We start from the raw sequence: 144,179 nt of genomic DNA on the forward strand, positions 1-144,179 counted from the left end.
AGTCCACCATCTCTGGAGGTGTTCAGGGCTTCCTTCATCATGTCAGTAGCTTCCTCTCGGCTTTCACACAAGTCCCAGATCAAGACTCAGGAATACCGTCTCACATGCAGATGCAGAAGGATTCTTCACTGCTGTTTCCATAACAACTCTTGTTTGACCAGTCAGGGTTGTTAGCCCTGAGCTGAGTCCCCGAAACTGGAGGACCAGTGGACCACTCTTAGTCTGGCCTCTACCCTTTGAGCTGTTTAGCTGGTCCTACCAAGGGCCAGAGCATGAAGCCCTTACTCCAGCTACACAGCTCTCTGGGTCATTGAGGCACACGAGCCTCCAAACAGAACAACGAGGTTGTGGTCCTCTTGGAAGGACGTTGCGGTATACCCCACTTCAGACACTCCAGTGGTTCAAGCAGGCAGCTCACTAATACCTTTTTAAGTGGAACTGGGGAGGGGTAATTCAGTGCTGGCTCAGCCTGCAAAGCCCACAATCTTTTAAATGAACATACTCGGAACTTTATTACTAATTGATCCATGAATCTTTGCAATGTATTTCTCAGACACAGAACCCTAAAACAGAGAAATACAATCTCTTATCCCCACCTTCTGAGCAGTTGACACAAAGAGGTGAAGCTTTAGGCACTAAAGCTTTCTTTTATCCCTCCAAGCCAGGCAGGTAAAATAAGAATAATGCTGCAAAAGAGGCTAATTTTAACAAATTATTTGGGCAGCATGTTTAGTGTGGAAAATGTTTCCATTGCACCTCAGAATTATGTGCATTCTTCATCATCATCATCAGGTGCCATGCCCAGTTTGAGCTTTGACTGCCATGGCCCACACACTCCTGTTTCGGGTCAAGTGGATCAATTCATTGGTATTCATTTCCAGTTCTCAGGCTGCTGTCTCCATCATTTGTCTTTGCCTTCCCTTTGCCTTCTTCCCTTCAATCTTTCCCATAATTACCGTGCATTCTAACTCCTCTTTCCTAATCACATGTCCAATGAAGTTACGTTGCCTTTTCATGATCCCATACATTATTTCTCTTTTTGTGCTTGCTCTGTTCATGACATCCTCATTAGATATTCGTTTCGACCATGATATTCTTTGCATCCTCCTCAAAAACCACATCTCTGCTGCTTCAATTCGTTTCCTCATGTTATTAGATATTGTCCAACATTCTGATCCATATAACATAACTGGATAAATGTAACATTTCAGTACTCTGAGGCGGGTTGTCATTTAAATTGACTGTTATTGACACAGTATGTACTATGGCCAGGGTCCATAGTAGATCTCACACTAGAAAATGAGCCTGGACTGGTGGTCAGTGTTTCAGTGGGAGAGTATTTTGATCATAACACCATAATGTTTCAAATACTGTAGCCATGACAGGATAAGACTGGAATTTGAGGGAAAGTTCTAAACTGCGGAAAGGGTCATTACAACTGTATGAGGCAGGAACTGGGCAGAGTAGATTAGGAACAGCTGTTAATTGGTAAGTTCACATCTGGCATGTGGGGAGGTTGTTCAAAGGTCAATTTGTCAGAATTCAGGACCGAAATGTTCCTGCGAGGAAGAAAGACAAGGATGTCAAGGTTTGGGAATCTGGAGGTGAGGGACGTCACAAACTTAGTCATAAGGTAAAACGCAGCATAGGTTAAGTCGAGGAAGCTGAAATTGGGCAGGGATTTTGAGGAATTTAAAGGAACTGGGAGGAAATTTAAGCAGTGAATTAGGAGGTCGAAAAGTGGCCAGAAAATGTCTTTGCAAGTAAGATTATTGATAATCCCAAGACATACCAAATATTAAAAAGCAAGAGGGTACTAAGGAGCGAAAAGGACAAAGGAGGGAATTTGTGCTTGGAACCAGAGGAAGCTGGTAAGGTACTAAACTAGTACTTTGCATCAGTATTCACCAAGGAGAAGGATATGGAGGGTAGTGAGTTCAGGGAGGGTGTTGCTGATATCAAGGAAGAGAGGTGCTGGACTTTATGAAGAATTTTAAGGGGGGTGCCCCCAGAACATATGGGATCCATTCCAGGTTAATAGAGAAGGAAAAGAAGAGATTACTGCAGTTCTAATGCAGATTTCTGTATTCTACTTAGTTACGGGCTGAGGGATTGCCAATATTCTTCCTTTGGCTAAGAAAGCAACAAATCAGAAAAAGGCCAGTTACCTTTACATCAGAATTAGGCAAGTTATTGAGGATTCTCAGCGATAAGACGTATCTATATCTGGGAGAGACAGATTTGCAAGTGATAGTGAGCTTTGCTTAACTCAGGGAATGTCATGCCTTACAAACTAGACTGAATTTTGAGGAGGTGATGAAGATGATTGAATGAAGGCAGAACAGTGGATGTTGTCTACATGGACTTCAGTAAAACATTCAACAAGGTCTCTCATGGTAGGCTGATCCCAGAAGATTAAGACACATGCGATTCATGGACATTTGGTAGATTGGATTAAAAATTGCCTTGGCCATAGACAATAGTAATGGAGAAGGTTTGTTCTGACTGAAGGTGTATGACCAGTGGTTTTCTGCAAGGATTGGCGCTGAGCCCTCTGTTGTTCATAGGCACAGCAGTGTCTATATTTTCTGCGGAGACTGAGGCTTGCAAGCTTCGCACTCCCATTCTAACCTCTCTTCACGGGAGCGCCATCAAGAGCATCCTGTCTGGCTGCTTCATTGTGTGGCATGGAAGCCTGCAGGGCGTCAGACCGCTGGATCCTACAGAGGACAGTAAAAGCCGTTGAGAGGATCCCCGGGGTCTCCCTTCCCCCTGTTTGTGACAATTACTGGGAGTGTTGCAGACAAAGGACCCAAAGCATTGTTGAGGATCCCCACCACCCACCCCACGATCCCTTTGACCCACCACCGTCAGGAAGGAGATATAGGAGCATCAGGACTAGGACTGTCAGACTGAGTAACAGCTTCTTCCCCCAGTCTATGAGACTAAATGAATTCTCTGCCACTACCGAGGCCTCATCACTAGGACAGTGAGCTGTTTACTGTTTACCTGTGCTGTGCAATACTTGCATTTTGACATGTATTTATTAGCTTATTTATGATATTATTTTGGTTTATGTGCTGAGTGTGATATACGTTTTGTGGGAGAACAGTGGTCCAGAGAAACTTTGTTTTGTTTGGTTGTATAAAATGTACAGGCAGATGGCAATAAACTTGAACTTGATATATATAAATGATTTGGATGAAAATGTTGGTGGGCTGATTAGTAAATTTACAGATAGTGGAGGTGTGGATAGTTAGGGATGCTATGTCACAGGATTCAGTGGGATATCGATCCATTGGAAACATAGCTAGAAAAATGGCAGATGGAGTTTAATCTGGACAATTGTTGTATTCTGGGAGGTCAAATATAAGATGAAAGTGTACAGTAAATGGCAGGACCCTTAGTAACATTGATGTACAGAGGGATCTTGGGGCATAACAGGTAGATATAGTGGTAAAGATGGTGTGTGGCATAGTTATCTTCATCAGTTGGGACATTGAGTATAAAAGTTGGGAAGTCACATCATGACTAAATAAAACTTCCGACAGGCCAGGCCAGATTTGGTGTATTGACTATGGTTCTGATCGACAGCGTTACAGCAAGGATGTGGAGGCTTCGAAGCGGATGCAGATGTTCACCAGACTACCACCCAGATTAGAGTATTAAGAAATTGTTTGTTTTTCCTAGATTGGAACTATCAAATACTAGAGGGCATAACTTTTAGGCGAGAGAGAGAGAGAGAGAAAGTTATAAAGAGATTCACAAGGCAATTTTTTTTACACAGTGTGATAGGTGGATGGAATACACTGGGGAATGTGGAGGAGGCAGATACAATAGGGATTTTTATGTGATATTTAGACCGACACATAAACAGGGGATGGAGGGAAATGGACCTTGTGCATACAGATGGGATTAGATTGGATTGGCATTGTACTGTAGAGACCAATAAGCCAGTCCCTGTGCTGCTCTCTCCTATGTTCTATGTGTGTCATGGCAGCTGATAAGGTTGTTTTATTGCACAGTAGTTGCAGTGGAATTAGAGCAAGTATCGACTCTCTGTGCATAAAGAAGACATCTAATTTTATCCAACTTTATAACAATCACCCTTCATGTAAACTTCTGCTTTTCACGTATTTTTTAAAAATTCATTCTACAAATGTAGTTGTCAGATGTTACAAATTAATTGGATAACATTTAATAGCTCTGTACTAAATGCAGAGAACTATTAGGTCAGTTGCTTTGAAAATATTACCATTGTCTTCTCAACCTGATGAAAACCTTTGAATAATGAAACTTATATATAACATATTGCAGTTCTTCTTATTTTTTTTAAGGCATCTGTTAGTCTCGTGAGACCATGGATTTGCACCTTGGAAGGTTTCCAGGGCGCAGGCCTGGGCAAGGTTGCATGGAAGACCAGCAGTTGCCCTCTCCTCACCACCAATGTTGTCCAAGGGAAGGGCACTAGGGCCGATACAGTTTGGTACTGTTGTCGTCGCAGAGCAATGTGTGGTTAAGTGCCTTGCTCAAGGACACAACACGCTGCCTCAGCTGAGGCTCGAACTAGCGACCTTCAGATCACTAGACCGACGCCTTAACCACTTGGTCACATGCCAACACTCTTATTATTTTATGTTGTAGTAAACAATTGAAACTTGCGAAAGATGATCGTTAATAGTTTACAAATGACGGACAACTTACAGAGGAAAACTTGCTTCAAGCGACAAATCAACTCTAAAACTGAAGGTGGACCAGGTTTTAAAAAAGATTTCCTATTAACTGATGCTGTTTACAATGAAATTTGTGGTGTTGGTTACTGAAATTAAGCCAGTGCAATATTCAAGAAGACCTAAGTACTAATAGTATTCCACACACATTGCAAAGCAACCACTCTCTCATCTATATAATTAGTAAGGATGGATGGTGATGCACTGTTGGTTATTCCTGGAAGGAAAGAAAACACATCTGCAGTTTTTGCTTAAAATGGCCACTTCCCATGCCTCAGCCTGCAATGAAATGTTTATGCTTTTTTTGGAGCAAGGTTAAATGGACATCAGCAGTTTTCTTGGCAGTAGACCAAAGAGTTGTGTGTTTGTTATTTGAAGCACTGTTCAAATACAGAATAAGTGGCCTGTACTTTTTAAACAAACTAGAGTGCTATGTTTCCCAGTTATATGCTGGCCATGTATAAGGCAGGCGATGTCAGAACACTGCTATTCCATCTTCCTTTCTCCAATTCCAATCAGGTGTATAGTGCAGATGAGGGAGGTACACAGGCTGTCTAGCCGTCGTCATGTACAAGTGTTTCAAAAGTAAATCATGGTGTGGAGAATGGTTGCAGCTTTATCTGTGGTTGCTGGCAAAAAGTTGGTTTTGAGAAGTCAGCCACAATTATTTTCCATCTCAGTTTCAATGACACCCACAAGATTCTGATCTTCAAATGTGTGATAGGTTCTCACCAGCTGAAAGCTGAAAGATCATGGAACATAGAACAGTTTAGCACAGCACAGGCCCCTCGGCCCATGATGTCATGTTGACCTAAAAGTGAGTCAATCTGAAAGTGAGAAGGGATAAGGGGATAATGAGGGATAAAAAAAACTACCAAAATTTACTCTCAAATTCATCTGAGGACGCTTACCGGCTCTGGAACTTCCTCTAAGTTCTACTGAAATCCAGTGTTCCCAGAAACTATCTTACAGTTTGTCTCTTCTATAGTGATCACAGAAACTTCCTCTCAGTTTGTAATTTCTATAGTGATCACACTCAAGGCCTGCATCAAATGGATCCACTGAGGGTGTTATAGCCACTTTATAGTACAAAGTTAAGATCAGTTAGTTCAGTAAAATGTAAAGAATTTGGACCATCGTAATTTGTATGCTGTGGATAATGCAACTGATCCACTAGGAAATTTATTTGCAAGTATGCAAATATTATTAGTACTAATATTTCCATTAACAGTGTAAAGTAGAAAGGATTAATCAAGTTTTCCTATTTGTGTATTTCTGGTCTACATTTTTCCACCCATGCACCACACTTTCAAGAATCCGCTCTGACGTTCTTGTCCAACCTCAGAAAATGTCGACTTTCGCTTGTGAGTTCAACATCAACAAGCTGATGTTTTTGAAAAATGTGTTTCAGCAAGGATGAGGCTGCCCAAGAAAAAACATTCTGCAAACCAGTGCCAAGTCTGTCATTCAGGAACTGCAATGAGATGCAGTCCAGTGTTGCAGTGAGTAGCCCTAATGGTAGAGTGCCATTCTCACCACAGTAATTGACAGCAAATGCCTCTGACTCACCATAACAGGCAGGCAAATAAATCAGTATTACGCAAAACTTAATAAAATGTGTGGCATTGCTGCAGAAGGTAAAGAGTGATTGGGCACTATCGTTCAGCTTAATCGTGAATATTCTACAAAGAACTGTCAGGTAGCTGCAATATACGATGAGGCTTGTGTAAGGCACTACATCAATCCACCTGGCCATCTGCACCGCTGCTTTAAAAACTCTTCTTAATCTTATTGTTTTAATTATTTTCCATCACTTAAATGTGTGTTTAATTAAATGTTAGTTTAAAGAACTATTTGTACTTCTTATTAATAATCTTTTGAGCTCTTATTAAATGTCTCTGATCATCAGAGCCAGAACATAGAAGAGTACAGCACAGGAACAGGCCCTTCAGCCCTCAATGTTGTGCTGAACCAGCAAAAAGCAAATCAAAAAACACCCAGACACTAATCCCTTCCACCTACACCATGTCCATATCCCTCCATCTTCCTCAGATTCATGTGACTACCTAAACGTCTCTTAAAAGCCTCTAGTGTATTTGCCTCTACCACCATACCAGGCAGCGCGTTCCAAGCATCCACCACTCTGTGAGTAAAACACTTATCCCTCACATCCCCTTTGAACCTACCCCCTCTCACCTTCAATGCATGCTCTCTGGTATTAGAAATTTCAACCCTGGGAAACACGTATTGCCTGTCTACTCTATCACTGCCTCCAATCATCTTGTAAACCTCCATCAGATCTCTCCTCAGCCTCTCCCACTCCAGAGAAAACAACCCAAGTTTATTCAGACTCTCATGATAGCACATGCCCCCTAAATGAGACAGCATTCTGGTAAGCCTCTTCTGCACCCTTTCCAAAGCCTCAACGTCCTTCCTATAGAGGGGTGATTTGCAAATGTACTAATCCACCCATCTACATTTTCATCCAGGTCATTTATATATACCACAGATAGCAGCAATCGTAACACAGATCCCTGTGGAACACCACTAATTACAGACCTCCAGCTTGAATAAATCCCTTTAACCACTACCCTCTTTCTTCTATGTGCAAGCCTGTTCCAAATCCAAACAGCTAATTCGCTGTGGACCCCATGCATCTTAATCTTCTGGATCAGCCTCCCATGAGGGACTTTGTCAAAGGGCTTACTAAAATCCATCTAGACAACATCCACTGCCCAACCTTCATCAATCTCTTGTTACCTTGTCAAAAAACTCAGTCAAGTTGGTAAGACATGACCTACCCCGCACAAAGCCATGGGTTTCTAAAAGCTCATATATCCTATCCCTAAGAATTTTCTCCAGCCAATTCCCTACAACTGATGTGAGACTGACCACTCTATAGTTCCCATGATTTCCCCTTCTTAAATAGTGGTACAATATTAGCTACAATGTAGAATGTAGAATGTACAATGTACAATGTACAATGTAGATATCCTCCAGGACCTCGCCTGTGGCTACAGAGTGCATGAAGGTACCGGTCAATGGTCTAGCAATCTCGTCTCTTGCCGCCTTCAATAACCTGGGGTAAATCCCATCAAGCTCTGGGGACCTATTGAGCTTAATACTCATTTGGAGGCCAAACACTTCTTCCTCCTTGACCTCCAAACACTCCAACGTATTTATACACTTAACACTGATCTCCTGCTCCTCCATATCCTTTTCCTTGGTAAATACTGAAGCAAGGTACTCATCAAGTACCTCACGCAATTCTCCACATCCAAGCAAACGTTCCCCCCTTTATCCTTGAGTGGTCCCACCCTCTTCCCAATTATCCTCTTGCTCTTAATGTATGTATAGAATGCCTTGGAATTCCCCTTAATCCAATTTACCAGACTTTTCATGGCCCCTGTTGGCTTTCCTAATTGCCTTCTTCTTCTTTACACTCCTCACTTCCGAAGCTTTACATACTTTTCATTGTTATTCTTGACCAAATTCATCACCTCTCTGGACATCCAAGGTTCTCTTATCTTTCGATCCCTGTCCTTCCTTCTAACAGGTACGTTCCTTTCCTGTACTCTGTGCAATTGCTGTTTAAACACCCTCCACATGCCTGACGTGGACTTGCCAGAAAAAACTCTGTTCCCAATTAACACTACTTAGTTTCTAGCTAATGACCTAGTAATTTGCTGGACTACAATTTAAAACTCTGCCACAAGGACCATACCTATCATTATCTATAGCTATCCTGAAAGTTAAGGAGTCGTGGTCTTTGATCCCTTACTGCTCACACACTGAAAGGTCAGTCACCTGGACAGGCTCATTACCCAACACCAGGTCCAGTACAACTACTACTCTCGTTGGACCATCCACATATTAATTGAAGGAATCTTCCTGGATACACTTAACAAATTTAGCCCCATCTACACCCCTTGCACTAAGAAGGTCCCAGTTTTATACTAGGGAAGTTGAAATCCCCCATGACAACAACCATGTTACTTTTATACATTTCCTTAATCTGATTACATATCTGTTCCTCAATGTTCTGGTGGCTATTAAGGAGTCTGTAGTACAATCCCAACAGTGTGACTGCACCCTTTCTATTCTTGCGGCCACACCCCGGGCAACGGCTTCGACAAGCCTGCTAAACCAGGTGAGGGTAGCTGATGGGTCTCAAACCCTCGGTGAGATAGGGAGTTGTCTATCCCAGCATGTGAAGACAGACTCCGGCGGATTGAGCGGACGAGACCAATGGAAGGTCCAACGGTCAAGGAGGCGGTCTCTGCAACGTCGTGGAATGTGTAGAGCATGACAAGACACAGAAGACGTCCTGGTCATCCACTGCACCTAGTCCCATCTCCAGCCGTCTTGACTCTGTCTTGCCACTGGATCCAGGTGGGAATTGGGAAGAGAGAGTGAGGCTGACGCTGCGCAACTCTCCCTCACTTAAATTCAAATCACGTGCTAGCCTCGACACCATTATAAGGTGGTCCTCACCGACGTCGACGATGGACGAACACCACACCACTGCACTTCCTGGCTTCACCCTTCCGTGTTGAGCCTCAGAGCGGGCCACAGTGCCACTAGCCTGGCAGCTGCTGCCAGGCTCCAGTGGGTCATCCCCCTTCCCTCCAGCAGTATCCAAAGAGATATACTTGTTGCTGAGGGGACTGGCCACAGGGGAACCCGGCACTGACTTCTTACTCCCCTTACCTCTCCTGGTGGTCACCCAACTACTTCTGAAGCCTGTATTCTGGGTGTGACCACCTCTTCAAATGTCTAGTCTATTATATCTCCAGCCTCCCAAATGATCCTGAGTACATCCAACTCCAGCTCCAACTCATTGAGCCGGTCAGTCAGGCGCTGAAGTGGGGTGCATTTCCCACAGAGTCAGGGAAACCATCAGGTATCCTGAATTCCCACATCTGACAGGAAGCACATCCCATCCTGACAACCCTGTACTAAAAATGTTTTACTGCGTCTTACCTGTGCCTCCACCTGTTCATGCCAAATATTTTTAAGCCAAAGCCTTCCGACTCTATCACTGGCACACCCCAACAGTGGCCGCTCTGCTTAATCCTACCTTCCTTTTATTTGTAACCGAGTTTAGGCCTCTGACACCAAGACTTACTGTGCCTGCACAGCCCAAAAAGACCAGTTCAAAGAGCTTTGATGACAGCCAACAAAATGTCAGCAGGGCTTTCTGGAGCACAGCCATCAGCCTCCAGTGTCCTGGGACATAGTCTCCACTTGCAGTCCACACTACTTCATGGGACTTCTCCGTGGATTGTCACCTTGTCACGGTGGAGAAGCTTGTGTGGTCCTGTGATCCCGAGAGCAATGCCGTCTGGAGCTATGCTCCTGGTAGGGTCACCCATGGGGGTAAGGTCGAGGGTGAGGTCCCTGACAAAGAACAATCCAGCCAAGACCTCAACGGTGGAACAGGCAGATGAAGTTACTTCGAACTCAATGGCTGTGAAGGCGGATGAAGGCTGCAACAAATCCATCAGCTCCAATCGTCGTGGTTTCCGTGCCATTGGAATCAGTTGATTGATTTGTGAAGTATCGTGTGCTTCTTGGAGTGCAACATCAAGTACACGTTAAACAAATACACGCACAGGCGTCTTCACTCTGTGGGCCACTTCTTCAGAATGAAGACCATCATCCTCGACCTTGAGGGATAACCACGACGACGACGATTTCATGGGACAACACAAACTGAGGCCTGGATGACAAGTGGACTCATGTGCCCACAGAAATAGCACAAACAGCTCGGTGGAGAGGCTTGAGAGATCAGGAGTATTCCAAGATCATTGACTTTGCTGTTAACCAAATCTGTGCCCCAGCCAACATAATTTAGGACATAGATCATAGAACAATACAGCACAGTACAGGTCCTCTGGCCCACGATGTTATGCCGACCTTATAATCTACTCTAAGATCAACTTAACCCTTCCTTCCTACATAGCCCACTATTTTTCTAACATCGATACGCCTATCTAAGAGTTTCTTAAATGTCCCTAATGTATCTGCCTGCCAAACACCCCTTGCAGCTAAAGGTCATCCAACTACACCTCCAGTTTCCTACCATGGCTTGTAAGGAGCTGCAGATGGATGTACTTCATGCAGATATAGTTAACAGGGAGGTTTCCCAGAACTCCCATATCTGACATGAAGAACACACCACTGGACCTGTATCCATTCTCGATACGCTAGCTAGGCCTAATAGACATGGAAAGGAAGAAACTTATCTTAGTCTTAATATCTTCCTGCCAAAGCCTCAAGCTCTCCACTCTGACATTGTCTACTCACACAATGGACGCTCCACTTAAACTTCACTTCTTTATAAGGCCTTTGTCAACTGCAATAATCAAGTTCACCGAAAAGTTCCAAAAGGCACCACTCACATTTTAAATCCCGCAGTCAATTTACTCACTTCACATAAACAATCGCTCACGATATATCAAGCCTGCTGTGAAGTCTACATTGGGGAATATATGAAAATGTTCAAGGTGCTGTTACTGAACCTACTGAACAGGATGTGGAAATACTTGAACAACTTTGTATTCGTGTTGTTCTTTCCCATGTTATGGTTGCAAATAATTAGTCTGCACTTATTATACATCCCTAATTGCCCCGGCTACAATGACTTGTTAGGGCAATTCAGAGGCTACGTCCACACTAGACCAGATAAATCCGTAACAGAAGCTTTTTCTCTTCATTTTGACCCTCCATCTACACTGAAACGGCGTTTTCCTCCCCCGAAAATGGAGCTTTTCTAAAACACTCTCACATAGATTTTTCTAAAATCTGAAAACTCCAGTTGGTTGTTGTAGTGTGTACGGGGTAACCGGCTAATGTTAAAACCGCTGTCATGACGTGCCGGAACAAATGGTGGCGGCAGCCCGGCATTTCATTGTTTTGTTGAACGCAACCTCCAACACCACAACAACAATATCTGACAATAGATATGTAACATTGTATGAAATACAAGATAACACTGATGCAGACATGTTTTATACACTTAACAAAGTGCTTTATTAATGTATTGCTTGTGCAAACATTCAATAGATGCAATTGTCTCTTTTGCCCAGTGAATCATTTTATTGCACATGTTAAATACAGCAAAATAATACACAAAGACATGGAAAATGTAAAGGCAAACAAATGAGGTAACAGCAAATTTCACTTCTGCCCAGTAACAAGCCATATTGTATTTAGTTGTAGCTGTCGTCCCTTTCATCGGTGAAGAGACTATGGCTGTAGGAAATGTTTCTGGACAAACGCGCACCAAGTCTTTCGTTCGGCAATTTCCGTTCAAGTTTTTCAAGTCTGTAACTGGACAAACGCTCACCAAGTATACCGTTTCCTCTTCGCTTGTTTTCTGTGTGTCCTGCGCATGCCCAGTAGGAGGAGATTCGCCCAAATATCTGTTTTAACGTTGTTATGTACCCCGTAACTGGGTTGCCAAACCAGCAGAAATGGATCACTCAGTTGGAGTCTGGATTACTAGAACTAAGCAAGTTTTATTAACGAAACAAGCAACACAGTACTCTAATCAAAAGGATAATAAATGCAACAGTTCAGCAATGATTAACACACATGTGCACAGAATTAAGATAACAGCATCAATCAAGCTCTATCGTTGTCTAGGGGTAAATGACCAATTTCAAAGTGATGCAAAGTTCAGTCCAATTTAGTTCAGTTCGCAGTAATCGTTGCGGTGGCGATGGACAATGTGGGGGGAAGGAGAGAGAGAACAAGAACGAATGATCATTCAAAACGGCTTCCACACACAGACCTGCGATATTGTTCACAAGCAGCTTTCGGGCGGGTCCTTTGTGATGTCACCTGAGGTCACCGACTGTGACCCCTCCTCCAGATGCGGTCGATCCTCTGCAGTGAACCCGGCACCCAAGCAAGGGTGGACACACACCGGGTTCCCGCTGATCGTACCTTTCCACCCTGGGCGTCTATGGCTTGGTTCCGCAACCAGTCTTCCAAAACGACTCCCGCCAACTTGCGGGGGGGGCACCGCTTCCAAGGTCTTGTTACCTCGTGGTGTCGTGTGTGTCCTGCCTTAGCAAACCTGCCCCTTTTTATCCCCCTGCTGGGGTATCGCCTGTCCATCACTTCAAACAGTTCAGGGTTCAAAGGGGGAGCCGCTCTAGACAGCTCTCTCTCCCGTCCCTTCATTACACATCTCCAAATGCTGTTCCATTGTCTTCCTTATCTCTCTCTTGAAGACAGGTGGCAGACCAACTGCTGATCATACAGGACAGCTAACATCTTATCTATGTGTATTCCTGTCACACTTCCCCCCTTTAAGGATTTTTACCGGGGGGTAAAAATTACAAATATGAATACATTATTTGATGCACACACAAATATACATCTTTATCAGTTATTTGGCTAATACAGCGAGTTTGAAGTTGTCAACGCCTGACAGACAGTCAGCCATCACATTTTCTGTCCCTTTTATATGTGTTATTTATAATCCCTTAGACCAGGCTCCAACTTAGCAAACTTCATAGTGGCCAAAAACACTGATGAATTGCGATCAATGTAACCTCTCATTTGGTTTTGTGCCGGACCACAATAACAAGGGTCGTCCCATTCCGACTTAGTTTTCTCTCGCAAGGGCTTAGTGGGGGGGGGGGGTAGTGACCGCAGAGTTATTGCAAAACTTCCTACAGTACCCCACCATCTCCAAGAGCCTTCTGAGGGCCCTCTTGTCTGTCAGGGTTGGGAGGTCAGCGATAGCCTGCACTGTAGCTTGCATCGCTGCCAGCTGCCCCTGTGTCACCACAATTCCCAGGTAAGTGACCTTCATGTGGCCGAACTCATTTTTTTCAAGGTTCACTATCAAGCTGGCTTCAGACAGCCGTATTAAATTGCCAATACACACCTCTGTGTTCGTCAGCCCTTTAGTCACTGAATTACTCATTCTATATGGATGTTGTTTACTAGGCTAACCTATTGTAACAGACACCACCCAACGTCCCAGTTCTTTGCATCGCCTCGGGACAATCAAACACACGGGTGCGAGTCGTTTAATTACTTCTCCTAAAGAGTCACTTTGTTCGGGGATTAAGGGAGAGACCTTATCAGCAGACCTGGCCAAAACAATAGCCTTCTCCCATCTGGTCGATACCATACTCATCTTTTCAAAATGGTTTTTTTCTCTTATCGGGGGGACCCTAGCTTCATTGATTTCCGTGCTAACACTGACTAGGTTTGTTAGCATATCAAAAGCCTGTGACCATCTCATTTCGCGTCGGTCGTAATCAATAACATCCTTCCCCCTGGGCAGCCAGTAAACCTCTTTCATGGTTCCACCAACTGTTCCCTCCAGTACCGCAAAATGTCCACCGGGGGGTACCTTGTGGGCCAGGTTAAAAACCTCATCCCCATAACTCTTTTGCACCACCCCCCACTCCTCATCTGCGGGCACGGTACTTGGTCTCCCTTGCTTCCTTAGCACTTCCTCCCCCACACAATAGCCTACTAGTTCCCTTGTCAAGTCTGTGTCAGAGAGAGCTGTCTCTGCTGAAACCATCAGCCTCTCGTCTCGCTCCCGCATCTGCACAAATTCTTTCCTGGCTACTGCTACGTCTGTCCCAGCTCCCCCACTACCTCTTGCCTCACTACACTCCTTCTTTTCACTTTCTACCCCCTTCCCATACAAGACTGGCAGAAACGTCTCAGTTAAATTCACTACTGCGGTCCCGTGATGAACCTGTGAGTCCATGGGCGGGGCCTCAATGCTGGAAGGCTGACCTGTCAATCTCACGACTGGGAACACGATTCCCCCGGCGATGTCATTACCGAGCAAGACTTCCACGCCTTTCATCGGTAATTCGGACCTCACCCCGATCGTGACTAGTCCAGAGACCAGGTTGCTCTGTAAGTGTATCTGGTGCAAAGGGACTGACTCTGTCCCTTCCCCAACACCTTTGACCTTTACCTCCCCAGTCTGGGTCTCTGAGCTAAACTCTAATACACCCTTCAGTATTAGTGACTGACACGCTCCCGTGTCTCTCCAGATCCGCACCGGAACTGGTTTTAAACTCTCCTTCACTGACACCAATCCGGCCGAGATAAACTTCTCGCGCCCTTCCTGAACTTTTTCAGACCTGTCCTTCCCTAGCGGTTCATGTACCAGCTCGATACAGCCAGTCAAAATTGCCGTTTTCCCTTTTCCCGTCTCCTTCTTTGGGGCAAAGCACCTGGACGCAAAGTGTCCGACTTTCCCACAATTATAGCAGACGATCCCAGGAGACTTCCTACCAGACTGCTCCCGGTCTACCTTATCCTTCTCACTAGTCCCCGGCTTACTTTCTGACTTTTCCGGCGGACTCTTCCCCGCCGTCCTGACTACCCTTCTGGTAGCCTTTACTCGGGGCAAACTTCATTTTATGCGTCAACGCATACTCATCCGCTAACTTAGCAGTTGCGGCTAACGTGGCTGCCTCTTTCTCATCTAGGTAGGGTCTCATACCCTCAGGGACACAACCTTTAAACTGCTCAATCAGGATCAGCTGTAGCAGTCTGTCATAATCCCCCTCTACCCCCTTCGAGGCGCACCAACGCTCACAATATGTCTGCATCTCACGGGGAAACTCTAAGTACGTGCGGTCCCACTGCTTCCTCGCATTCCGGAACCTCTGCCGGTATGCCTCCGGGACCAACTCATAAATCCTGAGGATGGCTTCTTTCACCACCTCATACTTCTGGGCATCTTCCGTGGACGAAATGGAATAAGCTTGTTGGGCTTTCCCTTTCAGTACACTCTGAAGTAAAACAGCCCACTTATCCCTCGGCCAGTCCTGACTTGCAGCAACTTTTTCGAAATGGAGAAAGTACCGATCCACGTCGGTATCGTCAAATGGGGGAACCAGCCTAACCTCCTGGGTCGCCCAGAACCCTCCACCTTGGTTCGGCACGGGCCCCTGCTCTGCCCTTATCCTTAACTTCTCCAACTTGAATTCCCTTTCCCTCTGTTTCTCCTCTCACTGCAACTGTCTCTCTCTCTCTTTCTCTTCTCTCTCCAACCGCCTGTCCCTCTCTTTCTCTTCCCGCTCCAATTGCCGTACCCGGAACTCGTGCTCGAGTCTCAGTTTTTCAAGTTGCACCTGTACTGCGTCTCCAGCAGGTTTTTCAATAGACACCACCTCCAGCTCACCTTGGGGAAACACACCTTTAGATACATAGTGCTCTACGATAGCTCTGTGTATCTCCTCTCTCCTCATTGTCGACTTCCCCTTAGCAAGATTCAACCGTTTGGCCACAGCTACCAACTCCGATATCCTGGCATCCTCTAATGCCTCCAAGATCGGCGCCTTTATAAATTCCTCAGCCTCCATTTCTGCTGTTTGTCTTTTCTTTCTTTTGGGAATTTTGACCCAATCAATTTACTCCGTCCCAAATTTAGCGTTCAAAATCACGGACGAGAACCCCACTTATGTTACGTACCCCGTAACTGGGTTGCCAAACCAGCAGAAATGGATCACTCAGTTGGAGTCTGGATTACCAGATCTAAGGAAGTTTTATTAAAGAAACAAGCAACACAGTAATCGAAAGGATAATAAATGCAACAGTTCAGCAATGATAAACACACACGTGCACAGAATTAAGATAACAGGATCAATCAAGCTCTATCGTTGTCTAGGGGTAAATGACCAATTTCAAAGTGATGCAAAGTTCAGTCCAATTTAGTTCAGTTCGCAGTAATCGTTGCCGTGGTGATGGACAATGTGGGGGGAAGGAGAGAGAGAACGAGAACGAATGATCATTCAAAACGGCTTCCACACACAGACCTGCGATATTATTCACAAGCAGCTTTCGGGCGGGTCCTTTGTGATGTCACCTGAGGTCACCGACTGTGACCCCTCCTCCAGATGCGGTCGATCCTCTGCAGTGAACCCGGCACCCAAGCAAGGGTGGACACACACCGGGTTCCCGCTGATCGTACCTTTCCACCCTGGGCGTCTATGGCTTGGTTCCGCAACCAGCCTTCCAAAACGACTCCCGCCGACTTGCGGGGGGGCACCGCTTCCAGGGTCTCGTTACCTCGTGGTGTCATGTGTGTCCTGCCTTAGCGAACCTGCCCCTTTTTATCCCCCTGCTGGGGTATCGCCTGTCCATCACTTCAAACAGTTCAGGGTTCAAAGGGGGAGCCGCTCTAGACAGCTCTCTCTCCCGTCCCTTCATTACACATCTCCAAATGCTGTTCCATTGTCTTCCTTATCTCTCTCTTGAAGACAGGTGGCAGACCAACTGCTGATCACACAGGACAGCTAACATCTTATCTATGTGTATTCTTGTCACAACGTGGACAGAAGTGTTTTTAAAAACGCCTGGTTTTCAAAATTATCCGGTCTAATGTGGACGTAGTCTTAGAGTCCAACACTTTGCTCTGCATCTGGGTAGCATGTAGCTAAATCATTTCGGGATGTTGCAGTAAGTCTAAGAGTCAGTATATGTTTAAGGACCAAGTTAATGCAATATGACTATTGATACATTGTTGTGCTGGCTACTGATGTTGGGAGATGGCTGTCTCGAATGAACTTTGTCCTGTTGCTAGTTTGCCTTATGAAGTAGCAGCACCAAAGACTATACAGACATTAGACTCAGTTCAAGGAAAAGATGTTGCTTGAAGCAATAAAGCACTAATCAAGTGTAAAGTTAATCAGGAACACAAGAGTTTCTACAGATGCTGGAAATTCAGAATAACACACACAAAATGCAGCTGGATCTCATCATGTCAGGCAGCATCTATGGAAGGGAATAAGGAGTCAATATTTTGGGCTGAGACCCTTCATCAGGACACAGGAACATGCTGCACACAATTACACATCAGGTAAAGTGCAATATGCAGGAAGACTGCAAGTCACGTGGACAACTAGATGTTATGAAAGTCTCCTGACTTTAGACAAATTTTAAGTTGGTCCTGTTCTTCCTTATGGCCCGTTACACTGCTGGCGTTCAGGGCAGCAATGAAGGTCCTCCATCTCTGGCAGGGTTCAGGGCTTCCTTCATCATGTGGGTCGCTTCCTCTCGGTTTTCACTACCGTCAGTTGTGCAAGTCCCGGATGGAGACTCAGGAATATTGTCACACTCAGATGCAGAAGGATTCTTTATTGCCGTTTCTGTAACAATTTTGTTTTACCAGTCAGGGTTGTTAGTCCTGAGCTGAACCCCCAAACCTGGAGGACCGGTGGACCACTCTTAATCTGGCCTCTATCTTTTGACCTGTTTGGCATGGGTGACCCTACCAAGAGCCAAAGCATGAAGCCCTGACTCTTGCCAACAGACAGTAGCTCTCCAGGTCATTACGGCACAACAAGATTGTGGTTGACTTGGAGGTGGTCCCATGCTATGAGCTTTGAGTGAGGCATGTTACATAGGAGTACAAGTCCCTGAAGATGATAATGATGGCAGTAGTCTCTATGTACCTCAAATGAATGAAAGTATTAGTGTGGGACAGTCATGTTGGGGTACCATATGTGCAGTAAAATCAGGTATCAGCGAACTGTTCTTATTGAGAATGCTTCTCCAAATTGCATAATTAGACATTCCTATCCCACAAAACTGAAACTCTAAAAGTTGTTGTTGGATTTTCGTGGGATATTTTAGTGATATCAGCTGTGTTATCTTGCAGAATGGCACATGCTACAACACATTAAAGAGCAGCTGATGCAGCCTTTCTAAAGATGGTTGTTGATGCTGTGAGGATCACTGGAGTATTGGTCAGTGTGGGCGAATGAAGTCGTCATCTGACGGTGTTGATAAGATAAATGGATGTACGTTCATTGTCTGATCAGAAATTTCATTTATATTTTTATTTTATTTTTATTTCAGTTTATTAGCATTTGCTGTATTTTCCTTTGCCCTGTCATAAGTCATAATGGAAGTGCTTAATTGTTTTGTGATTTTCTAAATATCTTATTACTGTTTTAATGATGGATTTCAACACTTTTCTGAGGGAGATGTTATGCTAAATGATAAGAAGTCAAAGTCAAAATCAAATGTGTTGTTATATGCATAAGTACAAATAGTTTTTATCCATTGAAATGATTGTTTTTGCTTCTCCCTTCCATCTGCCCCAGATTGTCTACAATTATTACGTGTTCAGTGTTTTCAACTGTAAAGACAGATAAAAGATTTATTTTTAAATATTCTGCCATTTACTTAATTTTTATTAAGAATTCCCCTGTTTCATCCTTTAAGGAACAAATGTTTAATTAACTATCCTTCCTCTTCCTTGTTACGTACATTTTGAGCTCTTACTTTTTGGTTTTATGTTTAATCTAAGTTGTTTTATTTCCTTTCTAGACATTATTTACTGGTATCTAAACGCTTTCAAGCTCAGTGGCCTTGCACTATCCTTCATCAACATTGTCTATCTTTTTTTTAGGTCTAATGCCGTACATGACTTTCAGCGAATCACCCTTCACAGAGTCTTGTCTTCTCAAAGGACTGCATCTTTGATGGCTACTTTTCTCCCCCTTATATGGCTACCATTGCTTATGATTACCTTTAAATCCCATTGCCCACTTCTCTTAGCTAACTTTTCTTTCATGCCTTTGCAATTGCCTTTATTTTTGCTTAAAACTCACAGATTTTCACCTTCAAACTGAATTTGAATTTCATAATATTATAATCACTTTACATGGGGATCAATAATTAATGTCTCATTATAGAACACCATATCTCAAATACCCTGTTTCTAGTTGATCCAAGAAACATTCAGAATGACAACCTTTGCCAATTTACTCCATGAGAAAATTGGTGTTGCCTACAGTTATGGCCTTATGTCTTATAAGTTACTGCCTGATGTCCTAAATCCTGTGTCTTATAGTCTTATTGCAGTGCATTCCTAACAAGCCCAAAAACCAGGACTGAGAGTGTAAGAGGGAAGAGAGCTAGTATGTTGTGAGAGGGAGAGCTGAGACTTGGGATGATAGCTGATGGTGGAACTAGATGTTGGGGGTCGGTAATGATGGCCAAGTGGAACCAGGTGGGGGGGGGGGATGTAGGGAAATGGATACAGAAAAGGCGAGCCAAGGAGAAGAAAACCTAATGGACAGGTATGTGGTTGAGGGGTTGATGGGACTAGTTGGAGTTTGGTAATGAGGGGGATCAGCGATGGATAAGGTGAACAGAATGTGAGAGACCTTGGATGGACTAATGGGAGCAGGAAAGGAACACAGTGCACCTGAAAATGGAAAATTCACTTTTCATGATTTCGGCTTGAAGGATACCCAGGCCTAATATGAGCTGGCATTCTTCTAGCCTGTACTTGTCCTCAACCTGGAGAAGGGGAATAGGACGGAAAAATAAAATGCAAACTGAAGCTTAAGATGGCCATTGTGCTCAGAGCCAAGTCCACACTTGGTCTCGCCAATGTTGAGGAGGCCACATTGCAAGCACAAAAATGCAACAGACCAGGTTGTAGGAAATGCACATGAATCTCTGCCTCACCTGGAAGGGCTGTGTATTCCCCTGGATGGTGGTGAGGGAGGAGATGTAGGGACCTCTTACGGTTACAGAAGAAAGCACCAGGGGACACGGAAGAGTAGATTGGAGGGATGGCCAGACTTTGATTCAGATCTGTTTATTTATTATATCTACATTGAAATAGATAGTGAAATGTATCATTTGCATTAACAACCAGCAGAACCAAAGGGTGTACTGGGGGGCAGCCCACAAGTGTTGCCACACAATCCAGCAAGAAAATGGCACCAGGAGAGAGAGAGAGTGGTCTCTGCATAATGCAGAAAGGGGATGGAGAGGTGGAGACCGCAGAGTGAAAATTCGGTGGGTGGTAGTGAGAGCTATGGTAAGGGGAAGCCATGATTCCTAACAAAGATGGACATTTCAGAAGTTCAGAAGTGGAAAGCCCCATCTTGAGAGTAGTTGCAGCAGAGACAGAGAAACTGAGAAAAGGGGATGGTGCCCTTATAGGAGGCAGGGTGGGAGGACTGTGGTTGAGGTAACCGTGATAGTCAGTAGGTTTGCAGTGAATTGGTGAATTGTAGATATTGGTGAATAGTTTGTCTCCTGAGATGGAGACAGAGGTATCGAGAGAAAGGAAGAAAACTGTCTGAAATAGTCCTGGTGAACTTGAGGGCAGGGTAGAAGTTGAAGATGAAGGTGATGAACTTGGCAATGTGAAACTTTTCCTTGAAACACCTTCTTTCCCCAGTCCTGCTGCCAGTGCCTCTGAGGTTCTCCCACGCCAGACTCTGAGCGGTGCAATCAATTCCCAGATCTTATTAACAAGATGCATGTGGCTCAGGTAGAAATCTGAATCTTTATAACTTCTTTGTAATTTATGGATTATTTTTGTAAGATATCAATTTTATATCTTGCACTGTACTGCTGCTGCAAATCAACAAATTTCACATTAAGTGTTAGTGATAATAACAACTGATTCTGATCTTATTGTCTTTAAAGTTCTGGTTTCTAATTTAGACTTAAGCTGTTCAAATTTTCAACTAAACCTCTTTCCTGGAATCGTAAGGAATTAGAAGATCTGGACTATTTTATACCCAGGAGTTGAAAGATGGTGTGGCAAGTGAATACAATAACAAGGGGGTCTTGTATCAATGGTGGGCATACAGAATTCCTACTATATACCATCCTCCAGAGGGGCAGCAGGGTGGCACAGCTAGTAAACAAGAGTTCAATTTTGACCTCAGATGCTCTCAGTGACGAGCTTGAAAAGGCAACATGGTAGTATAGCGGTTAGCGTAACGCCATAGCAGCGCCAATGAACCAGGCTCAACTCCTGCCGCTGAAGAAAGGAGTTTGTACATTTATGCTGTGACCGCGTGGGTTTCCTCCCAACGCTCCAGTTTCTTCCCACATTACAAAGGTGTATGGTTTAGGATTAGTAAATTGTGAGCATGCAATGTTAGCACTGGAAGCATGGCAACAGTTGTGGGCTGACCCCCGCACATCCTCGGACTGTGTTGGTTGTTGACGCAAAGAATGCATATCATTGTATGTTGCAATGTGCATATGACAAATAAAGCTCATCTTTAATCCATCTTTAACCTTATTGTGACTATAAAGATTTCCTCTAGATGCTCTGGCATCCTCCCTTGTATCATAGATGTATGAGTTGGTATCTTACTTGACCATTTAACTTGTCTCCACCATATAGGTGAATGGAAGAATCTTCGAGGAGTTGACTGGAATATAGAGAAAATAAAGCAGGATTTGTGTTAATATCTGCTTGGTGGCCAGTGGGCTGTATGGGTTGTTTCCTTGCTGTTTGAGTCCACCTCTTTAAAAAATGAGTTATTGGGACAAGCATCAAGCACCTCCTAGATGCAGGTGTTCAAAGTTCAAAGGTCAAAGTACATAAATGTCACCATATACAAAACTGGGAATAATTTTCCTGTGGGCATGATTTCCTCAATAAATCTAATAACTATCAATGAGAGACTGCACCAACAGGGTGGACAACAAACTGTGCAAATACAAAAGAATGAAAAAATATAAATAAAAATAAACAAATACGCAATAAATATCAAGAACATGAGATGAAGACCTTAAAAGTGAATCTGTAGGTCGTGGGAACAGTTCAGTGATGGAGGAAGTGAAGTTGAGTGAAATTATCCCCTCTGGTTCAAGAGCTTGATAGTTGAGGGTTTATAATTGTTCCTGACCCTGGTGCTGTGATTCATGAGGCTTGGGTTCTTTCTTCCTGATGGCAGCAGTGAGAAGAGAACATGAGCTGGGTGGTGGGGGTCCCAGATGATGGATGCTGCTGTCCTGCAACAACGCTCCAGGTAGACATGCTCAGTAGTGGGCAGGGCTTTACCTGTGATGGACTGGTCCGTAAGTTACAAGAAAAAGTTTGTGGATTCTTTAAAATTACCTTTTTTTTTGCATTGATTACTCATATAATGTGGTCTGATCTTCATCTAAGTCACAATAATAGACAAACACAATCTGCCTAAACATAGGGATACAATAGAGCCTTTTAAGAGACTCTTAGATAGGTACGTGGAGCATAGAAAAATAGAGGGCTATCTGGCAGGGAAATTCTAGGCAGTTTCTCGAGTAGGTTACATGGTCGGCACATTGTGGGCCGAAGTATCTGTAATGTGCTGTAGATGTTTATGTTCTATGTTCTAATTGTACTTTTCATGTCTTTATTGAATACATTGTTTAATTATTCACAGTCCAGGCTGGAAAAGGAATGTGAACCCTTGTATTTAATATCTGGTAGAACCTCCTTTAGCAGCAATAATCTCCATTAAATGTTTCCTGTAGCTGCTGATCAGACTTGCACAGTGGTGAGGAGGAATTTTATATCATTCCTCCGTACAAAACTGTATCAATTCAGCAATACTTCTGGATACCTTGCATAAACAGCCCTCTTCAGGTTAAGCCACAGCATCTCAATTGGGTTAAGATCTGGACTCTGACCTGGCCATTCCAAAACACAAATTTTCTTCTATTTGAACCATTCTGTTGTTGATTTTATCTTGTGTATTGTTGCATCATCCAACTTCCATTAAGCTTCAGGTACCAGACCGCTATCTTGACATTCTCCTGTACGATGTCTTGAAACAATGTTGAATTCATTGTTCTCTCAATGACTGCAGGCTGTACAGGCCCTGCGGCAGCAAAGCAGCCCCAAATTTAAAGTTTGCATGGATGAACTACAACAATTGTTCATCCCAGTTTGGCAAAAGAATAAATCAAGGAAGGTAGTGCACCCGTGGCTGACAAGAGAAATTAGGGATAGTATCAATTCCAAAGAAGAAGCATACAAATTAGCCAGAGAAAGTGGCTCACCTGAGGACTGGGAGAAATTCAGAGTTCAGCAGAGGAGGACAAAGGGCTTAATTAGGAAGGGGAAAAAAGATTATGAGAGAAAACTGGCAGGGAACATAAAAACGGACTGTAAAAGCTTTTATAGATATGTAATAAGGAAAAGACTGGTAAAGACAAATGTAGGTCCCCTGCAGACAGAAACAGGTGAATTGATTATGGGGAGCAAGGACATGGCAGACCAATTGAATAATTACTTTGGTTCTGTCTTCACTAAGGAGGACATAAATAATCTTCCAGAAATAGTAGGGGACAGAGGGTCCAGTGAGATGGAGGAACTGAGCGAAATACATGTTAGTAGGGAAGTGGTGTTAGGTAAATTGAAGGGATTGAAGGCAGATAAATCCCCAGGGCCAGATGGTCTGCATCCTAGAGTGCTTAAGGAAGTAGCCCAAGAAATAGTGGATGCATTAGTGATAATTTTTCAAAACTCGTTAGATTCTGGACTAGTTCCTGAGGATTGGAGGGTGGCTAATGTAACTCCACTTTTTAAAAAAGGAGGGAGAGAGAAACCGGGGAATTATAGACCGGTTAGCCTAACGTCGGTGGTGGGGAAACTGCTGGAGTCAGTTATCAAAGATGTGATAACAGCACATTTGGAAAGCGGTGAAATGATCGGACAAAGTCAGCATGGATTTGAGAAAGGAAAATCATGTCTGACGAATCTCATAGAATTTTTTGAGGATGTAACTAGTAGAGTGGATAGGGGAGAACCAGTGGATGTGGTATATTTGGGTTTTCAAAAGGCTTTAGACAAGGTCCCACACAGGAGATCAGTGTGCAAACTTAAAGCACACGGTATTGGGGGTAAGGTATTGGTGCGGGTGGAGAATTGGTTAGCAGACAGGAAGCAAAGAGTGGGAATAAACGGGACCTTTTCAGAATGGCAGGCGGTGACTAGTGGGGTACCGCAAGGCTCAGTGCTGGGACCCCAGTTGTTTACAATATATATTAATGACTTGGATGAGGGAATTAAATGCAGCATCTCCAAGTTTGCAGATGACATGAAGCTGGGTGGCAGTGTTAGCTGTGAGGAGGATGCTAAGAGGATGCAGGGTGACTTGGATAGGTTGGGTGAGTGGGCAAATTCATGGCAGATGCAATTTAATGTGGATAAATGTGAAGTTATCCACTTTGGTGGCAAAAATAGGAAAACAGATTATTATCTGAATGGTGGCCGATTAGGAAAAGGGGAGGTGCAACGAGACCTGGGTGTCATTATACACCAGTCATTGAAAGTGGGCATGCAGGTACAGCAGGCGGTGAAAAAGGCGAATGGTATGCTGGCATTTATAGCGAGCGGATTCGAGTACAGGAGCAGGGAGGTACTACTGCAGTTGTACAAGGCCTTGGTGAGACTACACCTGGAGTATTGTGTGCAGTTTTGGTCCCCTAATCTGAGGAAAGACATCCTTGCCATAGAGGGAGTACAAAGAAGGTTCACCAGATTGATTCCTGGGATGGCAGGACTTTCATATGAAGAAAGACTGGATGAACTGGGCTTGTACTTGTTGGAATTTAGAAGATTGAGGGGGGATCTGATTGAAACGTATAAGATCCTAAAGGGATTGGACAGGCTAGATGCAGGAAGATTGTTCTCGATGTTGGGGAAGTCCAGAACGAGGGGCCACAGTTTGAGGATAGAGGGGAAGCCTTTTAGGACTGAGATTAGGAAAAACTTCTTCACACAGAGAGTGGTGAATCTGTGGAATTCTCTGCCACAGGAAACAGTTGAGGCCAGTTCATTGGCTATATTTAAGAGGGAGTTAGATATGGCCCTTGTGGCTACGGGGGTCAGGGGGTATGGAGGGAAGGCTGGGGCGGGGTTCTGAGTTGGATGATCAGCCATGATCATAATAAATGGCGGTGCAGGCTCGAAGGGCCGAATGGCCTACTCCTGCACCTATTTTCTATGTTTCTATGTTTCTATGTTTCTATGTTTCTAAATCATGATGCTCCTTCCACCGTGCTTCAGTTGGGATGAGGTTTTGATGTTGGTGTGCAGTACCTTTCTCCTCCGAACATAACAGTGTGCATTTCTGCCAAAAAGTTCAATTTTTGTCTCATCTGTCCACAGAACATGGTCCCAGAGGCATTGTGGAACATCCAGCTGGACCTTTGCAAACTTGAGACATGCAGCAATTTTTTTTAGGAGAGCAGCGGTTTCCTCTGTGGTGTCCTTCCGTGAACACCGTTCTTGTTCAGTGTTTTTTTATAGTGGACTTAGCAAGTTTTAGAGTTTTCTGCAGTTCTTCTGCTGTTACCCTTGGGTTCTTTTACACCTCCTTCAGCATTGCACATTGTGCCCTTGGTGTGATCTTTGCAGGATGCCTACTTTGAGGGAGAGTAGCAACAGTACTGAATTCTTCCATTTGTAGACAATTGCTCTTACTGTGTACTGGTGAACACTCAGCTCTTTAGAAATGCTTTTGTAGCCTTTTCCAGCTTCATGCATCTCTACAATTCTTCATCTAAGGTTCTCCGAGTTGTTTTGATTGAGGTATAGTGCACATAATCAGATCTTTCTTGAGAAGAGCAGGTAGGCTCTGTTAGTAACTTGACTTTGAGTGTCTTTTTTATAGGGCAGGGCACCTTTACAACCCACACCTCCAATGTCATCTCATTGATTGGAGTACTTGACTCAAAATAGCTTTTGTAGGAGGCATTATCCCAGAGGTTCACATACCTTCCTGAACCTAGACTGTGATAGTTTAAATGGTGTATTCAGAATTGACAAGAAGAAGTACAGTTGTTTGTATGTTATTAGTTTAAGCAGACTGTGTTTGTCTATTATTGTGATGAAGATCACACTACATTTTATGAGTAATTAGTACAGAAAACCAGATAAATGCAAAAGGTTCACAAATCTTTTCTTGCAACTGTTGCTTTATGCGACAATACTTGGTGTAGATGTGCTCAATGGTTGGGACAGCTTTACCTATATTGGACTGGTCCGTATCCACTAAGTTTTGTAGGATTTTCCATCCAAATGCATTGGTATTTCCACACCAGGCTGTGATGCAGCCAGTCAATATACTCTCCACCACACATCTATTGAAGTTTTTAAAGGTTTTCAGAGGCATTGGAAGATGCATGGAAACAAAATCTTGTCCCCTCCTCAGCGTAAAGGTGACATGTGGCATTTTGAGAAGCAGATTGGTCGACCAAAAGCAAAAATCTGAAAGAAAATGAGACAAATTGATTCACAGTAGTGGAACCGTACCTAGCTAACAGTGTCAGTTGTAACTGAGTTGATGCATACTTGCATCTCAGAAGGTTGTGTGTCTGTAGAAACTCCACTTAAATGTCTTGGCAAACATTTCAGTGCAGTTCAGCAGGTATGCTGTTCTGATAGACATGGATTCTTAAGAATAAAATGAAACTTCTGGCATCCCAGGTGAATGTTAAAGACCATAAAGACTATATGTTAAAGACACTACACAAATGCAGGAAATTTATCTCTAGTGTTCTAAAAAATATTTACCGTTCCTCAACAGTGGGTAAACAGATTATCTTGTGTTTCAACAGATTATCTCACAATGCCATTTATGAAAATTTGCTTCACTGAAATAGTGACCATACTTATAAAAGCAATTCATTGGCTATAAATCAGGAACTTCCAAAGACATGTAGGACAATATTTAATGCAAAGCCTTTCTTTCTAACAACATGCTTTGTTGTTGGAATTATATTAAATCTAATTGTTTGTTTATTTTACTCACTTTATCAAAATCTGCAGAATTTACCAAAGACTGCATGCTGGGGATTGAATAGTTTATTTTGTTAATGAATTTAATTAAAGAGCTACCCATTTCTTCTAATGTCTGCACAACTTTCATTAAACATTGCCAGCAGCATTTGTCTTAATTCTGTCAGTATTGCTTAATGAATAGCATTTGTACTCACATTGTGGAATTTACCCTGAGGGTGGGAAAATATATTAAATCCAATTCACTGAGTTTAATCACATCAGGCAGAGTTCTGAAGGAATTTACATGAGGAGCGAGGTGGTCTGTGCCTCCTTCTCAAGTACCTGAAGCCCACTAATATCTCTCTAAAACTTTTAAAGTCTGTAACTGAGCCAATGATGAAGCTCCATGCTGGAATGGCATTTTGATTTATGTGAGGATGCAATGGGAATATTCTGCTTTATTTACAGAAAAGCACACCAGGGCTTAAAACTCAGCTTCACCAGGGTTGCAGATTAAGTGGTTCTGAACAAGCCATCTTTGCACCCACTCTCTCTGATAGCCATTTCAAGATGTTGTCTGCTATTCAGAAGGGAGCATTTAAGGTTGAAAATCCCAGACGGAGCTGAGAATTGCCTGTGTAGTCGATAACTTTCACTTTCACTGGCAGACTGATCATTTGCATATTTTTGAAACTTCAAATTCCTGGTGAATTCTGTCAGATCACCTTTATGTAACGTGGATGATAAATTGCCCTGAGCTCTTTCCATTCATTCCATGTGGGTCACATTCACTATATCCTTCGCAGCCCCTCACAGGCACTGAGTGCAGAATGCTCCAGATCAATTTTTATGATGTTTTTCCCCATCTCTTTGCACAGCGCCACCCTTAACTACCCTATCTCCTCACAAAGTTTAGACTGAGTTGCTCCTGGATCTTGGTAAAGTCAAATCCAGTTTCAGAATGGACTGCAGTCTACTTAGAATTGTAACCTGTCTGTTCCTAGTGCCCTGGGCCCTTTGGTTGTTCATCCTCACGCTCTGCAGTACTGTACTGGTAGCCAGCTCACCTTAATGAGGGGATCTCCGCCTGTCACCCAAGCCACTGACCAACAAACATCACACATCGTCAAGACTGAGGCAGGATTCATCTTTCATCTAGTGAAATAATTCATTCAAGTATTCCATTTTGATACGACTCCCCATGCCCACATTATTAGTATTTGTAGGAAAGTATTTGCCTGCACTGTTTAACTCCTTGCAATTGTTCTTAGTTATTTACTGTTTTCCTGATTATAATGACTTGGAGTTAATTGGCGGGAAGAGAAGATGGCGGCGCACCTGCGTGTGCGCAGCTCTCCGGTGAAAAATGATATCGTATCTGTTAAATAGGGGCCGTGGACAATTCTGATTTGATGGAGGATGGACGTGAAAGCACAGGGGAACAGCTGGAGAAATTTCTGAAACGCCCGTTTGCTGCTGTCATTACTGTGTGGTCCGGAATCTTTCGGAGGGTAGGCCTCAAAATCCCCGGCCTTGCCTGCTTTTGGCAACCGAAAAGGAGGTTGAATCGTTTGGACAGAGATGGCGCTCAGTACTCGGTGTTGGAGAGCTGATCAGAACTTGAAGTTTTCGGATGACTCAGAGTCGGATTGTGGTTGGCATGGCAGGGAGAGTTTTTCTTTCTTCTCCCGTCTGCTTGAGATGTGGGATATTTGAGAAACTTTGAACTTTACTGTGCTCATGGACTTCTTCATCAAGTTATGGTATTGTTGCACTGTTTGTGACTATATGTGATAATTATGTGGTTTTGTCAGTTTTTTCAGTCTTGGTCTCTCCTGTGTTTTGTGATATCACACCGGAGGAAATAATGTATCATTTCTTAATGCATACATTACTAAATGACAATAAAAGAGGACTACGTGTCTTCATAATCATAACTGTTATAGTAAAACTACCAGCTCAAGTCCCCCAGTCTAATTTCAAGCTACAGTACTGGGGAAAAGCCATTTGTGAATAAATTATTTTAAAATATTTATTTCCTGTGAAAATTATATGATTATTTGTGTTTTTCCAGTTTGTTTACTGTGTGAAGTTTATTGGGTATGTTTGTGGTTTACTGTGTGAAATGTTGTTAGGCTTTGGGCCGGAGATTTGGATCTAAGGACTTAATTTTGTTGGTAATGCTGCATTTGTTGCTTGCATGACTTGTGATTTTTTTTCCTCTTTCTCTGTGTGCAGAGAGGTTTGGGGGTCAGTCTTTATTCTTTTTTAAGCAACACACATCAAAGTTGCTGGTGAACGCAGCAGGCCAAGCAGCATCTATAGGAAGAGGCGCAGTCGACGTTTCAGGCCGAGACCCTTCGTCAGGAGTGGTGAGCCTATTGCAGAGTATTGATCTCTTGAGAAGGATCAAGCAGAGCTGTATGCTGCCTGGCCTGCTGCGTTCACCAGCAACTTTAATGTGTGTTGCTTGAAACTCCAGCATCTGCAGATTTCCTCGTGTCTCCATTTCCTGTTGTGTTGCAAGGATTGAATGTCTTTAGTCAATGGTCATTTTGGTTGTACCATTGGAAAACAAGTGGACTGGTGCAATAAGCTTTACCTGATTTTCACACTGCAAAATGCTGGAGGAACTCAGCAGGCCAGGCGGCATCTATGGAAGTGAATAGATAGTCATCAGTCGATAGGCTGAGACCCATCTTCAGGACTGAGAAAGAAGGGAGAGAACGTCAGAATTAAAATGTTTTGGGGGGGGAGGGGAAGGAGGCTAGCTAGAAGGTGATAGGTGAAGCCAAATGGCAAGGAAAGGTCAAGGGCTGGAGAAGAAGAAATCTGATAGGAGAGGAAAGTGGACCATGGGAGATAGGGAAGGAGGAGGCCACCCAGAAAGAAGTAATACACAAGTGGGAGGAGGTGAAAGGTCAAAGTAGGAAATAGAAGAAGAGGGTGGGTAATTGGTTTACCACAAAGAGAAATTGATGTTCATGCCATCAGGTTGGAGGCTACCCAGACAGAATTTAAGGCATTGCTCCTCCATCCTCAGGGACGCCTCATCTTAGCACAAGAGGAGGCCATGGACTGACATATGGAGTGGGAATGGGAATTAAAATATTTGGCCACCGCAAAGTCCCACTTGTGGTGGATGGTGTGGAGGTGCTTGATGAAGCGGCCCCCCAGTTTACGACGGGTCTCACCAATGCGGAGAAGTCCGCATCAGGAGCACCAAACTCAATAGATGATTCCAGCAGATCCGCAGGTGAAGTGTTGCCTCACCTGGAAGGACTATTGGGGCCCTGGATGGAGGTGAGGGGAGGAGGTGTATGGGCAGGTGTAACACCTAGGCTGCCTGCAGGAATAATACTGGGAAGATGATTAGTGGGGAGGGATGAATGGACAAGGGAATCATAGAAGGAACAAAAGGAACAATCCCTGCATAAAGTGGGGGGGGGGGAGGGAGGAAAAGATATGTTTGATGGTAAGATCCCTTTGGAATTGGCAGAAGTTGCAAGGATAATGTGTTGGATGTGGAGGCTGATGGGATGGTAGGAAAGGAAAAGAGGAAATCTATCACTATTAAGGCAGCAGGAAGATGGAGTTAGCGCCAATGTATGGGAAGTGGAGAAGATGCAGGTGAAGGTTGCGTCCATAGTGGAGGGAGGGAAACCCCATTCTTTAAAGAAGGAGGACATCTCTGATGACTGAGAACAGAAAGCTGGGTCCTGGGAATAGATGCAGCGGAGGAAAAGAAACTGAAAAAAGGGAAAAGCATTTTTACAGGAGATGGATGGGAAGAGGTAAAGTCGTAATAACCATGGGAACCTGTAGGTTTATAAAAGGTGTCAGTTGACAGTTTCTCTCCAGAGATGGAGACAGAGGGCTTGAGAAAGGGTGCCCTACTTGGTGGAAATTGGAACAGGAAGCTGTTGTGAAAGGACACAGTTGAACTGAACTGTTAATCGGACATTAAGTTCCAAGTGACCTCACAAAGAAGATACTGACATTATTATAGCTATCAGTACGCAAATAACGGTCACATCTACATCCAGTGCTGTATAGAACTTCCTCATGACTTTCCAATCTACTTCTATGGCAAAAGCAACGTTACATGCCATACTGAGTGTGCCATAAAAAGCTTTGTAAGTCCCTAGGTAAAATGGCTTTCTTAACGCACGATTGAGGAACATTCTGAAAATGAGTTGTTGTGACATGTTCAACTCAACGATCTCATTCCAGGTGATTCTCCAGGATCAAAGGGGTACATTTTCTCCTCCCTGAGCAGAGGAGCTATCAGGTGCTTTTGATTTGGGGGTCTTCAAAAATCCAGCAACAGTGACGCCATTAAGCTGACTGAGCAGCTACAATTAGACTTGGAAGAATTGTACTTAGCACCAAAGCTTCCATAAAGCTTTTTAAAAAAAACATATTTTTAAACATTCCACAGAAAAGAAGTAAATGGTTGGAAAATGGAATATGGTGAACAGCGGATTGGCTGTCGGTGAATCACTGTGCGACACCTCTCTGCCTCTTACGAGGAAGGGAGACAGTTGAGTCGTCGGGTGAGGGATGAATTTCTGTTCTACTACAGACCATGGTCTCTCTCGGGGTCTTTGCTACTGCATGCTTGGTGGGTTGTCGGTGCTGTAGTACGTGGCAGAGGGGTGGGGGTGAGGGTTGATGCTTGCTGCTGCTTGTGTGTGGGAGGGGGGAGTAGGAGGGACTTTGCAGTTCTAACTTTTTTACTGTCACTCATTCCTTCTGTTTTTGTGGATGTCTGCAAGGAGCAAGAATCTCAGGTTGTTTATAGTATATATTCTCTGATATTAAATAGAACTATTGAATGATTGAAATACACAGGAACAAAAATAACATAAAAATATCAAAAATACTCACAATTTTAACTTGACAGTCCAAAGAGCTTCAAAATAACCACTCTACTCTACAGATAAAATTAGCTTTCCAGGGATGAAGAAGTTGTTCACAATCACCACATTTAAACATAGTAGCACCTACATCAACAAGATCTAATGTTTCTGCTGGTTCTTGCAATGATGATTCTTTCGAACAGGGGTTCCCAGCCTTTTTAATGCCGTGGAGCCTTTCCATTAACTGAGGGGCCCAGATTGGGAACCCCTGACCGAGAGTAAAAGCTGCTTCAGATTTTGTGCTGTCACTGTAAAGGTTGCGGAAGACCAGGCATTCACTGTCAACAACTTCCTACTTCACAATCATTGCACCACAAATACATGCCAATAGTTTATAAACACTTCCTGCTAGCAATGTTGTTCATTTCATGTTCTACTTATATACTCAACTTCACCCTTTCAAATCACCTGCTTCTTCCTCACGACTGGTTCTGGCCATAAATCAGCAGCTTAAATGCCCGTTAGATCAACAGGGAAAATAGCTGCACCACAAAGAAGTATAGAGGCAATGCCAGCATAGTCCTTGTCAACGTAAGAGACTGGAAAAATAAAATCCTTATTTAAATTCTGCATAATATGCTTTGAGATCTATTTCTAGTACAACTCCAGCTGTGTTGTAAAAACACTGGAAAGTTTTGTTGGACCTGCTAGTTCAACAGATTCAGTCTGACCAAGTAGTTATGTCTGCGGTGATAGTTTTTGAACAGAGCTGCATTAAGACCTGCGCCAGACTGAAGGCTTCCTGAGAAAAGTTAGTACTGCCCAAACTTTAACCAGATGTAATAGATTTTAGCATTGATATGTAAACTAGAATTAGATCCACTGGACAGAACCAAGGAATTTGTTTACCTTGTCCATTTTTTTTTGTGTCTCAGAAATTCATCTGATGTTCAACATTATTGAAATAGTCAGGGAGGGAAACAATTCTTTTAATGAAGTAACATACATCAAAGTTGCTGGTGAACGCAGCAGGCCAGGCAGCATCTACAGGAAGAGGCGCAGTCGACGTTTCAGGCCGAGACCCTTCGTCAGGACTGACGAAGGGTCTCGGCCTGAAACGTCGACTGCGCCTCTTCCTATAGATGCTGCCTGGCCTGCTGCGTTCACCAGCAACTTTGATGTATGTTGCTTGAATTTCCAGCATCTGCAGAATTCCTGTTGTTTGCTTTTAATGAAGTACCAGACTTTTTCCATTGATGATACTTGGAAACTGCTTTCAAAGTGTTTATCCTTTTTCTTTTGAAAATGTTTCGTCCTGCTTTCTCTCCTTTCCATGCAGCTGTTTTCCAGCAATTGGGCAAGATCTTTGTTCCCAAATCTCAGCACATTTCATAGCCTATCAGGGGATGATGGAGAACGGCCTGGGAGGACGAAGGCTTCGGTTTGCTCTCATATTGAGTTGGTAAAGAAAAGGTTCCCAAGAGTTGAAAGTTGAAAGTGCTAATCAGTTCACTACAAGAGTAGGTCACCTTAGAGAGTTCAAATCTCCCATCATTATATTACTGATCAAGTAAGTGACTATTGATCAGTGGGTTTGCATGACTGCCTTTTTATGCCCAAGAACCATGATGAACCAGACAACTGACATTGTAATTTTAGCTGACATGATTGTCTGCTGAAACTAGGACATAGTATCAAATAATATCCAAATATTTTAGTCTATGTTTACAAGTCATGGAGATCATGAAAATAAAAATAGAAGCAATTAGAAGCTTCAAAATGCTGAACAACATCATATTGACTTGTTTGCATTTCTCTTCATGCTGGTTCGAAGTTGAATTTGTGTAAATGACAACTGCTGATTTATTGGACAGGCATTATTTCAATTCCATTCATAAATGGGAGTATGGAGTGTCCAGAGAGGGGTATCACCTCTGGTGAAGGGGCTTGTCGTGCCCATTCGGGGGCAGCTCACTCACCTTTGGTCCCCACCAGACACTCGGCTCTCACCTGCGGCTCCAGGTGGCCACCTCCCAGTACAGCACTCTGACAGGCAGGCTAAAGCAGGTGAACGATTCGTACCCTGGTGAGATAGGGGTAAGCCTGAACCAGCAGGCGAAGTCAGCTCTGGTGGACTGGGCAGATGAGATCAGCATTGAGACCTAACGACCAGGAAGATGGTTCTGCAATGCTTTGTGGAGAATGGAGGACGTACTGAGGAACAGAAGAAATCATAGTCTTCCACTGCAGCCAAGGAAGACCCCAGCTGTGATGGCTACTCGTACCACTGGACCTAAATTTCCAAGGTCGGGAGAGTGGAACTACCTAGGTACAATGGCTTTTTCCACTTTAAAAGCTCCTGTACAGGTGTCCTGTCATCATCAGATATGAAAGACAGCCACCATTGATAAATGGATAGATACACAGGCATAGGACAGACCTACTAAACCGCTGATGGTGGCCGGGGAAATAATTCCTGCTGTAAAAATCCATCCTGTTGATCTACTGTTCCTCGGGGAGGAACACTGCCCTCCATTATTTGACTGATCCCACTTGTGACTCAAAACCCCTGGACTTCCCTAAGAAATGGCCCAACGGGAGACTCAGCGGCATTTAACAATTATATTTAAACCCACGTGAACAAATACTTTAATCATACTTATATGATGATACTTTAAAGGTAATCATACTGTCTCTATCTCTGGAGACAGTTTATCTACTGATATCATTTACAACCTGACCGATTCTCACAGCAACCTGGACTATACTTCCCATTCTGTTCTCTCAGTTCCTCCGTCTCCACCGCATCTGCTCAGGATAAGACTTTTTATTCTAGAGTTAATGAGATTCCCTCCTTCTTCAAATAAAGGGGCTTTCCTTCCCCCACCGTCAACTCTGCCCTCACTCCATCCACCTGCCACCCCATCAGGGATAGGGTTCCTCTTGTCCTCACCTACCACCCCACCAGCCTCCGTGTCCAGCACATAATTCTCCATAACTTCTGCCATCTTCAGCTGGGTTCCACCACCAAACACACCTTTCCCTCCCACCCACTTTACACTTCCTGCAGGGATCGCTCCCTAAGTGACTTCCTTGTCTGTTCGTCCCACCCTACCTATTGATCTGCCCCCTGATACTTACCCTTGCAAGCAGAACAAGTGCCATACCTGCCATTAAACCTCTTCCCTCACTACTGTTCAGGGCCCCAAACAGTCCTTCCAGGTGAGGTGACACTTCACCTGTGAGCCTGTTGGGATCAGCTACTGTATCCGGTGTTCCTGGTGTGGCCTCCTGTATATCGTTGAGACCCAACATAGATTGGGAGGCCACTTTGTTGAGCACCTATGCTCCGTCCGCTAGAAAAAGTGCGATCTCCCAGTGGCCACCCATTTCAATTCTTCTTCCCATTCTGATTCTGACATCTCAGTCCATGGGCTCCTCTACTGTCGCTATGAGGCCACACTCAGGTTGGAGGAGCAATACCTTACATTCCGTCTGGGTAGCCTCCAACCTGATGGCATGAACAATGACTTCTCAAACTTCCGGTAATTGCTTCCCCCTCCCCCTTTCACTATTTCCCCATTCCCATTCCTCCCTCTCTCACCTTATCTCCTCACCTGCCCATTACCTTCCTCTGGTGCTCCTCCGCTTCCCTTTCTTCCATGGCCTTCTGTCATCTCCTATCAGATTCCCCCTTCTCCAGCCTGTATCTCTTTCTCCAATCAACTTCCCAACTCTTTATTTCACCTCTCCCCCTCTCCCAGTTTCACCTATCACCTTCTACCTTGTACCTCTTCCTCTCCTCCCCCACCGTCTTACTCTGAATTCTCATCTCTTTTCTCTTCCAGCCCAAAATATTGACTGTTTACTCTTTTCCATAGATGTTGCCTGGCCTACTGATTTCTTCCAGCATTTAATGAGTGTTACTTTAATCATACTGTAAATTTCATTCAACATTCCAGATAACCTTAGTGGGAAATAGACACAACAGCAACATAGCCAAACCAGGTACCATGGCACACTCAGCGATCCTGTCTGGAAGATGGGACCAGGTCTGCTGAAGGGCCTCTTTCTGTGCTATAGGACTCTTTATAGGCATCCGTTAGTCTCATGAGACCATGGATTTGCGCCTTGGAAGGTTTCCAGGGTGCAGGCCTGGGCAAGGTTGTATGGAAGACCAGCAGTTGCCCATGCTGCAAGTCTCCTCTCTCCACACCACCGATGTTGTCCAAGGGAAGGGCATTAGGACCATACAGCTTGGCACCGGTGTCATCGCAGAGCAATGTGTGGTTAAGTGTCTTGCTCAAGGACACACACGCTGCCTCAGCCAAGGCTCAAACTAGCGGCCTTCAAATCACTAGACGAACACATTAGCCACTTGGCCACGTGCCAACACATAGACTCTATGACTCTATGATTGTATGAAAGGGTGACTGGGAGTCTTCATCTTTGATTCCATCCTCCGCGAAGTCCCGCAGCATCTGGTCAAATAGGAGCACAGAAGCTTTACACTGATCACTACATACTGCTCTCCCTCAGCTGCTGAGGTGCAGTGACTCCACTGGCAGCTCCTCACCAAATGAAGAAACCCTTTCACGCTTACAGCCAAATCCGGGCCATTACCCACCATGGGCTGAGGTAACGATGAAGTAACCTCTGTGGCTGTGAGTGGCTCTGCCTTTTCAAAATGTTACTGTGTCTCTAGAATGCTCTCTACTTGCCTCCAATACCACTCAAGGAACTCTATACCAAGCAAGCTGAAGCAGCACTTCACTAGCTGCTCGCTCACCACACCGAATGTTACCCTTGCCTCCATAATTGCACTGTCTCTATCTCCTACAAAATGGACTGCAGACCCCTGTCAATGATGCACCAACTGCCCCTCCAAAACCCATAATGTCCAAGTAAACCTGGTGCATGGGAACACCACCACCTACAGTTTCCCTTCCAAGCCATGTGTCATCCTGACTTGGAAATATATCACAATGGATTAACTCTGTCATTCCCTTCCAGACACCCAGATCACCGATGATGAAACATTTCAGCTCTCCACCACCCACTACGAGTATTATGGAGGGATAATATGTCACGAGCCCTGCAGGTCTCTGCGATGTGCTGAGGAGCATTGGGCCTCCGGGTTTCTCAAGCACCTGTATTTACTAATTGTCTTAACTAGAGTTGTTATGGTCTTGGGCTTTCTGGTTTTCACCTTGTCGAAGTAATTGTGACTGGCATGGGTTTTCTGCATTCTGTGATCACTCAGTGTGGACTCCCGTTTAAGAGTTCATTGTGGAGTCCTTGTGTTGAGAATGATTTGTCTCACAGTGTTGCTCAGTTTGTTGGAATTCCTGTGTATATCCTCTTGTTTCCGTCTTTACATGGAGCGTATCGTTCTTCCCCACCTGAGTTCGTTCATTGCCAGCGCTCACCATGACATAGTAAGTGCTATTCTTGCCAAAGAAAACTCATGCCAATGAATTGAAAAGATACGGGTATCACTTTGAACAATTTGACTGCTAAAGTGAGTCAAAAAAAGCACAAATAGTGGAAATCTTTACACAAAAAGAGGAACACTGTAAATACACAGTAGGTAAGCCAAAACATTGGAGAGAATTTGGATTAATCTTTCAAACAGAACCCCTCTTCAGAACTTCAGGAAAGCACGATCAGTGCATTGGAGTAAAAGAGTGGCAGAGCTCAAAGCACTGACTATTGCCTAATTGTGGACAAGTAGCAAGATTGTTAAACGATGGATAAAAACTCCTCAAAGTGCAGAGATTCAAAGAAACTGAATTGCATGGAACTGCTGAAAGTAATTGAGAAACGAAGAAGCAAAAAGCAAGAAAATGGAAATGATCACAGGAAGCACACCAAAAGATGCAAGAGAAAAGAGAGATTAAAAAAACATAAAACCATAAAACCTTATGACATAGGAGCAGAACTAAAACTAGAGCCTGCTCCACTATTTGATTCTGGCTTTCAACCCACTCTCCTTCATTCTCCCTGCAACCTTTGACCTCTGAGCTAATCAAGAACTTAACAGCCACTACTTTAAATATACCCAGTGACTTGGCCTCCACAGCTGTCTGTGGCAATGAATTCCACAGATCCACTACACTCTGGATAACAAAATTCTTCGAAGTGACGTCCTTCTGTTCTGAGGTTGTGCCCTCTGGTCCTAGACGCTGCCACTATTGGAAACATCTCCTCTATAGAGGCCTTTCAATGTTCAGTAGGTTTCAAAAAGATCCCCTCTCATTCGTCTAAGCTCAAGCAAGTACAGGCCCAGAGAAATCAAATGCTCAGTTGTTAACCCTTTCATTCCTGGAATCATTCTTACAAATCTCACCTAAACCCTGTCCATTGCTACCACATCCTATCTTAGATTTGGGGCCCAAAACCCCCTCACAATTCTCCAAATGGGGTCTAACCAATGCCTTATAAAGTCTCAGCATTACACCCCTACTTTTATATTCTAGTTGTCTCGAAATGGATACTAAACTTGCATTTGTCTCTCTTACTATTGACGTAATAGGTGTATTGGATATACGTGGACGTGGAAGTACAGCATGAACATACTGAAGACAAAAATGAACTATCTACATATGATGTCCCCCGCTCCTGGATAAAGGAACTACGGTAGGTGGTAGATAGCTAAATTTCAATGCTTGTGACCTGGACAATGAGCTAAGGAGATTCAAATAGGACATGAAGTACTGAATGTGAATGCAACCGTCAAATGCATGGGGTGCCACAAACTTGGTCTCTTATTTAGGCAGCTGGAACAGCTGACGTATTTATGCCAGTAATTCATCAAACGTTCCGTTCCTAGTTGAATATGAACCTGATTTTCCTGTAGACTACCACTTTAGTTCCCCTTTTAACTTCCATTATATTCTATCAGTGGTTTTCAAAACAGTTTTAAACACCTGCTTTAGAAACAATATTTCATTTGTTTTTTTTGTCTCAGCCTTTTTAGTCGTAGCACCTTACACATTCTAACCGTTCTCTTCATCCATGCGGGGCTGTGGTGGGGTCAAGGGGAGGTTGTGAGCCTCGTGTTTTAATTGCAGAATAACAACTTGCATTGTCAGCAGTTCAGTTTCATTTGCAATTTTTCTTCATAGCTTTACCATCAGAAATCTTGTTTTATTTGGCACGAATAACAACTTCCACACAATTGAGTAATTTCCTGCATAGTTTAAATAGCATGCACTCTCCAAAGGATGTTCTGTGTTTGAGATATCTTCTTCTCTTTTTTTAAATTCCGTTAATATCCATAAAATCTATTTTTTCATTACTTTTTAACATTTGCTTTATATGTCATTCATCTGGTGACTGAAGTACCTTATGCGTTTTTGGTAACAGTGGAGCTGCTGCCTTACGGCTCCAACAGCAAGGTTCAGTCCTCACCTCTGTTGTTTTCCTTGCAAAGTTTGCACATTCTCTCTGTAGTCTCCTCTCACAGCCCAAAGACGTGAAGGTGAAAAGTTTAAGGGGAACATGAGGGGAAGCTTCTTCACTCAGAGTGTCATGAGAGTGTGGAGTGAGCTGCCAGCACAAGTGGTGCATGCAAGCTCGATTTCAACGTTTAAGATAAGTTTGGATAGTTTGATGTTGTGCATCTTAAGTTCTGTGATGTTGTCCTTACCACTGCACAAACAAAGTTCCTCACGGAAAATAAAGTGAATTGAAGTTGAAGTACATGGATAGTAGGACCATGGAGGGCAATGGTCCCGGTGCAGGTCGTTGGAAGCAGTCAGTCTAAATGGTTTTGGCATGGACTAGATGGGCTGAAAGGCCTGTTTCTGTGCTGTACTTCTCCATGACTCTATGATTCTATGTACTGTTTGGCAAGTTAATTGATTGCTATAAATTGCCTGCAGTGTGCAGATGAGTTGTAGAATCTGGGAGAAGTTTATTGGAATTTGGGGTGAATAAGAATGGGACTGACGTACAGTACATCGGTACTTAGTAGTTGGCAAGGGCCCAGTGGGCCAGAAGGACTACTTTCATTTCGTATGACTCTTGACTTGATAATTTCAGTAGAGCAACTATACACATGGAATAGTTGTCCTGATGCACTATGTTTTTCTTTTGTCTCTTCCTTCCACTCTTGAAGGTACAGAGATTTGGTTCAAATTTTCAAGAATCGTTATTTTTGAGGTTAGATATTAATGTCAAAGCCTTGGTATACATCGAAGTCACCCCAAGCCAAATAAATTCTGTCCTCATTTGGCAGTTATAGAGTCATAGAAAAGTACAGCTAAGAAACAGGCCCTTTAGCCCATCTAGTCCATGTTGAGCCATTGAACCTGCCTACCCCCATCGATCTGTACCCGGACCATAGCTCTCTGTACTGTCACCATCCATGTACTTATCCAAACTTCTCTTAAACATTGAAATTGAGTTTGCATGCACCATTTACACTGGCAGCTCGATCCACACACTCAACATCCTCTGAGTGAAGAAGTTTTCCCCATGTTTCCCTTAAACTTTTCGCCTTTTACCCTCAACCCATGACCTCTAGTTGTAGTCCCACCCAACCTCAGTGAAAAAAGCCTGCTTGCATTTACCTTACCTATACCCCTCATGATATACCTCTGTCAGTTCTCCCCACAGCCTTCTAAGTTCCAAGGACCAAAGTCCCAACCTACTCAATCTTTCCTTATAACTCAGGTCCCCCAGTCCCGGGAACATCCTTGTAAATTTTCACTGTACTCTTTCAACCTCATTTTCATCTTTCCTCTAAGAGGGTGACCAAAACTGGACACAATACTCCAAGTTAGAGCTCATCAACATCTTATACAACTTCAATATAACATCTTATCTCCGCACTCAATACTTGGATTTATGAAGGCCAATGTGCCAAAAGCTTTCTTTATGTCCCTATCTAAGTGTGCTGCCACTTTTGATGATCTATGGATCTGTGTTCCAAGATCCTTATGTTCTACTGCACTCCTCAGTGCCCTACCGTTCACTATGTAAGACCTCCCCTGGTTGGTTCTACTGAAGCGCAACATCTCCCATTTGTTCGCACTAAGTTTTAACTGCCATTTTTCTTCCCATTTTTCCATCTGGTCCAGATCCTGCTGCAAACCATGATAGGCTTCCTTGCTGTCCACTACACTCCCAATTTTGGTATCATCTGCAAATTTGCTGATCCAGTTTACCGCATTATCGTTCAGATCATTGATATAGATGACAACAGCAACGGACCCAGCACTGATCTCTGCGGCACTCTACTAGTCACAGGCTTCCAGTCAGAGAATCAACCATCTACTACCTTTCTCTGGCTTCTCCCACAAAGCCAATGTCTGATCCAATTTACTACCTCATGTTGAATGCCAAGCGACTAAACCTTCTTGACCAACCTCCCATGCAGCACCTTGTCAAATGTCTTGCTAAAGTCCATGTACGCAACATCCATTATCTTGTCCATCAATTTTTCTGGTAACCTCCTCGAAAAACTCTATAAGATTGATTAGATTTGACCTAAAACACATGAAGCCATAATGACTATCCCCAATCAGTCCCTGTTTATCCAAATACCCATATATCCGGTCCCTTAGAATACCTTCCAATAACTCTACCACTATTAATGTCAAGCTCACTGGCCTACAAGTTCATGGTTTATTTTTAGAGCCTTTCTTAAACGGCAGAAATACGTTAGCTATCCTCCAATCCTCAGGTACCTCACTTGTTGCTAAGGATGGTTTCAATATCTCTGCTAGGGCCCCTGCAGTTTCTGAACTTGCTTCCCACAGGCTCCAAGAGAATGTCTTGTCAGAGCCTAGGGATTTATCCATCCTAATTTGCCCCAAGACAGCAAACATGAAAATAAGGTTGAAAGAGTACAGTGAAAATTTACAAGAATGTTACTGGGACTGGGGGACCTGAGTTATAGGGAAAGATTGAATAGGTTGGGACTTTGGTCCTTGGAACATAGAAGACTGTGGGGAGAATTGAGAGGTATACAAAATCATGAGGGGTATAGGTAGGGTAAATGCAAGCGGGCTTTTTTCACTGAGGTTGGGTGGGACTACAACTAGAGGTCATGGGTTGAGGGTAAAAGGCGAAAAGTTTAAGGAGAACATGGGGAAAACTTCTTCACTCAGAGGATGTTGAGTGTGTGGAACGAGCTGCCAGCGTAAATGGTGCATGCAAACTCAATTTCAATGTTTAAGAGAAGTTTGGATAAGTACATGGATGGCGATGGTACAGAGAGCTATGGTCCGGGTACAGATCGATGGGGTAGGCAGGTTCAATGGTTCAACATGAACTAGATGGGCTAAAGGGTCTATTTCTTTGCTGTACTTTTCTATGACTCTATAACTGCCAAATGAAGACAGGATTTATTTGGCTTGTCCTCACTGCTACTTTGCCTTACATATATAGTCTCTGTGTGAGTCTCCCAAGTAAATACAGGTGCAAAAAAATCCATTTAAGATCTTCCCAATCTCTTTTGGCTCCATGCAGAGATTACCATTCTGATCTTCCAGAGGGTTAGTTTTGTCCCTTGTAATCCTCTTGCTCTCAACATATCTGTAAAATACTTTCGGATTCTCCTTCACCTTGTTTGCTAGGGCAATCTTGTGCCTTCTTTTAGCCCTCCTGATTTCTTTTCCTAAGTGTCTCTTGCATTTCTTATACTCCATAAGCACCTCATTTGTTCCTACCTGCCTATATCTGCTATGAACCTCTTTTTCTTTAACTTAACCAGGCCCTCTATATCTCTCGAAAACCAAGATTCCCTAAACTTGGTATCTTTACCTTTTCATTCTGACAGGCACATATAAGCTTTGTACTCTCAAATTTTCACTTTGGAAGGCCTCCCACTTATCAAGTAAAACTTTGCCAGAAAACACTCTGTCTCAATCCACACTTGCCAGGTCCTTTCCGATACCATCAACATTGGCCTTCCTCCAATTTAGAACCGGAATCTTTTTCCATATTTACTTGAAACTAATGGCATTGTGATCACTCGATGCAAAGTGTTCCCCTACACAAACTTCTGTCACCTACCCTGTCTCATTACCTAATAACAGATCAAGTATCACACACTCCCTCACTGGGACTTCTATGTACTGTTTAAGAAAAGTTTCCTGAACACATTTGACAAACTCTATCCCATTTAGTCCTTTTACAGTTTGGGAGTCCCATTCAATATATGGAAAGTTAAAATCACCTACTATAACAACATTATGCTTCTTGCAACAGTCTGCAATCTCTCTACTAATTTGTTCCTTTAAATCCCGCAGACTCTTGAGTGGTCTATAATATAGTCCCATTAACATGTTCCTACCTTTCTTATTTCTCATTTCCACCTATAAAGCCTCACTAGAGGAGTTCTCCAGTCTGTCCTGACAGAGCATTGCCATGACATTTTCCCTGACTGGTAATGCCACCCTGCCTCCTTTAATCCCTCCCTCACTGCCACGTCTAAAACAATGAAACTCTGGAGCACTGAGTTGCCAGTCTTGCCCCTCCTGCAACCAAGTCTCACTAATGGCCACAATATCATAATTCCATGTGTTGATCCATGCCCGGAGCTCATCTGCCTTTCCTACAATACTTCTTGCATTGAACTACAGGCAGCTCAGGACATTAATTGCACCATGCCCTACCTTTTGATTCCTGACTTTGTCTGAGGTCTTAACAACATCTACTTCCACGACCTCTCAGAGTGTTCTGGCACTCTGCTCCTGTTCCCTGCCAACTCTAGTTTAACTCCACCCTCCCCCACCCACTTGCAGCACTAACAAACCTTCCCACTAAGATATTAGTCCTCCTCCAGCTTTAGTCCAAAATGTATCTTCTGTACAGGTCCCACCTTCCCTGGAAGAGTGCCCAATGATCCAAAAATCGGAGACCTGCCCTCATACACCAACACCTTAGCCCAGAACCCTGAAGGCTCTGCTCTATAATTAGCACCTAGGTCCCTGAACTCACTTTGTAGAAACTCATCACTCATTCTACCCATGGACCACGACCTCTGGCAGATCACCCTCCCACTTAAAAATGCTTAGAACTCAATCTGAGATATCCCAGACCCTGGCACGCAGGGGACAACATACCACTGGAGTATCTTGTTCTTGTCCACAGAACCTCCTGTGATGAACCCCTATCTTGCTGTGGACTGTCATTTTGAAGAGAGAGTGCCTGAGTGATGTCAGCCGCCTGCTTTCTCGGCTCCTGTTTGATTCTCACTAAGAGAGCGAGAGGGTCGGAGCCATGGGACTCTGCAGCTCATTTTGATTTAAGCAAGGACACTCACTCACACATGGTCAGTCGCAGTTGGAGTCGGACAATGGAATGAAGCCAGTGACTGAGGGGTCACTGGTTGGAACTTCTGAGTGCCCGCAAGGGTGGGTTGAGTATCGATCCAGCACATCGATAAGGCCATCACATTGTGTGATTGGGGCAACCTTGTGGAATCTACTTAAGTGTTAACCTTTGCCTGGGTGGTAGTTCCCTTTGAAGATGGTATCCCTGTGATAAGCTACTACTGGTGATAATTCGTAAGTGGATTCGGAACGACGGGTAAAACCTATGGCGATTGTTATCCTGTTTACACCGTGGAACCTGTAGAATATGACATAAATGCCTTCTCTCGACATTCACCTTGGATTACAAATACCTCTCTCGCATCCTTTAATCTGTGGATGAACTGAATTTACCATCTCAAGATTTTAAGGCTGGTGCCCCCCGAGCTCAATAGTTTGGGAGTTATATTTACTCATATGTACACTCATAACACTGTTAACTTTTGATTATTCTTGTTTAAGTTGCTATATTAAGTAGATACTGATAAAGATAGTGGTTTTAACATCAAAACCAGACTCCAGGTGTGTTCTATTGTTGCTGGTTCATTTAAACCGTTACGGGTACGTAACACTCCTTTCTGTTCCCCTAATAAACGGATTCCCTATCACCCTAACACAGCTCATCTCTTCCCCCCCACCTTCCCTTCTAAGTCACAGTGCCAGAGACCTGACTGCTGTGAATTTCCTTTGCTCGGTCATCCTCCCAACAGTATCCAAAGTGGTAATCCTGTTGTTGAGGGGGATGGCCACAGGGGTACTCTGCACTGACTGTTTAATCCCTTTCCCCTTCCTGACTGTCTCCCAGTCTCCTGTGCCCTGCACCTTGGGTGTAACTACCTCTCTATATGTCCTATCTATCACCCCCGCCCCCCGCCAACCTCCTGAATGATCTGGAGCTCATCCAATTCTAGCTGCAGCTCCTCAGCACAGTCTGTTAGAAGGTGTAACTGGATGCGCTTCTCGCAGTTGTAATCATCAAAGACACAGGAGGTCTCCCTGCCTCCCCACAACCCACAAAAGGAGCATTCATCTACCCTGCTGGCACTCCTACTGTTCTAACTGTGCAAATATAAAGAAGGAAACCAATAAATAAACAGGGGGGAAATGAATCTACCTACAGCTTTTTCGTTTCCTCTCACTCAAGCCTCTCCTCACGAAAGCCTTGAACAGCTAAAGCCTCAGAATCCCCACTCTAACACTGCCCACTCCAACAAAAGCTGCTCTGCTTGCCCCTGCCTTATTTTAATTTGTTCTAGCCAATCAACCCTATCTCTGAATGGCTGCTGTTCAAAACACCAAACTGCTGCAAATCGATGCTTTATGTAGTCAATCAGTGAACCTGAGTGAACTACATCTTCTCATGCTTCGGACATTTAATTACTAGCAGGAGTCAATGGAGAGAACCAGGATCTGAATCCTTATTTGACCTTTTCCCTCGGGCTACCGAGGCCAATTTAATGTCCCAGTTGTTGTCTGACTAAATCAGAAATCAAAACCAGGATCTCTGCCAAGGTAGCTCGATAAGTACTACACAACATTCTTATCCATTAATGTATCAGGTTTTATTTTCCAGTTTTGTGAGTTCACCCATTGCAAAAAAAAAATTATGTTGTGCTAACCCAGGGAAAACAATAGAAGCAAAAAGGTGAAAAATAGAACAATCTTTCAAAGTCCTCCAGATACCAGTTTTGATTAGAACACAATTGTTACAAAATCCAGATACAGTATGATTTAGGAGTATTGTGAAAATGCATTTTGTTCTTTTTAGATTTAAACAGACCGTATCAGAGTGAGCTGTAGATTATTTGGGTACTATGGAATGACAATAAATTGCAGGATTGGTTATATCGGAGGTAGAAGATGCGTAGGAGACCATGATATAATTCTGACAATGTCCTCTATAATTCAGATTGCAAAATAAATGAGAATGGTATCATCAGGTGGGCTACAAGTTCTGGCAACATATGAAATGGATACATTATAGGGCATAATCTGTTTGAATTAAATTGTGTTTGTGGAATAAATTTTATTACAAAAGGAATTGAAATCATAATTCACATTTTTAAACAAGTTGTTAAGGATGAAGACTTCAAAAATGATCTTTTCCAATGGTACTTTGAAGGCAGAAACTGTTGCTATAAAATTAGATAAATATCTCTCTAAATTTGCCCTTCTTCATTTCATGGGACTAGATTCCAGTTTCCTCTTGAATTTTTCAGGTAGTGCTTTACACATCATTCAGGGGTTCCCAACCTGGGGTTCGCAGACCCCTGGGTTAGTGGTAAGGCTCCATGGCATAAAATAAGTTGGGGACTCCTGTAAAATGTAAGTGAAGACAATTTCTTTTCTCACCATTTCTGTCTCTGTTACCAATCTGGTTCTTCTCCCTAGACTGTCTAGACCCTTTGAGATGTTGAACAGCTCTGTGGAAATGCATCTCAACTTGCTCTATTCTGAGGAGTCGAGTCACAATTTCTGCAGGCCATCCATGGACCGAAAGACCCTCGTCCCTGTGACCATTTTCCTAAAGCTTTGCTGAACATTTCCCTGCAGCTTATCATTTGTCCTGCCTATGATGTTTAATATTGGATGTTATATTCTAGATGTTACTCCTTTGGTCTTTTTAATCTTGTTGCTTTTGCACCCTGTGCTTCTTTATATAAAGTCCAACATTGCCCATTTGAAAAAAAACTTTCTCGCTATATCCTGACAGCATCAAATATTTGAATTTATATCCAGATCGGTGTCTGGTTTTCATTATTCCTTTGACCAAAATGTATAATTTATACTTTTCCTACTTCCAGTCGGATGGCGGCATGCTCGGACGCAGCCACCACTCAGGGAAAGATGCATTTGTCCGTCTAGTGTGTTTTTTGTGATTGCATTTCACTGCTGGATGCTCAGAACATCAAGTACTGAGGGACTATCCCCTCAGTGAGTTGCTCAGTAGCGATGGAACTGGACTTGTTGTGTACCGTTGAGCTGAGACAGCGTGTGATCCAACAAATGGAGCGAGTGATTGTCTTGGATGCTTTTATTGGGATCGCAAGACCCTGTTGGACGTTAGTGAGGTAGAATACTGCAAGTCCGTTCATTGGTGAGACTGAAGGTGGGGACCCTACATTGCCTCAATTGTGGCGAGGTCAAGGCCTTGGCCATGGGGTCATCTCGGACACAGCAGCCTGCTGCAGCTGCCCAGGGAGAGAGCAGTGGTGTGCTGGAATCATGCTGGGTCGGGGGCTGATCCTCCGGTCGGTGCTGCCCTCCAGTGTTTGCTCAGGTGAGGAACAAGCTAGACCAGGACAATCCACAGTCCTGCCACTCAGGAACTTGAGCTATAATTTTTTTCTTTGTGACTGTATGTTTTCCTGAAATTGCAACCATATGTGCTATGTGCTATTTGCAGTGTGCTGTGTGTTTTGCACCTAAGCCCCACAGGAACGTTATTTCACTTGGCTATATTCGTGTTTAGCTGAATGATAATTATACTTGAATTTAATTTGCCCATTCTACAGTATATTTTCTCAAAGGCCTATCACTGTACTCCTCACTTAGTACAATTGTATCACCTGACATTTCTCTTGTCCTCTACACCCAAATCTCATTTGCTGTTATATAGGGGGAAACAGTGGTCCTAATACTGAGCCTTGAAGAATGCTATTCATTTCTTCCTTCAGCGCAAGTAACCACCTTTCAGCATCTGTTTCCTGCACTAAAGTTAATGACACATCCATAAGACCACAGACAGAGAAGCAGAACACAAGAACATAAGAAATAGGAGCAGGAGTAGACCATCTGGCCCATCGAGCCCGCTCTGCCGTTCAATAAGATCATAGTTGATCTGGCCATGGACTCATCTCCACCTACCTGCCTTTTCCCCATAACCCTTAATTCCCCTAATATGCAAAAATCTATCCAATATTTTCTTAAATATATTTACTGAGGTAGCCTCCACTTCTTCATTGGGCAGAGAATTTCACAGATTCACCACTCTCTGGGAAAAGCAGCTCCTCTTCATCTCTGTCCTAAATCTACTCCCTTGAATCTTGAGGCTAGGTCCCCTAGTTCTAGTCTCACCTACCAGTGGAAACAACTTTCCTGTCTCTATCTTATCTATCCCTTTCTTAATTTTATATGTTTCTATAAGATCTCCTCTCATTCTGAATTCCAGTGAGTACAGTCCCAGGTGACTCAATCTCTCATCGTCTAACCCCCTCATCTGTGGAATCATCCTGGTGAACCTCTAAAGCCAATATATCCTTCCTCATAGAATTAGGCCATTCAGCCCATTGAGTCAGCTCTATCATTCCAACATGGCTGATTTATTAACCCTCTCAACCCATTCTCCTGCCTTCTCGCCATAACCTTTTTGACACCCTCACCAATTAAGAACCTATCAAACTCCGCTTCCAATACACTGTACCGCAGCCATCTGAGGCAATTAATTCCACAGATCCACCACATTCTGGCTAAAGAAATTCCTCCTCATATCTTTTCTAAAGAGATGACCTTCTCTTCTGAAGCTGTGCCCTCTGGTCCTAGAATCCCCCTCCTAGGAAAGATCCTCTCCACAGGCAAGAGAAAATCTGCAGATGCTGGAAATCCCAGCAACATGCACAAAATGCTGGAGGAACTCAGCAGGACAGGCAGCACCTATGGAAAATAGTACAATTGATGATTCGGGCCGAGACCCTTTGGCAGGACTGGAGAAAAAATGATGAGGAGTAGGTTTAAAATGTAGGGGAGGGGAGAGAGAAACACAAGGTGATAGGTGAAACCAGGAGGGATGAAGTAAAGAGCTGGGAAGTTGATTGGTGAAAGAGATATAGGACTGGGAGAAGGAGGAGTCTGATAGGAGAGCACAGAAAGCCATGGAAGAAAGAAAAGGGAGGCGACAGGCAGGCAAGGAATAAGGTGAGAGAGGGAAAAGGGGATGAGGAATTGTGAAAGGAAGAGCATTACCAGAGGTTCAAGAAATTGGTGCTCATGCCATCAGATTGGAGGCTACCCGGACAGAATACGAGGTGTTGTTCCTCCAACCTGAGTGTGGCCTCATCGCGACAGTTGAAGAGGCCACGGATTGACATATCAGAATGGGAATGGGAAGTGGAATTAAAATGGGTGGCCACTGGGAGATACCGCTTTTTCTGGCAGAGGGAGCATAGGTGCTCAGCAAAGCAGTTACTCAATCTATGTCAGGTCTCACTGATAAACAGGAGGCCACACCCAGAGCACTGGACACAGTACAACATGATCCCAATAGACTCACAGGTGAAGTTTCACCTCACCTGGAAGGACTGTTTAGGGCCCTGAACGGTAGTGAGGGAGTAGGTTTAGGGGCAGGTGTAGCACTTGGTCTGCTTGCAAGGATAAGTGCCAGGAGGGAGATCAGTGGGGAGGGATGTATGGATAAGGGAGTCGCGTAGGGAGTAATCCCTGAGGAAAGCAAAAAGTTGGGGGGGGGAGGGAAAGATATGCTCGGTGGTTGGATAACATTCTCTCCACATGCAATCTTATATTGATACAAATGCTATCCCTTTACTTCAAGGACTTCATTTTTGGTGAAGTATAATAAGGCATTCTATCAAATGCCTTTTAAAATAATTGCATGGAAAATTACTATGTCAAAACTGTTGAAAGATTATTGCTGATGGAGGCATCTAGGTAGTAGTAAGTATTGTCAAATGTAAGGTAGGGGAGGAAATGTTCTTTGATTTATCATAAAGTGAGGCAGCAGAATCATTCCCTGGGAAATCACATGGTGTAAGGGGATTGACAGTGAACAAATGCACACATTAAAATGCCATCCTCCTATTCCCCGCATGTTCTTGACGCATCGGTGTTGCTCAATGCTAAATAAATACCGCATGTCAAAAATCATTACCCACAGTCAAACAAAAACAAACAGGTTGATATGGCCAGAGATACAATAAGAAATGCGTTTTTATTAAAGAACATATGTTAATTATGAAGTGCAACATTTAAAAACAAATACACTTGTACAGTCGGGTAGAGCTGAACTTGGGGAAAAAAAAGGGACAAAATTTGCCTTTGGTCACTAGTGCTGAACAAGTAGAAGAATATAATTTACCTGCTGTACTTATTCCCACAAACTTAATTCCAGTTCAGGTCAATGAAGTGAACAGAATTGAATGTATGGAAACCAAATATCATATGTTCAGTTTTGATCACTAGAGATAAATTTCTTCATCAAGGGAATTTGAATATATGTATCTGGTGTAGATCGACATTGGATCTACAATACTATTTTAATACTTATGGTTTTTAAGCTTCATCTTTGTTAGTTAATTATTCCTTGAAAAGTTAAACTCGATAGTTTAAAAATGCAACCATAACTCAACATTCTATCCTGCGGAAGCAACGTCTGCAGAATATGAATGCATCTGACTGGAACTGTAGCATGTGACAAAATTGAATGGAATGCAGGAGAAGGTGACTGGAATTATGAATGAGGCAGTAGTACAAAAATCCATGCTCTGGTATTGTTAAGTCTGATTGCCCTTTCTCAAACTTGTTTTCATTTGACTTCAACGAATAAGAAAATGAGGTGGAGTACAATAGAAACTGCCAGTTCATTATTGCCCATAATGAGGTAATATCAAAATGACTTTATATATAAGTGTATTTTTTGTTTCTGTTTAGAAATATCCTACATTCAAACACTCACAGTATTAATTGATTATTACTGCAATATACAAGAAATTTGTGGTGCCTTATCTGAACAAAACAATCTGCTTTGTTTAACATCCTGTTTCAGACACACAGTGACAGTGCACATCCAATCTTGGAAGGCCGGAAGTTTCTGTGTGGTTGTGCTTTACTTACTAGAAGTGAAATCATGTGCTTACATTTCCCATTTTTTAGTCTGGTAAGAGGAAGAGTGGAATCTGTGAGTGTCAAATATAATTATAGAATCTGTAGTTTAAGAAATCACTTGCTGATAAAATACCCTCTCCAGCTTGTAAAATACTCTTTAAGGGCCACATAACTGTTCTATGAAATTAGTTCCCAGAGTAGTACTGTAGCAGGAACATGTTCATCAATCCTTTACTAATGCATAGTCCCTCTTTAGTGCTATCCAAGTCCGCAGTACTCAATATCTTAAAGCGTACGTTGTTTTGTAAATCCAGTTTTTTTAAAGAAAAATATTGAAGCATTTATACATAATTACCCAAAAAGAAACACATCTAAAATTGTTTATAAACAGCAAAGTTGTCTAAGCATACACTGGGCATATGAACAACATAAATAGTACATACTGATATAAAATATCATAAAATATCAAGCTGAAATACTGTAAATTGATTTAAAATCCATTGTTCAGTTTTACACGTAAAACCTGAAATGAAAGGCAGCAGTATATAAATCAGCTCTTTGTTCAAAAATGCATATTTTGTAATCTGTTTCAAACTACAAATGAAGTAAATGAAGCCATCCTTTACAGTGCTGTGATCTTCATTTTGAAGTACAAGTCACAGCTGACAATTACATCAAATCTCTTTATTTGTTCTGTTCCTGTCCAATCAGGCAACCTTTTAGATTGAGAACATCAATCTGGATTTATTACAGATTTCCAAGTGTACCTATTTCAGCATCTTTTCAAACAATTAGCTGGATGATAGTTTCTGCACATGCTGAAGGCAATTGATCTGGGCCAGTAACAGACCTAGATAATGCAAGATATGCAGCTGTTAAATAATCTTTTACAACACACATGATCTTAATGACAAGGTGAAGTTAATCCTGAGTGGATTAACCTGCTCTGAATTCTCATGGAGCTGTGGAATTCAGGGTTTTCTTGCAATGAGGCTCAGGGGATGTGTGGTATCACAAGAAATATAAAAAAATAACTGAAATGGCCAAATAGAAAATAAAAGTCATAATGTGAATACTATCTTCAATGTATAAATGTTACTGAAATTTACTGCAGTTTATGCATATTTTTAATGTAAAATTTTAAACATATTTAAGTACTTCATCTGCCAAAGTGAGCAAATTATTTTGTTCAATTGTTTTTAGTTTATTCATAATTTATTGCCAACTATCTCAAATTCTGAGAGGCAGAAGTTCATGTTAAGTCACTTGTGTCACGTCATTTGTACTTCACTTTCAAAATTAATGGAACCAAAACTGGGAGGTGGAGGAAAAATGCACAGAGCCTCCTACATGATACACCAAGGTTGAATGTCTATCCCAGAGATATGCCACGTTAACAGCAGAGGCGTCATGTTAACAGAATCACAATCGTGGGCTCACAGACTGGCCTGTGTTGAGAAATGAGGGAGACACAAAGGAAACAACTAAGACGCCATGCGCAAAGCTGCTCATCATTATGAAAGATTATAATGCACAGATAATGGTGAAAGGCAAGGTAACTTTAAACATCAAAATTAAAATGAGACAGAATGTAAAAAAAAAGGATGCATTTTGATATGAAAAGAACTTCCACTGAGGAGGCAGAACAAAGTATAAACTAAATTTAAAGAGGAGGAAAAGAAAGGGAAATTCAGTGATTGAGACCACTTATATGACTGAGAATGACAGAAAAGCAGAAATACGTCAAGAATATTGCAAGTTCTTTAGAGGGGACATGAGAAGTAATAATTATTGAAAATATATCCACTGGTTATCTCAATTACAAAAATAACATGGCTGGTAAAAACACCCCATTTAAAATGTTTGATATTGTGAAAGCTATCCTCTATGTTTGTATCCTGTTACCTTTTGAAACAATCTACTGATATATCAAACCAGACAAAGAGAATCTGAGAGAGTGGAGAGGCACAGGCCTGGTGAGCAGAGAGAGGGAGACTGGAGAACCTCACAGATCCAGTAAGTGTATGCGTACTGGGGTTAGTTTGTTATTATTATCGTTGTCACATATATGGAAGTACAATGAAAAGCTTGTCTTGCAGACTGTTTGCACAGATCATTACACAGTGCATTGTGGTAGGACAAGTAAAACAGTAACAGAACGCAAAATAAAGCGTAGCAGCTACAGAGAAAGTGCAGTGCAGGTACACAACAAGGGAAAAAGTCCTGGTGAGGTAGACTGTGAAATCAAGAGTTAATCTTACTGTACCGAGGAACTATTCAATAATCATATAACAGTGGGGCAGAAGGTGACTTGGAGCCTGGTGGTATGTACTTTCAGGCTTTGTATCTTCTGCCCAATAGGAGGAAGAGAAGACAGAATCTCCAGGGTGGATGGGGTCTTTGATTATATTGACTGTTTTACAGAGGCAGTGAGAAGTACAGATAGAGTTGACGGAGGGGAAGCTAGTTACTGTGATGTGTTGAGCTGTGTCTCTAACTCTACAACTCTGCAGTCACTGGCAGAGCAGTTGGTTTACTGAACTATTATGCATCCAGACTGGTTGCTTTCTCTGGTGTTCTGATAAAAATTGAAGAGGGTTGATGGGAACATGCCAAATTTCTTTCGCCTCCTGAGGAAGTAGAGGCATTGGTGAGCTTTCTTGACAATGGTGCCTACATAGTTAGACAAAGACAAAAGACAGATGTTCACTCCTAGGAACTTAAACCTCTCAACCATCTCAACTTCAGCACCACTGATGCAGACAGGGACATGTGTACTCCCCCCCTTACTGAAATTAATGACCAGCTGCTTCGTTTTGTTACTCTGAGGAAAAGGTTCTTGTCATGACATTATGTTACTAGCTCTCTATTTCCTTCCTGTACTCCAACTCATTGTTACTTGCAAAACGGCCCATTATGGTGTTATCGTCTACAAACTAAATTGAGGGAGTCTGGAAGATGGGGTTGGGGGCACATGTCCGGTTGGAGGAGAGTGGGAGTCTGGGGGGGGGGGGGTGAGGACCTACTGAGTGGATAGAGGAGAGCCTACAACAAAGCAGGAATTTGGAGCTGTTAGTGAAGAGTGTATGAAAGTGGCACTCTCCAGTTCACAACCACAGTCTATGCCAAAGAATGACATGTGAGGACATTAGATGCCGAATGGTCAGCATTTCTTCCCAGCCTCTTCTGATTAGCCCAAGAGATTTAAATCAGAGGATGACAGTATCATTAAAGAGTGCACAATGTATTAATGGCCTACAGGAGGAAGCAGAGTGTAAACTATCAAAGGTTGATGGTTGCTGATGACACCCAAGTAGGTAAGAGGGCATATTTGCAATGAGGATATTTTCACTTAGCAACATGGTTAAGTGAGTGGTAAAAATGGAGGTTATGGTAAGAAAATGTGAAGTCACCCACATCAGTAAAAGGAATCATAAAGCAGACTACTATTTAAGTAGAGAGAGACTGCAATTGCGTGCTTGTGCATGAGGTACAGAAAGTTAACAGCATGTTATTAAACGGCAAACTTGTCCTTCATTATTGGGGGTTGGAATTTAATAAGAGAGAAGTACCAATGTTCAGTGTGTTGGTGAACTGCACCTGGAATTCTGTGTACCGTTCTGCTTCCCTATTTAAGAAGTGATATATTACCACTGGAGGTGGCCCAGCAGAGATTCACTTATGTGACAAGAGGATTGTCCTGCCTCAAACCTGGAGTTCAGAAGAATGAAGGATCAGCCTGCTGAAATATGTAAGACCCTAAAGGGGCTTGCCAAGCAGAGTCTGCAGCTAGAAGGAAAGGCTCAAATGAGAAGGCAGAGCCACAAGGTAAGGCAGAAGATATTTACAGTTGAAGTCCACTGGAATTTCTCCTCTCAAAGAATGGCGCATCTCTGGAATTCTCTGCACCAAAATGTTGTGTAGGCACAATTAAGGATCAGAGAATTCAGGGCTATGTGGAACCAACATTGACATGTGGCAGGGGGTGGGCGGTGGAGTTTGAAGTCTTTTGTAGATTAGGCTTGATCTTATTGAGTGATAGTATAGGTTTAGGGGCTGAGTGGATCACTCTTGATATTTTCTTGTCATTTAACTTATTACCAATTTCTTAAGTCTGATCACTTAAAATAACATTTATTTTATAAGGTGCAGATGCTCCTGATCATAACTTATAAAAAGAATATTTTTGCTTAACTTACACTGGCCAGCTTTTTCAGTGACGTCCAATGTTATTCTTCAAATTAACTGACAGAAATGATAGAGAGCTGCATTTTATAAAACTAAATAAGTTTCTGTACTTTTAAAGTAATTATTAAGATTTTTTCACAAGCAGATATATTTATTTTATCCCATGCTTGGAGTGATTTTGTGAAAAGGCTCTTTTCTTCTTAGTCTGACACTGCTCAGGATGCATGCGATGTCCATTCCCTTTTGTCATTCCTGGTGTTTCATCATCAGCTAGAAAAAAATGGAAAAGAGCAAATGCAAATGCCGATTAGACTGGTTAATTCCACAATTAGTGATTATGTTGTTATTTTCGTTTGCATTGAGCAGAAAACTAGTTTCATTGAGAACATGCACATGTAAGAAACAGCAGCAGACCTTTCAGCCTCTTGTGCCTGGTCTGCTTTTCAATAAGATCATGCTGATCTTTCAACATTCAACACCACTTCGCCGCACTAACTCTGTACTCGTTTCCACAGAAACACATAGTTATGGTATTATGAAATCATACGGCACGGAGACAGGCAATTTATCCCACCAAGTCCAATTATAAAGCATTTATTCAAGACATAGTCAATTTAATACCCAATCATCCTCTCAATAACACTGGACAACACATTTTTTCTGGAAGTGTTACTTCCTCAGAATTTTATTCTAGTTTAAGATAGTCCACTTGAAGCTGAACACAAGTATAAATTCAAACTACTTGCATCATGTAGGAGTTTGGAGAAATAAGAAGTTAATTTGTATTGAATATAATGCATTTAATTGCATTACAGTGCTGACACTTTGCAATAGTTCAACGAAGCTAAAAATGTTTCGTTGATGATTTCTGTTTATACTCCGTGTCAGAGGCTTCCTGCTTAAGGGTCCAACAATAATCAGCCAGCATTTATGGATTCCTGTGGCCCTGATACCATTCCTCCATGACCACAATATTCTGATGAAACTTTTCACCCTGCTTGACACTGACAGCGCCAAGATTCATAGGGAATAAGTCTAAATGGGAATGCAGTAAATTAATCTTTAGTGGCATGATGCACTTCATGGTTTTGTATGCTTGAAGCAAGTTGTGAACCAGCTACAAGTAGTTTGGTGCTCTGTAGCTGCCAAGAAAATTTTCAACAACATCCTTGAATGCCATCATGCAATTTTCTCTGGTCCAGCTAGAAGTTCTGCTAATTTCCTGTCATTGATGACCTGTTTGATTTGTGGACCAACAAAAACGCCCTCCTTAACCTTGGCTTCAGTTACTTTGACTTGAATTATGAATATCAAGTCTGGAAAACTTCAAAAAGTGGTAAAAGATAGGGTAGCTTCAGGGTGATTTTCATGATTAGCAGTCCAAAATCCATAAGATACACCCAAAAGTATTCTGGAAGCAAAACTCTTGTTGTCCAGTGTATTCAAATAATCCCTTATTGAGTGGAAATACCTTCATTATTCCAAAATATACCATTAATTTCTAGGGTTCAGTTTAGAGCCAGAACGTGGAAAAATGCCCTTTGGTCCATCTTGTCCATGCTGTCTAAAATGCTCCTCTAAGGGAATTAGGCCATGTTTGGCCCAGATCCCTGTAATCCTTTTCTATCCATTTCTGGACACTAAGAAATAAAAAAAGTGTTTTCACAGCTGCGGTTCAGACAAATGATGTGGCAGGAGCCATGCATTTTGAAAGGAAGCCTCAATTCTCAGGGAGTACAAAGAAACTTTCTATCAGTCAACTGCACTGTTGATGGGATTACTGCAAATGACAGCGCTGACATTTGGAAGGCAGTACATCAGTTAATTTTTTTTAAAAATCATCTTGTAAATCTGTGCCAAACATCATTTTGAATTTACTGCACCACATGGGTCCCTCATCACCTCACAGCTGAGCAGTAAATGCTGGAAAAGTCATTGATAGTTGCACCCTGAAAATTAACAAAAACTGCAGAATCTGAGTGGATAATTTAGACTCCACAACATCATTGAAGATGTGCAGCAATATCTTTCCCTTTCTTTGCCTATCTGCAGAAGCCTTTAACCATCCACTTTACCAGTGATTTTTATTATTTCCCTCTCCAATTTTCTAATTTCTCAACTATGTTCACTCCAGGGTTCAAGGTACATTTATCATCAAAGAATACATGCAGTATACAACTCTGAGATTCATCTTTTCCAGACAGCCACAAACAAAGAAAACGATGGAAGCTGTTCAAAGAAAAACATCAACCCCGCCATGCCAAAAAACAACAAAACAGCACAGACAGCAACACCAGCACCAACTCCCCCATACAGTAAAAACAAATCGTGCACACAGCATCAAACCCCAACCCCTCCACATAAAAAAAACAAACTGTGCAAACAGCAACAAGAACATCAACCCCTCAAGCCCCAAACACACCCCGCCGTGCAAAAACAACAAACAAATCATGCAAATGACAGTAAGAAAGAACAGGCGAAACACAGAATATAAAAGACAAAAGTGACAGAGTCTAAGGGAACCATGGTCAAATCCTTAAATCGCGGACCCTGAACTTCGGTAACATCCTCTGACAGCATAGTGGGAAAGAGAGACAACCCGGATGCAGGGGCCTTCCTCTGGGTGGGGGGGGGGAGAAGATAGAGATAGAGATAGAGATAGAGAGAGAGAGACACACCGTCACACACAGGCACCTCCCTCCGGCAACAGCGAGCGAGCGAGAGACTGTCACACACAGGCACCTCCCTCCGGCAGCAGCAGGCAAGAGGCTGGCAGATGGCACTGACCACTTGCTCGCCTCGATGTCTCAATCTTCCTCGATGCTTTAATTGGCGAGATCGGTGAAAAAATGGATCAATCATGAGCTTGCACCCTGTCTCTAAGCTTCCAGGCCTCATGGCCACTCGCCCAGCTGGAATCTTCTCAGAGACAGCAAAGTGCTAGATGGCTCAATCGATCTTCAAGCTGCAGCCCATAGGCTCTAACAGTACTAGAAACACACTTATAATAAAAAGAATATGTAGAAGATGTGAAAGAAACAGTTACGTGGACTATCCGAACGACGTCACCTGAGGTAGCATTGTTCACTGTGATCTTGTCCAGATGACTTCTGACTGAACTGAAGCCATGCAACATCTCATGTTAAAAGACTGCAACTTAAACGATGTATTGATATTTAAAGTTATGGCTGTTGCATTTAAATAATTTTCAGTATGGAGGTAGATGCACTTGTAATCCAATTGTAAACCTTCAACAATGTAGATTAATATTAGGAAAATTCAATTGAATGTTAAATCATGTTCATTGTTTTGGAAAAGTTGCCAGGGCCTGACAATGTGTTCCCTCAGACCCTAAGGGAGGCAAGTGAAGAAATTGCCAGGGCCCGAGCAGAGATATTTAAAACATCCTTAGCAATAGGAGAGGTACCAGAGGATTGGCGGATAGCCAATGTTGTTCCGCTGTTTAAAAAGGCTCTAAACAGAAACCAGGAAACTATAGGTCTGCCATTATTTGTGGGAAAGTTAGTGAAAGGTATTCTAAGGGACCGGATATATAAATATTTGGATAGACATGGACTGATTAAGGATAGCCAGCATGGTTTCATGTGTGGTCAGTCATGCCTAACCAATCTTATAGAGTTTTCGAGGAAGTTACCAGGAAACTGGATGAAGGCAAGGCAGTGGATGCTGTCTACAAGGACTTTAGTAAGGCATTTAAGATGAGGTAGTAAATTGGATTAAACATTGGCTTTGTGGGAGAAGTCAGAGTGTGGTAGTAGACGGCTGCCTCTCTGACTGGAGGCCTTTGACTGGTGGTGTGCCGCAGGGATTGGTGCTGGGTGCTTTGTTTGTCATCTATATCAATGATCTGAATGGTATCATGACTAAGTGGATCAGCAAATTTGCAGATAACACCAAGATTGGGGATGTAGTGGACAGTGAGGAAAGCTATCATGACTTGCAGAGGGATCTGATCAGCTGGAAAAATGGCAGATGGGATTTTAATGCAGACAAGTGTGAGGTTTTACACTTTGGTAGGACAAACCAGGATAGGTCCTATACTATGAATGGTAGGACACTGAGGAGTGTGGTGGAACAAAGGAATCTGGGAATACAGCTACATAATTTGTTGAACATGGCGTCACAGGTAGATAGGGTTGTAAAGAAAGCTTTTGGTACACTGGCCTTTATAAATCATTATATTGAGTACAGAAAATGGGATGTTATGTTGAAGTTGTATAAGACGTTGCTGAGGCCTAATTTCGAGTATTGTGTGCAGTTTTGGTCACCTATCTACAGGAAAGGTGAAAACAAAATTGAAAGAGTACAGAGGAAATTCACAGCATGTTGCTGGGTCCGGAGGATCTGAGTTATAAGGAAAGATTGAATAGGTTAGGACTGTATTCTTTAGAAAGTAGAAGATTGAGAAGAGATTTGATACAGTTATAAAAATTTAAGAGGGGTATAGATAGGGTAAATACAAGCAGGCTTATTCCACTGAGGTTGGGTGGGAATACAACTGGAGGTCATGGGCTAAGAGTGAAAGGTGAGAAGTTTAAGGGGAATCTTCTTACTCATAGGGTCGTAAGAGTATGGAGTGAGCTGCCAGCACAAGTGGTTCATGCGAGCATAATTTCAACATTTAAGAGGAGTTTGGATAGGTATGTGGATGATAGAGGTATGGAGGGCTATGGTCCCAGTGCAGGTCAATGGGAGTAGGCAGGTTAAATGGTTCAGCATGGACTAGATGGGCCAAAGGGCCTGTTTCTGTGCTGTACCTCTCTATGACTCAGTGACTTTTGAAGGATCAAGTTGGCATCAATGCCAAATATGTGTGGATGTTGATTTGACTGGATATATTCTGAAATTACTGTCTATAAGTCAATTGGATTTTAGCAATTCGATAAGCCCACAACAATTCAAAGATCACAGCCCTTTCAAGCAGTTGTGAAGTAAGTGGATTATTTTAAGTCATGTGCTTTATCTACAAGTGTGTTTTGCTATTATGGAGCCTTTCCAAGGATATTTAGGGAGGTCAGACTGGTTGTGGATATATTTATTCAAGTGTTGGAACAATCCAGCTTCGCACGTACAGTATACCAAATACAGAATGCCATTGAACCAGACTGTTGTCCTGTTTTAGTGACACAACACAGTATTAGAGCAATTTCCTCAAGCAGAAAGACAAACACAAAGAATATTTTTCAAGCTTAAATCTGATTTCTTGCCGACAATCACATGGTTTACTGGGAACAGTGGCTGGCTATGGTTAATTCTTACTATAGCAAATGTTGAAATTGTGGTCAGTGGTCTGAAAAAAGGCATGTCTGTCTACAAATCAACCTCTGAGCTTTTTGAGACACTTAGCTGGTGCTGTGCATATACAGTAGCTAATGTTCAAAAGTGCATCCCGCTAAAAGAATCACAAAATTACTATAAAGTTTAGAAAAAGCCTTTAGAAAAGTGATAGATTGTTTATTCCGGAATGGACAGGTAAAACAAAACCAATGCCATCCAGGCCAATTCAGCAGGCTTGAACACACCTTGCAGTGGACCATTTCCACAAAGGTACTAGGATGAAGCTACACTCCCCAGCAAGTGTAAATAAGTTCAATGCACAAGAGTTAACAGGGAGGCTCCAGTGAGGTAAATCAATGTATTTTATAAGTGCCAATTATTGCTGTAGTCATCACGAAGAAATTTTGTGGAGCAGGAAGACCAGAACCCAGGACGGCATGACTGAAGTGATAACTGTCCTGAGAGGCAATGCCAGTATGATCAAGAGACAAAATCATTCCTCAGTGACTAACATGCCCATGTAACCTCACCAAAGGAACAACTAGCAGGAAATTAGGAGGCATGACCACTTGGAAAGCTCCTAAATCAGGGAAGCTGAGAATCAAGGTGACCTTGAAACTCAATGGAAAGAGCAGCCTGGGGTAAGTTATTTTTTGAGGAGTCAGATATTATCTGGGACAACGCCCATTGAAGATGTTTTACTTCAGAGCAGTCCAGATAGGATACTGTGTTTCTGAATTATGTCTAGGAATAGAATGTTCTTTGATGGACATTTGTGTGTCTTCGGGGGCAAGATCACGTACCATGAGGGCCTGAGTTGTTAAATGCAAAGAAAGGTCTGGGCTTCAGCAGAAGCAATGGGCTTGGGAAAGAGTTTGGGTAGCCTACCCTGATGTAAGGAGGTGGTCAGTCAGATCTTAGCAGTGTGTTTTTAAACCACGAATGAACCTGCAAAGTAGCAGTATTTGGATGTTCAGAGTCAAAGTTGAAAGATAAGAGTACCGTGGAAACTGCAGGAAAGCAAGGGTTAAAATGGTTTGCTAGCCAAACAGAGTGCAGACACTTTGTACAGCCTCTCTCTGTGTTGAGGCTCACTAAGACAACAAGTCAAAATGATAAGCGGACAGAGACAAGTATGTAGGTATAGTGCAGTCACCCAGGCTGATCACGGTCCTTGAAAGCCTAATGCTTATACAGCCTTCCTGTTCAAGCCTGGGATCCAAGATCACTGAGCATACCAAGACAAGATAAAGATGCAACTGAAAGATTCTAGGATAACTGTTACTATTAGACAGTTATTTTACTAATTCTCATGTTATTGGACTTTAACACTCAGATTTCATTGGTACTTGGCACCTGAAATATGTATTATGATTGGCACTTAAATATGCAAATGAGGGGATTCAGAGTTTCTATTGTATCAATTTCTGTATAAAAACAGCATTTCTTTATGTAAAATTCAAACCAGTGTGGTGACAGGGGCCATGCTGTTCTCCCTATACACCAATGTTGTAAATAAAGTCTGACTGAGGAACAAGTGCTAGTTGTCAGAGTCCAGTTAATCAGCATTTACAAACCTGGAAAATGAAGTTGCAGAGCAAAACATTTTCTGTGTGAATTACAATCTGAATTTATTCTCTGCCAATGAGCAATCAGTACAGAGAACTGTTTGGATCAATACGCATATTTGTAGCAAGATATGTACAAAATCACCTTGATTGCTTGCAGAGGATGTCTAAAAAATGAGTGCAGGTGAGCCTAATTTCTGTGTTTTTGTAACTTTGGCATCCTCAGTTCTTCCCTTCTGGTAACTCAGTCTAAGTTGGAGTATTTGTAGGGTAGGAAGAATGAGGAAACTTCCACGTGCCTGTGAGCTTGTTCCTGACTGACTTGAGTAAAATCCTTTCAAATGAATTCTGCTCTTGCTGACAAGAGCAAGGAAGAATTTTAGCTACAATTTGATTTTTCGTGCTGTACATAGCTGATTACAATTGATTATACAAAAAGTTTCATCATCTTACATCTAAAAGTGTTTGACAGTAAGGTATGTGAGGTTTATTTTGTAGCCTGTGCTTTCAACCCTCACCAAGCCAAAAGCATTTTATGTAAATATCATACAAGTTGGATGTTCTAACTTTTTAAAATAAGTAATGAAAGCACATATTTAGTTACTACAGTACAAAAGATATTCAGGAGGCACTCAAGTGGATTTTTGTACATATTCACTGAATATTTCTTAGTCAATTTACAACAATTACTTTAGCTTTATATATAAAGGCTCCCAGTACAGGCTTTGTCCTTGATCTGTGTAACTTACTTTGCAGTTGCTAAACAGACTGCGGATTTCCCGGGTTATAAGGTCTCTGCACTCCAAATGCTGTAATGAAGATGTTCACAATAACGATTACAAACACCAGGCTTGTGGTGACATTGTTCAGGATGTCCAGTTTGTATTGCTTCCTGGGGTCATTCAGATCATATTTCACTGAAAAGGATACAACACTGTCGTTGAGCAATTAAAACAAAACAGTTAAAGGTTCACTAATAAATAATTTAAAAAATGTCCAATAAACATTACTTCAAACCATTAAATTATTAACTTTACCAAATCCCATTGTTGAATTAGGATTCAAACTATGGCAGATTAAATGAGAAAACAGCCTAACAGAAATTCTATCACATCTCGATACTGACTAAGCTATGTTTGGAATGTTGTCTACTCACAATTAAGTAATGCTGCATGCCTTAAAATGACATGCATTTTAATATTCAGAGATCCAATGTGTTGAAAAATATTGGGAAGGGAAAAAAAATGAGACACAGTGGCAATAGTGATGGAAAGAGAGGCCATCTTTGAGGGCCAAGGACAGAATCCATTTTCTTAGCAATAAGAAGCATATCTGCAGGGGAACTTTAAAGTTCAAAGTAAAACTTATTATCAGAGTATGTGCACGTCACTACATACAACCCTGAGATTCTTGTTCTGTGGGCATACTTAGCAAATCTATAGAACAGTAACTGTAAACAAGCGGTGCAAATGCAGATAATAAATAAATAGCAATAAATAATGAGCATGAAATAAGATCAAAAGAGTCCTTAAATGAGTGTGGTTATCCCCTTTTGTTCAAGAGCCTGATGGTTGAGGGGTAGTAACTGTTCTTGAACCTGGTGGTGCAAGTCCTGAGGCACCTGTACCTTCTACCTGATGGCAGCAGAGAGAAAAGATCATGGCCTGGGTGGTGAGGATCTTTGATGATGGATGCTGCTTTTCTACGGCAATGTATCATGCAGAAGCGCTCAATGGTTTGGAGGATTTTTACTTATGATGTACTGAGCCAAATCCACTGCCATTTGAAGGATCTTCCTCCCAAAGGCATTAGTGTTCCCACACCAGGTCGTAACAGACAGTCAGCTCACTTTCCACCTCACATCTTCAGCAGTTTGCCAAAGTTTTTGATGACATGCCGAATCTCCACAGACTCCTGAGGAAGTAGAGCCGCTGTCACAGACAGGTCCTCTGAGACAGTGACACCCAAGGAGTTAAAGTTACTGACTATCCACCTCTGATCCTCCAATGATTACATGGGCCTCTGGTTTCCCTTTCCTGAAGTTCCTTGGTCTGATGTGAAAATGATGTATAGTGCTGAAACTCAATGGTTCAATTTTATTTAAGAGAATGTACACAGTATACAATCTGAAACCCTTACTCTTTGCAGACATCCACAAAACAGAGAGAAAAAAACCCCCTAAAGAATGAATGATAAAAAAAAATAGAACTGGGGGACTTAAGTAGTTAAACATCAATTTGAATAATGTTAGAGTTAAAGGAAAGAAAGGGGAGGTTTTTCTGAAACATATTCAGGAGAATGCTTAAACATATAGTTGGTTGCTGGACCTGTTGATGGTGAGTAAACTAATTTAGTCAATCACACCCCATACTTATCATTTCATTTGGTTAACATTAAAAATGTGGAAGAGCGAAGAAGAATCTAAACTTTATTTCTGAGGACTAAATTTATTGGACTAAGAGGGCAAAAGCTTAAAACAATATTGACCGGAAAACAACGATGAAACAATATTTAATCTTCAAGGGCGTGTTTCTGGTTGATCTATTCCCTCGGCAGGGGAAGATACAGGAACGAAAACCAGAGTTCCTTATATGAAGGGGGAGGCAGAGGATACAATGAAGCAAGACATATGATACATTTCAAGAGTATTTTTACAATAATTTGAGAGTGGAAATGAAGAAGGAAATAGATTGGAAAAAAAGAGGATGTAAGAATAAAGGCAAATTAATTAGAATCACGTCAAATATATTATTGATACATGATGTGGAATTTGTTCTTTCGTGGTAGCTGGAAAAAGACAAAAATCTATAAACTACAAAAATAAATGAATATTACAAAAAGTAAAAAGACTCCAAAAATCTTTGGTTGGCATGAAAATAGTGAGTTAATAATGAGGGGTTACTGTAGGACTATTGAAAATAGAGTATGTGATGTACTCTTAGAGGTGTGGGATAATGCTCGAATACTTACTGAGCACTTTGTATTAATGTTTACTGAGGAAGAGGACACAGCATGTAATGAATGGGGTGAAAACTGATAGTCCGTATGTAATCAGTAACCTATGCTCAGAATGGATCATTTTCCTGGTCCATCCGGTTTTGCATTGGAGTGGATAAGGGAGGTTGAAAATAGTGCATGGGATTCTGTAATCTTTCTGTCTTCCCTTGCCACGGTCAGAAATTTGGGAAGTTTTAAATGGGATATCCTTGTTAGGAAAGTGTGTAAACACATTCTTTTACTTCTATTTTGATGAGATACAGTGCGGAATACAGTTCGGCCCTTCGAGCTATGCCTCACAGCGATCCCCTAGCCTAATCACGGGACAATTTAGAATGACGAATTAACCTACCAACCAGCACGTCTTAGGAATGTGGAAGGAAACAGCACCGCCCAGAAGAAGCCCATGCGGGGACAGGGAGAATGTAGAAGTTCCTTACAGGCAGTGGTGGGAATTGAAACCAGGTCACCGGGCGGTCTGAGTAACTACAAATGGCCATTTTAATATTAGCGGTGGAAAGCATTTTAGAAAAAAATAATTGGAGAAGAAAATTAAGTGTTACTTGGAGCAGTTTGAGTTAATAATGGAGTCAAGGCACAAGTATTAGGAAAAGACAGTACATGTTCAATAAAATTATATCTTAATAAGCTACACTGTAGGTTGATGAAGGAAATGCAGTAGATATTGTCTGCATGTGTTTTCGGAAATCATACAAAATTTACTGTACAGACGTGTCGGTGATACATTCTGGCAGAGGTGAGGTAGTGTAGATGCAAAGGCACAGTTATGTAGAATAAGCAGAAACCGAGGAGCCTGGCAGCTCACGGGCATTGACTTTGGAAGAAAATATTGAGCGAGTGGCTTGCAAAGGATATTGGATCCTGTGATTTATAAATAGAGGTATTGGGTACGAAACAGGAAGCTTTTCCGAACCTTTACAAACTTCGAGTTAGGGAAGTTCTAGTCACCACACCTAAGGAAGGATGTTACGGTCTTTTAGAGGACCTAAAGCAGCTTGACTGGAATAGCTCCAGGATGGAGGATCTGATTACAAGTTTAAATTGCAGAACTTAGGGTTGTTCTGTAATTTATTTGTTTATTTATTGAGATATAGCACAGAATAGGCCCTTCTGGCCCTTCTAGCTGCACCACCCAGCAAGCTTCGATTTTAACCCTAGCCTAATCACGGGACAACTTACAATGACCAATTATCCTACTAATCGATCTCTCCTATAATGCTGACTCTCCTCTCTCCTCGGTTCTGTTAAGCTGACTATTCCCATTATTTAGACAAGAGAAAATCTACAGATGCTGGAAATGCTGTTGAAGGGTCTTGGCTTGAAGTGTCGACTGTACTCTTTTTCATAGAGGCTGCCTGGCCTGCTGAGTTCCTGCAGCATTTTGTGTGTTATTTTCTATATTTATTATTCAAAAGTACAAAGTAAAACATATTATCAGAGTACATACATATCATCACATACAACCCCGAGATTTTTTTGTCTGTGGACACAATTAGTTAATCTACATAACAGAAACTGTAAACATCAGGAACTGTTAACTGTAAACAAACTGTGCAAATGTAGATACAAATAAATAGCAATAAATAACGAGCATGAAATGACAACAGAATAGAGTCCTTAAATGAGTGTAGCTATCCCCATTTGTTCAAGAGCCTGTTGGTTGAGGAGTAGTAACTGTTCCTGAACCTGGTGGTGCGAGTCCTGAAGCTCTTGTACCTTCTACCTGATGGCAGCAGCGAGAAAAGAGCATGGCCTGGGTGGTGAGGATCTTTGATGATGGATGCTGCTTTTCTATGGCAAAGTTTCATATAGGCATGCTCAATGGTTTGGAGGGTTTTAACTGTGATGTACTATGCGGAGTTCGCTACCATTGTAGAATTTTCCGCTCAAAGGCATTGGTGTTCCCGTACCAGGCCGTAATGCAGCCAGTCAGCACACTTTCCGCCACACATCTACATAAGTTTGCCCAGGTGTTCAATGACATGCCCGACCTCCACAGACTCCTGAGGAAGAAGAGGTGCTTTCTTCATAAAAATATTTATATGATGGGTCTAGGACATGACACCCAGGAATTTAAAGTTACTGACCCTCTCAACCTCTGATCTTCCAATAATTAATGGCTCATGGACCTCTGGTTTCCTTTTCCTGAAGTCTACAATCAGTTCCTTGGTCTTATTGACATTGAGTGAGATGTTGTTCTTAATACACCACTCAACCAAGTTTTCAATCTCCCTCCTGTATGCTGATTCATCACCCCATTTTTTTGATACAGATCACAACAGTGGTCTCGTCAGCAAACTTGTATATGGTGTTGGAGCTGTACTTAGCCACACCGTCACAGGGGTAAAGTGAGTAAAGCAGGAGGATAAGCTCACATCCCTGCTGCGCTCCTATGCTAATGCAGATTGTGGAGATGCTTTTGCCAATCCAAAATGACTGGGGACTACAAGTGAGGAAATCCAGGATCTAATTGCACAAGGGGGTATTGAGGCCCAGGTCTTGGAGTTTACTGATTAGTTTTGAGGGGATGATCATGTTAAATGCCAAGCTGCCATTGATAAATAGCACCCTGAGGTATGCATCTTTGCTGTCCAAATGTTCCGGGGTTGTGTGAAGAGCCAATGAGATAGCATCTCCTGTAGAGTGGATGCTTTGGTAGGCAAACTGGAGCAGATCCAAGACATCATTCAGACAGGAGCTGATATAGTCACTGGGCTATAGTCATTTAGACAGATTACCACACTCTTCTTGGGCACTGGTATGATTGAAGCCTGCTTAAAGGAGGTGGGTACCACACACTGCCAAAGTGAGAAGTTGAAGATATCTGTGGGTACTCCAGGCAGTTGGTCAGCATAGGTCTTCAGTACTCGGCCAGGTACTCCACCCAGACTGGATGCTTTCCTTGGATTCACTCTCTTGAAGGCAGCATGCAAGTCATCTTCAGATACTGAGACAAAAGGATCATCGGTAGACAAGGGGGTGCACAAAGCTTCATCCCTGCTCTGGTGGTCAAAGCGAGCATAGAAGGCATTGAGCTCATCTGGAAGCTCTGCTGTCCCCTATGTCACAAGATTTAGCTTTGTAGAAGGTTATGGCATTCAAACCCTGCCACAGCTGTCGGACATTCCCCGTGATTCCAATCTCATCTGGAATTTACACTTTGCCTGAGAGATGGCTTTCTGAAGATCATACCGGCACCTCCTGTAGCATTCTTGATCTCCAGACCTGGATGCCTCTGATCTGGCTCTTAGCAGTTCCAGATTTCATTGTTCATCCAGGGTTGGGGAAAACCCTGAACTATTTTGTGGGGACACACTCATCCACAGCTGTTCTAATAAAGTCTGTAACAACCCTGGTGTACTCATTCAGGTCCTCAGATGATTTCTTGAACACGGCCCAGTCCACTGACTCCAGGCAATCCTGTAACCGTTCCTCTACCTCCTGCGACCAACACTTAGTTATCTTGATCTCTGGAGCCTTGCTTTTTAGGCTGTCTGTATGCAGGTAGCAGGGGTACAGCCAAGTGATCCGAGTTGCCAAAATGCGGTCTCAGGAAGGAACGATAAGCATTCCTTATCGTAGTGTAGTAGTGGTCTAGTGTGTTGGCACCTCTGGTGGATCAGGTTACATCATCATCATCATCAGGTGCCATGGCCAGTTTGAGCTTTGACTGCCATGGCCCACACACTCCTATTTCGGGTCAAGTGGATCAATTCATTGGTATTCATTTCCAATTCTCTGGCTGCTGTCTCCATCATCATTTGTCTTTGTCTTCCTCTTGCTTTCTTCCCTTCAATCTTTCCCATAATTACTGTGCATTCTAACTCCTCTTTCCTAATCACATGTCCAATGAAGTCACGTTGCCTTTTCATGATCTCATACATTATTTCTCTTTTTGTGTTTGCTCTGTTCATGACATCCTCATTAGATATTTGTTTCATCCATGATGATATTCTTTGCATCCTCCTCAAAAACCACATTTCTGCTGCTACAAATCATTTCCTCATGTTACTAGATATTGTCCAGCATTCTGAGCCATATAACATAACTGGATAAACGTAACATTTCAGTACTCTGAGACGAGTTGTCATGCCTAGTTTAGTATTGATCAGTATACTCTTCATTCTCATAAAGGTCTTTTGCCATCCCTATTCTTCTTTTGATGTCCAAGTCGCACCTGCCATCTGAAGTCACCCAGCTTCCTAAGTAGCAAAAGTTCTTTACTTGTTTTATGTCTTCCCCATTTATTCTCAGCCTGCAGATAGGATTCTCTCCTTTTTGGATATCACCATACATTCTGTCTTTTTGCAGATAGATAGACCCAGTTTTGCACCTTCTTTAACAATTATATCAGAGGGGTTTAGTTTTGTCGTTCTTCCTCTATACTTGCAATTAACACAGTGTCATCTGTACATCTGAAATTATTGACATTTTCACCGCCAACTTAAACTTCTAAGATGTCTCTTATTTTTTGTAAAATTGTTTCACTGTACACTTTAAATAAATCAGGGGAGAAAACACACCGTTTGTCTAACGCCTCTCTCGATTTTCATAAACTGACTCACTTCTCCATCTATTCTTACAGCAGCAGTTTGTTCCCAGTACAGATTTCTGATTAGGCGGAGGTCTCTCGAATCTAGATCTAGAGTTTTTTGTAATATTTCAAATAACTTATTGTGCTTCGCTTTATCAAACACTTTTGTGTAGTCAATAAGACAAACAAACAAGATCTTTTTGCACGAATAGCTCATTCTGATAGTATCCCTAACATCAATAATTTGTTCTATTACTAATTCATCAGGACCTGCTGCCTTTCCTTTCTTCATCTCATTTATTGCATTACGAACTTCAGATTTTAAAATACTTGGACCTTCAATGTTTTTCTTAATTTCTGGTTTTTCACCTTGATCATCTTCAAGCAATTCCTGAATATACTCAGTCCATCTGTTCATAATCTCATCTTTTTTCATGATAATGGTACCGTCCTTTGCTTTCAAACATCCACCTGAAGAACGGAGGAGCTTTTTATCAGTGATATTTTTGATTTGTTGATGTAACCTTTTTGGATTAGTAATAGGGGTTCTTTCTATTTGCTCACATTCCTGGTTTAACCATGCTTCTTTGGTTTTTTGACATAAGCTTTTAACTTTTTTATCTGAGAACTTATATTCTATTGGATTTGCTTTCTTCTGTCTCCTTTCTTCCATTAGATTTTTGATTTCATCTGTCATCCATTTATTCTTTGTGCTTTTTTCTTTTTTAGGAATCGCTGACTTTGCTGATTCTACCAAGGCATCCTTTAGAGAGTTAAATTTCATTTCTACATGATTGCTATCACCTTCAACAGATTCTATTTCTAGAATTTGAAATCTATTCCTTACTTCAACTGTAAATTTTTGTCTTAAGTTTTCTTCTTTAATTAATTGCAAGTAGTCAAGGGATTGTTCAGATTACATGCTGGTTATAACTGGGCAGGGTTTTCTCCAAACAGGCCTGGTTAAAGTTGCTGACTATAATTTGAAATTTGTCGGGATGGGCCGTTTTTTGTTTACAGACAGCATCATGATCTCAGAGAATTGACCAAGGTTGAGTGAGTCATCACAACTTAATATTATTACATGCAGCCGTCATCTCCATCTTCACTCTTCTAAACCATTCCTTAGCATTTCGGTCACACTCTCACATGCACAATCTTCTCCACCTCTCACCTCACTCCCGTTTGCTTTGCCACGTCCCTGCTGCTGTCTTTTTATCTCCCTTTCTGTTTTTCTCTTTGCACTTTCCTCCCTCTCTCCTTTGCCCTTTTATTCAACGATTCTGCCTCTCTGTTCCCTCTGCCCCACCTCTTCAGCTCTCCATTTGCCTCTTTTGTATGCTTTACAGCATTTTGCCCTCTTTCTCTCTCTTCCTCTGTCTCTCCCCTTGTCCATCTCTCTCCCTTCCTTCCCTTCTCCATGTCTAGAGGGAGGAGCAAGTAGAAAAGTCATGTTTTATGAGGAGAGACACCCAGCAGTAGAGGTCTGCAGTCAGACCAACGGGGAAGGACTTCCATGGAAGTCATCCAGTCAGATGAACAGACTTAAGAGTAGTCAGATGAACCCCACAACAGGGAAACATTTCACTGGAGGGTCTTAGAAAGGTTCTATGAAATGCTAATGGAAGTATGTAGTCTGCCAAATGAGCTGCATGGTGGAATCCTTACCACATTCTTGTGGGAGATGGTGTAGACCCAGGTGAACCTCACCTCTACTTTGGATGTGATTAGTTCTCTCACGCCAAGTAATAGGAAGAGTGCAACACTGTAGCTGAAGGAGCAGGCTTCTGCCTCTATTGAGGCTCGGTCCTCATGCTAAAGAGCTCTGCTATGTAGAAGTGCTGGACAATTTTCTTTTTGTGTATACCGTATGTCAGTAGCTGTGGTCTGTGGTCTGCAACATCTGAAGAAAAGCGGCCAAGAATGAGCATAATTGAGCCTTTGGCTGGACAGCACGCTGGACACACGTGAACTTGTTTTTGCAACCATATATACAAGTGAAGAAGATTGTGTGAAAGTTGCATACCATTGCTCGTCTAAGAACTGTCAGCAGGAGCACATATCCTCATGACGCCTGTGCTGAGCTTTTATGTACACCCTGTGACATGGTCCCTAAGGGTGTAGCGCCTGGACCCATCTGATGCTTGTCCGTGTCATCTGAGAAGAGATGTGTTAGATCTAAACATGGGGATCGGAAAATACTTTATGGTTACAGCAAAAAGTTTGAGGAAGTGCTTGAGTTTTCAATGTACGCAGGATGCAGGGTAAGCTCTCAGAGGGTGAAGTGGTGACCAACAGTCTGATCATGAACACTGATCTAATCTGAGTGTTTTTTTTAGCTTTCACACCTTCAAAAGGTTCCTTAAATCCAGCTCTTTTGTAAGTGTATGGTAACTGTTATTTTTCAGAGGAGCATAGTTTTTACTTCGATGGAAATTGAAATTGGGATTGGATTAGGTTTATTATGTCACATGTACCGATGCACAGTGCAACAGTCACCTTGCATACTATTCATTGGAATTGCAAGTTCAAAGTAAATTTATTATCTACATACACATATGTCACCACATGCAAACGTGAGATTGAAGTTCTTGCATACGCAGTAAATCTAAGAAACATGATAGAATCAGTGAAAGACCATGCCCAACAGGATGGACAAACAACCAATGTGCAAAAGGCAATAAACTGTGTAAATACAAAAAGAAAGAAATAATAATAATAAATAAATAAGCCAAAAAAAAATCAAGAACATGAGATGAAGAATCCTTCAAAGTGAGTCTATGGTTGTTGGGAACAGTTCAGTGATGGAGCAAGTGAAGTTGAATGAGGGTACCACCACTGGTTCAAGAGCCTGATGGTTGAGGGGTAATAACGCTTCCTGAACCTGGTGCTGTGTGTCCTGAAGCTCCTGTACCTTCTTCCTGAGAAGAGAGCATGGCCTGAGTAGTGGGGGTCTTTGATGATGATCGCTGCTTTCCTGCACCATGCTCCATGTAGGTGTTAGGTGGGTTTTATCCATGATGAGCTCAGGCATACCCACTACGTTTTGTAGGATTTTCCATTAAAGGGCATTGGTGTTTCCATTCCAGGTCTTGTTGCAACCAGTCAGTATACTCTCCACCACACATTTATAGAAGTTTCTCAAAATTGTAGATGTCACGCCGAATTTACAAACTTCTAAGGAAGTAGAGGCGCTACTGTGCTTTCTTTATAATTGCTGGGCCCAGGACAGATATTCTGAAATTATTATTTCAGGGTTTATTATTTATTATTTTCACATTTCTTGTCACATGCCAAGGTACAATGAAAAGCTAATCTTGCACACTGTTCATAGATCAACTCATTACGCAGTGCACTGAGGTAGTATGAAGTAAAACCATACTGTAACAGAGCACAGAAGAAAGAGTAACAGCTACTGAGCAAGTGCAGCGCAGGTAGACAATAAGGTATGAGATGCACATGTGGCTGTCAACGATGGAGCTATCCTCTGCAGGTTTTGACTATTTATATATAAAAGTTTATTCAAATATTGCATTATTACAGCCATGCACTACTGTACAATAATCAGGACTTCATAAAACACACTATTTACAGTTTAAAATCAAATATGATTTTAACGGTCCACAACAACCTTGTCCACACCCCCCATTATATCTGGACTCCTATCACCCAGTGGCACTCACGTCTACTATGACGAAATGCTTTAAGAGGTTGGTCATGGCTAGAATCAACTCCTGCTTAAGCAAGGGCCTGGACCTGCTGCAATTTGCCTATCGACACTAAAGGTCTACAGCAGCTGCACTGGCTCTCTACGTGGCCTTGGATCACAATAGTAATACCTACCTTGGGCTGCCGTTTATTGATTACAGGTTAGCGTTCACCGCAATCAAAACCTGGGCCTTTGTACTTCCCTCCTTGACTTCCTCACCAGGAGACCACAGTCAGTGCGGATGGGAAATAACATCTCCTCCTCGCTGACAATCAACACTGGTGTACCTCAAGAACGCGTGCCCAGCCCACTGGTCTACTTTCGTTTGATGACTGTGTGGCTAAAGGCACAGCTCAAATGCCATCATATTTGTAGATGACGCAACTATAGTTGACAGAATTTCAGACGGTGACGAGGACGGATTCAGGAGCAAGGTAGAGCAGTTGGTTGAATGGTTTTGCGGCAACAAGCGTTCCCTCAACATCAGTAAGACCAATGGACTGATTGGGGGCCTCAGGAAGGGGAAGTTGAGGGAACATACAACAGTCCTCATCGAAGGATCGGAAGTGGAAAGGATGAGCAGTTTCAAGTTCTTGGGTGTCAACATCTCTGAGGATCTATGCTGGGCCCAACATATTGATGCAATTACAAACAAGGCCATATTGCATTAGGAGTTTGAGGAGATTGGGTATGTCATCAAAGACTCTCACAAATTTCTACAGATGTACTGTGGAGAGCATTCTAACTGGTTGCATCTCCATCTGGTATGGAGGGGGTACTGTATAGGATTGAAAAAAGCTGCAGAAGGTTGTAAGCTCAGCCAGCTTCATCATTGGCACTAGCCTCACCAACATCCAGAACACATTCAAAAAAGCTGCATCCATCATTAAGGACCGCCATCACCCAGGACATGCCCTCTTCTCATTGCCACCATCAAGGATGAGGTACAGGAGCCTGAAAACACACTCAGTTTCAGGAACAGCTTCTTTCCCTCTACCAACAGATTTCTGAATGGACAATGAAACCACTAACACTACCTCAGTATTTTTCTCTCTTCTTGCACTACCTATTTATCTTTTAATATATAGTTCTTATTGTAACTTAGTGTTCACCATTACGTATTGCAATGTACTATGCACAATTTTCTATGCACTTTTTCAATCTTATTGATAGCTTTCCTATAGCTACTGTAGGTAACCAGAACTGCACACAATACTACAAATTAGGGCTCACCAACATCTTATACAATTTCAACAAAACATCCCAACACCTGTGCTCAATACTTCGATTTATGAAGTTCAATATACCAAAAGCTTTATTTACAACCCTGTTTAGCTGTGACACCACTTCCAAGAAAGTATGGGTCTGTATTCCCAGAACCCTCCGCTCTACTGCACTTCTCAGTGCCTACCGATCACCATGTAAACCCTACCCGTGTTTGTCCTCCCAAAGTGCAACACCTCTCACTTGTGTGCATTAAACTCCATCTGCCATTTTTCAGCCCATTTTTCCAGCTGGTTGATTCCGCTGCAAGCTTTGATAGTCTTCCTCACTGTCTACAATGCTCTCAAATCTTGGTGTCATCCACAAATTTGTTGATCCAGTTTATGACAAATTTTCAATATAATTTATTCACCACATAATACCCCAAAATTATTTGGTAATAATATGCTGTTGATTAATATATAAGCATTTGAAAATACGTGACAAGTTTTGCTTACATAGAAACATAGAAAATAGGTGCAGGAGTAGGCCATTTGGCCCTTCGAGCCTGCACCGCCATTCAGTATGATCATGGCTGATCATCCAACTCAGAACCCTGTACCAGCCTTCCCTCCATACCCCCTGATCCCTTTAGCCACAAGGGCCATATCTAACTCCCTCTTAAATATAGCCAATGAACTGGCCTCAACTGTTTCCTGTGGCAGAGAATTCCACAGATTCACCACTCTCTGTGTAAAGAAGTTTTTCCTAATCTCGGTCCTAAAAGGCTTCCCCTTTATCCTCAAACTGTGACCCCTCGTTCTGGACTTCCCCAACATCGGGGACAATCTTCCTGCATCTAGCCTGTCCAATCCCTTTAGGATTTTATACATTTCAATCAGATCTCCCCTCAATCTTCTAAATTCCAATGAGTATAAGTCTAGTTCATCCAGTCTTTCATCATATGAAAGTCCTGCCATCCCAGGAATCAATCTGGTGAACCTTCTTTGTACTCCCTCTATGGCAAAGATGTCTTTCCTCAGATTAGGGGACCAAAACTGCACACAATACTCCAGGTATGGTCTCACCAAGGCCTTGTACAACTGCAGTAGTACCTCCCTGCTCCTGTACTCGAATCCTCTTGCTATAAATGCCAGCATACCATTCGCCTTTTTCACCACCTGCTGTACCTGCATGTCCACTTTCAGTGACCGGTGTATAATGACACCCAGGTCTCGTTGCACCTCCCCTTTTCCTAATCGGCCACCATTCAGATAATAATCTGTTTTCCTGTTTTTGCCACCAAAGTGGATAACTTCACATTTATCCACATTAAATTGCATCTGCCATGAATTTGCCCACTCACCTAACCTAATTCTCTTACAAATTCTCTTCCATAATTACCCCAATATATTGTTAATTTTTACATCAGGGATTCATTTTACATCAGTGGTGTACGAATAACAGACAGTCGTTCAACATGTAATTATCTGAAAGTAATTCAGCATTAACTTACCAATGAATATTAATAAGATGCCCACCACAACTTGAAATACCAGTGAAATTCCAATGAGAATGATGAGAGGCACATAATAACTGAAGCTGGTTCCTTGATCTACCACTGCTTTGAGCTGAGATGCATTTGCCATTAGTAGTGCGACATCCAGCATGCTTTCTGCTGCACTCTTCTTGTTGGCATAATTATTGAAATTGATGGTTCTTCTGCCGCTCGTACGCTGTTTTGTGAGGTAAATATGGTGAGAATAGAGTGAGTTTCATGGCACTGATAAAGCTGAAGATTCACCTTGTTTAATCATTATTCTTAAAAGATCTGACTGTTGCTGACTCTAAAAGGCTGGTTAATGTTTTTCTAGTGTTAGCATCATCCATCAAATCGTGATTCAAACTGGTGTACTGGGTACTGAGGATGGTTGTACAGCTGTAACTTATTACAACAAAATATCCGTGTATATTTTTCTCTCTCACTACACTCCACTTTCCGCAGGGATTACTCTCTCTCCTTGTCCCTCCTGACCGATCTCCCTCCATGCACTTACCCTTGCAAGCATGTCAAGTGCTGCACCTGCCCTTACGGTTTCTCCTTCACCACCACTCAGGGCCCGAGAAAGTTCTTCTAGGTGAGGCGGTGCTTCACCTGTGAACCTGTCGGCCTCATTGATCGTGCCCCGTGCTCCCGGTGTGGCCCCCTCAACATCGCTGAGACATGGAACTAACTGGGGAACTGCTTCCCTGAGTCCGCCGCCACAGCCAGGATCTCCTAGTGACCACCCATTTCCAATTCTCACAGTAGGCTGAGTCAATGTTCTGTCGATAATGAGCACCTTTACATTTCACTTCCAGCTTTTGGAGACATACTCCTGATAGTCTGAAAAAAGATTTGTCAGATGATGCATACACGAAGAAAGCCAGTGTACCAGATTTCAAAATGAAAGGAATCTCGACCAATATCATAGCTCACAGTAGAGTGTTTCATGAGGAAATGTCTTGTGTGATGTGGCAATCAGCCATAAAAATTGGACCAAGATGATTTTATTCGTGGTGGGAGGGGTACTATAGCTGGCATAAGACTCCTGAGTTAAAGACTGGAAATAATTTACTCAGTCTTCCTGTTTGATCACCATCCAGTGAGTAATGCCAAGAAGTATACACGTGGGAGTTTACAGTATTCCTTAAAATGAACCTACAAGGTATTAAATCAGGCTCTGAATTTTCACTGGTCTTCAACCTGGAGTTTGATGTTTTCTTAATTTGCAAAACCACTGAGTTATTACATGTGTAACCCATTGACAACCTTTTTCCTAATCAGCAGTTCGCATTTAATTTTGGCAACATTCTTATTACCACACCGTAAAAACAAATATGGTATATCAATCATAAACACAAGAGATACAGCAGATGCTGGAAATCTCAAGAAACGCATGAAAAATGCTGGAGGAATTTAGCGACGTTTTGGGCCGAGACTCTTCATCAAGAGCAAGCAGTCAGTGTAGGGTCTCTATGTGGCCATACCCCTTTGAATACTACTGGGGGTGCAGCAGACCAGAGGCACTGTGGCCGGCTATGAAGCTCAGCAGGAAAGGGTAAAGTCAAGCAGAATGGCAGGAGACTTGGTATTGAGGACACAACAGGTATAGCACAACGGATCCTGTGGCCGTGAAAGAGATGCCAGGGTGGTGTGTTGCCTCCCAGGTGCTAAGCTCCAGGATGTCTCAGATCAGCTGCGGAAGATTCTCAAGGGGGAGGGTGAGCAGCCAGAGGTCGTAGTGTACATTGGCACCAGTGATACAGGTAGAGAGGGGGAAGTGGTCCTGTGGAGTGAGTTTAGGAAGTTAGGAAAGAGGCTGAGGAGCAGGACCTCTATGTCAGGGCAGAGACAAGATGACAGTACAGATGAGTGAGCGGCTGAGTGAGTGGCCACAGAGGGCAAGGTTTCAGATTTCTGGATCATTGGGTTCTCTTCTGGGAAGATACTATATGTAAGAAAAGGACGGGTTTCGCCTGAAGCTGAGGGGAACCAATATCCTGTGGTCAAGTTTGTTAGAGTTGCTGGGGAGGGTTTAAACTAATTTGGCAGGAAGATAGGAAACGGAGTGACAGGGCTGATGATATAAGTGGTATATAAATAGATGTATTGTGCACTGAGGCTTTGAGGAAGGACAGGCAGATGAAAGGGCAAAATTGCAGTCAGTGGGATGAAGTGAAGTGCAACATGGGGGAAAAATTGAAAAGGGTGACGAATACAGGACTGAAAGTGTTTTATTTGAATGCACGTAGTATACGGAATAAAGTAGACAATCTTCTAGCACAGTTAGAGATTGGCAGGTATGATGTTGTGGGTATCACTGACACGTGACTTAAATAAGATCACTGTTTGGAGCTAAGCATTCAAGGATACACCCTGTAACAAAACGGGTACCTCTGTTGGTGAAAAATGAAATCAAATCCTTATACAGAGGTGACATTGGATCAGAAGATGTAAATCCTTATGGGTAGTTAAGAAAATACAAGCGTAAAATGACCTTGATAGGAGTTACATAGGCCCCCAAACAGTAGCCAGGATGTGGGATATAAATTTCAATGAGTAATAGAAAAGGCGTATAATAAGGGCAATGCTATGATAGTCATGGGGGATTTCAATATGCAGTTAGATTGGGAAAATCAGGTTGATGCTGGACCCCAAGAGAGGGTATTTGTGGAATGCCTACGAGATGGTCTTTTAGGGCAGCATGTGGTTGAGCCCACTCAGGGAAAGGAAATTCTGGTTTGGGGGTTGTGTAATGAATCAGATTTAATTAAGGAGTTTAAGGAAAAGGAAACCTCGGGAGAGAGTGATCACAATATGAAAGAATTCACCCTGCCGTTTAAGAGGGAGAAGATGAAGACAGATATATCAGTATAACAGTGGAGTAAAGGGAATTGCAGAGGCATGAGAGAGAAGCTGGAGTTTCTGGGGACAACTTGGAAGGTGCAGGATAGATACAAAGATGAAGAAGTATTCTAAAGGGAGGATGACAAAGAAAGACAGACAGCATAAAAGCAAAAGTGAGGGTATACAATATAGCAAAAATTAGTGGGAAGTTAAAGAATTGAGAAGCTTTTAAAAACCAGTGGAATGCAACTAAAAAATCTTAAGGAGCGAAAAGATGAAATAGAAGCCAATAATATCAAAAATGATACCAAAAGTTTCTTCAGATATGTAAAGAGAAAAGAGAGGTGAGAGTGGATATTAGACAGTTGAAAAATGATGCTGGAAAGGCAGTAATGGAGGACAAAGAAAAGGCGGAGGAACTGAGTAAATATTTTGTGTCAGTCTTCACCGTGGAAGATGATAGTGGTATGCCAGAAATTTGAAAATGTCAAGGAGCAGAAGTGAGGGTAGTTGCTATTATTAAAGAGAAGGTGTTTGAGAAGTTGAAAGGTCCGAAGGTAGATAAGTCACCTGGATAAGATGGTGTACACCCCATCATTCAGAAAGAGGTGGCTGAAGAGATTGTGGAGATAATAGTAATGATCTTTCCAGGATCACTAGATTCTGGAATGGTTCCAGAGGACTAGAAAATTGCAAATTTCACTCCACTGTTTAAGAACGATGGGAGGCAGAAGAAATGGAATTATAGGCCAGTTAGCCTGATTTCAATGGTTAGGAAGATATTGGAGGGCATTATTAAGGATGAGGTTTCAAGGTACTTGGAGGCGCATGATAAAGGAGGCCAAAATCAGCATAGTTTTCTTAAGGAGAAATCTTCCCTGACAAATCTGTTGGAATTCTTTAAGCAAATAACAGGCAGGATAGACAAGGAGACTCAGTGGGTGCTGTTTACTTAGATTTTCAGAAAACCTTTGACAAGGTGCCATAATGAGGCTGCTTAACAAGCTAAGACCCCATGATATTACAGGAATGATACTAGCATTGATAGAAGATTGGCTGACCTGCAGGAGGCAAAGATGGGGAATGAAGGAGTCCTATTGCTGGTGACTAGTGGTGTTCTGCAGGGATCGGTGTTGGGATCGCTTGTATGTCAACGATTTGGATGATGGAATTGATGAGTTTATGGTCAAGTTTGCGGATGATACAAAGGCAGGTGGAGGGGCAGGTGGTGTTGAGGAAGCAGGCAATCTGCAGAAGGAATTGGACAGATTGGGAGAATAGGCAAAGGAGTGGCAGATGGAATATGGCAAAGGGAAACGTATGGTCATGCACTTCAGTAGAAGAAATAAAAGGTATAGACTATGTTCTATACAAGGAGGAAATTCAAAAATCAGAGTTGCGAAGGGACATTACAAGTAACAAGCAAACTGCTGAAAGAACTCAGAGGGGAAAGAACTTGGTATCTATGTGATTGTTGACGTTTTGGGTCAAAACCCTCTGCTAAAGGGTTTCAACCCAAAATAGCAACAATTCCTTTCTGCCCACAGATGCTCCTTGATCCGATGAGTTCTTCCAGCAGATTGTGTGTTGCTCCAGGTTCCAGCATCTGCAGTTTCTTGTGTCTACATGACGAATAAATGTTACAAGGCATAAGAAGGTATAGTAAAAACAATATTTGGTATGTTTGGTGGATGTAAACTCTGAGGTAATTTCAGAAATATGCTCCCAGTTACTGTTAAAGAAATTGCCAAAATTTACTGTTTTTACTAATGCTATCATGAAGTCTTTAAGTATTTAGAAGAACTACCATCCATTTTCCAGAAGAGAAATGAGTTCTATTACAAATACCCTGAAATTATTTCTACCTTTGTCATACTCAACATTTCATTAAGTACAGCACAGTGCTACCTAGATTTATTTAAAATATATGTGAATACACTCAGTGGTTGTTTAATTGGGTAAGTCCTGTACCTAATGAAACGGCTACTGAGTGTACAATTGTGGTCTTCCGCTGCTGTAGCCCATCTACTTCAAGGTTTGATTTGTTGTGCATTCAGATGCTCCTCTGCACATCACTGTTGTATTGTCTAGTTATTTGTGTTACTGTCATCTTCCTGTCAGCTTGAACCAGTCTGGCCATTCTTCTTTGCTCTCATTAATGCTGTGTTTTCACTCACAGAAGTGTGGCTCACTGGATTTTTTTTTTTTGTTTTTCCACACTATTCTCTGTAAATTCTGGAGATGGTTGTGTGTGGAAATCCCAAGAGATCAGCAGTTTCTGAGATACTCAAACCACCCTATCTGGCACCAACAATCATTCCATGGTCAAAATCACTTAGATCACATTTCTTACCCATTCTGATGTTTGGTCTGAGCAACAACTGAACCTCTTGACCATGTCTGCTTTTCCATGTCTGCTTTTATGCATTGAGTTGTTGCCACATATATTTCTTGACTGTGTCTCCATGTTCCTAAGTGTTGCTGCCACATGATTGGCTAAATAGATATTAGCACTATCGAGCAGGTGTACAGGTGTACATAATAAAGTGACCACTGAGTGGATATGTACCTTGATTATGCTTTTACCTGATGGCAGAGACATCCCAACAAGTCCATCTTCCTACTGAACATAACCTGTGGAATGGTAACTTGCATTGACTCTATCCCTTAATACAGCATATTGATCATTTAATGTCGCAAATTAATAAAATAGAATAAGCAAGTCTTGTTGCTATATGTTTGATCCGATCTTTGATGAAGGGTATTACAGAAGAATTACTTCTTTTGAAGTGCTTGGGATGCATTCATTCATGAATAACCATTTCTCAGGTTGTGCATTTTAACTGCAACCACACTGAAACATCTTAAAATACACTTTAAGTCATTGTAATTTGGATTATAAATAAAGAAGACATCTTTTGAAATAACAGGTCGTTTTTTTTTAGATAAGTAGGCACAGCAATAAAGCCAAGACCCTTGATACTTGGCATCAAACTAAGCAAAATAAAACCTGGGTAACTCGTTTGCCATTTGAATTGTACAATCTGACTGAATTTTAAGACACAAATAATTTTATAAAGCAGTTCTTATAAGTCTGAATTTACAAACCACATTTGTTAATAAGGCAGCAATAACAACAACATCTGGCATCTATATGGCACCTTTAATGTGATTATAAAGCACAAAGTACTTCACAAGAGTTGTACAGGAGAAAATTTCTCATTAAATAAAATGAAATGTTAGGACAGCCAGCAAAAAAAAGTTTCAAAGTTTGTGCTAAATGAGAAGAGGGACAGACTGTCAAAGCTGAACTATGGCAGATCGCTCGAGCTTCCATAAAGCTGGGGCTGGGTTGACTCTAATTCATTTTCCCCTCTGCTGCCAGAGTAAAGCCACACCAGACAGCACAGGGAAACCTGCAATGGGATTGTGAAATGTGATCAGTCTCCGGCCTGCTGTGGTACGCTGGTAATAGTTCTTCTCCTCTTGCCTGACGAACGAGTTGGGTGGACAGTTGCCATTGCACTTGGTCCAATTCAATGATTACCAGTTGAAGTGAGCATTCACTTCTTCAAGGAGAGATGCATATTATTCCTGCACCTATTTTCTATGTTTCTATGTATTCGCAGCAAATGGTGGAAATTCTACAAATTTGGAAATTTTGAAACAAGTCATAATAGAGCACAGACAGGAAACAGCATCCGGCCTTTCCACAAGAGAATTTCAGAAATCCAGGAATACTTCCAAACCTTGGGATAATACTTAATAAATGACTCCAACATGGTCTGATGCCGCTTTTTAAAGGCGACATCTTTATCCGAACAAGTTGGCAGCACATCCAGTCACAGCGGTCACTCCAGCTCCAACTAATGGTGTAATTGTTCACCCTTTACGGATTTCTAATGATCGCAAGGCACTGCTGGATATTGAAAACACCAACATACTGCAAATCTACCTCACAAGTGGTCACAATCCGCAGCAAGGGATCAGTGCATTCTGTGTCGCCGCCTTCGACGGAAGCAGTTCACAAGGAAACAGTAGCACGGTAAGTGCGCTGGTATTCGTGCATGACCAAAGGCGAGACCTTGCAGACCCTGCAGACCAGCTCTCCCATTGACTCTGCTTTCAAACGTTTAACCACTAGAAAATAAACTTGTTTACCTGTGCCTGTGACTGAATCAGTGTGAAATGAAGGACTGCTGCTCACTCACTCTGACGGAAATGTGGCTCCAGGACACCATCCCTGAAGCAGCCGTCCAGCTAGAAGGTTTCGTCCCTTTTCGAGCCAACAGAATTCCCATGAACTGGTGTGTGAACACTTTGGTAGTGACAACCCACTGTTCGCCTCTTAATGGTCAAGTACTTTCTATGCACCGAGGGAGTTCACTGTTATTGTGATTGTGGTTGTATACATCCCCCGTGTTATAATGCTGGGAACTGCAGCATGAGCTCTACGGTGCTAACAGTGATGCACTCCAATAGTTTTCTACATTGTTGCTGGCTACTTCAACCATGTTAACTTAAAAACAGTCCTGCTTAAATTCTAACAGCACGTTGACTTCGCTACCAGGAGTGAGAACACATTAGACCTGGTTTATACCAACATCCAGCTGTATCCCTGTCTGGTACAGATCACTGGGGCCTCATTCCACCAACCAGAGATATTTATCAGGAGCACTACCTACACAGGACCCTTATCATTGTCAATGATCCCTCTTAACTGTCCAACAATCTCTTTGACGCCCTACCCCCCCCCCCCCCACCATCAGGCAGGTGGTACCATCAGGACAAGAACTTTTAGAATGGGGAACACCTTCATTCCCCAGGCCATAGGACTACTGAACTCCCCGGCACCACTCAGGTCTCAACACATATGAAGCCACAGTAGCGTTATGCTGTTTACTTTTTAACCTGTGTTATAAATGCCCCTTATTACTTGTTACGTGTTTATAACTTTATATGTTAACAATGTGCCCGGCTCAATGCAATGACTCTGTTCTGAGCAGACAGGAGTTCACTGTCAGGAAAGTTCAAAGGAAGTGGAATCTCTGTATACATAAGCAAAAGGATGATGCACAAACTCATCTGTAGTTACAATGAAATGCTGGCCATATGACCTGCTCAGGGAGTTTACTGTTGCGTTCATCACCACTGTCTACATCTCCCTGAGCGCCAAGGACATACTGGGAGACCTTTACATTATCATCAGCTCTCTACAAAACAAGCATCCGGACAGTAAGCTTCAACTATGTTAATCTGCAGGACATTTTAGCTAAATTCTGCCAACACATCATCATGGCTACTGAAGAAACAAACAGACTGGACTGTGTTTATACAAACAGACGCTGTACTTACCAAGCCACATCTTCATAATGTTAGTCCTAACTTACTAACCACTGCTAAAAATGGAGAAACCAGTCAAGAGGGCCATTACATGGCCTAATGAGGCAATCTCCATGATTCATGCCTGTTTTACTGGATGAATTGGCAGATGTTCAAGGAGACCGCTACAAACGGAGAAGACACAGACTTCCAGGAATATGCCTCATCTGTCATCGACTATATCAGTACGTATGTGGATGATGTTGGTACTTCAAGCACAACCATCTCACAGGCCAACTAAAGCCCGGGCTGACCAGCAAGGGCACTGCTGACTCATTAAGGAAAACAGTGTCGATTGTACCAATCATGTCCCCCTCCCTGATATGTTAAGCAACTTCTATGTACACTTTGAGGCATGCAACACAACACCAGCCGTGAAGGTCACCCCCTCCCAGGTCAGCAGCCTGTGTCGGTAACAGCAGAAGACATGTGAAGGACTCTGCAGAGAGTCAACATCTGTAAGGTGGCCAGGCCGTCAACTTCCCAGGCCAAATACTCAGGGGGTGTGCATACCAGCTCACAGACATTTTCACGGATATCTTCAACACTTTATTCACTGAGCCTACTGTCCCCACATGCTTCAACTCAGCCACCAACATCCCTGTGCCAAAGAACTCTCTACACCTTCAGAACTAAACAACTACTGCCCAAAGGCACTGACGCTGATTGTCATGAAGTGCTTTGAACGGTTGATAACGGCATATATCAAAACTCCATTTCTGCCATTTGGACATTCACCAATGTGCTTACTGACACAACTGCACACCTGGCCCTGAGCACGCATGGAAAACAAGCACGCACGTCAGAATACTGTTTCTGGATTTCAGTTCGGCATTCAATTCTATTGTTCACAGACCTTGCTGAACAAAATCCAACTCTTTGGTCTAAATACACCACTGTGCAACTGGATGTCGGACTTCTTAATGAACAGATCTTAGGATGCACAACGACTCCTCCCTCTCCCTCATCCTCAGCACGGGTGCCCCCCAGGGCTGTGTGCTGAGCCAATTGCTGTGCTCTGCTCAGGGACAACAGGGACAAACACCCGAGCAATCACATCGTCAATTTCCCTGAAGACAGGGCAGTGGTAGGACTCATCACCAATAACAATGAAATGGCCTACAGAGAAGAGATGGAGGAGCTCAAGGCCTGGTACCAGGTAAATAACATCCTCCCTAATGTCAACAAGACAAGGGAGATGGTTATTGAGTTCAGGAGAACTTGCAACACTCACAGCCCCCTTTGCATTGGTGGCACAGCAGTTTCAAACTCCTGGGGACTGCACATTGCACACAACTTCTCATGGTTCCAGAACACATCCTACACAGTCAAGAAAGCTCAGCAATGCCTGTACCTCCTGAGGAGGCAGAAGAGGGCTGGACTTTACTCATCCTACTCAGGTCATTCTACGTATGAGCAATACAGAGCCTCTGGGCAAGCTGCATCACTGCACAGCACAGAAACTGCACTGCAGTAGACAGGAAGGCTCTGCAATGGCTAGTCAAAACTGCCCAACACATCGCCAGAACTTGCCTACCCACAATCAAGGAAATATATTCAGAAAGGTGGCAGAAAAGGGCCGGTAACATCATGAAGGGTCCCAATCATCTGTAAAGGGCTGGGGTGATCAGACTCAAACAATCTGAATGTCCAAGAGATGTGGCTATATGTGTACAAGCACAACGAAGTAACTTAAGCCCAATTGATCATAGAAAAGAAAGCACAAATAAACCACACAAAATTCTACGTAGTAAGTCACAAAGATTTCTACAAAGACTTCAGGGCTCATGATTCTTAGTCACCACTTGATCGATGCTGTTGTTGGGGGAATTCTGAATTCTGACTCACTCTTGAAACCACCCCTCGGTCCCACCACCAATCGGAATTTCCAATCTAGGCAAAGTCCAACAAACCCAGGGAATGTATGCCAATAAATACAAATCCCACAAGGATAGAGAGAAACCATGAGACAAAAAAGCTCTTTATTCTTTTGTGCTCATGCCATTAATTCAGCCTGCTTTGTTTCTTTCAAACAACACGTGTTCAACATACCCTTATGAATCAATTAGACACTCTAATGATTACTCCTCTTCCTCATTCATTAATCCAACAATGTATCGGACACAACACTGCTTGGGCTTACCTAAACATTAATATAAAATACGAGTAACATAAATAACAATTATTTCATTCTCCTTTACACTCGTATACAGGAAATGACATTAAGCAATCTTGAATCTTGTTACGTGTGAGAGTTACATGTACTGTGTTGTGCACCTTGGTCTGGAGGAATGTTGTTTCATTTGGTGGTATACATGTGTACAGCTGAATGAAAATAAACTGAACTTAAACTTATAGAGAAATTTCATCTTTCGCTGTAATTTTTTTCCATTCCAATTCCCACTGGTGACAGAATTTGAAACCAGCCACTTTAATCTAAGCAGAAAACTAAAGAAATACTCTTGATAGAGAGAACCTCAGTCCAACTGAGTTATTGAATGGCTTTCATTGTTCATGTAGAAATATCAGGAGCACTTCATACACAGAAAACACATAACATTCATCTACACCTATTAATTTATTAATGCCAATGTTGCAAACCTCAGCTATGATTCAAGGTTTCAGCCAACACTTCTTTCTTGTGCTAAGATGTCACCCAAAGCAAGGCTTCCAGATTTCCAAATCAATCAATTTTAATGTTCCATATACTCCATTATTTCTGGCCTCCTGTATGAAATTTGAAAAGAAGCAAAAACTTAGCACCAATTGTCATATGAAGCAACAGCAAGAATGTTCATGTTTTGTCTTTTCACCTTCCTTGGACTCCCAAGCATTATTCTATGTATAAATCTTCCTCTCTGATTAACATCTCGCTGTTTAGCTGTGTGCAATGATGATCAAATGTGGAGCAGAGATTGCAGTTCCTTATTTTAAACTATGTGGAGAAAAAGGACACCCTGTTCTAGCTTAGATAAGGATGCATTCGCCTAAATTTAGTGTGTGCGCAATGTTACTTAGCATCACCTCACCTTTAGCATTGCCAGCGACATCCAATAATGCACTCTACTCAACCCTGGGTGAAGGAATTCCAAGAATCCAAGCTGAAATTCCTCAGCAAAACTTGAGCTTCATCAAAGTTCCTGCCCAAGTTCCTGCCCACACATGTAAGCTGTAGACATACCTTACAAACAAATATACTATTGTAACCGCCAAGAGCTAGACCACTTAGTGTGAAGCATCCAAATCTATGCTATTAACTATACATATAAATTCCAGAGAAAATATTGGCTCTACAATAAAATGCCAGGACATTTGCAGAGTGTTGCAGACTTAGCCAGCTCCATCCTTCCCCACCATCAAGGACAACTTCAAAAGACGGTGTCTCAAGGCGTGGCATCCATCATGGACAGCCACATTCCAGGTCATGCCCTCTTTGCATTACTTCTAACGGGCAGGAGATGCAGGAGGCTGAAGATCCACACTCAGCTTCTTTCCATCCACTATCAGGTTTCTGAACAGTCCAGGAGCACGACCTTGCTATTCCTCTTTTGCACTATTTATTTAAAGTAATGTTAAAGACTTGCATTGTACTGCTGCCATAAAACAACCAATTTTGGAAAATATGTCAGTAATAATAAATCTGATTCCGAATTTGATACTACTGATCTGGGGAAGCCAAGTCCACTCTCTTCAATATGGTGTACAAAACGCACAAGGAGAACAAAAAAAAACAGTAAAAGAGGCAAAATATGGGCTTGTTGCCAATAACATTCTCCATTTGATTACACACAATAGTCATGATGAAGATTTTACAACTGGATATTTATTACATGGCAAACAATTGTGTTTCCTTCACAGAAATATCTAAAAAAAATTACTTATGTTGTGTTCGTGTTGAAATATCCTTACAAACAGGAAATCCTATTAAGCAACTGAAGTTATCCAGTCCCTGGACAACCAGACACACTGCACTTATTGAAATTTAACTTCAAGAAAAATGCCAACTCCAGATGAAATAGTCTTCTATCAATCTTAAATAGATATCCCATGTTCCGAAATTGTGCCCTATCAGTAACAGGCTTACAGCATTTACCTCACCCAGCTCCCTTAGGAATCTTATACACTTCAATAAGATCACCACTCCTCCTTCAAAACATCAATATATACGGACCAAACCTGTTTGTTTCCTCATAAGAAAATCTCTGCATTGATGATAACACACATTTCTAGCACCTGCTGTCTTTTTGTGCCTCTGAGTTGATAATATTTCTTTCATTATACAGGTGAATGGAAAAGAAGCAGTCTTCCTGTAAAATTGAACTAACATTCTACTGGATTTTAAAACAACCTGTGCAGTAAATGCTAATATTGGAAACAGATGGCAAGTGCAGAGATAGTAGTATTAGCCATCACCTTTAGGTAACATTATTTATTTTATTTTAACAAATTGCCAGTAATTCCCAAATTTCAAAAGATGAATTATTAAAAAAGCAAATCATACAAAGATTGCAACAAAACAGACCCATGGCTCTCAACTCAATGGACAGCAGCAGAAGTTAAACTCACTCTTCAATTCCGAGATAGTTGGCAAAATTAATTTAATGGTGGTTATTTGCATGTTTGGATGGTTGTCAAAGAGTTAATGGCTTTACTATGACCTTTCCACATCCATTTCGTTTTTGGTTGTTGGTATGACACAGTTTACTGTTGCGTTCACATACTATATACCTGGAGTTTCCAAAGCTTCCTAACAATAATAACAACCATTTTTGTTAGCGAGAGTAAGCCTTCCAGAGTGATTAAAGACATTAGTGCTTAATACATAAAAATCTAAGTTTTCTTTTAATACAATTTGTGATCTAAATACATTTAAGTGGCTTGCCCCTTGGACTAATGCAGCCTTAATTTTAATTTTCCATTTTTTAGATTTCTGAATCTATGAGCAAATGTTAAATATGTATTAAACTTTGTCGAACAATAGGTTAAAATACGTCAACTATAACAAGAACATGATGAGGTGCCTAATAACATGCAGATTCAAGAAAGGCATGTCTCTTTGCATGTGTCTGACAGATACTTTATTGCATTTTTAAAATAGTTATCAATTAGTAACAAATTAGAACAATTTATGTTCAGACTTTTGCAAGTTCATTTTCCTATCCTCTCCCAAAGACTGTTCATTTCTATACTGGTTAAAGACTACATCAGTTTCAAAGATATTTAAGGATTTGTCTTCACAGCTTTTTGAGGACATTTATTCCAAAACCAGGCACTATTCTTTGAGAGAGGAAATTCTTCCTCGATGTAGCATTAAGTAGATACCCCATGTTCTGAAATTGTGCCCTCTGTAACACTCCCAGTCAAATGCTCACAGAATTTACTCCACTACGGTCCCTAAGAATCTTATACACTTCAATAAGACCACCTCTCTTTCTGCAAAACACCAAAATATATAGACCAAACCTGTTTTGTTTCCTGCTAAGAAGATAACTTCATATCCAGAATCATCTGTGCATTGATAGCAACACACATTTCCAGCACCTGCTGTCTTTTTCTGTCCCTGAATTGATAGAAGGTCTTTCCTTGCACAGGTGAATGAAAAATGCACATGGTTCTCTGGGTGTGGTTTCACTAGAACTTGTACAGTTGTGGTAACACCTTCTAGGTTTTATTCTCCAACCGCCTTCAGCCAGCATTCCGTGAGCCTTCCCAATTACAGTGTACACTTGAACACTAGTTTTGTGTGTATTACATGCAAGGTACACATGAACCCCACTGCGCTGCAGCTATCTGCAATTTTTCTTCACTTAATAATATTTTAACATTTTCCCCCCAAAGTGAAAAACATCACGTTTTTTCACATTGTACTTCATTTGACAACATTGTACCCTCAAACTTATCACTATCTCTCAGTAAACTGCTTGCATCATCCTTACTTCAATTTCTCTATGATTTTAGTATCACCTAGTTACAATGAGTTCACTTGTTCCCTTTAAATCTTTGGTATATTTTGCAAAGGATGGTGGTCTAGCACCGATCCCTGTGGCACCCCTGGTTACTTGCTGGACAATGAAATGAGCCTCTTAACTCTGCTATATGCTTCTTCAACTAATTTTTAATTCATCCTAAAGTATTACCTCCAGCTTATGAGCTCTCAAGGAGTAACAACTTCTGTGCCAGCTGGTTTGCACAGTAGGGGAGTTAAGGGTTATGGGGAAAAGGCAGGTGGGTGGAGACCATGGCCAGATCAGCCATGATCTTATTGTACGGCGGAGCAGACACAACGGGCCAGATGGCCTACTCCTGCTCCTATTTCTTATGTTCTTCTCTATCTTATGCTGGCTTTTGAACATCCAAATATATTACACCTACTGTTCTCTTTTGTCCTCACTGGCTGATACTTCCCCCAAAGACCTCTCAGAATTAGTCAGACATGATTTTCCTTTATGAAACCATGTTGACGCTTTCCAAATGTTCTGCTCTTACTTCTTTAATAATTGAGTCCAACATTTCCCCAATATTTGGCATTAGGTTAACCAGTCTATATTCACCCCTGCTTTATCTCCTACCCTTTTTTAAATATGGTACCATGATGTCAGGTTTCCAATTCTTCAGCACCTGTCCAGAACCTAAGAGAATTCAGAAAGATTGCCCTCAATCCAGCCTCTATCTCTGTAACCATTTCATTTAAATTCCAGTACATTTATTATCAATGTACACTATATACAGACTTGAGATTCATCTCCAACAGACAGCCACAAAACAAAGAAACCGAATAGAACCCATTAAAAAAGACCATCAAACACCCCATGTGCAGGAAAAAACACAAATCATGCAAACAATAAAAGTAACCAAATAACAATCAGGGCTGAAGTTCACGAAGCCAGTCATCGCTGCAGCCGATTTAGGAGACCAATAGTTGCAGGTTGCAGAGACGAGTAAACCTCACAGAGCAGTGAGATGAATTAACCTGTTCCTTGCCTCCAGTCCCGACAACCTGATATTTTCAATCTGGCCTGGCGCTTAAATCATCCAAACCACGGGTTGTTCCTCGTTCTTGGACCTGGACCCTGGCCCCAACACCTTGGTTTGGCCCATACCCAACCTTTCCAAATTGGCCCAGTACTTAATTCAACCAAACCTAGGGTCATTCCTCACTCTTGAGCCTAGGCCTAGGCCCCGCCACCTCAACTCTGTATCCCCTCCACCCACCTCGGTTCTGCCACATCAAGTCACCCTCAAGTCCGCTGCAGCAATAGCCAAGCATCAGTTCATTTCCCCTTCTTGTGCCTGGGCTCTGCTAACTCGATTCGGCCCTGTACATGTCACGCCGGAACCCTCCGGCACCTTCGAGACTTCAGTTCACACCACAAAAATGGCAGGCCATGCAGGCGGTTCAATACTCGGCTCTGAAAGGAAAGTTGCTGGCTATTGATTGCAGTGAGAAAGTGTGATTAAAAGGAAATTTTGTGTTGTTTTGCAACCGCTAAGTTGTCGATGTGCTTCACCAGCGCCATCTTAAACCAGAATCCTAGGATTTAATCCACTTGAGCCAGCATTTAATCACCCATCCAGAATTGCCCTTAAAAAGGTGGTGCTAAGCACTCTTCTTCAATGGTTCCAGCCCTTGAGGTGTGCATATACCCACCATTCTGTTAAGGAGAGATTCCAGTGATGGTGAAGCTAAAGTGCTATATTTCCAAGTCAGGATGCTATGTGGCTTTCAAATCTTTACTAGCTCTTCTTTCAGTTAGTCCTGATGAAGGGTCTCGACCCGAAACGTCGACTGTACCTCTTCCTACAGATGCTGCCTGGCCTGCTGCGTTCACCAGCAACTTTGATGTATGTTGCTTGAAATTCCAGCATCTGCAGATTTCCTCGTGTATGCTATGTGGCTTGGTAGACAACTTCCAGGTAGTGATGTTTCCATGTTTTTACTGCCCTTGTTCTTCTAGCTGGTAGAGATCATGAGATTGGAAGGTTCTGACATTAAATCTTGGTGAGCTGCTGCAGTGTATTGTGTAGATAGTACAAAATGTGTTTCTGTGTGTCATTGGCGGAGAGACTGAATCATTCTGAATGGAGTGCCTATCAAGCTGGCTGTTTCCCAGCTTTGATCGCTTTGTAACTATAATCCTGTAATAGCTATCAGATCATACCCATATATCTTTACCTACTCTGTAAATTCATTGATCTTTCTTCAGATACATTGACGATCATTCTTCATTTTTTTCTTTTTATCATTTTTCATTCCATCTGTTGAGCTGACTGTAGCTTTATTTGCTTCCCACCCTTTTTTTTAAAAACCTCCTTATTCTTACGGTTTTTCTGAATTTCATTTCTGTCCTTGTTCCCCTTCCCTCTAAATCCCAACTCGGTTCCCCAGGCCCCTGTCAGCCTTGTTAAACATTCCCCAAAATGGTGAGGAAACAGCCAGCGAGGATATCGGGCCCAGTCCCGTCCCGATGCAAGCTGTCCCACTTGTGCAGGTTTCACCTTCCCTATAATTGGCCCCAGTGGCGCAACAATCAAAATCTCATCCTTCTATATCCTCCATCTGAAAATACACATATCCAACCCTCAATTCCCTTTCTTCCAAGCGTGTAATCTCAGGATTAGATACGCTAAACTCCATCTATTCATCTTAAAGGATCTTTTCCCTTTTCTTTCCCTATATCCCAATGCCGGCCCCCTAGGCCTGAGTCGACATAGTAGTAGTAGTAGTTCCCTGTATCACTTGTTCCCAATATGCATCACCACCATTGGTTATTGATCCTCCAACTCCAACCTGCAGCTACTCTAAGTCATCATTGATTTTAAGACAAAGAAGACATTATACCATTTTGGATTCCCAGATATGCCTTTCTGTTCACTTTATGATATAATCCCCTATCACTATAGTCCACCTTCTTTCTATCCTCCATTCCTGTACCATCCACTGTTCCACAGACTTGGATCTTGCTGCATTCCGTAGGAAGCCATCTTCTCCAAGTGGTATATCTGATTGTGAAATCGAGAGGACCAGGGAACTTCGGTCAAGATGGTGCCAGAGAACAACTCTACCTCGGGCAACATCTTCCAGATGGTTCACGAAACTGTTTCTTTCACGTCTTCTTTTTCTATTTAAATGAGGTTCTGTTACTGTTGGAGCCTGTGATCTATAGTTTAATGGTGTATTTTCAGGCTGATTGAGTGATCCGGTGCTTTGCTGACTCCAAGAAGGTTCCGGGAGACGAGCGACCTCGAGGACAAGAAGCTTACAGACCCACGATCAGCTCCATTTCTCATCGATATCGCTGATTAAAGCATCAAGAAAGATTGAAACAACGAGGCGCGAGTATGTTCAGTGCCATCTACCAGCCTCTCACTTGCTGCTGTTGGAGCAATGGAGGAAGGCGTCTGTGTGCAACAGTCTCTCTCTCCCTCTTGCTCACTGTTCCCGAGGGAAGGTCCCTGCGTTCAAACGGTCTCTGGGTCCGCAGTTTGTGGAATGGACTGCATTTCGAATGGACCCTTTGGATTTAGTGCTTTTACATTCTGTGTTTTCACTCGTTCTTTCCTGTTGCCATTTGCTCAATTTTTTTTATGCTGGTTGGGGGGGGGGTGCTGATATTTCATATTGCCATTTACATAAATTGTTTTCTGCATATGGGGGGGTAATGTTTTTGTTGTCGTTTGTGTGATTTGTTTTTTTTTTGCATGTGGTGGGGGGGGTTGATGTTTTTCTTTGAACGGGTTCCATGGGTTTCTCTGTTTCGTGGCTGGCTGCTGAGGAGACGAATCTCAGGGCTGAATGCTGGATACATACTTTGATAATAAATGCACTTTGAACTTTGAACTCCTGTACTGCAGCCTTCTTCTATTCTGATTAGCAGTCATCCATTCCTTTCCTGTTGTGCAACCTTAGCATAAGATGTCTAAGACCTGCCTACCTCTTTTATTCACATATGTCAGCCTCGGGGAGGCTCCATAGCAATTTCTAGCAAAGCTACAGCTCTGAAATGTAGATTTCTGATACATGCAGCTGCTGACATTTCTAGTACACGTGTTCACACCAGAACAATGTGGCTTCCCACCTTGTCCAGACAGACCATTTTTTTTGAGGTTGAGCTGTGGTGCCATGATTTACCCTTATATTCTGGCCAGTTCCATAATTTGGAGCAGTTAAGAGGAAACGTACCTCCTTTGCCTGACAATTAAGAGGAAGCATACTTTGGTTCCTTAAGGTAGTTATATCTGGGGTGGGGTGGGGTGGTAATGGGAATAAACTCCCACTACCTATTAAATGCTTCCAATGGCGTGCGGCTCAAATAGCCTCTGACAACCAAGTCCAGTCTTCATATGTCGTTCAGCGACTAAGCCGGGCAGAACTGTTTCTATTGACAGGAGAAGAGGCAAAGGCAGGTTACTGGCACCTTAAAACCAGTCACTTTGGGCAGATGGGGCTCGTCAGCTGTGGTTGGCAGCTCATTTAGGAGAAGGAAAACTCAAATTTCAAACGTCTGCTGCCTTGCGGATATATCAACTTATGGGGAAGGATTCAGGAAAAATACGGAGCTGGAGTCTCCAAGGCAATCCTACGTTGATTTCAACACAGACTGACAACTCCCGTGACAGTGCTGGTGCCAAACTGTTTCGGTCTCTGTCGTTCCTTTGGGTTCATCAGATGCATGAAGAGGGGGAACCTGCTACATGGGCAACAGGTTGCTCTCCATATCATACTGCCCAGGCTTGCGTATCTAGACAGCTAGGATGCAACATCCATAGTTGACCCTGACCAACAGAGGCCTCACTCATTCACGCACACTTCCTTTCCCCTTCAATGCATCTGCAAATAGTTGTGTTTTGTTCTAAGTCCACTTTCTCCTCAGGGTGTAATAAGCATTTTCTCCCTCTTGTTACAAGAAAGCGTTAAGGTAATTTGAATACATTCTACCCTTAGTGAACATACACCTTTGTAGTCAAATAAAAAACTGCAGATACTAGAATCAGGTACAGAAATCAAAATGCTGGAGGAACACTCTGGCTCAGGCAGAGGGAAATGGATAGTGGGCATTCCTTAAGCAATACCAAGAGAGATGAAACATCATAAAGAATACTATTTAATTTTTTAGAAGTTCATATCTTTGTGCTAAGTCATTAGTGTATAAATGTAAAATAACTATATACTCTGGCACAAACGTTTCTTATCTTCTGTCTTAGTGGTCAATTTTCATTTCAAGATCCTTGATAGTTTTGTCATATTAGTCTTTATCAGTTGAGAACATATTTAAGGAAACTCATGGTTTGTATAAACAACAGATCCAAAGGAGCGGGAAATTCTATGCAAATGGAAAATGACTAAAATAAATACACATTAGTTTACATGGTTCAACGATATTTATAAAGTTGTCTTTGTTTAATTGACTAAGCCCAAACTATAGTGCAATCAACTTTTTCAGAGCAGATATCCAATTGCAGTAGCTACCTGACATGGAGCAGTAAAAAACTAATAACTCCTAATAGCAGGGGATACTTTCTGTTGTGTATTTAATATTTCAGCAATATTTGAGTAATATTGTAAATATATTGTTTGAAGAGGGCGCAGCAAAGTTAAGATGGCGCTCAATGGCGACTCCTTTGCTTGCGTCTTCGGTAACAGCTCTATTTCTATCTTTGATATCTCTTTTTTTTCTTTTTCAAGGTTCTTTTGAAGACCCTGACCTGGAATTACACACTGACTTCAGTTCTTTGCGGAAATGGGTCCCACTCTCAGGACCTCATGACCGGCCATTTTCTGAAATCCCAAGGATGCGGTCTGGAAGACTAGCGTGCCTTCAGAGTGCCGGATTTCCGTGACTCTGGAGACGGGCTGATTCAAGGCCAGTGTCCCTGACTGAGGCATCAAAGGAGAACACGGAACATCGGGAGCTGTGTGTCCAGAGACCTGAGCTGATTCTCTGGGAGCAGGGCTCAGAAAACATCATAACATCATAGATCAGCTTGTTATCAGTTTGTTATGTCTCCCCTCTCACTGTGAAATGGGGACACCTCTTTTTCCCTTATTAGGGAGAGAGTGAGTCTCTGGTATGTCAAGTTACCAGGTGAATGAGTAGTCTTTGGGATACTGCAAGGCTGTGCTTTTATTGATGCTTTGCTGCATGCTTGAGTGCTTGGTGGAGAGTGCCGATGCTTTTGCTGGTTGGGGGGTAAGTGGAGGGGTTGTTGCCTGACTGCTGCTTGTGTGTGGGAGGGGGAAGCTGGGGGGTTGGCTTTGGGGTTATAATGTTTAACTCTCATTCATTCTTTGGGCACTCCTCTGTTTTCGTGGATGTTTGCAAAGAAAAGGAATTTCAGGATGTATATTGTATACATTTCACTGACATTAAATGTACCTACCTATTAAGCATTCTTTTGTTTGATTAAATAATTTATTATGGGTTATGTGTAAAAGTAAGTGAATAGCATATGTCATTATGCCACCATGTCATATATGCACCTCTAACTTAAGTAAAGTCGAAATAGGCACATATCATCTCCCAGCTCCATGTTTTTCTTTCAATTAGCTTTATCTTTCGGAGTTACAAAACATAACAGTAGCAACAAGAAAGATTTAAATAAACCAAGGACGACTACTTATCTGTCGAAGTGCAGTGCCAAGTTCGAGTTTTTAAAAAAATGCAGCGAGACATATGAGTTTTTAAAAAGCGCAGCAAGACATTTGAGTTTTTTTTTAAAGCGCAGTGAGACTTTCAAGTTTAAAAAAAATGCAGCACAAGCTTCTTTAGGAAGGTATAGAGAAGATAAGAGTTTTAAAAAAAAGATAGAAAACCGACAAAATTCAAGGGTTCATAAACAGCGAGTATTGGGAGATATAATAATAATTTTAAAACGCAGAAATGGTGGGTACATTGTAAAGATAGATGTGTTTGATTGCACAAGAGATAAATGGAATATGTATACTGAGGGAATTGAGCAGTATTTTGAAGCAAATTAAATAGCTAATGCAAAGTGAGTGCCAGTTTTGCTCAGTACAATAGGTAGAAAAGCATACAGTGAGTTAGAAGTTTAACTACTCCAACCAAACCAGTTAAAATGAGCTTTGCTGATATTGTGAAAGTAATGCAGGAATATTTGGAACCAAAACCATTGTTGATTGCAGAATGCTTTAGATTTTTTTTTAAAAAGAGGAATCAAAAGAAAAGGGAATCCATTTCAGCTTATCTGTCTGAACTGAAGTTGTTGTCTGAGCATTGTCAGTTCAGTGATGGGCTTAATAATACACTGAGAGATCATTTAGTTTGTGAAATCTTACAAGAAAGCATTCAAACACAGCTCCTAAATGAGGCAAACTTGCATTTAAAAGACTAGTTGAAATTGCTGTATCAATGGAAACAGCAGACAGAGAGGCAATTGCATCGCAGTCAGGAATGAAAGTGAGCGTGAACAAAATAGCAATGTCTAAACAGAAACCATTGTGGCCAGACAAACTGCATTACTGTCATGGCAGGGGTTTACACCAGTCCAATACAGGCTTAAAGACAAAACTTGCAGAAAATGCAACAAAGTAGAACATATCCAAAGAGCATGTTGTGCAGGCAAAAATAAATGGACTGCACAGAGAAGGGAAAAAGAAAAAGTCAAGTTGCAGTCACAAAAAGAGAACTCATCTGTCTGCTGTGGATGAAAAATCTGATAATGAGGAGAGTGACACAGGACTGAGTAGCCTTGAAATTTACAATGTGAAAACTAACACAAGACAAGCAATATAGCTTATACCAGAAATGAATGGCAAATTAATTAAAATGGAATTGGACACTGGCTCAGCTGTTTCAGTCATTCCACAAAATGAGTTAGAACACCATTTGAAAGTTACGAACTGAAGCCTGCGGGTATCCAACTAAGAACGAGAGAAAAGATAACTCCTGTGGGAATGACATTCATAGCAGTGAAATACAACACCCAACAAGCCATACTGGTCTTGTACGTGGCAAAAACAGGAGGGTCAGCATTGTGGGGTCATGGTTGGCTGAGACAACTACAACTTGATTGGAGATCCATCCATCATTTGCATGTCACAGCAGTGCTCAGGAATGGCATTAGAAAACTCAAACATATCAAGGATAAAATACTGTTAAATGAAAATGCCACACCCAAGTTTTGCAAACCCATCAGATTGCTTATACCATTTGTGAGTTAGATCACAAGGAGGCTGAAGGAATTCTTTCCAAGGTTGACTGGAGCCCATGGGCAATGCCAGTGGCCTCAATAGCCAAGAAGAATGGGTCTGTCAGGATCTGTGGTGATTTTGAGTTCACTGTCAATTAGTACTGAAGGTAGATCAATACCCTCTGACCAGGATAGAGGATACCTTTGCAAACTTTTTGGAGGAAAACACTTCAGCAAAACGGACTTAGCTGAGACCCACCTACTGATGGAGATGAAAGAAGAGTCTAAAGTATTTCTCACCATAAACACTCACAATGGGTTTTATCATTATAACAGGCTTATCTTTAGGGCAGCATCTGCACCTGCACTCTGGCAGAAAGCTATGGACTGGGTGATACAAGGCTGCCCAGGCACTCAGTGTTACATCATTGTCACCACCAAAGATGACAAGGGACATCTTCAAAATTACATGAGTGTTAAAAAGATTGGATTGTGGGCGCAGAGCACAATGCCACAAGAGTGATTTCTTTAAACTACGCATCCTACACTAGCACACCGCCAGCACACAAGGAATACACAAGTGTGCTGAGAAAGTTCGAACAGCGGTGGATGCCCCAAGGCCAAAGGTCATGTCACAGTTGCTGTCCTTTTCAGGGCTTGTCAATTACTATAAAAAGGTTCCTGCTAAACACGGCTAACATGTTCCACCCCTTAAACTCATTACAACCCAGTGAGATGAAATGGCAATGAACAAAGCAGTGTGAGGTGACTTTCCAAATGATAAAGGAAATGGTGATGTCAGACATTGCACTTGCACATTATGATCCACACCATCCAGCGAAGTTTGTCTGTGCCGTCTCGCCTTATGGTATAGGTGCAGTAATGTCACACGCTATGAGTTGTAGAGTGAACACCCCATAGCCTTTGCATCAAATTCCCTTCGTGTTGCAGAGAAAAGTTACGCACAGATTGACAGAGAGGCCTTGAGTCTGGTTTGAAGTGTGAAATGTTTCAATATGTACTTATATGGGAGAGAGTTTACCCTCATTACTGATCATCAACCATCGGCGTCCATCTTCAAAGCACAGAAAACAACAGGAATTCTGCAGATGCTGGAAATTCAAGCAACACACATCAAAGTTGCTGGTGAACGCAGCAGGCCAGGCAGCATCTATAGGAAGAGGCGCAGTCGACGTTTCAGGCCGAGACCCTTCGTCAGGACTAACTGAAGGAAGAGTGAGTAAGGGATTTGAAAGCTGGAGGGGGAGGGGGAGATGCAAAATGATAGGAGAAGACAGGAGGGGGAGGGATGGAGCCGAGAGCTGGACAGGTGATAGGCAGAAGGGGATACGAGAGGATCATGGGACAGGAGGTCCGGGAAGACGGGGGGGGGGGTGACCCAGAGGATGGGCAAGAGGTATATTCAGAGGGACAGAGGGAGAAAAAGGAGAGTGAGAGAAAGAATGTGTGCATAAAAAAGAGTAACAGATGGGGTACGAGGGGGAGGTGGGGCCTAGCGGAAGTTAGAGAAGTCAATGTTCATGCCATCAGGTTGGAGGCTACCCATACGGAATATAAGGTGTTGTTCCTCCAGCCTGAGTGTGGCTTCATCTTTACAGTAGAGGAGGCCGTGGATAGACATGTCAGAATGGGAATGGGATGTGGAATTAAAATGTGTGGGAAGTTGCTCCACTAACAGCAGCAGCAGGAATGCAGAGATGGGCCCTGTTTCTTGGAGGACACAATTACACGATCGAATTCAAGAGGACAACTAATCATGGAAATGCTGATGGATTGTCCTGTTTACCCTTGGAAAAGGAAATATTGGAAAAAGTTACAGAAGAGGACACTCCTCTTGACATATTCTCCCTAACACAAATCAAAAGTCTCCCTATAACGGCAAAGGTGATCCAAAGGGAAAGCATGAAAGACCCCACGCTGCCTTAGGTCTACATGACAACCCAAAATGACTGGAATATGCAGCAAAAATTCCACTTCCACCAGCATTTTACCAGCACGGGGATGAACTTGCCCTTGAAGGAGGTGGCTTTATTTGGGGATTGAGAGGTGTTGTACCATCCAAGCTGGGTGTCAAGATCTCTAAGGATCTAACCTGGTCCCAACATATCGTTGCAGTTATAAAGAAGGCAAGATAGCGGCTATATTTTATTAGGAGTTTGAAGAGATTTCTAATATATAAACAAATACACTCAAAAACTTCTATAGTTGTACCGTGGAGAGCATTCTGACAGGCTGCATCACTGTCTGGTATGGAGGGGCTACTGCACAGGACTGAAAGAAGCTGCAGAACGTTGTAAATCTAGTCAGCTCCATCTTGGGTACTAGCCTACAAGTTATCCAGGACATCTTCAGGGAGCGGTGTCTCAGAAAGGCAGCGTCCATTATTAAGGATCTCCAGCACCCAGGGCATGCCCTTTTCTCACTGTTACCATCAGATAGGAGGTACAGAAGCCTGAAGGCACACACTCAGCGATTCAGGAACAGCTTCTTCCCCTCTGCCATCTAATTCCTAAATGGACATTGAATCTTTGGACGGTACCTCACTTTTTAAAAAATATACAGTATTTCTGTTTTTGCATGTTTTTAAAAATCTATTCAATATACGTATACTATAATTGATTTACCTATTTATTATTATTATTATTTTTAATTTAGAAACATAGAAAACCTACAGCACAATACAGGCCCTCAGGCACACAAAGTTATGCCAAACATGTCCCTACCCTAGAAATTACTAGGTTTACCCATAGCCCTCCATTTTTCTAAGCTCCATGTACCTATCCAAAAGTCTCTTAAAAGACCCTATTGTATCCGCCTCCACCACCGTTGCCGGCAGCCCATTCCACGCAACCACTCTGAGTAAAAAACTGATCCCTGACATCTCCAATTCCTGACATCGTTTTCTTCTCTCTGCTAGATTATGTAATGCATTGAACTGCTGCTGCTAAGTTAACAAATATCACGTCACATGCCGGTGATAATAAACCTGATTCTGATTCTGAGAGCTAAAGTGTCAGAGAAGCTACACGCCAGTTATCTATGTGTGGTCAAGATGAAAGCGTTGGCTCAAAGCTTTATCTGGTGACCTGGGATAGACGGAGCAGCTTGCCATGCACCGTTTGGGATGCCAACACGATTCGAAGAAAGATGTCCAGAGCTGTCAGAACCACTTCCTGCAGTCCCAGTGTCAAGTCCTACAACCACCTCGGAGGTCCCAGAACCTCAGATTGTTCCACAGCCACAAGTCTCTCCCGCCAAGCTGAGTAACTCCCATTTCCAAAAAAGTCATTATCCCCTACGAGTAAAAATTCCTCTGCAGTGACTAAATCTTTGGACCTGAACGGAACAATTTAAAATGTACCATGCTGCGGATGCCTATATCGTAGCTGTATTATACAGTTTATTTATGTTTATAAACATTCTTTGTTTTTATAAATAATACATTACAGGTTATATGTAAAGATACGTGAATGCATATGTCATTACGCCACTATGTCATATGTGCACGCTTCACTAAAGTAAGAACAAAGTAGACATGCATTTTCTTCCCACTTCATGTTTTTCTTTCAATGAGTTTTATGTTTTGGAGTTAGAAAACATAGCTCTTCCATTTCTTCCCGTGAAGCACTTGTGCGTTATTTGTTCAGAAAATAACATCAAATATCATCAGAGACAGAAGTTAAAAATAAACAAACAGAATAAAACTGTGGGAGACCTACTGAGACAGTAGAATGATCCGGAGAGACAGAGAGTGACAGACAAGTTAAATTGGAGACAGGACTAAGAAAGACTGAAATAAAAAGAGAGAAATAGATTGGAGCGAGGGAGAAGGGAATTCAAGTAGATATGGAAAGTGAGAACATGGATGAGGCAGTGTACAAGAGGGGGAGGGACAGTGACATCAGGCAGATCCAGATCAATAGAAAACTCCAGACCAGAAAAAAATCAAGGTGAAATACAGCAATACCTTAAAAGATTAAAAAAAATATCAGAGAGAGAATGAAGCTTTTGGAGGATTTCAGGAAGACAATCAATATACTTTTTACTATCGTGGCTTTGAGCAGTGCCAAGAGAGACGTAACCTCATAAAGAATGCTATTTCCTTTTTAAAAAAATTCAACGCCAGCTTACACAACTTGGCGCTAAGCAGAGTAAAGACAACTGCTTAAATACTGCGTAGGTGGAAGATTATGAAAAGGGAGGTCTTGTATGACAAAATCAACAGAGAGGGCAAGAGCTTACAGAACCAAAGCCTATTCCAACAGCTGCAGGTTCACTGCCCACTGATCAAATCTGATAAAACTAAAAAAAGGCTTAAACCTATTATAGTGATAAAGTGGCAGCAGCTCATGTTTTTAGCTTCATGATTTGTGGCTCAAGTTTATCCTATGGCTTTGGTTTTAGATCTTCCATCAACACTGCTCTCTTACCTCTGGATTGGCAGGTTCCTGGATCAAATTTCATCCCAGAGACTCGAGCACAAATATTAAAAGCTGATGTCTTATCTATACTCCCGGGAGGATGTAAAAGCTATTTTCAACAACAAAAGGGATTTTGTCCCTGTTCTCTTGGCCAACATTCAGCGATCACATAGTTGTCTGTCAGAACGTATGAACTGTCTTACATCGTGAGAAATTAGAATATATTCAGAAGGCTGGAGATAATTTAGAATGTTTTGAAAGGGGCTGGATGGCGAAATTTAAATACAGTAGAACTCCAATAACCTGCCTTCCGATGATTCAGGAATCCCAATTTTGCATCTGGCTCACTGGCTGATGCTTCTTGCTGTCATTTCTCACGCACGGGGGCCCTGGTTCCCACAATTCCTTCCCACTCACTCGGACCCTGGTTCCCATATTCCATTTCCACTCACCATAGAACTGGTTCCCACATTCACTTTCCACTCCCAGGACTCCAATTCCCACGATCCCTTTCCATGCACTGGCGCTCTGGTTCCTGGGTTCCCTTCTCACTCACCATGGCCCCACTTCCCACAATCCCTTTCTACTCAGTGGCATTTCACAGTGTTTCACACTGCACTGTCAACTTGAGGGGTTGAGGGAAAGTCAGTTTGGTGTCCAATGAATAAAGATTACGGCACCTGATCTGTAAATGCTTTCCAAATGCCACTGTGGATGGATTCCCATCTTCAACATATTAAGATAGTGATTGCCAGCTCCCTTTGAAGTTTGGTTCAGCAAGTCCTTACGTTCAGCTGGTCCAGCACATATAACTGATCCTGCAGCCTGACAGAGAAGGATCCGAGGGGTAAGAATCAGAGTAGTAACTCTGAGGTAAATCAGTTTGTCTACCCACCTAAGCTGTACCCTCATTGTGCAGCTCACCACTATTTTGTCTAGGGCTAAATAATATATGCTGGCCATGTCAACATCGCCCAGATTCCAAAAATAAATTGGGAAGAAAAAAAATCAAGACAGAGGTCTCCTGCAAACCATATTCTCTGAGTAACTAATTAGTGCCCCCCTGCTTTTCATGTTATCCCACTAAAGCTCTACTTGTGCAGTGACAAGATAATGGCATTAAAAATTACTATCGACACAATAAATTGGAATTAGCCATTGACATCACCAAGGGATTTAATTACTATGGGAAATATTAGCATCAGTTCTACAATGCAAGCCAGGCAGATGAATGAGTCACACCTTAAAAAGCTATATAGTGTCAGTAGCACAATAGAATTTATTTTGCTGAAACATTGTTTGATATTTTAAAAGGCTGAACTTTTGTTACTAAAGCACCACATGCAGTTATACACCAGCTTCATCACCTTGGATATGTGTTCTGGCTCTTTGAATTGGATGTAGTTTCCAATCTGTTTTAAAAATCCAGTTTGTATTCTAGGAAGTATTAAGTGTATGTCCCAGCATCTATTTATTTATTGAGATATGGCATCAAATATGCCCTTCCAGCCTTTCGAGGCACACTGCCCAGCAATCCCCCAGTTTAATCCTAGCCTAATCACAGGACAATTTACAATGACGAAGCTAACTCACCAACCGGTCCGTCTTTGTACTGTGGAAGGAAACCGGAGCTCCCAGAGGAAAATCACGTGGTCACGGGGAGAACACGACAGGCAGCGGCTGCGGGAATTGAACGCGGGTCGCCTGTACTGTAAAGCCTTGTGCCCCCGTGCTGCCCCATTGTTCGCTGGATTTCAATGTGATCTACAAGTAGTAAGTCTCTTCTGTTAGACTGAAGTTGATCATTAGCTTACGACTGATTGGAATTTTTTTGGGGCACATAATCAGGTGCCGAGCAGTTTTCCTTGCCTCTAAAATCTCCATGGCATCAACAAATATAAATGTATCTTCACTTGTGAAAGCTTCAGTTGTTGGTGTGTTGCAGCAAGCCAAAAGGCAGCACAGAAGCACTCTGACTTCCATTCCATCGCCCTATATTTTCTACCACACCCTCTGCTTTCCTTCACTACCTCTTGTGGAAAGTCCCTTTACACAGCTTGTGATTTTAGAAAGAGCATCTTCTTTTCATTTGACGGCTACTGCCATTCTTTACTACAAAATTTTAAGGGAAAATGTCCCTACTGGACAATTAAATATTGGTTTTTCTGTTATCGATCCGGTGATCAGAAATCCTCTTTCTACTTCTCTCTTCCTCCCTCTTTAAAACCATGACCTGCCTTTCTTAAATACTACTTCTCTTTATAAGCTTACTGCACAGCCAGGCTACTCCATGAGTCAGTGTGGGAAGCCACACAGCCAAGACACTACTCAGTTTGTTCAAATGGTTTCACATTGCAAACCACCAAAGAAAGCGAATTCCCAGTATTTCTACCCATTCTGAATAGAATTATGCTTAGGAATTTTGATGCCCACATATTTTAAAAAAGTAGCATCAGAATTTAAAGTCAGCTGGGGGGAGGGTGAAGGAGAAACTAATTTTTGGCTACCAGCATTAAATGATGGCAGCACAGTGGCGGAGCAGTAACAGCAACTCGCTATGGCGGCAGCTGTAAGATCGGGGTTCACTTCCCGGCGTTATCCGTAAGGAGTTTGTACGTTCTCCCCATGGCCACGTGGTCCAGTTCCTTCCCATATTCCAAAGACGTATGGTTAGGGTTAGTGAGTTGTGGGCACGCTGTGCAAGTGCCGGAAGAGTGGTGACACTCGTGGGCTGCCCAGCACAATTGCCGCTGATTTGATTTAACACTAATGCCGCATTTCGCAGTATGTTTCAATGTACATCCGACAAATAAAGCCAAACATACACGAATATCAACCATTGCTGGCACTCACCACTGCTCATTGTCTTCCACTAGAAACATGAACCCTCAGAGGTGAGAACAACTGACAGATGATGCTCTTTTGCTCTTAAAGGATAAGACAAATTTTAGCCCCACAAATTTCCAATTCTTACACATGCTCCATTGAGATAATACTAGTTTGTGCTTCCTTAAGACCAATTTCATTTATGATCACATCTTTTTCTTTTCCATTCATTCATTTTTAGATATTCATCTACTCTAACTGATTTTCAGAAGATTTTGGGTAAAGTCATTTGAGCTAGTTCCAACATATTATTGAAATCTTTTGAAGAACAGCATTCGTAATTTTAAAAATAAATAAATCTTGCACTTTAACTAAGGACAGAGATCAACCGTGTATAATCTGTGAGCTAGTCTGATCAATGTGAAGTGATTGGTAAAGCTTAGAGAATAGCGGAGCTTGTGGGACACATGTTTGCCCAGAAACCTGACAGCACCAGTGAAAGAATATTAGTCAAACAATTTGTGGTGGGCCAGAGGCTGTTTCTGGGAAATTCCGTGTAAATGGCATCAACTGATAAAGGAAGAGTTGACTGATGAGGATCTGGGGAAGGCAGTCAACAGTTGGAGCATGTGATTGGTAGTTAATAGGGAGCTGGGAGTTGTCAGCTGATCACTAGATTGGGGTAGCCAGTTGGCTCAGCAGATAAGGTGTATTTTTGAGGCCCATTAATCTTATATTTGCTCTAATCTACCCAAAAACAATCCAGCTAGTCCCTTTCCCCACTTTGTCACCCTCAATAGGTTTTGACATTTCCCTCAATGCCAACCGTTTCCCTCTATCTATTCTGATCAGACCCTTTATGATTTTGAATATCGCTATCCGACGTCTTTGCAACCTCCACTATTCTGAGAGGGGAAAAATGTACCTTCACGACTAAAGTCTCTTATTCCCAGCAGCAGCTTGTTGAATGCCATCTTTATAAATTCTCTAAAGCCTTCCTAAGTGAACTGGAAGTGGTATTCCAGTTATGGCTGAGTCGGTGAATATTTGTAAAGATGTAGTTGTACCCTCAAGTTTATATGGTTGTCTTCATTCTTCCTACCAAAACGTACCACAGAGAATAGCGTACATTAAGCTTCACTTGCTACCTGCTTGCCCATTCATTCGCTTGTCTATATCTCCTAGAAGTCAACGACTTAACTTCCTCAGTTTATTATACTTCCAAAACTTGTACATTAAAAAAATGGAAACGGTGTCCTATACATCGACGTGAAAGTTATTAATAGGCACTTAGAAAATCAGTGGATTTGATTCTGAACCTGGTGGGGAGGAGGAGGTTGGCGGTGGGAACGCTATACTAAAAGCAAACTTGCTCTGTTCCTGTCAGTCAGCCAAGCTTCCATTGATGCTGCTGACTCTTTTATTATGTGAGTTTTAGTTTTGATCATAAGCAATATTATGTCGATCGTTTTCAAAGTCTGTGTATAGCTCTATATTATCAATAAAATCATATTTACCTTTTAAGAAACCCATTCTGGCTTTCCTTAACCAATCCACAAGTGACTGTGAATTCTGCCTCTAGCTGTCCTTCCAACATACATTTCTATTTAGGTTTCCTAATTGTGTTTAGACTCTTCAGAATGAAGAACATTTAATGGAAAGACGGCCTAACTGTTTCAGCAGACATGCCCAACACTGGACAACGGTGGTGCGGCCGAGCAGTGCTACGAGGGGCCAGATCGCCCGCCCTCCCTTCCTCTCCCACCAGTAGCTTCTACACTGCAACCCGAGACTCAGAGCGGCTCCTACCTCGGAATGAGAACTGTCGCCGTTCACGAGATCGCTGTTCAGTTCCATGTTTTCAGATCCCACCGCCGATTTCTGTCTGCACCGGGTGTCCTGAGACCGCTTGTTCGCCCGCTCAAGTGCCCCGACCCGACTGTGCCGGCCGAACTCGGCTGTAAGGGGCGCTCTACTCATGGACTCGAATGCACCCGGTCTTTCGGTTTGCTGTCACCGCCCCCCCTCCCCCGTTGAAAATTTATCCGCTTGGGGACAAAATATCGAGACCTGCGTCTGCACTGCCACAGAATTTCTAAGTTTAATGCGACATATGAATGGTAAAGCTCGTTTCCCAAAACTGGGAAATGGCCTCTGTTCTGATCTGTTCAACGGATTGGAAGACGTCGCTTTTTTATAAACATGTGCATAATTGAACAGTAGATTACTTGCTGATTGTAAACTGCACTCCTCCTGCTGGTTAATGAATGCAACTGAATGCTTTACTGTGTCGCCCTTGAGAGTCAGTCGTAGAACATCACAACACAGAAACACGCTGAGTGAAGGACATCCCCATCATGTTCCCTTTGAATATTTCACCTTTCACCCTTAACCCATAGCCTCCAGTTCTAGTCTCACCCACCCCCTGTGGAAAATGCCTGCTAGCATTTACCCTATCTATACCCTTCATAATTGTGTATACCTCTATCAAATCTTCTCTCATTCTCCTATGCTCTTGGAAATAAAGTCCTAACCAATTCAACCTTTCCCTGTAATTCAGGTCCTCAAAGTCTGCAGCACCCTTGTAAATTTCCTCTCGGTCTTTCAATCTTATTGACATCTTTCCTGTCTGTAAGTGACCAGAACTGCACACAATACTCCAAATTAGGCCTCCTCTTATACAACTTCAACATTACATCCCAACTCCTGTACTCAATACTTTGATTTATGAAGGCCATTGTGCCAAAAGCTTTCTTTATGATCCTACCTGTGATGGCAATTTCAAGGAATTATAGATCTGCATTCCCAGATTCCTCTGTTCAATTACACAACTCAGTGCCCTACCACTCACCATGTAAGCCCTACCCTTGCCTGTCCTCACACTTAAATGCATTAAATTCCATCTGCCATTTTCAGCTTATTTTCCCAGCTGGTCCAGATCCAGCTTTGATAGTCTTCCTTGCTGTCCACTGCATCTCCATTCTTGGTGTCATCCACAAATTTGCTGATCCACTTTACCATATTATCATCCAGGTCAGTGATATAACTGACAAACAACAACAGCACTGATTCCTGTAGCACACCCCACTAGTCACAGGCCTCCAGTCAAAGAGGCAACCATCTATCATTCTCTGGCTTTCCTCATGAAGCCAACGTCTAATCCAATTTACTACCTTATCTTGAATGCAAGTGACTGATCTTTTATGACCAACCTCCCATGCAGGACCTTGCCAGATGCCTTGCTGAAGTCCATGTCGACAATATCCACCGCTTTGCCTTCACCAACCTTCCTGGTAACTTCCTCAAAAAGCTCTATTAGATTGGTTAGCCATGACCTAGCATGCAAAGCCATGCTGACAATCCTTAATCTGTCCCTGGCTATCCAAATACTTGCATATCCAGTCCCTTAGAATACCTCCCAATAACTTATCTACCACCAATATCAGGCTCAGCGGCCTATACTTTACCACTTTATTCTTAGAGCCTTTCTTAAACAATAGAACAACATTAGTTATCCTCCAGTCCTCCAGAGCCTCACTCATGGCTAAGGATTTTTACATATCTCTGCTAGGGTCCCTGCAATTTCTGCATACTTCCCACAGGGTCTGAGGGTACACTTTGCCAGGCTCTGGGGAGCTATACATCCTAATTTGCCTCAAGACAGCAAATACCTCCTCCTCTGTAATGTGTATGCTTCATAGCTGTTTTGCCTCACTTCTCTGAGTCAGTCCCCTGTGTAAATACAGATGCAAAATATGTATTTCAGATCTCCCCCATTTCTTTTGACTCCATGCATAGATGACCACTCTGATCTTCCAGTGGACCAATTTTGTCCCTTGCCATCTGTTGGCTCTTAATATACCTGTAGAAACTCTTGGGATTCTCCTTCACCTTGTCTGCTAGAGCAACCTCATGTCTTCTTTGAGCCCTCCTGACTTCCGTCTTAAGTGGTCTCTTGCATTTTTATACTCCTCAAGTCCCTCATTTGCTCCTTAATGCTGTGTACCTTCTTCTTCTTAACCAAGGCTTTAATATTTCTCGAAAGCCATGGTTCCCTAAATGCTGGGGAGCTAGTGCATATGATGGAGCTAGTTGAGTTTACAACATTCTGCACGTTTTTCCAATCCTGTGCAGTGCTCCCTCCATAGCAGATGGTGATGAACCAGTTAGAATGCTCTCCACTGTACATCTGTAGAAGTTTGTGAGAGCCTTTGGTCATATAACATGTCTTCTCACACTCCTAATGAAATATAGCTGCCGTTGTGCCTTCTTTGTAATTCCATCAACATGTTGGGCCCAGGATAGATGTTCAGATGTTCAGAGACGTTGACACCCAGGAACTTGAAACTGCTCAGCATTTCCACTACTGATCCCTCGACTGGTGTATATTCCTTCAACTTCCCCTTCCTGAAATCCACAATCAATTTATTGGTCTTACTGATGATGACTGCAAGGTTGATTTGAAACCACTCAACCAACTGATTTACCCCGCTCCTGTAGGCCTCATCATCACCATCTGAAATTCTGCCAGCAATAGCTGTATCATTGCCAAATAAATGGCATTTGAGCTGCACCTAGTCACACCATCATCACGAGCGAGTACAGCAGTGGGCTAAGCGTGCATCCTTGACGTGCGCCAGTGTGGATTGTCAGCGAGGAAGAGATGTTATTTCAAATCCGCACTGACTGTAGCCATCTGGTGAAGAAGTCAAGGATCCAGTTGCAGAGCAAGGTACAGAGGCCCAGGTTTTGGAGTTTGTTGATTAGAACTGAGGGACTGATTGTGTTGAACGCTGAGCTGTAATCAACAAACAGCAGCTTGATGTAGCTTTTGCTATTGTCTATGTGATCCAAGGCTGATAAGGTTGCATCCGCTGTAGACCTATTGTAACAACAGCAAATCCAACTCCTCTCTTGCTTAGGCAGGAATTAATTTTGGCCACGACCAACCTCTCAAAGCACTTTATCACACAGGATGTGATTGCAACTTGGTGATAGTCACTGAGGCAGCTCATCCTGCTCTTCTTGGACACTGGTATGATTGTTGCCCTTTTGATGCAGATTAGATCTTGTGACCTCAGCAATGAAAGATTGAGCATGTCCTTGAATACTCCCGCCAGTTAGTTGGCACAGCTTTTCAATGCCCTACCAGGTATATCATCAAAATCTGATGCCTTGCAAGAATTGTGCCCAGCCACACAATAGAAAATCAAGTAGAATTCTGTTAAATATTGTACTAGATTAGAAATCCTGGCACTCCCCCCACAGATCTATTTACCATATGTATATCTTCAATGAACAAATTATCACTGTTCAAGAAAGCAGTGTACCATCAACCTTAAGCTGTGATTGCTCCCTCCTTTCTTTCCAGTACTGAAAAAGGGTCTTGGTCTAAAACGTTGACTATTTATTCATTTCCTTACAGTAGATGCTGCCTGACCTGCTGAGTTCCTCCAGCATTTTGTGTGTGTTGATTTGGATCTCCAGCATCTGCAGACTTTCTCGTGTTTATGCATGAATACAGACCGTTATTTTGAGCAGCAAGCTTTTATAAAGAAGCTTACCTCATCTTTGAGTTGTGGCGTGTGCAGGTTCTTCCCACACCTCAAAGACGAGCAGGTTAGTAGGTTAATTGGACATTGTACATTGCTCCTTGTGTGTAGGTAAGTGGTACAATCAGGGAATGCAGGGAAAGTAAAACGAGGCTTGTGAAGGATTAGTCTAACCGGCTACTTGATTGTTGGCATGGAATTAGTGTGCTGAAGGATTATGATTCCATAATATAAAAACTGTAAATTGGAATATTTACTTCAATATAAAATCATGAAGAAGCATAAAAATAAATTATATTTTAATTTGCAAAGTTTTCTAAATCTCAAACAATACTTAAAATCTGAGGAAATGACACCATACCTCTAGGAGAAGATTTCTAGGGCCAGTCACATTATTTGGCCTTAATCATGTTCTATTACCTTGTTAAAGAATTGCCAATTCTTGAAGGTGAATTCTTAACATTTCCCATCATGCTGCAAACTTGCTTGGACGATAAGTACACAACATCACATCCTTCATGTCTATGAGCGTCTGGTCTCTTGGAGAGAATTTAGTTTGGCATTGCTTGTGAAATAACATGGCAAATCATATAGCAATTCCATGGTGTCTGTATTTAATTTCCTTCACTTTTCATAACCTGATTGTCACTGACCAGCAAGTGTGTATTGTTCATCCCTAATTGCCCCTGAGCAGGTAATGGTGGGATATCTTTATGCAATTTGCAGTCCTCTGATGAAATTGAGCCTCGTAATTTGCTAGGCGACTTCAAGGGAGAATAGGAATTTAACTGCACTTCTGCAAACAATGAAACTTGGCTTTTTAGTCACTCCTTAACAATGGTGGGAGAAAAGAGGAAAATTCAACGTGCTGAAATATGTTTTTACTACCCAAGGGATCAAGGTCTTATTTTCTCCGCCTTTGCTTTTATGTTTTCACTGAAGGGCTTAAGATTAGCTCGGTGGGTATTTATATCCATCTTCAAGGTTATTATTGCTGAAATTATTTTTTAAACACCTAAATTTAAATTCCCTAGCTGATGAAGCTGAATTCAAGGTTATTACTGTAGATCTACAGTTTACAATTTTACATACTAAGAACTTTAAAATTGTTAAAAGCTTTTCAATTCTGTTTCATTTGTTGGGACACAGTGATGGAATCCTTGGCTTTGTAGAGAGAAATGGAATGAAATTATAGCATAAATGAAATAATTATGGATTATGTATTTTCCCTTGTGTGTGCCTTTTTCCTGCAGTAATGCAATACTGGTTATTATTTAAAATATAGCCCTAGAGTTTGGAATAATTTAGCTGAGATAAAACGAAAGTGCTGAATATTTCATCCAGGAAGGTTCATTAATCTGCAAAACAGTAGTTGTCTGCAAATCATGTAAGGATAGATATAAACTATGGATTGTAAGTGAATAGCAACTTTTGAATGTTTTGAATACAGTATCATCAAAAAAACATAATATTCACTAATCTTGCACTGGTTTTCTTAGCTATACATGAACGGATGCTATTCGTTTTCAGAGATCCTCCGCACGTGGTGGCAGGCTGTTTTGTTTTTAGTTTAAGGATGTGGGTGCCACTGACAAGGCCAACATTTAGAGCTTACTGTCCATCATATTCAGCTTTTATTATGTAATAGACCTTTGGCTACAGGATCATAAGTGTTATTTATTCTTAAAAAAGGAAACTGTAAGCATTTCAATAGAGTGAAAGCTTGAAGGTGCAAGGATGCTGTGAACTGCAGGAAATACTGCATATATTCATTGCACTTAGATTATCAGAAGCAAACGTATCTCATTATGGAACTGCAATCCTAGTTTCCATTATTAGAGAAATCCATTTAAAAATGTACAGTTATAGGTGAGAGGTAATCCTGAGCATGCCGATTAAAAAACCAAGTAGTCACTCTAGAAGTTCAATACTTCAAAATTGTATCTTTATAAACTTTAGCCTACCGGTGCTGTAGTGGCATCCGCACCGGACCTCAAGCTGAGTAGTCCCAGGTTCGATTCCGGCCGGCTGCTTGCACGCTTTCCATTCATGCTGGGTTGAGCATCGAGCTAGCAACTCTGCCTCATTAAAAATGGACCAATGCTAAAGAAATGGCAAGTTTGCCGCCTGATGCACCACAAGGCGCAAAGGGGAACAACAAACTACGTTGCCTTTATATGGAGCTTTCCTACATTACTTTTCTCCATGGTCAAAAGTTCCGGCAAATCCAGTTTTATACAAAAGCATTTCCTGACAAGCTAGCAGCTTCACTGGGGAAACTTTCTTCTTCACATCTGGTGGTGAAAGCATAAGGGTTATCTTTTCTTTTTGCATCTTTGCATGATTCAGCATTTCCGGCTGCCTAACAAAAACATGACAATTTCCTATTTAACAGCCTTAATTGGGATGGGTAATAAACACTGGCTTTGTTCATCTCCCACAAATGAATATATATAGATATTAAAAAAAAACAAAAAAGTCTGGGTGACCTCTCTGGCATCGAGACAAGCAGCAATTTGACAGGTAAGTGATTGTTACCTGGAATGATCCTCTGTCTAAGCAGATGAACATTGCAGTGACATTGACCTCCACAGAAAGAGCAGTCTTAGCACATGAACTTTGGATAAACATCGTACATTTCAGCAGTCTCCCATTACTGGAGTGCCACCAACAGCGTCACACTGAGACACCATTAAACATTAGCTGCTCAGCAGCTGAAACCTTGGGTAAAGTACAATATCAGCTGTAGCACACTCTGAATAGACTCTTCTGAAGCGGAACAAGATAGGTTTCTCGATTTCTATAAGACCATAATACATAGGAGCAGAATTAGGCCATTAGGCCCATCGAGTCTCTTCTGTCATTTCATCAGGTTGATACATTACCCTCTCAACCCCTGCATTCTCTCCATAACCTGCCAAGCTCTGACTAATCAAGAACTTAACCTCCACCTTAAGTGCACCCAGTGACCCGGCCTCCACAGCCACCAGTAATGAATTCCACAGATTCACCACCCTCTGGTTTAAAAAAAAATCCTCCTTACCTCTATTCTAAATGCACGTACCTCTATTTTGTGTTGGGCACGCGGCCAAGTGGTTAAGGCGTTCGTTTAGTGACTTGAAGGTCACAAGTTCGAGCCTCAGCTGTGGCAGCGTGTTTGTGTCCTTGAGCAAGGCACTTAACCACACATTGCTCTAGTGTCTGTGCGAGGAATGGCGCCCCACACAGACTTCCAATCTGCCCCTTGTAAGGCATGAAAATGCCCGACGCAGGCCTCTCATGGTTTGATTCGATGCCCCCCCCACCCTATTTTGAGGCTATGCCCTCTGGTCCTAGACTCCTCCACCAAAGGAAACATCCTCTTCACATCCATTCTTTCTAGGCCTTTCAATATTGGATCGGCTTCAATGAGATCCTCCCTCATTCTTCTAAAGTCCAGCGAGTATAGGTCCAGAGCCTTCAATCGTTGTTCATATGATAACCTTTTCATTCCTGGAATCCTCCGAACTCTCTCCATTGTAAACACATCCTTTCCTAGATAAGTGGCCCAAAACTGCTCACAATACTCCATTTGCAGTCTGACCAAAGCCTTAAAAAGCCTCAGCATTGAATGTATTGAAATTGAAAGTTCATTACTAATGCCTCCACAATCTCTTCAGCTACCTCTTTCAGAACTAGGGGGTGTAGTCCATCAGGTCTAGGTGACTTATCTACCTTCAGACCTTTCAGTTTCCCTAGCATCATCTCCCTAGTAATAGAAACTGTACTCACTTCTGTCCCTCGACACACTTGAACGTCTGGTATACTACTAGTGTCTTCTACTCAGCACTGAGCAAACTTTTTCAGTTTGTCCACCATTTCCTTGTCCCCATTACTATCTCTCCAGCATCATTTTCCAGTGGTCCAATATCTACTCCCATTTCTCTTTTACTCTTTATTGTCATAAGGTGGTGGCTGGGAACGGACCCAAGTGCAAGACACAGACACTGAAGTACTAGGGACAGGACTAGGATACAGGGCGATGGCAAGGACATGGACAGGAAAACCAGGAACCTGGAAAGGGACTGAACAAGAGAGCTAGGAGCCCGAGCTTGGACTCCAAGCCAGAGACTGGACAAGGACCCAGTACCTGGGTCTTGCCTCTGGCTCGGACCCCAGAATTAGGCAAGGACGAGGCTTGGCAGGCAGGCAGGACGAGGCTGGAGTCTTCAGGCTTGAGGCTAGAGATTAGAGGCAAGGCTTGGCAGGAGGCAGGAGGCTGGAGTCTTCAGGCTTGAGGCTAGAGGCTAGAGACTTGGTTTGGCTTGCCAAGAGGCTAGAGGCAGGAGGCTGGAGTCTTCAGGCCTGAGGCTAGGCAGGAGGCTGGAGTCTTCAGGCCTGAGGCTAGGCAGGAGGCTGGAGTCTTCAGGCCTGAGGCTAGGCGGGAGGCTGGAGTCTTCAGGCCTGAGGCTTGGCAGGAGGCTGGAGTCTTCAGGCCTGAGGCTTGGCAGGAGGCTGGAGACTTCAGACTAGAGACTAGAGACTAGAGACTTGAGGCGAGGCAAGGCTGGAGGCTGGAGGCTGGAGACTGGAGACTGGAGGCGAGGCTGGAGGCAGGAGACTTGAGGCGAGGCGAGGCTGGAGGCAGGAGACGAGGTGAGGCAAGGCTGGAGGCTGGAGGCAGGAGAGTTGAAGCTCCTCCTGGGCAGGGCACAGTACTCCTGGGCAGGGCACGGTACTCCTGGGCAGGGTGCGGATCACCACCCAACAGAGGCAAGGGACAGGAAGGGACAGAAACAACTGCAGGTAACAGCAAGACGGCCTGGCTTACCTGGCAGAGGCAAGGGACAGGAAGGGACAGTACCAACCCCAGGTAACGGCAAGACGGCCTGGCTTACCTGGGCGGAGGCAAGGGACAGGAAGGGACAGAACCAACCCCAGGTAACGGCAAAACAGTCTGGCTTACCTGGGCGGAGGCAAGGGTCAGGAAGGGAGCTAGGTACAGGGTGGCTCCAGGACAAGACTGCAGGCGAGACGAGGCGAGAGTTACCAGCAAGACAAGGCAAGACTTCAGGCAATGCAAGGCGAGACGAGAACTTCAAGTGAGGCGAGAGTTACCGGCAAGACAAGGCAAGGCTTCTGGCAAAGCAAGGCAAGACGAGAACTTCAGGTGAGGTGAGAGTTACCAGCAAGACAAGGCAGGGCTTCAGGCGAGGAAACAGAAGGCAGAGCAAGGGATACAAGGAGTAAGGACAAGAACAATCCAGCAGCCATGCCTAGGTCTCTGAAGGTATTTATGCAGCCAGCCCCAACGAGCATCAGCTGCCTCAATTAGTTCAACAAGAACAGAAACAGGGTAGATAGGAAGACCTGGAGCAAGGGTCGATGGACCGGACCGTGAACCGAAATACGGACTTCACAGACCGGACCATGACATTTATATATCTGAAAGAACTTTTGGTCTCATATTACTAGACAGCTGACCTTCATATTTAATCTTTTCCCTCCTTATGGATTTTTAGTTGCCTTCTTTTGTTTTTCAAAAATTTCCCAATCCTCTAACTTCCTACTAATTTTTGCTTTATTACCCACCCTATCTTCTTGCCTTAATGTTGGCTTTGACTTCCCTTGTCAGCTACGGTTTTGTCATCCTGCCTTTAGAATACTTCCTCTTCTTTGGGGTATATCTATCTTGCGCCTTCTGAATTGCTCCCAGAATGTCCAGCCATTGCTATTGTGCCATCATCTCTCCCAGTGTCCCCTTCTGATCAACTTTGGCCAGCTCTTCTCTCATGCCTCTAGAATTACCTTTACTTCACTGTAGTGCTAATACATCTGACTAGCTTCTCCCTCTCAAATTGCAGGGTGAATTCTATCATATTATGATCACTGTTTCCTAAGGATTCCTTTACCTTAAGCTCCCTGATCATATTTGGTTCATTACACAACACCCAATCCAGAATAGCTGATCTTCTATTGGGCTCAAACACAAGCTGCTCTAAAAAGCCATCTCAGAGGCATTCCACAAATTCCCCCTCTTGGGATCCAGCGTCAACTTGATTTTCCCAATCTATCTGCATATTGAAAATCCCCATGATTAATGTAACATTGTCTTTTTGACACGCTTTTTCTGTCTCCTGCTGTAACTTGTAGACCACATCCTGACTACTATTCGGAGACTTGTAGATAACCCCCGTCAAGGTTTTCTTAGCCCTGCAATTTCTTAACTCTACACATAAGGATCCTACATCTTCTGATCCTATGTCACCTCGTCCTAAACATTTTATTTCATTTTTTACCACCAGAGCCACTCTTCCTCTTCTGCCTACTTGTCTATCCTTGGATATTAAGTTCCCAACTACAATTGTCTTTCAGCCATGACTCCGTGATACGCACAATGTCATACCTGCCAATCTCTAACATTTCATATACTGTGTGCATTCGAATATAACACCTTCAGTCCTTTATTTGTTACCTTTTTCAATTTTGTCCCCCTTTTACAGTGCAACTCATCCCACTGACTGCAATTTTGCCCTATCATCTGCCAGTCTCACTATACACTACCTCTGCTTGTAATCCAATATCCCTATCCTCAGCCCTATCACTCCAGTTCCCATCACCCTGATAAATTAATTCAAACACTCCACGACAGCCCTAGCAGACCTGCCACAAGGATATTGGTCCCAAGTTCAGGTGTAGCCCACCTTTTTGTACAGGTCATATTTTCCCAGGTAAGGTCCCAATGATCCATAAATCTGAAACCCTAACCCCTGCACCAGTTTCTCAGCCACACATTTATCTGCCAGATCATCCTATTCTTGCCCTCACTGGTGCATGGCACAAGCAGCAATCCAGAGGTTGTTACTCTGGAAGTCTTACTTTTCAGCTTCCTACCCAGGTCTCTAAATTCTCTCTTTAGGACCTCCTTTCTTTTCCTTCCTATGCCATTTGTACCATTATGTACCAAGATGTCTGGCTGCTCACCCTCCTTCCTTAGAGTGTCATAGACACAGTCTGAGACATTCCTGACCCTGGCACCTGGGAGGGAACATACCATCTGTGTCTCCCTATCTTGTCCACAGACCCTCCTGTCTACTCCTCTTACTATGGAATTTCCAGTCACCACTGCATTTCTCCTCTGCCCCCTTCCCTTCTGAGCCACAGCACCAGACTCAGTGACAGAGACCCAGTCACAGTAGCTCACCCCCCCCAGCCCCCCGGTAGGTCATCCCCTCCAACAGTATCCAAAATGGTATACTTGCTGTTGAGGGGTATGGCTACAGGGGGTGCCTTGTATCTGCTGCCTATTTCCATTCACTCTCCTGACAGTCACCCATTCACCTTCCAAGTACAAACTAGGGACAACCACCTCCCTGTCGTTCCTATCTATCATCTCCTCAGTTTCCCTTATGAGCTGAGGGTCATCAAGTTACGGCTCCAGTTCTTTAGTACGTTCTCGAAGAAGCAACGGAGCATCCCTTTTAACAAGTTAAAAACAAAAGCAGAATCAGAATCAGGTTTGATATCACTGGCAAATGTTATGAAATTTGCTGTTTTGTGGCAGCAGTATAATGCAAGACATAACAATAAAAGAACTTGTAAATTATGTTAAGATACACATAATTAAATAAGTAGTGTGGAAAGAGAGAAAAACAGTCAGGTTGGTATTCATGGACTCATTTTCCATTCAGAAATCCAGTGGCGGAGGGGAAGAAGCTGTTCCTGAAGCACTGAGTGTGGATCTTCGGGCTCCTGCAGCTCTTCCCTGATGGTAGCAATGAGAAGAGAGTGACGGTCATTAATGACGGATGCCACTTTTTGAGGCGTCACCTTTTGAAGGTGGCCTCGATGCTCAGGAGGCTAGTGCCCATGATAGAGCTGGCTGAAGTTACTACTTTCTGCAGGCTTTTCTGATCCTGTGCAATGCCCCCCCCCCCCACCATCCCGGGCAGTGAGGCAACCAGTTAGAATGCTCCCCACGGCACATCTGTAGAAATTTGTGACTGTCTTTGGTGACATACCAAGTCTCCTCTATCTCCTAATGAAATATGTCCCCCATCGTGCATTGTTTGTAGTTGCACCAATATGTCGCATCCAGGCTAGATCTTCACACATGTTGACTGCTCACCCTCTCCACTGCTGAATCCTCGTTGAGGACTGTGTGCGTGCCCTCAACTTCCCCTTCCTGAAGTCCACAATCGATTCCTTGGTCTTACTGACATTGAGTGCAAGGTAGTTGTTGTGACACCAGTCAACCAGATGATCTATCTCACTCCCTGTTACTTAGTGCTCCTTATCTGTACTAAGCAGGTATTTAGCACTCCTGATGTACCTAGTTCTCGCGAGAGTTTCACATCAATCATTGCATATAATTAAGATAGTCTGACAACAGATTTAAAGATTTAAAGATTAGATTTATTTGTCACATGTACATCAAAACATAGTGAAGAGCATTGTTTGCATCGATGGCCGACACAGTTTGATTATATGCTGGGGGCAAACCGCAGGTGTCACCATGCTTCCAGTACTGACATAGCATGCTCACAACTTAATAGCCCTAACTCATGTCTCTTGCAATGGGGGAGGAAAATGGAGCACCCGGAGGAAATCCTCATAGTCATGGGAGAACATCAAACTCCTTAAACACCGTGGCAGGAATTGAATCCTGATCTTACAGCTGTGGCTGTAAAGTGTCACGCTAATTGCTACACTACCGTGTTGCCGTGCCAATGGATTAAAAGGCTTGGTAAAAGATGACCAATTGCAGTGTGAACTAGTTCATAATTCTGAGAAAATACACGATTATACATTCTAATGAGTTTTAAAAATCTACACTTATTTTTAATGCTGCACCATAGAAAGCATCCTAACTGGCTGCATCGCTGCTCTGCCTGCCACCGCAAGAAACTGCAGGGAGTTGTGAACACAGCTCAGCACACCACTGCAACTGTGCTCTCCTCGATGGACACTGTACACTGTCCATACTTCTCACTGCCTTGGTAAAGCAGCCAGCATAATCAATGTCTCCAATCATCCTGGACATTCTCTTTTGTTCCCTCTGCCATCAGGCAGAAGATACGAAAGCCTGAATGCACACACCACCAGACTTAAGAACAGCTTCTACCCCACTGTTACAGGACTAGTATGACATGATAGTCTCTTAACCTCACTATCTACCTTGTTATGATCTTGCACCTTATTGCACTTTCTATGCAACCGTTACACTTTATTCTGAGTTCTGTTTTTGTTTTACGTTGTACACTGTACAATGTAAAACAAATGCACTGTGTAAAGACCTGATCTGTCTGAGCAGTATGCAAGACAAGCTTTTCCCTACACTTTGGCACATTCATTCATTCATTTCTTCATTCATTCATTCATTTAGCGATACCGTGGGGAACATGCTCTTCTGGCCCAGTGAGCCCCACCACCCAGCAACCCACCAATTTAACCCCTGGCCTAATCACAGGGAAATTTACAATGACCAATTAACCTACTAACTGGTACATCTTTGGACTGTAGAGGAACGGAGAGCGCCCCAGAGGAAACCCATGCACACATGGGAGGAACGTACAAACTTCCTTACAGAGGACACTGGTGGCGTAATGGTTAGTACAACGCTTCACAGTACTGGTGAACCGGATTCAATTCCCACTGTTGCCTGTGAGGAAATTGTACGTTCTCTTCATGGCCATATGGGTTTCTTCCAGGTGCTCCGATTTCCTCCCACAGTCCAAAGGCATAACCAGTCGGTAGGTTAATTGTCATTGTAATTTGTCCCGTGATCAGGCTAGGGTTAAATTGGGGGTTGCTGGGTAGCGCGGCTCAAAGGTCCGGAAGGGTCTAATCCGTACTGTACCTCAATAAATAAATAAATTGAACTCTGAACTCTGAAACTCTGAGTCAAAGTAGCATCGTGTCAACTGCTACACTAGCACGGCACCCCATGTGACAATAATAAACCAACTCAAATTCGATTCCAATTCTAAAAAAATATAATTTATCCAAATTTAAATAAAGATCTTAAGATTAGTACTGGATTGAAAACAGTTTATAATGTAGTTAAGGAAAAGTAGAAAGTAACAGATAAGACTTCTATAAAGAGAGAAAGGAGAAAATATACAAGGCATATTAAAAATGTTTGTGTGAACTTCTACCATAATGAAAGCAAGGTCGAGGGTAGCAAAAACAAATGAGGGTCCTGTGGAAGCAAAGGCAGGAAGTATCAATATAGAGAATGAAAAATATGACTGATTATTATGCATGTAATGTCAGGAAAAAGACATAATTAATCTACCAGAAATATCAGGGAACCAATGTTCTAATGAAATTGAGAATTTCAAAGTAACTAACATTATTAAAAGGAAAGTTATTGGCAAAATTGAGGAAATAAAAGAAAACAAATCGCCTGGAGTTGACAAACTGCATCTAGAGTTCTGAGAGGTCATAGCATTGCACAAATCTTCCAAAATCCTCAGGATTCATTGTATAATATCCATTATAGAATGAATTATCAGAGTTCATCCTATCATGGAGGAAGAGCAGAAGTAGAAAATTGTAATCTAATTATTCTGGGATCAGTTGTGTGGAAGTTAGTGATGTGGCAAGAGACCCAAAAGTGTTAAGAAATAACTCGTCTAATGCATTAAATAGCATAGGATCATTATCATGTAGATTCAATCTTCACCTTTGAAAGGCTTGGAGAACTTGTCCAAGATTGTTAATTCTTGAAACAAGGTGCTCAGGAAAACAAGTTATGGAGATTACCTCTGCAATAATTGCAAACAGTTCTGACTGCTGTGTAAAAGAAATCTATAATCAATTCCCTGCAGTTTGAATTGAATTTTAATAATAAAATTGTTACTCAAACCAATTCAAAGAAAGAACAGGAAAGGAGAAGAAAGATGGTTATTTTGTACTGAACAGGAAAGTTTGGCAATGGTAACATTGATAAAAGCTTGCTCACCCAACACTATACTCTTGAATTCAATTAGAAAGCACTCAGTCGGTTTTTTTTTTGCTATTTCTTTTGTTAAAAAGGTTTTCCAATTTGTAAAAAAAAGCAAACAAAAAGATGTGTTAATGGTCTGCATTCAATAGGAAAGTTTGATCTAACAGTATTTTAAAAATTAATCTAGAATTCCTCCAGGCCTCTTAAAAGAGCTGAAATTTACTGGGAAATTTTGAACACAAGGATCCAATTAAGGATAACAAGAAATTGAACCACCAACTGAAAAGATCTCCAATTCTTCTATGTGAATTAAAGCAAATGCCCCAAAGTAATCCAGTAAAAGTATAGCAGGAAAACATTCCTACTGCTTTTCAAAATGAAAGTGATCTTAATCCTTCAAATCAGTGGACTACAGATAATTTGTACGAGTTGGAACAAGAGACTCATCTTAATTCTGTTGAAACATGGTTTGTTTCTGTTTAATTGTATTACACTAGAAGGGTGGCATTTAAGCTAGAATTTCCCCACGTTAGAATGGCTATTAGTTTCACAGTTTTCATTTGCTGCCAAAACAAAAACCTTGTAGGGAAGCTTGTGATCAGATGTGTACTCAAGGAACAAATTCAATTGAATTTGGGTTTTGTAACACAGCATTTTCAGTTTAAAACTGTATTCAGAATATCGACAAGGACAAATGCAGACTGAGAATATTCACATTTTAGTAAGAACCTGGTGGCAAGTTTGGCGTCAGTCTTGCAAAGTCGAGATTCTCAGCCAAGATCCTATCTAATCAAGCAAGAAAAATACAAAATAGGGACCAGTCCAAAACCATTAAGACAATGTACTCATTCTACCAATGGAGTGAACGACAATATCCGAGTGCAAGATCAGAGTTAACCTCTTGTTTCAACATCGTTGTTGTAAAGGAAAAGCTAATGACACTTGACCGCATTATTTAAATCCTTACTTCTGTTTATTTTGATTGATTGTGCAAATTAGAATACTTAATTAACTTGTGTACATAATTACAAATTAAGAAATTACAAATATATGCTTCCTTAACCTGGGCTTTGAAAGGTTTAAGTTGTTCAGTTAAGGCAGCAAAGTCTATACAGAATATATTTGAGTTAAACTAAAATCATTAACCAACTGAAAATGTGGTTCATCTAATCTATTTGAATGTGTTATCTAGCACCATATGTGTTATGAGCATAGTGATATAGTGTTGGAAGTTCATGTGAGCTGAACTGTAAACTGTGCAGCTAAAAACAAATGGATAAACCACAATAAAACAATCAAACTGGAATAAGCTTCAGACAGCGAAAAGTTTAACCTATTTATTGCAGTTGAACATGGAGAGATACCTCAGAATTGTTCTCAGTCAGAGAGGTTTCAGATCATGAACAGAACGGAACTGTTGAATCATTGATTTGCTCTTCAGAGATTCAAATTTTTCACATTCCACCTGCTAAAGAAGAGAAGAATAACATGTCATGATGTGACACATTCAACCAGAGATTGAGGACAATTTGCTTCCATACTGGTTTTGTAGCTAATGAGGCCAAAGTGGGAACTGCAAATGGAAACAGGAGGTGCCCAGTTAATTACAGCACAGTGACAATGATACTCTATATCTGAGTGTCTCATTTTCCAGCTTAGAAAGGTGGGTTCCAGAACATAAAGTAGCTAAATTTGCTTTACAGGCATGCTAAAATATTGTGTATGATACTTCAGGGAAATGGCTATCCAATTTTAAACTCAAGTTATAAATTTAACATGCCTGCTTAAATCTCTATCTTCCACACCTCTCAACACTTTTGTACTTATGAGCCTCCTCTGAGGGAAAATATCGATGTCTTCATCAAAACTTTGAACTCTTATTCTGAGCAACACATACAAAATGCTGGTGAATGCAGCAGGCCAGGCAGCATTTATAGGAAGAGGTACGAAGCGTCTCGGCCCAAAACGTCGACTGTACCTCTTCCTATAAATGCTGCCTGGCATGCTGTGTTCACCAGCATTTTTTGTGTGTGTTGCTTGAATCCCAGCATCTGCAGATTTCCTCATGTTTGCACTCGTATTCCGAGTATAGATTTTTTGAACTCATTCGAATGTATAATTGTGTATTTTCTTAGATTTATGAACTAATTCACACTGCAATTGGCCATCTTTTACCAAGCCTTTTAATCCATTGGCACGGCAACACGGTAGTGTAGCAATTAGCGTGACACTTTACAGCCACAGCTGTAAGATCAGGATTCAATTCCTGCCATGGTGTTTAAGGAGTTTGATGTTCTCCCATGACTACAAGGATTTCCTCCGGGTGCTCCATTTTCCTCCCCCATTGCAAGAGACATGAGTTAGGGTTATTAAGTTGTGAGCATGCTATGTCAGTACTGGAAGCATGGTGACACCTGCGGTTTGCCCCCAGCATATAATCAAACTGTGTTGGCCATCGATGCAAACAATGCTCTTCACTCTATGTTTTGATGTACATGTGACAAATAAATCTAATCTTTAAACCTTTAAAATTGTTGTCAAACTATCTTAATTACATGCAATGATTGATGTGAAACAATCTCATGAGAACTAGGTACATCATGAGTGCTAAATACGTGCTTAGTACTAGGTACAGATAAGGAGCACTAGGTAACTGGGAGATAGATCAGCTGGTTGAGTGGTGTCACAACAACAACCATGATGAACTATTTTATATTATTTTGTGGAATATACTTACCAGTATTCTTTTTCTTAAGTCAAAAAGAGTCCGGCACATGCAGGCTTATCCCAGTCTCCACCCAGCTAACAGGAGTCACCTGCAGCCTATTTAAACCCAACTCTCATACACAATCTTATTCACTCATATGAACCAGTTGCACCTAATTTTCAGTTACCCTTTTGCCTTGTCATGTTGAGTATCTGTTCTCACTTATTTTTTGGCATGTTGTTATTTTGCAGTTTATAAGTAAAATATCCTTTACTGCAAAATCGTCTCTGCTGCTCTACTTGACCCAAGGATGAATGAACTCATGACTGACCCAGCAGAGTATGCTTGTCTAAAAGGAAGTCATCCGTCAACATGAGCACATGATTCAGAAGCAGCAGGAAACCATAGACCAGCTGTTCACTACCCTCAGCCAGCTATTCATATTGATACAGCAACCCCACAATATTTAACCTTCTCCTTCAGTGCCCTGTATTCTGGTGCCCAAAATGCTTCAACAGATTCCTGACCTGGTGCTTCCTGTCCCAGTGTGCCTTACACATCGAGCTTCAGCCATCTCTATATGTTACAGACCAAGCCAATATTACCTTTGTCATTTCTCTCTTCAATGCGTGAGCTCTGACCTGGGCCTCAGGACAATAAAAATCCATTTGCAAACAATAGGGAGATTTTACCGCTGGGATGTGCCAGGTTTTCAGCCATCTGGGAAATGGAAAGGTGGCATCAGATCGGATGCTTTGCCTGTGTCAAGGCTTATGCTCTGTGCTGGACTACAACATGGAATTCAGGACCTTTGTGGCAAAGTGCGATTGGCCCATTACTATCACACTTTTTGGAGAGCTTGAAAGACGAACTGCCTACCCGGGAAATGCCCACCAACCTCAAAAGCCTCATCAATCTGGCCCTCCAAATTGACAAGCGTCTTATGGAATGACCCTCCAGATCAGCTGGAACCGTAGATCCATTCTCAGGCCGTGGGACCCCCTCATCAATGCCTCCTGAACCCAGGCAGTTAGGGAAAGCTCCCTCAAACCCCAAGAGCATGAGCAGCAGTGGAGAAACAACTTGTGCATCATCCACACATCATATGCCCACTGTGTCTGAGAAAATGGCACCAACAGGTAGAAACAAGAGGCCTTCTATCTGGTAAACTCTCCCTGGCTTCTTAATCCAGCACCATAGCCTGACTCACACTCTCTGTGCTCCTCAAAACCCTGACAGCTCTATGCGCACAGGAGGCTCTGGTGGATTATCGCACAGGAGGCCCAGGTGGATGATGGCACAGGAGGCAACTTTCTGGTCTGGACTCCCTGTGTGCAGCTTAAACTCCCTAGCAAGCCTTTCTCTCAACTATTCTGCATCACAGCCATTGATGGATGTTCCTTGGGGTCTGGGGATGAGCAGAGTATGCACACAGTCTATGCACATGAGATCTGGAGAGCACCTCGATTCCATCCAGTTCCTCCTGATCGACTCACCCAACACTCCTCTCTTCTTGGGTTACCACTGGCTCTCCACTCACGACCCTCACTTCGCTTTTTCAACCCGTTCATTGCTGAGTTGGGGACCCGCCTGCCTGTAACCTCAGTTAAACCAACCCCATAAATGCTTGGAGATGGAGTAAACCTTCAACCTCACCAAACTCCCACCAGAGTACCACAACTTAGCCATTACCTTCAGTAAAATGGAAACCAGCACCCTACCACCTCACAGACCACACCTCCTCCTGATCTACGATCTGCCTCCTTCCAGGCTCCCCTTCCCCCCGAGATCATCTGTTCTCCCTGACCCCACTTGAGATCCAAGCCAAGAATGAATATATCGCCGAAATGCTACAGAATGCTACAAAATTCAACCATCTCAGTCTCCAGCTGGTACAGGGTCCATCTTTGTCTAAAAGAAAGATGGGCTCTCTGTCCCTGCATTTACTACTGAGGACTCAACAAAATTACCATTTAAATCCGCTACCCTCTTCCCTTGATAGGTAGCCTATTCAAAATACTCTGTGGGGCTTAGATCTTCACCAAAATGGATCTACAAAGTGTGTGTAACCTGATCTGCATCTGCCAGGGGGATGAGTGGAACACAGCGTTCATAACACAGCTGGCCACTATGATTACTTGGTGATACCTTTCGGACTTTCCAACAGTCCAACTGTTTTCCAAGCTTTCATCAACGAGATCCTCCAAGGCATGCCACGCAGGTTTGTGTTCATCTACTTCGGTGACATCCTTATCTTCTCCAAGGATGCCCAAGACCACATCTGTCACATCAATTGTGTCCTTCAGCATCCCCTCAAAAACCAACTTGACTGCAAATTAGAGAAATGCAAGTTCCACACCCCAATCATTTCCTTCCTGGATTATGTCCTATCACCCCAAGACATATCCATAGACCTAGAGAAAGTGCATGTCATTACTGAATGGCCCCAACCAAGCTCCATCAAACAGTTACAGATCTTCTTGGGCTTCTTCAACTTCTACCGCTGGTTCAGGAGAAACTACGGCCAAATTGTTGCTTCTTTCATCTCTCTCACCAAGTCACCTACCTCACCAATAACCTGGTCTGCTATGGACCATGCTTTTGAAGAGCTGAAGAGACACTTTACCATCACTCCCATTCTCCACCATTCAAACCCCGCTGCACCTTTTGCGGTAGACACATCTGACGTGGGTGCCGGGGCCATTCTCTCCAGTGAGGACTGGATGGAAAGACACACCCTTTTGCCTTCTTCTCGCACAAGTTCACCTCTGCCCAGCACTGTTATGGAATAGGAGACAGGGAGCTATTCACCATCAAGTGGGCCTTGGAGGAATGGAGTCATTTGCTGATTAGAAACACTGATCTGGACTGAGCACCAGAACCTCATTGTTACCAGGTTTGGATATGGCCCAAGTGCGGAGTGAGAGACATTGAAGCAGGTCGATAGTTCACAAACTTTAATACGAACAGTGTTAATGGGAAAATAAATAATAAATGCCAGGCCAAACAGGACCGTTAACTAAAACTCTCAAAAGGAACACGAAGCCTACATTGCGGCTGAAAAGAACATCTGAACATTAAACGAATACCGCTAGTCTTCAGAGACAGTTGAGTTCAAAGTCCAATATCTCAGGGAAGGCCGAATGCAAGACAGCAGCGAAGAGTTGCTATGCTCTGTCCAGGTCTTGATAAGCACTACGACGACAAGTTTGGAGTTAAATACTATCACGATTAAATAATAATTAGCTGGCACGTGCAAATTCACAAGCGCAATTGCCATATCTACTGCGCTGCTGAATCCGTGGTTGTGACACTCCTATCCACTCAACAGACTTGTCAACTCAACCCACGTCAGGCTTCAAGTTCACTATCTCCTACCAACCCAGCTGCGAGAACACTCGAGTGGACGCTCTATCATGATGGTTTGACCCAGCTGAAATGAGGATTGACCCTCAGCATCCACTCCAAGATCCTCGCCCTGATCACCTGGGACCTTGACTACCAGAGACACCAGGCCCTACAGCACAAACCTGCTCTGGCTGACATGCCTGCCAACTGTGTGTACGTGCCGGCAGCCTTGTGCTCTTAGGCACACCAGTGGGCCAACTCTTCACCCCTCTCCGTTCATCCAGATGCACGACAGACTTTGGATTTCCTGTGATGCCCGTTTTGGTGGTCCGCCATGATCACAGACGTACGTCACTTCATCACTGCCTGCCTAGTTCAATTCCTCCAACTAGTGGCCCTCGGGGATCTGATGGCCACTGCTGGTTCCATGACAACCGTGGTCCCAAATCACCATGGATTTCATCTCTGGTTTACCACCTACCAATGGGGCCACAGTGTTCGTAACAGTGGCAGATCAGTTTTCCAAGGCAGCCCGCTTCAATGCTCTCCCCAAACATCCATCAGCTGCTGAGATGGCAGACATTAGACTATGAGGACACCCAGTCCTCGTTTATTGTCATTTAGAAATGCATGCATTAAAAAATGATACAATGTTCCTCCGGTATGATATCACAGAAACACAAGGCAGACCAAGACTAAAACTGACAAAAACCACATAATTATAACATATAGTTACAACAGTGCAAAGCAATGACCGTAATTTGCTAAGAGCAGACCATGGGCAAGGTAAAAAAAAGTCTCAAAGTCCCGATAGCCCCATCATCTCACGCAGACTGTAGAAGGAAGAAACTCTCCCTGCCATGAGCTTCCAGCGCCGCAAACTTGCCGATGCAGCATCCTGGAAGCACTCGACCACAGTCTGACTCTGAGTCCGTCCAAAAACTTCGCGCCTTAAACCAGCCCTCCGACACCGAGCACCGAGCACCATCTCTGCCGAGCGCTTTGACCCCAGCCCCGGCCGCCAAGCAATAGGCAAAGCCGAGGATTCGGGACCTTCCCCTCTGGAGATTTCGGATCACACAGTAGAAGCGGCAGTGAAGCAGGCATTTCAGAAGTTTCACCAGCTGTTCCTCCATGCTCTCACGTCTGCCTCCATCAAATCAGAATTGTGCACGGCCTCCTACTTGATAGATAACAGATATTCATCACCAGAGAGGCCGCAGGCGCCATTCTCCATTATGAAGTTCACCTCCACGGCTTCCTCCAGGACTGGTGTCTACTATTCTTCTCCCACGTCTGCTCCCTCCTCCACACCTCAGTGAGCTTGTCCTCTGGCGATCATCCACAGACCAACGGACAGTCAGAAAGAGCCAATCAACAAGTGGGGAAGATTCCGCAATGCTTCGCCACTTCTAACTGTTTCGCTTCCACGTGACAGAAGTATCTGCACTGAACCGAGCTGTTTCACAACCTACACACCTCCTCTACCACTGGTATGTCACCCACTGAAGCGCTCCATGGCTACCAACCCTCATTGTTCCCCTCGGAGGAGCCAGCTGCAGATGCCCTGTCCGCCAGGGCTCACGTTTGCTGCTGCCAGAATGCTTGGAGGAGGGCACAGAGCGCCATCCTAGCTTCCAGCCGCCAGGCTAAATACCATTGCCACCCAGCTAGACCACTCTGGCTGGGGTACCGAGTCTGGCTATCCATCTGCAAACTGCCCCTGCACACCAACTCCTGCAAGCTCCTCATTTGTCTTCATAAGGCCATAAGATATAGGAGCAGAAGTAGGCCATTTGGCCCATTGAGTCTGCTCCACCATTCAATCATAGCTGATCCAATTCTTCCAATCATCCTCACTACCCTGCCTTCCCCCTATACTCTTTGGTGCCCTGGCTAATCAAGAACCTATCTATCTCTGCCTTAAATGCTCCCAATGACTTGGCCTCCAGAGCCGCTCATGGCAACAAATTCCATAGATTTACCACCATCTGACTAAAGTAATTTCTCCACATCTCTGTTCTAAACGGACATCCTTCAATCCTGAAGTTGTGCCCTCTTCTCCTAGACTCCCCTACCATGGGAAATAACCTTGCCATATCTAATCTGTTCAGGTCTTTTAACATCCAGAATGTTTCCATGAGACCACCCCCCTGCCCCCAGTTCTCCTGAACTCCAGGGAATACAGCCCAAGAGCTGCCAGACATTCCTCATACGGTAACCCTTTCATTCCTGGAATCATTTTCTTCTCTAAAACCTCTCCAATGTCAGTTTATCCTTTCTAGAATAAGGAACCCAAAACTGCACACAGTACCCCATGTGTGGTCTCACGAGCGCCTTGTAGAGCCTCAACATCACATCACCGCTCTCACATCACATGTCCTTACACTTCCTCCCTTACCACCATTCAGGGCCCCAGACAGTTCTTCCAGGTGAGGCAACACTTCACCTGTGAGTCAGTTGGGGTGATATACTGCGTCCGGTGCTCCCGATGTGGCCTTCTATATATTGGCGAGACGCAACGCAGACTGGGAGATTGTTTTGCTGAACACCTATGCTCTGTCCACCAGAGAAAGCAGGATCTCCCAGTGGCCACACATTTTAATTCCACATCCCATTCCCATTCTGACATGTCTATCCACGGCCTCCTCTACTGTAAATATGAAGCCACACTCAGGCTGGAGGAACAACACCTTATATTCCATCTGGGTAGCCTCCAACCTGATGGCATGAACATTGACTTCTCTAACTTCTGCTAATGCCCCACCTCCCCCTCGTACCCCATCCGTTATTTATTTATATACACACATTCTTTCTCTCTCTCTCCTTTTTCTCCCTCTGTCCCTCTGACTATACCCCTTGCCCATGCTCTGGGTTCCCCCCCTCCCCTTTTCCCTTCTCCCTGGGCCTCCTGTCCCATGATCCTCTCGTATTCCTTTTGCCAATCACCTGTCCAGCTCCTGGCTCCATCCCTCCCCCTCCTGTCTTCTCCTATCATTTTGGATCTCCCCCTCCCCCTCCAACTTTCAAATCCCTTACTCACTCTTCCTTCAGTTAGTCCTGACGAAGGGTCTCGGCCCGAAACGTCGACTGTACCTCTTCCTAGAGATGCTGCCTGGCCTGCTGTGTTCACCAGCAACTTTGATGTGTGTTGCCTGGTTTAAAGAAAACATCTTTTTAGTTATACATCATGATCAAAACCTATGTCATATAAGTTTAGCTATTTTGTAAATTTACTTTTGTTATCTAGTTGCTAAATCTAATGTTGACGTGTGGCCAACTGGTTAAGGTGTTCGTCTAGTGATTTGAAGGTCGCTAGTTCGAGCCTTGGCTGAGGCAGCGTGTTGTGTCCTTGAGCAAGGCACTTAACCACACATTGCTCTGCGACGACACCGGTGCCGAGCTGTATGGATCCTAATGCCCTTCCCTTGGACAACATCGGTGGCATGGAGAGGGGAGACTTGCAGCATGGGCAACTGCAGGTCTTCCATACAACCTTGCCCAGGCCCACACCCAAGGCGCAAATCCATGGTCTCATGAGACTAACAGATGCCTATTATTAAATCTAATTTAAATGGAAGAAATGTATGGACGGACTACTCTCACCATTTAAATTTATCTTTTTTTGGACACATAAAAGCTGTTAAGACTTGCTCAATAAACTATCACTAGCAGAAGCATACAATTTTTCTGGCTTTACTTAGTTTGCTTAAATTCAGAAAGAATGCCGCAACTTTAATTAATTCTGAAGCCAAATTTTCTTGATTGCTAAGCAGAAGTATTCAGGCATGTGTGTTCATTAAAAATGACTAGATGAACAATGCATATCTTGTCTAAAGATGCCTTGCTGAGCTAATTACTATTTTGAATAAGAAAAAAAATGATGGATTCTGAGAATAAGGAACTAAATGAATGATTATGGTTGCTACCACGAAAATGACATTCTGCAGTTCTGTAACAGCATTTACACAATGTTTGAACGTGGAATGTGCTTTACCTGGTGTACTTCCAATAATGAAAATTAGAATTATATAGAGAAATATTCAGTGTAGCAGTTTTGCCGTCCCTTAGGAGGGTGAATTTTCTGTTTTTAAACTAGAGCATCTAACTTATAAGTGAATTTCTCCTCTTGAGCACCAATGATGAAGGAACATGGCAAGTTGTAGCCTATTTTGATCTCATTTTCTCCAAGTGCATTTTTCCATTGTCGTTGCATAGCCAGCACAGAATACCATTCATCTGGATGCATGCTGGGGTACAACCTGGTTGGTATGATCTAGCTTCATGAAATTCTGCTTTATTGTGCTCTTGATACCTAAAAATGGATAGACCACCCATCTGCAGGTGCACAGTCATCATAAGAAAATTGCAAATTGGCTGTTTGCCTTAAATGATAAAGGCAGAGTTCAAAGTGAACGTCACCATATGCTACCCCAAGACTCATTTCCTTGCGAGCATTCAGATTAGATACAAAGCTACACGTTATTTACACTGGAAAGCTACACACAAACAACCAATGTGCATAAGAAGACAAAATGCACAATTACAAAAAAAGGTCATAACTAATATTGAGAACATGGGCTATAGAATCCTTGAAGGTGATTCCATAGTTTATGGAAGAATTCAATGTGGACCTGAGTGAAGCTATCCATGCTGGTACAGGAGCCCGATGGTTGAAGGGCGGTAGCTGTTAGAAACAGAAAATCTACAGCACATTACAGGCCCTTCGGCTCACGATGTTGTGCCGACCATGTAACCTACTCTGGAAGCTGCCTATGATTTCCCTCCCACATAGTCTTTTTATTTTTCTAACAACTTGTTCCTGAACTTGGTGGGGCGGGTCTTCAAGTTCCTGTATCTCCTTCCCCACAGCAGAAGTGAGAAAAATACAGCTGCCGAGACTGCCGTATTTTTACTCACTTTCTTATTTGCGTCACTGTTTTCCTAGGATTGCTAAATTAGATTTGATATTTACCACTTCGTTTTGAAATTTAAAGTGTGCACCCTCACCATTGAAGAAATGTAACCAAACATCATTTGTATATTCTCACCTTAATTTCAGCAGAATTTTGGTGAAAACATCAAAACTTGCTCTGAAATCCTGTCACGATTTGCAAACAATGAAAGGAATTGTGTTGTCAGGATTATGATGAAGGGAGACTCCATTAATCTTATGTGCTTGCCAAGGTCAACAGTGAAGTCCCCGGATCCTTGCACAATTTGTCAAAGTGTTTCATTTATACTCCTTTACAATAGAGAGTGCACTGTTACCTTCAACCCTCTCTTTTGACTGTAGTTTAACGAGGAGATGTTCCTATACTGAAATGTGATGGGGTAGAACGTTGGTTAAATGGAGAACCAGGTGCTAAGATGGCAAACCTCTGTCAACACGCCTTGGCAGCCAAGAAGTTCATGCAAACACCTTTTGCAATATGTACTTAGGAAATGCCAGTGATGTTTTTTTTCACTGATTAACATACAATAATGGGGTGTGCTTTTATGATTCCACAGTCCAGCCGAAAACAACCTTTGCTTATGTTAAGTGCTGTCACTTGAGCAGCACTGAATAGAAGAACAGAGAGAGAAGCCAAGAAATAAATACTCTGCTTCTCAGTTACCATTTAAATCATGCTGCATAACATCTGAATTTAAAAAAAGTTGGTGTGTTCATAGGTGTAAAATCCAGTAATCCTGAAAATCTGCTAGTCAGATATCAACAAAGTTCAGAAGGTGCCAGATTATTGAGCTTTTACTGTAGATTAGTGCTGATCATTAATAGTGAATTAAATTATGCATGAATGGAGACCAGAAGCATAATAAAAGAAGTCTACACTATTAAGTTTCCACTGTTAGATATTTCCATGCCACCATGTCCCTTGACATAACCTACAGAATCTGTTGTCTTCCTTTAAACATTCCTACTCTAGTTCGGCTGATTATGCTTAATTATGGACGGTGGTCCCATGGAAGGTAGCTGCGCATCTGTCCTGCACTGTTCAGCACAGTTTTGACTTCCTTGTCTCCAGACTTCAGCATGGAAGTATGGATTGGTGCTGGAGCCAGAACGCTGGAACATACTGAAATGATGGATTAGTTGCTTCTGGTCCCTTAGCTTTATGCTCACCATGACTGTGCCAAAACTCATGGTCTACTACATGAATCTAAGGTCTGGATCACTGGAGAGGCCACCTATAGGCGATCCAAGTCCCAATTTGTCTGAACTTGTTTCTATAAAATTCTTTAAATTCACTGGAAGGTAAGCAAACTTGTGCCAGTATCCCCTCTTTGGTCACCATTCCTGGTAATCTGGCAAACACGAGGAACTCTGCAGATGCAGGAAATTCAAGCAACACACATCAAAGTTGCTGGTGAACGCAGCAGGCCAGGCAGCATCTCCAGGAAGAGGTACAGTCGACGTTTCAGGCCAAGACCCTTTAGTTTGTGCTCCTTTATGTCTCTGAGTATCTATATGGCAGACAGGTCAAAAAACCTCTCTGGGAAGAGTAAAGGAGGAGGTGTATGCTTCATGGTCAATAATGCTTGGTGCGACCCCCAGAATGTGCATGCACTCAAATCCTTCTGTGCCCCAGACCTGGAATACCTGGTGCTGCTGTGCAGACCCTACTGGCTGTCTAGGGAGTTCATGGCTGTTATCATCACAGTGGTGTACATTCCACTCAAGGAACCATCAATACACTGGAGACTGCACACCCAGAGGCTGCCTTCATCGTCGGTGACTTTAATCAAGCATCGCTGCCGAAAGTCTCTCTGAAGTTTTGTCAGCATATCCAGGTGAGCATTCGTAGAGATAAGACACTTGACCACTGTTACACTCTCTTCCGCAATGCTTACAAAGCTCTCCTTCGTCCAGCTTTTGGAAAATCAGATCACTCTTCGATCCTGTTTTTGCCGACGTACAGGCAGAAGCTGAGACAAGAGGCGGCCATAGGTAAAACCGTCCACTATTGGTCTGACCAATCGGCCTCCATGCTTCAGGACTGCTTCGAAGACGTCGACTGGAATGTCTTCCATGATGAAGATGTCTCTGAGTTCACTGATGGAGTCACGTGCTTCATCTGGTTGCGCATCAACAATGTTGTCTCCCAGAAGTCAGTCAGGGTCTTCCCGAACCAGAAACCCTGGATCAATAGTTTCGTGCGAGCAGCACTTACCACTCGACATAGAGCTTACATCACTGGCGATCAGCTAGAGCTCAAAAAAAGCAGCCATGATCTGCGCAAAGCTATCAAGGCTGCGAAACAACAATACAGGGATAAGATTGAGTCAAGATTCACAACAAATAGCACACATACCTTGTGGCGAGGGCTGCATACCATCGCAGACTTCAAAGCCAAATGTTGTGGTGCTGCCAACATCGCAACCTCTCTCCCAGTTGAGCTCAATTGCTTTTATGTTAAGTGCGATGCCAGTAACTCTGAGCCTCCGAGGAAAGCCACCGCTACAACCTGCAACCTGGTCATCTCTGAGGTTGAAGTACGCAGGTGTTTCCAGCAAGTGGACAGTCGCAAGGCTGCGGGACCGGATGGCATCCCAGTGCGAGTACTTAGGAGGTGGGCAGCACAACTGGCAGGTGTGTTTACAGACATCTTTAATCTCTCCCTCTCCCAGTGTAGATCACCCTCCTGCTTCAAATTATCCACCATTGTCCCTGTACCAAAAAAGACCAAGGTAACATGTCTGAAGGACTGGTGTCCTGCTGCACTCACCTCAATAATAAGCAAATGCTTTGAGAGGCTGGTCAAGGATTACATCTGCAGCATGCTACCATCCACACTGGACCCCCTACAATTCACCTACGGACACAACTGATCAACAGACCGCGCAATAGCCGCTGCTCTACATACCATCCTTACACATGTGGAGAAGGATGCTTATGTGAGAATGCTGTTCTTGGACTACAGTTCAGCATTCAACACCATAGTTCCATCCAGGCTTGACAAGAAGCTCAAGAGTCCTCGGCCTTGTCCCCACCTTGTGCAGCTGGATCCTGGACGTCCTGTCAGATCGCCGGCAGGTGGTAAGAGTGGGCTCCCTCACCTCCCACCCTCTGACTCTCAATACAGGAGACCCTCAGGGCTGTGTACTAAGTCCCCTCCTTTACTCCCTGTATACCCATGACTGTGTCGCCACCCACAGCTCTAATCTGCTAATTACATTTGCCAACAACACTACATTGATTGGCCTTATCTCAAACAATAATGAGGTGGCCTACAGGGAAGAAGTCATCTCTCTGACACAATGGTGTCAAAAAAAACAATCTCTCCCTCAATGTCGCAAACACAAAGGAGCTGGTTGTGGATTACAGGAGGAATGGAGACGTACTAACCTCTATTGACATCAATGGATCTGGGGCTGAGAGGGTAAACAGCTTTAAGTTCCTTGGCATCGACATCACCCAGGACCTCATGTGGTCTGTACACACCAGCTGTGTGGTGAAAAAGGCACAACAGTGCCTCTTTCACCTCAGATGGTTGAGGAAGTTTGGTATGGGCCCCCAAATCCTAAGAACTTCCTACACGGCACAATTGAGAGCATCCTGACTGGCTGCATCACTGCCTGGTATGGGAACTGTTCCTCCCTTAAACACAGGATTCTGCAGAGAGTGGTGCGGACAGCCCAGCGCATCTGTAGTTGTCAACTTCCCACAATTCAGGACACTTACAAAGGTAGGTGTGTAAAAAGGGCCCGTAGGATCATTGGGGACCCGAGTCACCCCAACCACAATCTATTCCAGCTGCTACCATCTGGGAAACGGTACCACAGCATAAAAGCCAGGACCAACAGGCTCCAGGACAGCTTCTTCCACCAGGCCATCAGACTGACTAACTCAGACTGATTTGAATGTATTTTATATTACATTGAGTTCGATTTATCATAAATTATTATAAATTACTATGACTGCACATTGCACATTTAGACGGAGACATAATGTAAAGATTTTTACTCCTCATGTATGTGTAGGATGTAAGAAATGAAGTCAATTCAATTCTATTCTTTTACTTTAATAAAAGGATTATCATGTGATGTGTGTTTTCTAAAGATATTGTTTATTATTTTTAAACATCTCTGACTATAAGAGCTATTTTAATGCGAAAATGTTTTTGTCATCGGTGAGCTATCAAAAGTTGTTGGGGCAGAGAAGGATGACCAGGATGGCTCGCCAGCGCCCCCACTTCCTCAGAAAGCTGAAGAAATTTGGCATGTTGCTGTTGACCTTTACCAATTTTTATCAATGCACCACAGAAAGCATCCAATCTGGATGGAAAACGGTAACTGCTCCGAATGTGACTGCAAGAAACAACAGAGAGTTGGAGGCAATGATACCAGCCTCCATTTCATAGACTCGGTCTATGCTTCTCACTGCTTCAGTAAAGGAGTGATAATGAAGGCATAATGAAAGGCCCCACCCACCCAGACATTCTCTCTTCTCCCCTCTCCCATCAGGCAACTAAAAGCACGTACTATCAGGCTCAAGGACAGCTTCTACTATGCTATTATAAGACTACCAAAGGTTTCCCAAGTACAATAAAACGGACTGCTGACCTCACAATCTACTTATGAGTTTGCATCTTATCGTTATCCGAAGACACACTACAACAAAAATTGAAAAAGATAAACAGAACTCGGATCCATGGCACCCACTACACCATCAGTTTCCAACCGCCTAAGATCGAGGAAAACCTTTGCTACAGTGGAGGAACTACCGCACGGAATATTCCCCCCCCCCCGCAAACATACAGGATTGACGTCTGACAACAAACAGAAGCCAGAACCCCACCAAACAATGCAGTGCAAGACCCCACAGAAATGTTACCAGACGGGGCACTGCTTGACAGACGGAAGTGGTGCACTCTCAACAGAGCGAGAGCGGGAGTTTGTAGGACGGGAGACAATATGGTGAAGTGGAGTTTAAAGACCAGTGAATCCTGTGAGTGTGGCGAAAGGGTGCGGAACATCGAGCATGTTCTGCGTAACTGCCCACTCTCACCTGATTCAGCTGACACTGACCTGCTCAGCATCAACCAAACAACACCAGAGTGGCTGGCTGGCTGGTGTGACAATCTACAATGATGATGATGGTTAACCTGCACTGCACTTTCTCTGTAGCTATTACACCTTATTCTGCATTGTTTTACCTTGTTTAGCTCAAAGCTTGTTTACCTTGTCCTGCATACTGTGATCTGTATGAACAGAATGCAAGGCAAGCCTTTCATTGTACCTCGGTACACATGACAATAATAATTCCAATTCCACCTCCACAACTTTAATCAATAAAAAAGTCATTGTCTAGTGGAGCAGATAGTATGGACCTTTGAATATGATTAGAAATGATGGAGGTGCATGTTAATGACTTAAATTTAGTGAAATAAACACTTTACAGGAATACTGAATGCTGACAAGAAATTTAACGATATAAAAGTATTTCCTAAAATTTATAATAATATGTTCAAATACCAGTACATGAATACAGATTGGAACAGCAGAGTCACAGAATCATACAGCATAGAAATCAAGAACTCACTTACATTAATCCTACACTAATACCATTGTCCCTTTTCTCTCACAAACAAGAGAAAATCTGCAGATGCTGGAAATCTGAGCAGCACACACAAAATGCTGGAGGAACTCAGCAGGCCAGGCAGCATCTATGGAAAAGAGTACAATCGACGTTTCGGACTGAGACCCTTCAGCAGGACTGGAGAAAAAAAAATGAGGAGTCAGATTTAGAAGGTGGGGTAGGGGAGGGAGAAACACAAGGTGATAGATGAAACTGGGAGGGTGGGGGGTGGGGTAAAGTTAGGAACTGGGAAGTTGATTGGTGAGAGAGATAACAGGACTGGAGAAGGGTGAATCTAACAGGAGAGGACAGAAGGCCATGGAAGAAAGAAAAGGGAGAGGAGCACCAGAGGGAGACGATGGGCAGGCAAGGAGTCTTTTTTCCTCTTTTCATTCCCATCAATTCCCTCCAGACTCTACCATTCATCAACACAGTAGGGGCAATTTAGAGCAGCTAATTGACCAACAAAATCACACCTCTTTGCGATGCAGGAGGAAACCAGAGCATGGAGGGAAAAAAAGTGCAAACTCGAAGCAGATAGCAGTCAAGGTCACTACTGAATCTGGGTCACAATTCTACTAGTTTGCTGTTATAAAGCTTAAGGTGAATGAGATAATCTTGTAAAACCACTCCATTTGTAATACATTTTGTCTTTACTAAAGCTTGTTTTTTAACATGAGTGCCCCCTACACATATAGTGATGGTGTTACGACACGCATCCAACCGCGCCAGTTTCCGGGGTTTAGATGTTCTAACTACTCGGATTATGGATAACTGGAAAAGCCCTGGTAAAGATTCATGACCGTCCTGCTAACTGGCAGTCATGTTTTGAGCATCAAGAATTGAGTATTTAAGGAGCATCTGAACTGAGGTTCTGTGCTCAATCATAAGCCCTACTAGTGATTTTGCCTAGTGTCTGTTTTGTGCTCAGTTCTCAATCCAGTTTGATACCGTCTATCGATCCTTGCTGTGGATACTCTAACAACTGGGTCCAAACCATCCTTGTCAAGGTCTCTCATCACAAGTGGTGGTTCTGGTTCTGCTTGGAGACCGTGTGCACTGATGTTTTGAAAGCAAACTTGTTTGATTTTGCTAGGCACATGTTTTACTCACATAGTGGGTTATCAGACATACGGTGTTATGGTTTGTTCTTCCTGTTCACAAGTATACCTTCAGGAATTTAATTCACTGAATGAACTGCTGCTGAGTATTTCATGATGAATGCTTGCTTTTTATTTGGAGCTGAAGGTTCACCCAAACCAAAGCCAAATGGGTAGAGAGCGCCAAAATTGAGCACTGTCTGCATTGCATTGGGGATCGCATCACAATCTGTTCTTGGTCATAGGAAGGTTAAGTTATGGTTATATTTTTGTTAACATGATATAATGTTTGCTTTCAAGATATCTCAATAAGGCTTCAGTTGAGGTTTGGGAGTCCTCTGTAGATTATTCAGAGCATTCAAATGTCACCTTATCTGATTTTTGAATGCACTGAGCACTGTGCATCGCTGCCCTGAAAATTTAATTAGTCTATGGACCACTGCATTTGGCAAGCAATAAATGTCAAGCAGACTCCAACACATGTATTTTAACAGATTGACTTTAGTTGATTGCAGTGTGGGTACTCGTGTAGCACTTATCTTTTCCTTGAAACGTCAAGCAGGCTCCAAGACATGTATTTTAACAAACTGACATTAGTTGATTGCAAACACAAGGAAATTTGCAGATGTTGGAAATTCAAGCAACACACACAAAAATGCTGGTGGAACGCAGCAGGCCAGGCAGCATCTATTGGAAGAGGTACAGTCGATGTCTCGGCCCGAAATGTCAACTGTACCTCTTCCAATAGATGCTGCCTGGCCTGCTGCGTTCCACCAGCATTTTGTGTGTATTAGTTGATTGCAGCTCAGAGTACTCATGTAGTAATATCTTTTCTTTGATTCATCTCTCTATCTAATGCTTCCTCTGTCTTTCAATTGAAACTCCACACAAATTTCATAATTCCCTTAGTTTCTTATGGCATACAAGGAAGCTGGTTGGCTCTTCAAATTAATTGCTGTCAGGACAATCCCATAAAATCCCATTTATTTTAGATTATGAGAACACTCAGTCCTCTTTTATTGTCATTTAGAAATGCATACATGCATTAAGAAATGATACAATGTTTCTCTGGAGTGATATCACAGAAAACAGGACAGACCAAAGACTAACACTGACAGAACCACATAATTATAACATATAGTTACAGCAGTGCAAAACAACACCATAATTTGATGAAGAACAGACCATGGGCACAGTAAAAAAAGTCTTAAAGTCCCGAGACAATCAACTCCTGAGTCCCCGATAGTAGGCGGCAAAAGGGAGAAACTCCCTGCCATAAACCTCCAGGCACCGTCAACTTGCCGATACCTTGGAAGCAGCCGACCACAGCCGACACTGAGTCCATCCGTCCAAAAAACTTCGAGCTTCCGACCAGCCTCTCCGATACAGCCTCCCGAGAGTCATCCTCTGCCGAGCGCCTTTGACTTCTCCCCGGCTGCTGAAACACACAAAGCCGAGGATTTTTGAGGCCTTCAGCTCCGGAGATTCTGGTTACCACACAGTAGCAGCGGCAGTGAAGTGGGCATTTCAGAAATTTTTCAGATGTTCCTCCATGCTCTCACGTCTATTTCCATCAAATCAGAATTGTGCACGGTCCCCTACTTGACAGATTTAACAGATATCATCACCGAAGTGGCCGCCATCTTCTCCCCCCTTTTCCTATCTCACGCACTTGTAAACTTCAGCCCGATTCTCCCATCACCCATCTACACTATGGCAATTTACAGTGGCCAATTAATCAACCTGCCATGCACCTGTGGACATGGGAGGAAACGAGAATTCTTCAGGAAAACTCATGCAGTCGAATGGAGAACAGGATCAAAGTACAGGCAACAGCACTACCTACTGTGTCACTGCACTGCCTTCAGAGAAGGTAGAGAGAAATGCAAGATGGTCTTTGGTCCTTTATAAGAAGATCTAGAAGAACCAGGATGAGAAAGTGAAGGTCAAGGGTCATGGACAGGTAATTTACCTTTCATCCTTTAAACCATTTTTATACCATGGACGTCAGGTTGGGAACGCCTGCTTTAAACACTTTGCCACTCCTTCCCCCCCTCTGATGTAAAGGCCTACTGCAGAAATTTAGCATAAGCTGCTGGACTGTAATCATAAGCAAGCTGTTTTCTCAGGGGATATCATAACCCGATATTGTAAAGTCTATATTTCTTCTGAAGCCCTGCAAGAGAAGGAGCTGACGGGGGCCAGTGTGCTGCCTCAGATGGGATCTTGAAAGTGTGTAACTTATGCTACAGCAAAGCATCAGAATGGATCAATTCATTCCAGAGGAGGCCAATATAATCAAAGAGAAATGGACACAAGGCATGAATTAGGTGCGGTATAATCATAAGCACCTTCTGTTTTTGGCTTAGCTTGAAAGCTCAAACATCAGCTAACCTCAGGGATTTATCTTTCACAGGTCTTAATAACAAATATTTGGCACCTCAGTAGCGGTTCATGCAGTTGTTCATTAATATGTCATGTGACGAGAATACACATAAATTAAGATGTTTGCTGGTCTGGGATAGCACCAGTGGCATCAGCAGTTGGTCTGCCACCTGTCCTCAGGGGAGGGAGAGATAAGGCACACAATGAAGCAGCATTTGGAGGTGTTAATGGAGGAGCCATCAGTCTGGGTATTGTCAAGATCGGCCAGCGCCTCCTTTGAACCCTGAACTGTTTGAAGTGATGGACAGGCGATACCCCAGCAGGGGGATAAAAAGGGACAGGTTCGCTAAGGCAGGACACACACGACACCCAAGGTAACGAGACCCTGGAAGCGGTGCGCCTCTCACAAGTCGGTGGGAAGTACCGGGCCATAAACGCACAGGGTGGAAAGGTACGATCAGCGGGAACCCAGTGTGTGTCCACTCTCACTTGGGTGCCGGGTTCACTGCAGAGGATTGACCGCATCTGGAGGAGGGGTCACAGTCGGTGACCTCAGGTGACCTCACAAAGGACCCACCCGAAAGCTGCTTGTGAGCAATATCGCCGGTCTGTGAGTGGAAGCCGTTCTGAATGATCAGTCGTTCTCGTTCTCTCTCTCCCTCCCCCCCACATTGTCCATCGCCATGGCAACGATGACTGCGAACTGAACTAAATTGGACTGAACTTTGTGTCACTTTGAAATTGGTCATTTACCCCTAGACAACGATAGAGCTTGATTGATCCTGTTATCTTAATTCTGTGCACATGTGTGTTTATTATTGCTGAACTGTTGCATTTATTATCCTTTCGATTACTGTGTTGCTTGTTTCTTTAATAAAACTTTCTTAGATCTAGTAATCCAGACTCCAACTGAGTGATCCATTTCTGCTGGTTTGGCAACCCAGTTACGGGGTACATAACAGTCAAGAGACAGGTTCAATGGAAGATAGCTATTTGCACAAATGTGTAACTAAGCCTTTAATGAACAGGCTGCAGACTGCATCCCCTATAACTTGTGTGACCATGCCTTCACCCTACAATTTGCAGTCGTCTTTTCCCACTGCTGGATCCAGGTGAGCGGTCAATAAATAACATTCCTTTGCAAGGATTATGCTAAAATTATTATTCTAATATGAATCAATTGGAAGTATTTTAAAATGAAAAAAAAACTTTGGAAATGTTTATTGAACAAAATTGAATTGACTTCATTACTTGCATTCTTCATATACACGAGGAGTAAAAATCTTTACGTTTTGTCTCCACAATGTGCAATTTATAGTTGGGGTGATTCGGGTCCCCAATGATCCTTCGGGCCCTTTTTATACACCTGTCTTTGTAAACGTCCTGAGTAGTGGGAAGTTCACATCTAAAGATGCTCTGTGCTGTCCGCACCAATCTCTGCAGAATCCTGCAATTGAGGGAAGTACAGTTTCCATACCAGGCAGTGAAGCAGCCAGTCAGGATGCTCTCAATTGTGCTCCTACAGAAAGTCCTTAGAATTTGGGGGCCCATACCAAACCTCTTCAACTGTCTGA

At 42.7% G+C, this 144,179-nt stretch overlaps 1 protein-coding gene across 2 annotated transcripts; it reads right to left on the reverse strand.

Moving 5' to 3' along the window:
• Nucleotides 1–50,404: 50,404 nt before the first annotated feature.
• On the reverse strand, nt 50,405–113,834 carry ninj1 (ninjurin 1). 2 transcript variants are annotated; one of them, XM_063068118.1, is made up of 4 exons: nt 113,521–113,834; nt 76,333–76,552; nt 63,102–63,269; nt 50,405–55,756 (listed from the first exon to the last, which is right to left on the reverse strand). In XM_063068118.1, the coding sequence occupies exons 1-3, from the start codon at nt 113,605–113,607 to the stop codon at nt 63,112–63,114; spliced, it is 465 nt and encodes a 154-aa protein (XP_062924188.1). In that variant the 5' UTR covers nt 113,608–113,834; the 3' UTR covers nt 50,405–55,756; nt 63,102–63,111. The 2 variants fall into 2 exon arrangements, with proteins under 2 accessions (XP_062924188.1, XP_062924187.1); XM_063068117.1 differs by lacking the exon at nt 113,521–113,834 and adding an exon at nt 107,814–108,151.
• Nucleotides 113,835–144,179: the final 30,345 nt, after the last annotated feature.

The sequence above is a fragment of the Mobula hypostoma genome, chromosome 15 (assembly GCF_963921235.1).
Source record: "Mobula hypostoma chromosome 15, sMobHyp1.1, whole genome shotgun sequence".
Classification (NCBI taxonomy): domain Eukaryota; kingdom Metazoa; phylum Chordata; class Chondrichthyes; order Myliobatiformes; family Myliobatidae; genus Mobula; species Mobula hypostoma.

Coding starts and splice junctions, on each gene's coding strand:
- ninj1 (XM_063068117.1), bottom strand. CDS start 107,984: ATGAGTAGAGCGCCCCTTACAGCCGAGTTCGGCCGGCACAGTCGGGTC. Junction 76,553..107,813: donor GCGACAGTTCTCATTCCGAG/GTAGGAGCCGCT, acceptor CTCACAAAACAG/CGTACGAGCGGCAGAAGAAC. Junction 63,270..76,332: donor CATCTTATTAATATTCATTG/GTAAGTTAATGC, acceptor TATCCTTTTCAG/TGAAATATGATCTGAATGAC.